The sequence below is a fragment of the Prunus persica genome, chromosome G6 (genome assembly GCF_000346465.2).
Source record: "Prunus persica cultivar Lovell chromosome G6, Prunus_persica_NCBIv2, whole genome shotgun sequence".
In the NCBI taxonomy this organism is placed as follows: domain Eukaryota; kingdom Viridiplantae; phylum Streptophyta; class Magnoliopsida; order Rosales; family Rosaceae; genus Prunus; species Prunus persica.
The window spans coordinates 26,417,588-26,552,924 of record NC_034014.1 but is presented as its reverse complement, the minus strand read 5'-3'; the positions used below and the strand labels follow the sequence as shown (position 1 = coordinate 26,552,924).

The 135,337-nt window shown below is 37.9% G+C and overlaps 23 protein-coding genes, 1 non-coding gene and 1 pseudogene across 40 annotated transcripts in view; 18 read left to right on the top strand and 7 right to left on the bottom strand.

Annotated features, from left to right (window-relative positions):
* On the top strand, window positions 7,003–8,705 carry LOC18772569 (annotated as a pseudogene).
* Window positions 11,518–13,182, bottom strand: LOC18773360 (short-chain dehydrogenase reductase 2a). The gene is made up of 2 exons (XM_007205549.2): window positions 12,693–13,182; window positions 11,518–12,492 (listed from the first exon to the last, which is right to left on the bottom strand). The coding sequence occupies exons 1-2, from the start codon at window positions 12,779–12,781 to the stop codon at window positions 11,658–11,660; spliced, it is 924 nt and encodes a 307-aa protein (XP_007205611.1). The 5' UTR covers window positions 12,782–13,182; the 3' UTR covers window positions 11,518–11,657.
* Window positions 18,018–26,108, top strand: LOC18773969 (protein SCAR2). 3 transcript variants are annotated; one of them, XM_020565517.1, is made up of 10 exons: window positions 18,018–18,857; window positions 19,494–19,657; window positions 19,856–19,979; window positions 20,086–20,212; window positions 20,819–20,880; window positions 20,994–22,807; window positions 22,952–25,053; window positions 25,135–25,221; window positions 25,338–25,457; window positions 25,540–26,108. In XM_020565517.1, the coding sequence occupies exons 1-10, from the start codon at window positions 18,703–18,705 to the stop codon at window positions 25,588–25,590; spliced, it is 4,806 nt and encodes a 1,601-aa protein (XP_020421106.1). In that variant the 5' UTR covers window positions 18,018–18,702; the 3' UTR covers window positions 25,591–26,108. The 3 variants fall into 3 exon arrangements, with proteins under 3 accessions (XP_020421106.1, XP_020421104.1, XP_020421105.1); XM_020565516.1 differs by having other exon boundaries at window positions 18,019–18,857; window positions 20,994–22,492; window positions 22,580–25,053; XM_020565515.1 differs by having other exon boundaries at window positions 20,994–25,053.
* On the top strand, window positions 26,457–29,271 carry LOC18774397 (putative pentatricopeptide repeat-containing protein At3g08820). Its single transcript, XM_007206993.2, has one exon. It carries the CDS (start codon window positions 26,542–26,544, stop codon window positions 28,606–28,608), a length of 2,067 nt encoding a protein of 688 aa, XP_007207055.2. The 5' UTR covers window positions 26,457–26,541; the 3' UTR covers window positions 28,609–29,271.
* Window positions 29,133–31,913, top strand: LOC18774276. Its single transcript, XM_007207446.2, has 5 exons — window positions 29,133–29,277; window positions 29,375–29,698; window positions 30,114–30,183; window positions 30,273–30,364; window positions 31,605–31,913. The coding sequence occupies exons 2-4, from the start codon at window positions 29,510–29,512 to the stop codon at window positions 30,320–30,322; spliced, it is 309 nt and encodes a 102-aa protein (XP_007207508.1). The 5' UTR covers window positions 29,133–29,277; window positions 29,375–29,509; the 3' UTR covers window positions 30,323–30,364; window positions 31,605–31,913.
* On the top strand, window positions 33,604–37,350 carry LOC18771971 (solute carrier family 40 member 2). The gene is made up of 8 exons (XM_007207317.2): window positions 33,604–33,918; window positions 34,498–34,648; window positions 34,749–34,945; window positions 35,127–35,618; window positions 35,720–35,891; window positions 36,026–36,163; window positions 36,289–36,399; window positions 36,882–37,350. Exons 1-8 carry the CDS (start codon window positions 33,785–33,787, stop codon window positions 37,026–37,028), a joined length of 1,542 nt encoding a protein of 513 aa, XP_007207379.1. The 5' UTR covers window positions 33,604–33,784; the 3' UTR covers window positions 37,029–37,350.
* On the top strand, window positions 41,226–45,108 carry LOC18772028 (F-box/LRR-repeat protein 3). The gene is made up of 8 exons (XM_007204908.2): window positions 41,226–42,104; window positions 42,447–42,572; window positions 42,912–43,019; window positions 43,108–43,501; window positions 43,588–43,717; window positions 44,066–44,360; window positions 44,454–44,705; window positions 44,808–45,108. Exons 1-8 carry the CDS (start codon window positions 41,442–41,444, stop codon window positions 44,865–44,867), a joined length of 2,028 nt encoding a protein of 675 aa, XP_007204970.1. The 5' UTR covers window positions 41,226–41,441; the 3' UTR covers window positions 44,868–45,108.
* Window positions 45,267–45,338, bottom strand: TRNAQ-UUG. Its single transcript has one exon. It is a non-coding gene; the product is annotated as a tRNA-Gln (tRNA).
* Window positions 47,013–49,024, top strand: LOC18772845 (probable WRKY transcription factor 33). The gene is made up of 5 exons (XM_007204965.2): window positions 47,013–47,285; window positions 47,380–47,571; window positions 47,676–48,301; window positions 48,397–48,561; window positions 48,673–49,024. Exons 1-5 carry the CDS (start codon window positions 47,013–47,015, stop codon window positions 49,022–49,024), a joined length of 1,608 nt encoding a protein of 535 aa, XP_007205027.1.
* LOC18774595 (CASP-like protein 4B1) lies at window positions 49,885–51,283 on the bottom strand. The gene is made up of 3 exons (XM_007205842.2): window positions 50,839–51,283; window positions 50,617–50,752; window positions 49,885–50,350 (listed from the first exon to the last, which is right to left on the bottom strand). The coding sequence occupies exons 1-3, from the start codon at window positions 51,141–51,143 to the stop codon at window positions 50,159–50,161; spliced, it is 633 nt and encodes a 210-aa protein (XP_007205904.1). The 5' UTR covers window positions 51,144–51,283; the 3' UTR covers window positions 49,885–50,158.
* LOC18775328 (CASP-like protein 4B1) lies at window positions 52,361–53,227 on the bottom strand. Its single transcript, XM_007207644.2, has 3 exons — window positions 52,905–53,227; window positions 52,676–52,811; window positions 52,361–52,552 (listed from the first exon to the last, which is right to left on the bottom strand). The coding sequence occupies exons 1-3, from the start codon at window positions 53,225–53,227 to the stop codon at window positions 52,361–52,363; spliced, it is 651 nt and encodes a 216-aa protein (XP_007207706.2).
* On the top strand, window positions 57,829–60,030 carry LOC18773408. The gene has a single exon (XM_007208388.2). The coding sequence runs from the start codon at window positions 58,245–58,247 to the stop codon at window positions 59,805–59,807; it is 1,563 nt and encodes a 520-aa protein (XP_007208450.1). The 5' UTR covers window positions 57,829–58,244; the 3' UTR covers window positions 59,808–60,030.
* On the top strand, window positions 61,635–64,341 carry LOC18775380 (probable protein phosphatase 2C 65). Its single transcript, XM_007206431.2, has 5 exons — window positions 61,635–62,161; window positions 62,557–62,901; window positions 63,013–63,133; window positions 63,228–63,451; window positions 63,664–64,341. The coding sequence occupies exons 1-5, from the start codon at window positions 61,934–61,936 to the stop codon at window positions 64,123–64,125; spliced, it is 1,380 nt and encodes a 459-aa protein (XP_007206493.1). The 5' UTR covers window positions 61,635–61,933; the 3' UTR covers window positions 64,126–64,341.
* Window positions 64,627–65,863, top strand: LOC18774861 (putative F-box protein At4g22660). The gene is made up of 2 exons (XM_020565889.1): window positions 64,627–64,677; window positions 64,730–65,863. The coding sequence occupies exons 1-2, from the start codon at window positions 64,627–64,629 to the stop codon at window positions 65,861–65,863; spliced, it is 1,185 nt and encodes a 394-aa protein (XP_020421478.1).
* On the top strand, window positions 70,157–72,904 carry LOC18772262 (probable F-box protein At1g44080). Its single transcript, XM_007207910.2, has 2 exons — window positions 70,157–72,165; window positions 72,427–72,904. The coding sequence occupies exon 1, from the start codon at window positions 70,243–70,245 to the stop codon at window positions 71,413–71,415; it is 1,173 nt and encodes a 390-aa protein (XP_007207972.1). The 5' UTR covers window positions 70,157–70,242; the 3' UTR covers window positions 71,416–72,165; window positions 72,427–72,904.
* Window positions 76,345–78,775, bottom strand: LOC18772817 (patellin-6). The gene is made up of 4 exons (XM_007205206.2): window positions 77,751–78,775; window positions 77,455–77,579; window positions 76,981–77,122; window positions 76,345–76,869 (listed from the first exon to the last, which is right to left on the bottom strand). Exons 1-4 carry the CDS (start codon window positions 78,456–78,458, stop codon window positions 76,609–76,611), a joined length of 1,236 nt encoding a protein of 411 aa, XP_007205268.1. The 5' UTR covers window positions 78,459–78,775; the 3' UTR covers window positions 76,345–76,608.
* LOC18773530 (influenza virus NS1A-binding protein homolog) lies at window positions 86,569–96,829 on the top strand. Of its 8 annotated transcripts, none has more exons than XM_020565936.1 (12): window positions 90,717–90,845; window positions 91,904–91,979; window positions 92,264–92,429; window positions 92,802–92,983; window positions 93,107–93,775; window positions 93,874–93,951; window positions 94,899–95,274; window positions 95,355–95,554; window positions 95,688–95,764; window positions 96,012–96,113; window positions 96,269–96,455; window positions 96,544–96,829. In XM_020565936.1, exons 3-12 carry the CDS (start codon window positions 92,267–92,269, stop codon window positions 96,637–96,639), a joined length of 2,130 nt encoding a protein of 709 aa, XP_020421525.1. In that variant the 5' UTR covers window positions 90,717–90,845; window positions 91,904–91,979; window positions 92,264–92,266; the 3' UTR covers window positions 96,640–96,829. The 8 variants fall into 8 exon arrangements, with proteins under 8 accessions (XP_020421531.1, XP_020421528.1, XP_020421525.1 ...); XM_020565941.1 differs by having other exon boundaries at window positions 92,231–92,429; window positions 94,905–95,274; XM_020565935.1 differs by having other exon boundaries at window positions 92,231–92,429.
* LOC18774392 (protein SIEL) lies at window positions 97,068–102,170 on the bottom strand. The gene is made up of 8 exons (XM_007206553.2): window positions 101,260–102,170; window positions 101,088–101,165; window positions 100,457–100,690; window positions 100,186–100,377; window positions 99,881–100,021; window positions 99,568–99,657; window positions 98,563–99,098; window positions 97,068–98,104 (listed from the first exon to the last, which is right to left on the bottom strand). Exons 1-8 carry the CDS (start codon window positions 101,935–101,937, stop codon window positions 97,177–97,179), a joined length of 2,877 nt encoding a protein of 958 aa, XP_007206615.1. The 5' UTR covers window positions 101,938–102,170; the 3' UTR covers window positions 97,068–97,176.
* On the top strand, window positions 105,107–107,344 carry LOC18774386 (macrophage migration inhibitory factor homolog). Its single transcript, XM_007207441.2, has 2 exons — window positions 105,107–105,421; window positions 106,913–107,344. Exons 1-2 carry the CDS (start codon window positions 105,311–105,313, stop codon window positions 107,138–107,140), a joined length of 339 nt encoding a protein of 112 aa, XP_007207503.1. The 5' UTR covers window positions 105,107–105,310; the 3' UTR covers window positions 107,141–107,344.
* On the top strand, window positions 108,648–110,512 carry LOC18772795 (macrophage migration inhibitory factor homolog). 2 transcript variants are annotated; one of them, XM_007207435.2, is made up of 3 exons: window positions 108,648–108,937; window positions 109,671–109,871; window positions 110,155–110,512. In XM_007207435.2, the coding sequence occupies exons 1-3, from the start codon at window positions 108,827–108,829 to the stop codon at window positions 110,188–110,190; spliced, it is 348 nt and encodes a 115-aa protein (XP_007207497.1). In that variant the 5' UTR covers window positions 108,648–108,826; the 3' UTR covers window positions 110,191–110,512. The 2 variants fall into 2 exon arrangements, with proteins under 2 accessions (XP_007207497.1, XP_020421523.1); XM_020565934.1 differs by lacking the exon at window positions 110,155–110,512 and adding an exon at window positions 109,961–110,014.
* LOC18773147 (PRA1 family protein B1) lies at window positions 111,037–112,414 on the top strand. The gene has a single exon (XM_020565933.1). The coding sequence runs from the start codon at window positions 111,349–111,351 to the stop codon at window positions 112,018–112,020; it is 672 nt and encodes a 223-aa protein (XP_020421522.1). The 5' UTR covers window positions 111,037–111,348; the 3' UTR covers window positions 112,021–112,414.
* On the top strand, window positions 113,977–117,352 carry LOC18772668 (probably inactive leucine-rich repeat receptor-like protein kinase IMK2). Of its 3 annotated transcripts, none has more exons than XM_020566043.1 (3): window positions 113,977–115,374; window positions 115,519–116,406; window positions 116,505–117,352. In XM_020566043.1, exons 1-3 carry the CDS (start codon window positions 114,375–114,377, stop codon window positions 117,128–117,130), a joined length of 2,514 nt encoding a protein of 837 aa, XP_020421632.1. In that variant the 5' UTR covers window positions 113,977–114,374; the 3' UTR covers window positions 117,131–117,352. The 3 variants fall into 3 exon arrangements, with proteins under 3 accessions (XP_020421632.1, XP_020421631.1, XP_007206231.2); XM_020566042.1 differs by having other exon boundaries at window positions 113,977–115,495; window positions 115,640–116,406; XM_007206169.2 differs by having other exon boundaries at window positions 113,978–116,406.
* On the top strand, window positions 117,353–120,178 carry LOC18775468. Of its 5 annotated transcripts, none has more exons than XM_020566046.1 (3): window positions 117,353–118,597; window positions 118,820–118,917; window positions 119,893–120,178. In XM_020566046.1, exons 1-2 carry the CDS (start codon window positions 117,704–117,706, stop codon window positions 118,874–118,876), a joined length of 951 nt encoding a protein of 316 aa, XP_020421635.1. In that variant the 5' UTR covers window positions 117,353–117,703; the 3' UTR covers window positions 118,877–118,917; window positions 119,893–120,178. The 5 variants fall into 5 exon arrangements, with proteins under 5 accessions (XP_020421635.1, XP_020421633.1, XP_020421634.1 ...); XM_020566044.1 differs by having other exon boundaries at window positions 119,772–120,178; XM_020566045.1 differs by lacking the exon at window positions 119,893–120,178 and adding an exon at window positions 119,369–119,620.
* LOC18773985 lies at window positions 126,840–129,298 on the top strand. The gene is made up of 2 exons (XM_007208529.2): window positions 126,840–127,136; window positions 127,434–129,298. The coding sequence occupies exons 1-2, from the start codon at window positions 127,114–127,116 to the stop codon at window positions 128,962–128,964; spliced, it is 1,554 nt and encodes a 517-aa protein (XP_007208591.2). The 5' UTR covers window positions 126,840–127,113; the 3' UTR covers window positions 128,965–129,298.
* Window positions 131,394–135,337, bottom strand: part of LOC18772199 (protein DETOXIFICATION 44, chloroplastic) — a 4,246-nt gene continuing 302 nt past the window's right edge. The window contains exons 1-13 of the mRNA XM_007207009.2: window positions 134,783–135,337; window positions 134,541–134,665; window positions 134,277–134,438; window positions 134,032–134,174; window positions 133,589–133,724; window positions 133,382–133,478; window positions 133,163–133,263; window positions 132,913–133,076; window positions 132,743–132,814; window positions 132,493–132,609; window positions 132,326–132,421; window positions 132,123–132,244; window positions 131,394–131,943 (exon numbers count right to left, since the gene is read on the bottom strand). The exon at window positions 134,783–135,337 is cut by the window's right edge and continues 302 nt beyond it. Coding sequence (XP_007207071.2) covers window positions 131,883–131,943; window positions 132,123–132,244; window positions 132,326–132,421; window positions 132,493–132,609; window positions 132,743–132,814; window positions 132,913–133,076; window positions 133,163–133,263; window positions 133,382–133,478; window positions 133,589–133,724; window positions 134,032–134,174; window positions 134,277–134,438; window positions 134,541–134,665; window positions 134,783–135,144 — 1,758 coding nt within the window. The 5' untranslated portion in view covers window positions 135,145–135,337 and the 3' untranslated portion in view covers window positions 131,394–131,882. The remainder of the gene's footprint in view (window positions 131,944–132,122; window positions 132,245–132,325; window positions 132,422–132,492; window positions 132,610–132,742; window positions 132,815–132,912; window positions 133,077–133,162; window positions 133,264–133,381; window positions 133,479–133,588; window positions 133,725–134,031; window positions 134,175–134,276; window positions 134,439–134,540; window positions 134,666–134,782) is intronic.

Sequence of the window (135,337 nt, the reverse complement as noted above, 5' to 3'; positions counted from 1 at the left end):
CCCAGCAGCGTTTTTAAGAATATACTTCTCTGGTGAGCACACGGGGTTAGGCTAATTGGCTAATACAATGTGCTGGTCCCCTTACACTTAAGTTTATGTCCGCTTCTCTACAATTTAGACTATAATTTGTATTTTAAAAAACGAATATACTACTCTAGTGATAGATTCCTTTCATGCCATGGAAGATCCAATGGTCAGGATTTGCTCCAACCACTTAGATGTATTTACTGTTTAATACGACTACATGAAGTATTCTTCTTTCGGCTCATAAATAATTAATGTATCAACAGGAAAAGCATGCAGTTTAGTCAGATTAGATATTTGAATAGATGTATTAAATAATCATAAAGCTCTAATAAAAGCTTTCCTGGGGACAAACGACAGGGGCTATTGGAGGTATAGAAATGCCGATGAACACTAAAACCTACTATGGCTTGAATCTAAAAGTTGGGTTATGTCACTTTACTTGTGCATCATCCTAGAACAATTTTATTTTTATTTTCTTGGTATATTTGTGCTAAAATTGACCCCTTTGACTCTCATATCTGGATTCTTTTGAATTTGTCATACTCAACCGACTTAATTAATCCAACACCTTCCAAAAACTTGGAAAATCATGAAACATGAACAAAATGATTTCATAGTGAAAGCTAGGATTTGTATTTGATTGTTCGAGATAAACTCAAACTAATCTGACATGTTTATTTTGAGTCATATTCCATATATCTTATGAACTATTAAACTTGGTATTAGGATGCTCTTATTTCTAAACTAAATATATTATTCACAAAATAAAAACAATATGGTATATAATTCTTCACAAAATATGACTTGAATTTTCATAACATAATGAAATTCTCACCCTAACTAGCATATTTTAAAAGCAAAGAAAAATATAGTGGGGAAAAAAGAACATAAGGATTGAGATTTTCCCAAAAACCCGCATAAGAAGTTGTTGATTAATGTTTGTATGCATGGGATATACTGTTCACAATTCGACATGTGTAGTGATGATAGTATAATATATATATCTATGGGTGGACTGTGGATCTGTGGCGCCATATTTTAACACAAGTTTTGATATAATTTTTGAGCCATTAGATTACTCCATTTTTAATGGTTGAGATTAAATTTGACATGACAAATAATTTTAATATTTTAAATAAACAATTATTAATTTTATTTTCTCTCTCGTAAAAATAAAATAAAATAATTTTCTCTTTCCTCCCTTTTTTCTTGAAAACATAATCTCTTTTTTTGGTAGTATCTGTTTTTTACTTGGTATATACCTCTCTCTCTCTTACCTAGGATCAGGAAAAAAAAAAACCTCCATTCTCTCTCTCTCTCTCTCTCTCTCTCTCTCTCTCTCTCTAGTAACTGCAGACCAACAATATGAATTCTCTACTCCATTTTTATTCCCAGGGAAGAGAGAGAGAGGGAAAAAAAGATAGGAGTTTTTTTTTCAGTCCTAGGGAAGAGAGAGTGAGGTATATACCAAGTAAAAAGGATAATACCAAGAAAAGATATTACATTTTCAAGAAAAAAAGGAGGAGAGAGAAATTTATTTATTTTTATTTTTATAAGAGAGAAAATAAAATTAATTATTGTTTATTTAAAATATTAAAACTATTTGTCATGTCAGATTTAATCTAAACCATTAAAAGTAGAGTAATCTAATGACCTAAAAATTGTGTCAAAAATATGATGCTACGGATCCGCCCTCCTATAGGGACGTTATGTATTTTCTATTACCCCTTTATATTTTTCTTTTTTTTTATAATAACGTGTAAACGTTGACATAAGAGAATAGCTATGTGTATATATAATATAATATATAATATAACATATTTATTATCTACAATTGTCTCCTTTTTCCTTTCTTTATAGATTAAAATGAAGGTAGCCAAAAACAGCTCCATGACACATCAATAGTACTGAACATCCCCCTGAAAAAGAAGTCATCGAAGATTGCATGTAGCTGATTTAAAAAATTCATCCCTTGCAATTTGCCTTAGTTGTCTTGAAAAAGAATCATTTGTTGTCTTTTCACGAGAAACAAAACAAAACAGTGCCTACGCATAATACTATAATAGAAAGAAAAGATGGAGGGAGACTTCTGTAATTTAGAAAGTTAAAATGGTAAACTAGTTGACGGTGGCGGCTCAGGAGATGCCAGGCTGTCTGAGTCCGTCCGACCGCTTTGACTCCATAGTGTCGTCGTTTTTTAAGGAAACTATTAACCGGTGAAGGTAGAAACGCCGTCATTTTCAGCGTGAATGTGTCATTGAAATTCCCCAAATACCCTTTTCTGTCTTAATTTTCTTGGCTGGACCCCCAACCTTTCAATAATGGAGTTGTGTGTTTTCTTTTTCTTCCATGCACAGTTCCACTCTCCACCCACCTACTCTATGCTGGCAAATATTGCATGATCTTATTTATGCAATTTGGTAATTAATTTGTGTTCAACAACAAAATTGAGGTCAACTTGGTGAATTAGGAGGAGTCATGTTATTTTTCACTTTTCCAAAAATATATGAAACATTAACACATTTTTCCATTCTATTTACTTTTTTTTTTAAATATATACAAACGATATTAGAGAAAAGGGATTCGAATACAGGACTTCGAGTGCAAGGCTTAACCACTTGAGCTACAAGTGAAGCCAACCGACATAAATTTTGCAGCTAGCTAGCACAACCCTTGAATTAAATCCTGTGAATTTTATAGCCCCATATCCGATAGGGGAGCCCTCTGTTTCTTCATTTTTAGATAAAACCTAACCCTAACTTGTAAGAAAAACAAAAAACAAAAATGTGACAATGATATTGAGTGGCCAAACATTTATGAAGACCAGTTGGATCCAATCCAGAACCCCTCGTGCACAAGAGGATAGAGATTCTTGTAATTTAATCCGAGTGAAGCCCACATAACCAGAATGATTGAATGTACAATGAACTGAGAAACTCATATGGATAGGAACTATACTGAACCAACCACGCATACGCATTATTGTTTTTTTCATTAATGTCTTCGATCCACCACTTCTAATTTTCTAGATTCTAGGATCTTTCTGTCTGACTGATCATAGAATGTTTGGAAAAGTCGCTTAAATGGATTTGCATTGATTGTTTTTTATCGTTTTTTTGCATCCGCAATATAATCCACAAGAACTTCTCATCCACGAAATCCATGTAATCTGATCTTCTTGACAGCTAGGAGGAGGTCCATTTTTGAAGCTTAATCAAGCTTATTCCTTGCTAATTAAGCTTAATTACATCCGCATTCCAATCTGGGAGACTTAATTAGGCTACAAAAGTTGGGCGTCTTTGGATCAAATAATTAGGCTGAAAAACTAATTATCTTAAAAGTGGACATGGAACAGAAGTTTACGGTACCTAAAATGTGTATCAAGATGCTTAACTTAACTGAAATGTGGTTTTAGGCTTTTGTGTTTGTCGAATGATTAATGTGTCATTATGGTTTTTGATGGGTTTAAGTGTGTTGTCTCAATCATTAATCCACATTAAGGTTAATGTCTTGTTGACTGTTATTATATTCTCTTCCACATGAATGAAAATTTGTACTATTTCTGTGTGTGGTAGAGTTTTAGCAATCATAGATGGGCCAACTAGGTTGCTAAAACTGTGTGGTGCATGTTATTTAGACTTGGCTCTTCAGAATTTTGTTATTAGGATGTGATCCTGGTATGTGGTACCCCAACAATCAACATTGAGATGAGGTACTTTCGAGACAATTAAAAGAGGATTGATTGATTGATTGGGATCCAATGTGAGTTAGAATTCTTCTAGCTTCAATCGCGCTCAAGCACGTATGAGTGAAATCTGATGGTTGATACATTGTGAATTCTATGTAAATTATAAGTTAATAAACATCAAAATGCGTTTGAGTTAATGTCAATTGCTCACACACATAAGTGAAATCTAACCGTTGATGCATTGTGAACTACATGTGTATCAACTGGTTAGGAATTAACTACATGCGTGAACCAGAGCGAGGTTTAGTAGCAAGTGAGATGGCAAGAGAGTGATCATAGAGTGTGTTAGGCGACGAGTGACAATCCAATGTAGTTGCCAAGTCACATAGTCACACAGAGGCTGTTGGCCATTCTCATTCAGGTTCGATTGGTGAATGGTCAAATAGGTCGCATGCATTGTCACCTTCACTAGTAGACCCTTATGCAGATGGCAATGGCATTCACGTTTAATTTTGCCTTACAATTTTTTAGCTGCTTGTTTGGTTGGCAATGACAAGTTGACAGCTACATGCATATTATGGCCCCCTTACATTAGATTGGATGTTAGAAATCTCTCTGTAATCTGTTTTTGATTTGCTTTCATAATTTATATGTCTTTTTTTTTTTTCTTTTTTTTGTTTCTTTGTTCATTCTATTGTGAAATCAGGGCTTGAGCCTTGAGGCCCAGTAGAGATGAAAAATCCAAACCCACTAACATATATAAATGTGGCCTAACTTGTGTCACCAAACAAAAATATGACCTAACTTGTAGCACGAGCTTTCTTTCTAAGAGGTTTTTTGGCTAAACAGAGCAGACAATGAATGCCTTTCTTCCACGCCAAGCTTAGACTAAATTGAAACAAAGGCCCACAGCCCAGCTTTCAGTCTCTGATGCCTTCCCAAAAATGGCAATAAAACCAGTAACTCTTTTCACTGTTTCCAAGCTCCACTTTGAATGCATTGCAGGACTACCATTAATTGATTCGACCCTTTGAACCGGTCAATGAGCTTTTTTCAACCACTGCTATTAAGATATAAGACCAAGCCACTCCTTCAAGTTGAGAGATGGATTGGATTTTACCCTACTTCAGGAAAAGTTTCCACACTGGATTCACTGTGTTAGCCAAATCTCACATCCAAAAGATACAGAATTTGATTTACCACTCAGCTGTTAGAATTTTCAGAGTTCAATCAGCTCAAACTAAACCAAATTCAACTGAATTTTCCCGTCATTCAACAAACTGACAGTAATTTTTTTTTTTTTTTAAGGATAGCTTAATCCATCAGTTTTTATCCTATTACAATGAAGGTAATCACAATAATAATGATCATATTTATGAAGTTAATTACTTGGTGTTTCTAACTAAACCAATTTATATGAGTTTTATCAGTGTTTTTTTAATATTGGATGGTCAGACAGAATTGTACTTGATACACAACACTTAACATAAATTAGTGCACTAAAAGGAAACAAATACAACATCATCCTCATCATCTAATCTAAGCAGAATATGAAACAGATAGTTGAGGATGAAATACTAGATGTTAAGCTGTATATCTATATCCAAATTCCCAAGCTTAGGGAATTTCAATCTCACCCTCATCTTCTGTAGTTGGTAGCATCAACCATTCATCTGGGGAAGGGCTCTGATCATTTGCATCAACCAAAGATGGCTCTTGATCAAGTGCTGTACAACTGTTCTGGTTCTGACCAAACAACCAATTAGAACTTCCCAGTGATAAAGGGTACTTCGATTTTTCAGCATTGTTACTATCCAAGGTATTTAGAAAAGATAACCACCAAGAATAGGAAGAGGCTTGGTTCTCTCCCCACTCAAATTCTAAGGCTTCCATGGTTGCTGCTGCTGTAGATGGTGCATCAGCCAAAACTGAAGGTGCAGTTGTAGACCAAACAGGTCCAGGCAGAGGCATGGACTCCACCAATGAATTAAATTGTGAACCAACAACAACATGGGATGAAGATGCCGATGATGATGAAGATGAAGATGAAGATGATGATGATGATGATGATGATGATGCTCTATGGAGTTGCAAGGCTTGAAAAATCTGCCTCCTAATTTCACCAGCATTAATGTCACAAAGCTGGGAAGCCCTTCTGCTTGCCCTTCTTCTCACTGGCTTGGCTGGAGAATTGGATTTCTCTGATGCAGAGCTCATGTTGGTTTTCAACTGAGATGAAATTCAAGCAGGCTTTTCTGTGAATTGAATTTCATATACGGGGAGATAAAGAAGTGAATTGAAGTATAGGGTAGGGGTTGAACTTGAAAGAGTTTGATAAGAGTTGAATTAATTGGAAGGCCAGAGAGGAATAAGTGGCGGAGTTAAGTGAAAAGAAAAGATGGGTCAGAAGTCACTCAGAAGCAATGACATGTATGCTGACACGTAATGGATGCAATGGGACACATCAAATTTAAAGGTTGGAAGCCTTGGAAGTCACTGTCTCTCAGTCACTCTGTCTGCAAAAGTCTACCTCCTCTTCCCCTCTTTCGTACTTTCCTGCTAACATCTTTAAGGCCTTGGATTTTCCTCTAGGCAAAACACTGTTCCCTTTTGCTAAATTGCAATATTTTCCGTAGAATCATACCACAGTAGATGTTTTGACCCAAAAAAATTTGCACAGTGGATGTGTATGTTTGTATGTGGCTCTGAAACTTGTGAGGTTGGGAGGAGAAGCAACAAACCGAACTCCATTTCAAAGTTTTGCATTATTGTTCATATCTGGTTCGATTCCAAAGTGGAAGCAAGCACAGTCCAACTAAATTCTTCCGACTACCTTGAACAGTTGCCATCATGCATGGTCCAAAATGGGTTCACATTTGTCCCTCGCTAACTCGCACAACACGACTAAAAATTATTGATGTATGTTGAATCTCACAATGCCTTATTGCCTGATGATTATCAACTATTAATATATATGAATTTTAAAATGCCTCATTGATAATTATCAATTGTTGATAGATATAAATTTCACCATTTCTCCTGATTATTAACATGTTTACCTTATCTATTTGTCATTTGAGAAGCAAGGGTTTGATGATTTCTCCCATCATCAATAGCCTGTCAATAGACATGGACAAATTCAGCCCAATATACGCCCCCATCCTTGGTGGATTTATGTACTGAGCTAGTTGAGTCCTCGCTAACTATACATTACATTGATCTAAGTTGGACTGAATTGTCCATATGCTGCAGCAGCCCCTTTAAACCTTGGCTTGGCAGTCCACCCTATTGGGCTTGAAGCTGCCTCTCTCAATCCTAGATCAAATTTCTGTCCAGTCCACGTCATCTCCGGAAAGTCCTCCATAATTTCAGACCCAAACGCATATCTACTTTTGTTTGTCTTGTCAAATAATTGTAATTTTTATACCCCACACTGCCTGCCACTATCAACGTCTTTTTGTGAAAAAGGGCACCGTGTGATGTGACCCTCATCAAACCCAAAGAAAGAAAGAAAAAGAAGAAACAGAAAAAGAGAAGATGGCGGAGAAGGTGATTGTTGTGAGCATAAGGGAGTCCGCGGTGGTCAGGCCAGCTGAGGAGTCGACGACCCCTCAGGGGTCGCTGTGGTTCTCCAACTCGGATCTAGCATTCAATAACTATCACGCGTCCGCTGTTTACTTTTACAGACCAAGTGCAAGTAGTGACCTCAACTTCTTTAACTCGGGACTTCTCAATCAGGCGCTCAGCAAAGCCCTCGTGCCCTTCAACCACCACAACGGCCGGTCGCTTCAAGCTCAACCACCACAACGGCCGTCTGGAGATTGATTGCAATTCACAAGGGGTGCTCTTTGCTGTGGAGGAGAGCAACTGTGCCTTGGATGATTTTGGCGATTTTGCGCCCACTTCCGATTTTCGTACCCTCATCCCCGCCGTTGATTACTCCGGTGGGATATCCTCATATCCCATATTGGTGTTACAGTTATAGGTGACGCACTTTCAATGTGGTGGAGTGTGACTTGGTGTTGGCATGGACCACCGTATGGCAGATGGAGTTTCCAATATGCAATTTGTAAATGCATGGTGATCATCTCACAAATATTACTCAACCCTTCATGGACAGGACGTTACTTCGTGCCCGAAACCCACCTCAGCCTACATTCCCCCGCATTGAATATCAACCTTCTCCCCAAATGAAATTACCTTGTCATCATCTGAAAAACATAAATACTATTGCGTCCATTTTTAGATTTACGCGAGAGCAGCTCAACATTTTGAAAGCCAAGTCTAAGGAAAATGGCGGGAGCAACGTCATGATAATACGAAGTATAGCTCATTTGAGATGTTGGCAGGTCATATCTGGAGATGTGCTTGCAAGGCACGTAAACTTGCGGATGATCAAGACACCAAAGTACTCATTCCCATTAATGGACGGTCCAAATTGCAACTCCCACTCCCACCTGGTTTCTTTGGCAATGTCGCTTTCAGAGCCGCACCAATTGCTGCAGCGGGGGATCTCGTATCGAAACCATTGTGGTATGCTGCAAGCTGTGTTCTCAATGCTTTGGCGTAGATTGACGATGATTATCTCAAATCAGCCCTTGACTATCTTGAGCTTCATCGTCCTTGTGCTTCCCCACTTGTTATGGGGCCTCTTTCAATTAGGTGCCCCAATCTCCGGATAAACAGTTGGATTAGGCTACCGATTTATGATGCTGATTTTGGATGTGGTCGACCCATTTTCATGGGGCCTGCTGCATTATTTGACGGGATGTGTTTGTTCTTACCAATTGCAAGTAATGATGGGAATTTATCTTTCATGATTTCTCTGCCATCTGAGCACATGAAATCATTTTCCAACTTCTTGTATGACAATCAGGGGCACAATTTTAAGATTGCCCCCCAAATTATAACCTTGTTTTATTATATGATGTTATTTATTTATTTGGCTTAATTGTAGTAATAGTTCTTGAATTATATTCCAAGTTACAATTCCGTCCTTGAACTCCAATAATAGTTGTTGTAGTCCTCAAATTAGTTTCCCGTCCTTTCTCAGTCACTCACTCTGTCTGCAAAAGTCTACCCCCTCTCCATAGAATCATAGACTTGTGAAGTTGTGAGGTTGGGAGGATAAGCATAACCGAACCCCCATTTTCAAAATTTTGCATTATTGTTCATATTTGGTCCAATTCCAAAGTGGATGCACAGTTCAACCAAATTCTTCCAACTACCTTGTACAGTTGCCTTCATGCACGGTCCAAAATGAGTTCACATTTGTCCCACACTAACCCGCACGATACCGATATTAAACGTTGATTTATTTGAATGTGTCATACATCAATGATTTATGTAAATTTTATTGATTCATGTGAATTTTTTATTACTTCATCAAGAAACAACGAATCTCATCTACGGACATATAAGAGCCAAAACTGTTAATGGCTTTCTACCTAATGTAAATATTTGGTCAATTATTAATACATATAAATCTCACAATACTTCGTCGGTCGGATGATGAAAACCGTCTCTTAAATATAACTGTGTTTACCTCATCTATTTGTCATTTGAGAAGCAATTGTTTGATTATTTCTCGCATCATCAATAGTCTGTCAATCGACATGGAGAAGGCAGATTTTGTTAGCTGAGAATTTGAAACGTGCCCCAAATTCAGCTCAATAGTATGTATGTACTGAGCTAGTTGCTATACATTGAGCTAAGTTTGAGTTGACTTTTGCATCAACTAGCTCATAAATAAATCATCCATCACATTTCTTCAAGCTCTTCATTTTTTGTGGTGTAAATTTGTGTCCTTCAAGCAAAAGCAGCCCATTTCTGTCCAGTCCACGGCCTCTCCGGCTGTCCTCCATAATTTCATGCCCAAAGCAGATCTCCTGTTGTAAATTGTAATTACAGTTTTTGTCTTTCTGGTCAAATAATAATATTTTTGTTGAAATTTCAGTATTATTTTATTTTGGAAATAATGTTTTTTCTGACAAATATTCTCATGTCAATTTATATCAAATTGGAACACTGGATTAAATTAGAGAACAAATATATATATATATATATATATATATTTGCTGGATAAGGATTAGGAGACTATACATTTAAACAAAAGACCTCTGCCAATGGTCGGTTCAATATTTGTACTATTTTAGCATAGTTTATGTAGATCATATATGTACATTATATATTGGTGACATGCCACTCCAAAACGCTAGGGGCAATGCATCAGTCTCCCCCCTACCTTTGTACATAATTAATTAAGATGACTAAAAACTTATAATTATAATTAATTTAACACAAGTTGTGGGTTAAACTTTTACAATGGATAGGCACTCAGCCTATTTAGTGGTTGCATCTCATTACCTATCATTTTTTTTTTTTTGGGTTGAGAGAAAAAATAAAGAAACAAGTGGGAGGCCAGTGGGTTTAATTTAGTCCTAGATAGTTGAACAAAGGAAGAAAGAAGACAGAAATTTACAACTCATTATGTGGTAATGTTTGAACATTGACAGCTTCCAAAATCTTATTTTTCTGATCAAATGTTGATTTCCAAGGTTTGATTGAGCTGTTCAGAATCACCTTTCGGGAATTTATTATTTCTCTATAGCTCTGAAAGGAAGCTAGTTTTGAGAGAGAGAGAGAGAGAGGCAGTGTTTCTTTCTGAAATGGGTATATGTGCAGATGCTGAGTATGCTAGTATGCTCCTTTATATAGCATGCACGTGGATTCCGTGGAGTATCAAACCCTATAGTGGGAATGGGAATCCGGCAAGGAATTCCAATTATCCTTCAATTAATACTTCTAATTATTCTCATTACGAGTAATTGTTTCGATAAATAAGTTAAGTTAATTGGTTAATACATTGTGTTTGGCTCTTTCAAGTACAAAATTTTCTTCATATAAATTGGATTAGAATAATTAGAATATCGTTTTGTATAAGTGAAAAAATTGTTTCTATTTTTTGGATCGAACTCAAAGTCATTTATTTTCATCAATCGTTTACTTCTAATTATTCCCGAACAAAGTAACTCGTCGTTGTCGGCAGAGAGAGAAGAAATAGCAACATTAGGGTCAGAGTTTTCTTAAACAAACATTTGATATCGAACTTTGGGCTAAAGCATATATAGAGGCTACAGATTTCATGTACTGAGTCAAACTTTCCTGCCTGTCTTTTTTCTCCTACTTGCTCTGTCAGAATCAATGACCTTGATTTTTAATTTGCGTGGGGTTAGTTTCATTGGGTCAAATGTGCAGCATTTAGATGTCAAAACCATGACCAAACATCTTTTGATATGCCAATGTGCATCTTCCCCTTTAGGCTCTAACCCATATTCTTCTTCATATTCAAATCCTAAAAAGTAATGCTAGTGGATGGCTAGTGCTTACTGCAATATGCGAACCCTATTCCATTAGCGGACTTGTAGAGTTAATGATGCTTAATTGTTTTAATATAGTTAGAGAGTTTTGTTTGGAGAATTGGTGATTCACAAAATTTGTTATGCTAGACTTTTTTATTTCACTGTAATGAAACAAAGATAAGCTATTCACAGTGTACTCTATATTTATATTTTCGTTGTATTTAGGTGTTTTAAAATAAAATTTATATCAATAAACAATTATCAGTTATGTACACACATGTAAATAGTTAAATTTCACATTCATTCTCACTGGGAAAAAAAAAAAAAGTTGAAAAATGCACTACAGTGTTGAAGAAAGAAAGGGTTCTAATTTGTAAAACTATATATCTCTACTAACTAATAGATACCTACAGACTCATTTACTTGACACCGGAAGAATAATTTACACTTGAAAATTCGGATTAATATTGAATTGATAAACGAAACCTATTACAAACCCAAACACAAATGGCAAACCTTTTGGTGATCTATGCATGTACAAAATACCAACACCATGGAATGGGAAAAGAAGAAAAAAAACCCTACAAGCCAACACAATTTCTTGAGGTGGTAATTCCACCGTCCACAACAAGGTTATGGCCACTAACATACTTGGATTCATCACTAGCAAGATAAAGAGCAGCCTCAGCTATGTCTTTAGCCCTTAGGGTTTGCCCTTTCAAATTGGCAAGCCCCCTCACAAAGTCCTCCATTTTCTCTACTTCTTGCTCACAAGGCATCCCCAAATCCATGCATTCTTCTTCTTCCTCATCATCACCGCTCGTCCTCCAAGCGTTCACAAGCATTGACGTGGCAACCCCAAATGGAGAAATGCAATTTACCCTAATCCCATACCGGCCCAATTCACAGGCTGCGTTCTTTGTGAGCCCAACAATGGCATGCTTTGAGGCTGTGTAGGCATGCGGCCCAAGCCCACCTGCCACCCCAGCTACACTTGATGTTGAAATTATGCACCCTCCATTTCCTCTAGGCACCATCACTCTTGCAGCATGCTTCATCCCCAATGCTGCTCCTCTCACATTCACCCGCATCACCTGGTCGAATTCGTCGGTGTCAAAATCCATGATGCTCTTGTGTTTCGACTGGTTTCCGAGGATCCCGGCATTGTTGAACATAATGTCGAGCTGCCCGTAACGGGAAATTGTTGATTCAACTAAGTTCTCAATGTCTTCTTCCAAGCTAACATCACAATGAACAAAGGTGACTGAAGGGCTCAAGGAATTGGCTAGGGTTAGGCCAACTGCGTCCTCCACGTCGGCAATGATTACTTTGGCACCATGCCTTGCAAAAAGCCTCACTGTTGCTTCTCCAATGCCTCTAGCACCGCCTGTCACTATAGCAACTTTTCCATCCAACCTGAAAAAAAAAATTCATCAAACAGTTTAGTTGGTTTTCTGGTGTGAGTCTTGTAATGTATTTGAACAATGGGTATAATGAATTTTTGCATTTTGGCACTGTTCTCATGCAAACTATGAGATTTTAAAAGGTTCCACATTTATGCATTTTGGGTAATATTTTATTTATATTGAGAAAAATTGAGTTAAAGGAGAAAGTACCTTTTAGGAGGAGGAGCAGTAGTATTGTTGTCCCTTCCCAACCCATGAATTCCATGGAGGGCTTTTTCAGGCATAACTTGGGCAGGCATATGATTAGTTGGTAGCTAGCTCTAAAGTCTACCTAAACAAAATGGAGAAGAGAGAGAGAGAGAGAGAGAGAGAGAGAGAGAGAGACTTTAGAGAGAGAGAGAGAGAGAGAGAGAGAGAGAGAGAGAGAGACTTAAGGATGGATGTTGAATGAAGAAGGAAAGGGTTTTATAGACAAGTAGAAGTAGAGACATACACATGCATGCGGTGAGTGGGTTCCAAGAGAGGGCTGTTTGTCTTATTGCAAGGTAAGTTCCATAGAAATAGATGTCCCTCATCTTTTGTACCTCCTCCTTGGCCTTGCCTTCAATTTGGAATTTAAGAATGGCAACAGATCTGTATAAATTAAAGAAAACATTAATATTTAAAAACTTACAGCTAGTCTAGCTAACTAAGTCGCCAATTATATAATAAGACCTCCCTAGATGATGGAGAAGAAGACATTGTATATTCATCAAATAACCTTTTATATCATTTGTAACACATAGGCGCTGTAAAGATAAAAAAATTCACAAACGTCGTATCTACCATACGGGATGTGAGACACTCCAAATTTTGAATAGTACTATTATTCCACAAACAACGACATCCTTTCTTAAAAGGCATGTATATGAAAGGAAAGTGCATAGTTTTACCACCCTTTCTGCGTGCATTTGTCAACTGATTTTGAAATATTAGGTGAATCTACACAACTGGTCAAAAATGTCACAGCTAATAGTACCCATTAGGTGAATGTGCCCCTATCTGCTCCTTTTCATTGTATAAAGTTAGTCAAACAGTCCATCATCCTTGGTACACATGCAGCGTATTCAATCTTCAAAATTCTGGTATCTTTGATTGCGACTAAAATTCAACCAAAGAAAGATTGTGATTAAAACATGAACTTACAGTCTTAATTTCAATTTTTGATGTGAAAAACTTATAGCTTAAATTGCTATGAGCATTTAACATATGCTCGAGATTCTGTGTTAGAATCCCTTGCTCTAATATTATTTGTGTTATAAAAAAAAACACAATTTTGGATTGAAGCAACAATTTGACTTACGAAAGAACCAAAAATAAGAAATAAAATGCTGGTTAAGTTGAACCAGTTGGCAGATGATACCAAGCTTTCACATGGTCCCAGGTCCGAAGTAATGGGTGGGGACCTGCGGGGCTCTCTGTGCTGGCCTGTGATTAATTACTAGCTAAGATTGATTATGTGCATACCAAATGGAGATTAAAGATAATAAACAAAACCTAAACGCAGAACACAAACTGCACAAGATCTCATGATTTAAGCAGCAAAGATTTTGATTCTAGCAAAGCCAATCAAGTTTTTTTGACATGAAAAGGAAATAAATTAAATTAAAGGGTCGAAGATTACGTGATTTAAGTAATAAGATTTAGATTTGATCGTTCTATTTTCTGGACCTCGGTCTTCTTTTTGAGCAGCTACAGACTGTATGTGTTCTTGGAGTTTTAACTTTTAGCCTTTAAAATATTTAAAATATGATAAATACATAAGCCACTCAGATAATTCTTCACGTCAAGCTTTTGCTTCAATTAGAAAAATGGGGTTTTAATAAAACACCCCATAATACTTTAATGATTTTGGCGTACCTACTTTGACTGGTTTTTCACACAGAATTTGGAAGTGGTGGTCACGATGAAGAGAGAAGAGGCCTCAAGTTTATGACCAAAGACTGCAGCTTTCTTCAAGGTAGTAGTAGGATATTAGGATGATTAGATTTATGATAATATTCTATATACATGACTTCTTTTCGATTTCGTACTTCTCCTTTCAAGTAAAATAAATATGTCATGATCGTACACTGTTTTTGTATACAAGAGTGTTTTCGTGTCCAATTGCAAGTCTGACTCACAACTTCTATGGTAGCTAGTAGCCAGACCATCACACCATATGGGGAGGCATAAGATATTTTGATCAATTCAAGACGATCTCAACCGAGAAAAAAAAAGTCAGAAAATTTTGGGGTTGGTAGGTACATACATTGATATTAGGAATTAATACTATATTATATAATCTCCGTTTTACATACAACATTAAAAAAAAATTGTTTGTGGCACTGGCAGGGGTTGAAGATTTGGCTTCTTAATCTCAGGAGCTGTGTTTTGCAGCCAAATCAAGAGATTAAACAAACCCTATTTGAAATACCTGATTATTTATTCCTAATTACGATTATGTTGAGGGTCTATGGAAACTTTTGTAGCCAATAAATAGAGCAAGATAAGATGCCATGGCCCTATGGCCATTGTCTTTGTTATAAATAGTCTCTCTTATTTGCAGTTGCTTTTGGACCGCCATTAACTGTTGTCTAAATGCTATTTCTTTTTGTCAACTAATGTTATTATATTTGGTCCGTCAAAATTAATGCAACAAATCTTCAAGTGACTTTGCATTGTATACATAATTAGTGGGTGCTTGAAGCTACACTTTATGAGTAGTTGCTCCTAATAATGGTGATATGCTTGTGTATGGAAATGGACCACCATTAGCGATTTGTATATGTTCCCATAAACCAAAAGTAAAAGAGAGGAAGGGATCATTGACTCCATTTGGACATTATGTTACTTTTTTTGTAAAGAAAATACGATATTATTTTGAATTATTAACGTGCCATAAAACAAAGATTCACAGAATTATTTTGTTGGTTTACTTTGGGGTTTCTACATGATGATTTGTATGTGAGAATAATGTTCTTTAAATATGTCAATACAATTTCTTCACACACACCAAAGGAAAAGAAGAAAAAAAAAAAAAAAGGCAAATCCAAATGCATCACAGGATCTGTTTTTGTCTCGGTTATGGGGTGTTGGAGATTTTAGGCCCAAATTAGGGTAATTGGGCTGAAGAAGAGTTTGGGTCAAAACTCCTTGAGTTTGAAGGGCCAATGCAAATTTTGAATAGACAAAAAAACAAATTAGCCTTTTTATCCAACAACCATGGATTATGAGATTTGAATTCACGAATTTCTATAAAATAATTTAAGATTGAGTGCCACTTTACCAATTGATCATTGGCAAATCAAAAAAGTTGAAAAATGAAACATGTTATTTTCTGAGTACAAGATTGGGTGCCACTTAACAAATCGTTGGTTGGCAAATCAAAATAGTTCAAAACGAAACTTGTTATTTTATTTTCCCAAATATGAGCGAGAAGAATCATGTGCTAGCTATTTGTCCCATAATGAAATATAGTTGAGGTAACAAATAAGCTAAGGCCATGGACCATGGTGGGTCGGCCTTTTAAAGGCACGTATGGTGGGTCAAGAACAGCAACCACTAGTCTAATGTTAGCTAGTATACTATTGTGAGAAAATGGTGGGATATCAGTGCATAAAAGCATAGTTGCAGCATTAAGAAACAAGTTGCCCATACAGTTGTTGGAGTCTTAGAGATGTTCTTGTTGGGAAATGTATATTTTTATATATAAAGCGTATCATATGCATCCCACTAATGAATCAAAACTTTTAAGCAAAGGTTGCATGATTGTAGTTACTCGCCTACCATATGGTTATGCAATACTTAACTCCATTACATTCATAATTTTGACAATGAAATATAAAACCTGGGAAATTGATCTTGATATGCCACGGGTGTGGACCCCAATTCTTTCAATGTTATTTTATTATTTTGGTATCTTGACACGTTGCAAACGTCACATGTGTGTAATGCTCGCTCAATCATCAACGGCTCGTATTGGTTCTGGAGTAGTAGTTTTATAGCAAAGGAGAGGTGAATGAGAAAGGCCCAAGAAGAGGGCCAAAAGGGAGAAACAGAACCTTAGAAAACAAAAGCTAACAACTACTGGTACACACCCCATGGAAAATGTTAAAAGGCTTTACCAGAAAGCAAAGACACCTTGAAAACGAGACCCCTTTTACTTTTATAATTTTTATTCCGGTAAAACAACTTCCACAACACCACCAACTTTAACCTTCTCTATCTGTCTCTTTGAAATCAGGAAAAGGCTCAATTTCAAAAGACCGGAAGAATCTGTACAAGATAAAAAGACTCAACGAAGCTTCCACATAAAAAGGAAGCAGGGAAAAAAAAGAAAAAACGGTAATCAGGTGCATCCAAAAGTACAGGAAACCTAAGTCACATCAAAATAGTCATTGGATGACAATCGAACAAAAGTTCTGGTTCCTTTGATTCCCTTGTGGCTGTGGGCCTTGGGATATGACACTCCAAGTCTTGCCTTTCATGGGCCCCCCCTTGGCTGCTTGCATTTGGTTGGAGGTGCTGCTGCTTGATACAATCGAATCCAGAGTTACTCCATGGAATCATCAAGGGAGGGAGGAGAGGGGGACAGACAACTGAGGTTACCTAAAACCTAAATTTGTCTTTATTTTCTCTATTTTTTCATTTCTTAATATTAACTTTTTTGGTTTTTTTTCTTCTACGTTTTTTCTTTTTCTATGAAACCATGAACTGTAGTCTGTAACAAGCAATATAAAAGAAAATTTGAAACATATACTTGACTTCTGGTATTTAATAACCTCACAATTTCGTGAAGGTAAATACTCAATACTTTCAATAGCATCATGGTAGTGTGTGTGTGAGAAATTTCAATTCTCGATAATTTATACTATCGCTTAAAATTATACCATAGCTCACCATAAAATATAAAAAAAACGCCATAGCTCCTCTTGGACCCTAATGTGATAAGAACTTAAGCTCATTATTCTTAATCAAGCAGTTAAGATCTTCAAATGATCACAATTTTTATTTTTCCTTTCTATTTTTCAATTTTTGTTTCGCAATTGTATCACTTTTTTCTTATGAACATGGGAGACTTGTTTGGCAAGCACTACTCAGCGGTAAGTCTGAATGATCTACCAGCAAAAGAAATAAAAAAGCATACTGATTTGGGGGGAAAAAGCATAATGATTAAGACAAGACTGTGATGTATTTTATTACTCAATGTTGCCAACAAAGAAATTAAAATTGTGTATTTTAAAATATAAACCTGATTGCTCCAGCCCTTTTTGTAGAAAAAATCATGTACAAAGAAAATTAAGTTAAAAATAGAGAGTTGCCTCTCTTGGTGTCATCATTCATTAGGGTGTAATCTCATGAATGGTTTGAATTTGCACAATCACTATCATTTTGTCTTAAAAGTTTAGAGCTGAATTTGATTCTCAAGGATTTTAATTTCTTCTATTTAGGGCTACAAATCTCTCGCAATTTCTTCTTTTTATTTTATTAGTGTGCAAAATGTTCATGGCAAGTTCGAATAATAAAAGTGTTTAAAACTACTATAATTTACGAAGTAATAGATTCAAACATGATTGCAAGAAGGTGAACACAGTCAAGATCAACTTACCTATAATTTTATTTTTGATAAAAAAAATTGTGCAAGGGTTCATAGTTATTCAAATTCAGTATAAAAAGTTGAACAGCCTAATTACCCCCAAAAAAAGAAAAAAAGAAAAAAAGAAAATAGCAGCGTAATTTCCAAGCCAATTGTTTCATCATTAGCTGGCTCTCTATACAAACTTTGGATAGGGAGCACTAACATGCTGTGGTCTGAAAGGCAGGCGATTCCAACCTGAACAAACAAAGATATTGTATTACAGCATAAATAGCATGATTCAATACAACGAGCGCATTATAAGCGGCAAGATGCGCGCGCCGAGCAACTCAACTCACTGACTCGCACCGTTGCTTTCATTCCAAAATTCTTAGTTAAAAATATAATTAATTCCTTCTCTCTCCCTCTCTGTCTCTCTCTCTCTCTCTGTCTCACTCCCTTCACGTCTTTCTGACCACCGCATGTTCATTCATTTACTCACTCTCTCTCTTCCGCTCTCTGCCTTCTGGAAATGTGAAATCGAAGAGCAGAGGCCAGAGCGATACATAATTATAGCATACGGTTTTTGAGAGGTTAGGGTTTCTCGGAGGCGAGAAGTGAAGAATGCCGTTGACGAGGTACCAGATAAGGAACGAGTACGGCTTGGCCGATCCGGAACTCTACGGAGCAGCCGATAGAGATGATCCAGAGGCTCTCTTGGAAGGCGTGGCCATGGCTGGCCTCGTCGGCGTTCTGCGCCAGCTCGGCGACCTTGCTGAGTGAGCCTCTTTTTTCTTTTTACTGTTTTTGTGTGGTTTTTGATTTGAATTGTGTTGAAAATCGTGGCTGGAACCAGAATGCTGAACCTTTAGGGTTCGATTTTTGGACTTTTGGAGTTGATGATTGGATAGAATCACGAACTTTATACCGAATTTTTGGTGCAGATTTAGACTGTATTACTTGATTGACCGCGAGTTTAATTTATTTACTTCATTGTGTTGCTGTTTAGGCTCGAGTGCCGAATTATGCTTACTGTCTGGGTTTAAATATGTAGTTCTTGGAGATTACCATTGGATTAGGCTGATTGAAGTGCACTAATTGGGAGTATTTGAGGAATTTTGAGTCTGCTATGTGTTATGAATTTTGGCTATAAGATCATATTAAACTCAAATGTTTTCGAATTGGGATTTAATTTGGCCACTGCAAATCAGGACATGTATAAACAAGTAATTCTCTGTTCAGGAAATCATGTTTACAGCCTTTTCGCCTGATATGTAATTTTGCTCTTTTTTTTTTTTTTTTTCAGATGAATTATATCCCTATATTGTATAATTGAAATTTTATTGTGGAGTTTTAAATAGTTTAATTAGTAGGTTATTGACAAAAAAAGTTTAATTGGTTATTTTTGCTTATAGGTTTGCTGCTGAAATATTTCATGACTTGCATGAAGAAGTAATGGCAACTGCAACAAGAGGCCACGGTCTCGTGGTTCGTGTCCAACAGCTTGAAGCAGACTTTCCTTCAATCGAGAAGGCATTTCTATCTCAAACTAATCATTCATCATTCTTTTCCAATTCAGGTTTGAGTACTTGTTATGCACCTTCATAACAGTTAGATGACAATTGATTGGATCTTTCTGTCATAGTTATTTGTAGCATGATTCATGTGAGTGCTACAAAATTATGATGCATTGATAGCAGACGTTTTTCTTTTGGTCATAATTGATACTTGACATTTAATTACAGTGTAGTTATGTGAGTGCATAATTCTGTTGCAGGGGTTGACTGGCATCCTAATCTGCGTTCTGAACAGAATATGATCACCCGTGGAGACTTACCTCGCTTTGTAATGGATACTTATGAAGAATGCCGTGGTCCTCCTCGGTTATTCCTTTTGGACAAGTATGATTAACTAATTTGTGCTTACTTATGCTACTTTGACCTAAACACTAAAGGGAATTGATTTTGGAAACTTGAGAAATGAATGGTATCTCTCTGATCCTAACAGGTTCGATGTTGCTGGGGATGGGGCGTGTTTAAAGAGATACACTGATCCGTCATTCTTTAAAGTGGAACCAGCATCCTCAATAGCGACAGTAGAGATGCAGAGAGAAAAGAAAATCCGTAAAGTGAAGGTATTGCAATGGAATGTTCATTGCCTTATAAACAACTTATACTTTGTGGCCATGGTTAGAATTATACATATTCATGCTCATTAAAATCTCTGTCTTTAGGACCAGCCACACATACCTTTTTGTTGAAAGATGCAGCCATATAGCTGCATCCCTCAGTTATTTACTATTTTATAAAATTACTTAAAGGTATAATATAAATCTTGAAAAAAAAATAAAAAAAATACCACATGTGACTGCTCCCATGAGAGGCTCGCTGCAACCCATGGGCAGCGACCATGATCGTTGTGCATGGTCTTGTGTTGCCTAGTTCTTTATGACGATCTTACTTAAACATATGCCACCTGATCTCTTTGAGATCAAAATTATAAACCTGCGCCTTGAGTTCTATCATATGCTACTCCTTTGACTGGAAGTATGTACTAGGCATATCCTAATCTTGATTTGGAGGGTATGCCTGCATGCATATCTGTGTGGAACCCATGGAATTTTACTTTTTTGGACTTCAAGATTTGCAAACTAGGTTCTCCTTTTGCTGTTGGAAAGTCACTTATGTACTATAAAACTTAAGCCATTATAATATTTATATTGTTCTTTTATGTGTCGCAGAAGAAAGGATCACGCTGGAGGAATGGAGAAACCCCAGAAGCTGCACTGACATCACATGCCAAGTGAGAACTATTTTTTGATATTACTGCATTATCATCATTCAAGTTATTGTTAAATCTGCCTGTTTAAAGGATAGATGGTTGAGTGGTGACTCTTTACTTTTCAAATAATACAGATTGCATGAGTTGTTCCTGGAGGAGCGTATTGAGAATGGTCACAGTGACCCTGCACGTCTTGTGAAATTGAAGAAAAGACATTTGAATGGATCTGCAGTTGACTCAAAAACTGGGAAAAGTTACATGGAGAAATTTCTGGAGACTCCTTCACCAGAGCGTAAACTTGTTTGTGAAACTTCTGTTACTCCACCACTCTTGAGATTGACCTCAGATAATACTGGTGAGCCAGAGCTTAGAATACTTGACATCAGTATTGTGAGTCCTGCAGCAATGTCCCCAGAAACCAAAAGCACTAGCTCTTCACCTAACTCCCAAGAAGCTATATTAGAACTATCTGTGGATGGCTTTAATGGGGAGGCTTATGATGAAGAAGTTGCAAAGGGGTCTGAACCAAACTCTGATGTTGAGACTAATAAAAGTTATTCCAACCTACAGAAGGTGGCAGTTGATAAGCGATTAGCAGGTGATGGAGAACACAAAACTGGAGGTAGCGTAGAGGGGTCCACCCCCTCCAGTTCTGATGATATGACCAGTGAGGTAGACAATTACATGGATGCTCTTGCTACAATGGATTCAGAAATGGAAACTGACAATGAGTATAAACCTAAGAACAATGTGCGGTTCCTGAATGTTGAAAAATATGGGACAGACTCTGATGCAAATGAGGAGGAACATCTGGATCTTCCAACTCGGTTTCCGGATTCTCAGTCGATTGGGAATTCCTCTGCATCAGATGACGGGAAGAATTCGTTCGAAAAAGATAGAGCCAGTATTTCACACTCTGATACTTTAAGCAATTTGGTTCAGAGTACACCATCAGAGTGTAATGGAGCAGCTAAAGAATTCCCTTCTACTGAAACTTGTGGAGCTGATAATTTTGAGATGTCATCCGACCAAAACTCTGAAATTGCAGAGTCTTTAGAAGCCACATTGAAGGAGCATGTGGTGTCTCAAAATGCATGCATTAAGGAAGAAGTACTTCCTGATAGTGGAGATACATCTTGCAGTGCATTTGTTAGGGAAACAAGTCCTACACTACAACATTCAGACCCTGGGGCAAACTCACAAGTGGTATCATTGGCGGGACTTGTGTTAGATGAAACACCCTCTGATGAAATTAACGTTGGTTATAAATCATTAGACATCAATGAAAATGGGACACATCTGGATGATTCTCTGGCTGTTGTCCCTAACGATTCCTCCCAGAATAAGGATGAATTCACAAATACTTCTTCAAGCCATCCTGTTGATGAATCAGATGATGAAGATTTAGGTGTCAGTTCTGATGCTTTGCTGCATTTGTCAGATGTTGAAGAGCTTTCTTCTGAAGATCAAATTGGAAATAATGCTGTGAATGAAATGTCTCAGACCCAGTGTGCTAATGAAGATTCTATAGAAAGCTTCGCCAGAAGAAAGAGTGATTCACCATTTTTAAGTATTTCACCCACAGAAGAGCAGGTCTCTTCCTCAGCACTGCCAGAAGTACAAACACCTTCAGGTAATATGGTACGGCCTTATTATAGAGATATTATAAATCCTGATAACATGGCTTCCAAACTTGATGATCCTGTCACACCAACTGCAGTCAATTCTGAAGTTATACCATTTGTTGTGGATGCTGCATGGAGCACAGAAGAGTTATGTCCTGTAGTAGATGCTCCACAAACACATGGCCTACTGGAGCAGCAGGATGCTCCACAGACACATGGCATAATAGAGCAGCAGGATGCCCAGCAGACACATGTCCTAATAGAGCAGCAGGATGCCCCGCAGACACATGTCCTAATAGAGCAGCAGGATGCCCCGCAGACACATGTCCTAATAGAGCAGCAGGATGCTCCACAGACACATGGTCTAATAGAGCAGCAGGATGCCCAGCAGACACATGTCCTAATAGAGCAGCAGGATGCCCCGCAGACACATGTCCTAATAGAGCAGCAGGATGCCCCGCAGACACATGGCCTATTAGAGCAGCAAATCTCTGATTTAAGTGAGGATGTTCCCCAACTTGAATCCATCTCAGCAGAAGCGGTTGCTCCACATTATAAGCAGAAAATCGATGTCGAAGAGACATCTAGGACCATGGATGGTGAGGAGTTACGGTTAGTCACCAGTGGTGCTGATGTGGAGGGTGGCGATACAGTTTCTGTGGAACTGCCATCTAACTGTCTCACTTATCCAGGCCATGAGGATCATGCAAAGTCAGATGATGTGGTACCTGAAACACTTCATGTAGAAACTGTGGCTGTGCCCTATACTGCTGTTGCCCAACCTGATGATCATGTCAATGATGTTAGTCATTCGTCTCCAAATGCAATTTCTTCTCCACCAAGGAATTTTATAAATTTGCATGAATCTCTTCCTGGATTTGGGGATTCCCAAGAGAAAGAATCGGAATTGGATGAGGTAGTTTTTCCAGAATTTGTCACATACTCAGAAGTGCAAAAGGAAGCAAGTAAAAAAGAAGTTGTTTCTCTGGATTCAGAATCAAACTCAAGCAAATCAGTTGCTTATGACCTTTCCAGTTCTACCAATGGTGGTCATCTGGATGAACTGACTGAGAACAGTTTGGCTGTCTGTGATGTCACCGCAGAATCAAACCCAAGCAAATCAACTACTTATGACCATTCCAGTTCAAAAATATCTGATAATGGTCATAATTTTTCCCCCGATCAACAGTCTGAAAACAGTTTAGCTGTCCATGATGTGACCACAGCCTCAACATCTTTAGAAATGAGCCATCCAGAGTCCGAATCACAATCTCTGGATCAGAGTGACAAGGAAGATGTTGTATCTTCACCCACGTGCCACCTCCCAGAGCCTGAAACTAGTTCAGAAAAATCATTGGAGTTGCAAGCTAATCAAGTTGATATGGAATATTTGCCAAGAGATGGAGCAGATCGGCCAGAAGCTGCCTTAGAGCAGTCGCTGGTGTTCCAATCTGATCAACTTGATGTGGAATGTTTGCAAGAAGATCGAGCAAGTACTAACTCATCAAGTCTTCAATCTGCACAGATAGGGGCTCCAAATCACATGGATGAGGAAAGATCCAAAGAGTTACCATCGACAGAAAACGTCAATCAGGACATAGGCTTGGATGCTTCCTCAGAATCTTGTCCTCGAGACCTCCCAAGTCAACCTTTAACATCAGTGGTCTTACCAGAATCAGCAGGTCAGGAAGTTGATGTCACAAAGCAAATAATGGAACCATTAGAATCTACCCTTCCTAGGTTAGTCCCTGAAGCAACTGCGGTCAATCTGGAGGACATGCCACCATTGCCACCTCTACCACCTATGCAATGGAGGATAGGAAAGCAACATCCCTCCCTACCCTCATTCCTGCCAATACAGCCATCAGAAGCTGATGAGAAAGCTCAATTTGATATACCAGCACCACAGAGGGAGGTGCTGCAGCCTCAGAACCCATTTTTGCCTCTCACATATGTGGAAGACGGGAAGTCCCAACATGTTTCTGAACCTTTGATGGGCAATGTGGTGCACCCTGCCCCGTATTCATTGCATTTACCAGCCATAGTTAATGATGCTAATTATCAATACAGTTTCCCTGATTTAGGGGGAGCGCAATTCCCAAACCCATTTTTATCATCGTCAGAGATATCTGATGACAGGTCTGGACATAATCACTTTGCTTTAGAAGGAGAAAAAGTTCAGTCTAGTACAAATCCATTCATGGTACCGCATACTGAATGTACAACTTTTAGACATGAGCCTGAATCTTCTGATGGAGCAATTATCCTACCTCTGCAGCAGTTAACACTGGAAACAGATTTAGAGTCTAAGGTACTTGAACATTCATTGAAAAATTCAGAATGGGAACACGGAAAACCCCCTCCCACATCTGTGACAGCACCAACAATGGTAGATGAGCAGCCTCAGCATAGTTTGACAACATCAGAGGGAGAAACGACATGGTCTCCAAATAATTCTGCTGCAATGTCAGACTATGAAGTTGGAAGGTCCAATGGAATTCCAGTTAGCAAGCTCCCTCGTCCAAGAAATCCCCTGATTGATGCTGTTACTGCTCATGGCCAAAGCAAGGTAAATGATTATCATTTTATGGTGTCTATCTTTCAGAATATGCTCTACAACATACCTTTGTAACATGTTGACATTTTGCAGCTGAGAAAGGTAACTGAACGAATTCGGCCTCAGGTTGAACCTAAGGTAGATGAAAGAGATTCATTGTTGCAACAGATAAGAACTAAGGTTAGAGCTGCCAATTTTTGTTGTATTTTTTGCTTTTGCATCACCCACCATTTCTTGGTCTGGGTTCCATCTATTTTCAAGTAGGAAATTATTGAGTGAATATTTTCTTGCCTTAGTCCTTCAACTTGAAGCCTGCATCTGTGACAAGACAAACAGTGACAAGACCCAGCATTCAGGGTCCGACAACCAACTTGAGGGTTGCTGCCATCTTAGAGAAAGCAAATGCGATTCGCCAGGTCTCTATCTATTTATCTCTCTCTCTCTCTCAATATTTCCTTGTCAGTTAATAAATTTAATACCATGAGAATTTCGTTACAGGCATTGACAGGAAGCGATGAAGATGATGAGGATAGTTGGAGTGATTCTTAAAGGGAATTATTCTACTATAGCTCTTCACCAGCGCCGTTAATGGCTTTGAGTGGTGGTGGATGCTCCTTACAGAAATCTGGAATTTTCTGTAGTTTGGTGTATTCTCCTCTTTACTCAAGATTCATGTGTATTATACGACCCCCTTTCTCTCTCTCTCCTCCCCTCCTCCGCCCCCCAAATGAAAATCTATTTGTTGAAACGTCGCTCAGCTCTATTGACGGAAATCTAGTGTGAGGCAAATGCTTTATACAAGAATGACAGCTGCGGCGCAGCGTGCAAGCGCAGTTCCAATCTACTTCCGCGTATAATCATTTTTAAGATATTGGCAGGTGTAAATTGTTGGAGTGATATAAATGTAGTATGTAGTGAAATTTTGTAATCCTGTATGTAATGGTTCTTACAATGCATATATATGTATCCATATACTCCATTTTCTGGCTCATATTTCAGTGGCCATTGTTTTTCTGTTCATATGGTTTTGTCGGCGTGCGGAACTTCTTAAAGAGAACAAATATTTAGATTTAGTGTTTTTAATTCTTCCATGGCCTCTCGTTTTACCTATTCTTTCAAATGTTCGTCTGCAACTTAAAATCCAGAAGAAATATAGCAAGAAAGAAATTTTAGATTGATGCTACTGTCACCTTAATTTTTTACCCCTCGATTTTCCCAATAAGAAAAACACAATTTATTTAAGTCACTCATCAATTAAAAGAAATACTCATAACCTAGTATTTCCTAAAAAATTCTCCCTCGTTAAAAAGTACATGTTAATTAAAATTTTTAATTATTTTTAAAGTAATTTTAAACTACTTTTAGATTTGTAATATAATAATAAGATATTAAAAGTGGTGGGAAAATAAGAGCATATATAACACGGCCGCCATAACATAACAGCAAGACGACCGTAGAGTCGTTGCTCTCCAAACTTTGCTCCACAGTTGAAACCTGGTTATGACAGTCTTGCCCAACAGAGCCTCCCCTGTACTTTCCAAAGCTTTGGAGACCAAGCAATGCCTTCTTCAAGGTTTCAACTCCTTCAAGCACCTCAAGCATGCCCACGCTCGGCTTCTCCGCCTTGGCCTAGACCAAGACAACTATCTTCTCAACATGGTCTTGCGCTCCGGCTTCGATTTTGGGCACGCCAGCTACTCTCGCCTCGTCTTCGACCAAACTACGCAACCCAATATATTTCTTTGGAATACCATGATTCGTGGCCTGGTTTCCGACGATTGCTTCGACGATGCTATCGAATTCTTTATTTCTATGCGAACAGAGGGGATCTTGCCCAATAGCTTCACCTTCCCTTTTGTTTTGAAAGCTTGTGCTAGGCGTTCGGATTTTCCATTGGGTTTGAACATTCATACCCTTGTGGTGAAAACGGGGTTCAATTTTGATGTTTATGTTAAAACTAGTTTGCTGTGCTTGTATGCTAAGTGCGGCTATTTGGAACATGCCCATAAGGTTTTCGATGATATTCCCGACAAGAATGTGGTTTCTTGGACTGCCATCATTTGTGGGTACATTGGAGCTGGTCAATATAGAGAAGCTATTGATACGTTTCGCAGGTTGCTGGAGATGGGTTTGAGGCCTGATAGTTTTAGCCTTGTTCGGGTTTTATCTGCGTGCGGCAAGTTAGGGGATTTAAGCAGTGGGGAGTGGATAGATAGATACATAACTGAGATTGGCATGGGAAAGAATGTGTTTGTGGCCACCTCCTTAGTTGATTTGTATGCCAAGTGTGGACAGATGGAAAAGGCGCGGGGTATCTTCGATGGAATGCTTGAGAAGGATATAGTATCTTGGAGTAGTATGATTCAGGGATATGCATCAAATGGACTTCCAAAAGAAGCCATAGACCTCTTCTTTCAAATGCAGAAGGAAAATTTGAAACCTGATTGTTATGCCATGGTTGGGGTGCTTTCTGCTTGTGCAAGATTAGGAGCCCTGGAACTAGGGGAGTGGGCTGGCAGTTTGATGGATAAACATGAATTTTTTGTGAACCCTGTTCTTGGTACAGCTCTGATTGACATGTATGCCAAATGTGGGTGCATGATTCAAGCTTGGGAAGTCTTTAAAGGGATGAAAAAAAGAGACCATGTGGTTTGGAATGCTGCAATGTCTGGCCTTGCCATGAATGGACATGTCAAAACTGTGTTTGGACTCTTCGGACAAGTTGAGAAAAATGGAATTCGACCTGATGGGAACACATTCATGGGGTTGCTTTGTGGGTGTTCTCATGCTGGTCTCGTTGACGAGGGTCGTAGGTATTTCAATAACATGACTAGTGTCTTTTCTTTGGCTCATACAATTGAGCATTATGGATGCATGGTGGATCTTCTTAGTCGTGCTGGCTTGTTGGATGAAGCTTATAACCTAATCAAAACTATGCCGATGAAGGCTAATTCAGTCGTTTGGGGAGCGTTGTTGGGTGGATGCAGGCTACATCGGCAAACCCAATTGGCTGAACTCGTACTGAAACAACTCATTGAGCTAGAACCATGGAACTCAGCACACTATGTTCTCCTGTCAAATATTTACTCTGCAAGCCATAAATGGGATGAGGCAGCAGACACTAGGTCAAGAATGAATGAGCAAGGGATGAAGAAAATCCCCGGTTGTAGTTGGATCGAAGTAAATGGGGTTGTTCAAGAATTCCTTGTCGGAGACAAGTCCCATGCATTGTCAGAGAAGATATACGCAAAGCTCGACGAGTTGGCTAAGGAATTGAAAGCAGCAGGTTATGTTCCAACCACAGACTTTGTGTTGTTTGACATAGAAGAGGAGGAGAAGGAGCACTTCCTTGGTTGTCACAGTGAGAAGCTGGCCATTGCATTTGGTCTCATAAGCACTGCTCCTAAAGATACAATTCGAGTTGTGAAGAACCTTCGTGTATGCGGTGATTGCCATGAGGCCATCAAGCTCATCTCAAAGATTACAGAGAGACAGATCATTATCCGGGATAACAACCGATTTCATTGTTTCATTGATGGTTCTTGTTCATGTAAAGATTATTGGTGAAGTTTGATTAAAAAACCCAATTTTGATACCAGCCCCTTGGTGCCAATAATCTCGAAGATGATTAACATGTTTACTTGTATGCTTAACCAGTGTGAAGTGCCGTCCTAATTTAACCCGCGTCTGCTATTAATCAGAGGTTAAATCAAACTCAAAATCCGATATTTGGGTTGCTAATGAGAAAACTAAACTACAGAAAGACTAAACATTCAATGTCGTAGCTCATCACACACGTCATGGAAGTTGACAGCTGAGGGCCCACACATGACAATGGAAACGCTGCTATTAGCACAGCGTTTTCTTATGAGTGAGTGATGAATGATGGTGATAAGATCAAAAATCAAATAGCGCCAGAACCACCACATCTATATAATAAAGACATCACCCAAGGGGAAAGTCTTTGAAAACAAAACAAAGACCACTCCAAGTCAGCCAGAAACGACGTCGGTCTACTAAGACAAGGCAACGATATAATCGGATGTCATTTTCTCTCTCCTCTTCGGGATTAACACACACGCTCGCGCAGTCACGAATGGTTGTGTCTTCTGAAAGCTGCGTTGCAATTTCCGCTCCACTTTCTTAAAACAGTTTTTCTCAGTAACCAAACAGAGATAACATGCCATACAGATAATATTCAGTATTCACTGTATCAAAAAAAAAAAAAAATTTAAGGTAAGCAAATTCAAAAACCCAAAAGCCCTAAACTTTTCCAATATTTGTTAGTTACAACTTACAAGTTTTCTTTGTTTGCAATTTTTATATCGGAAAGTCGCTTCCCTCGACGGCCAGCCTGTACCAAGTCGCCAAAACGACGTCGCAGAGTCTCATAACTCCAAAGCATACGAGGTCCGCATCGCCGAACCCAGAAATAGGCCAAAAGTCGAAGCGGCCGCGGTTGAAGGAGATGGAGACTGAGAGCAGCTCAAAGAAGGAGACCAACCACCGTCTGCCGCTATCGGAGGTCGTATCGGATTGCATAAAGCGGTGGTTCAAAGACACGCTTAAAGAGGCCAAAGCCGGCGATATTAACATGCAGGTCTTGGTGGGTCAGATGTATTACAACGGTTATGGAGTTCCCAGAGATGCCCATATGGTATGCTTTATTGGGTTTGTTTTAATTTCTCGGCTTTTGTTGGTTTCTCAGTGGGGTTTGGGGTTTAGGCTTAAAGTTATGAGCTTTTAGTTTTCTGATCTTGCTTTCATGCTCTTATCCTAATCAGATTAGACAGAGTTGTAAGCGTTTTGTTTTGATCTTGTTATGCTAAAGTTGCAAGCTTGTGTTTGGTATCACCTTGACCATATAGTTTTTGTTGGCCAAGTAAGCACCAAAGGCATTACAAATTGGAGTTTGAATGTTTAGAATATGGATTACAAAAAGTATATGGTTGTATTACAAACGTTTAGAATATTGATTGCAAATTGGACTTGTCTCCCATAATTAAAGCTTTAGTTGTGATTGAATTGTGATTTGTACTTCTACAAATAATTTTTGGTCTTTGTGAATGCAGGGAAGAATATGGATTACAAGAGCGTCAAGGACGCGATCTTCAGTTTGGAAAGTCAGTGATAAGCAGCCAGGTTGACTTCTCTCTTTGCATTTAACATTGTCTCAATCATCATTTTCATTATTGAATGTGCCTCTGTTTGGTCTTCTGCACCTGTGGCAGGTTATAATGCAAGTGATTCAGATTCAGATGAATTGAAGGGTGATTCTTAGCTGGACCATGTCCGCCTTCATGTCCAATTAAAGTTTGAGCTGGTATATTCTTGGCCTTCTTATACTTGTTTTGCTGGCAAGTTAAATAATATACCATCCAGAAAGAACTAACAATGAGTACGTGATCCAGCATGTCAAAAATTTCAAAATTTTTATAAATCCTATGAACTCTGAAGATGCTGGATTTGTTTCCTTTAACTGGGTCTGCACTTTATATGCTTTCTTTGCCTTCGTTTGTTTGGAAAACTCCATTTTATGAGTGTGTGTATAATTGATCTTACTTGATAGTTAGTATTTTAATTTTGATCGACACACCATATTTTATTCATTGTTGTTTTTCTGCATTATTACTGTTGATACATACATAATATTGTTTGTTATCCCTAGATTTTCAAGCATAGAATTTGCCTCTTCTTTCTCGAGTCTTTTGGGAGTGGAAATAATAAACATATATGATAGAGGGGGAGGGAAAGGGGGAGGATTGATGTCTGCTGTTTTATTGGACGTAGCTTTGTTTTTCCTTCCTCCATACTTCCCTCCCCTTCTAGCCATCAAGAGGAGGGAGAATCACGTATTTCCTTCCCTTTATCCTTCATGATTTACCCTTGACTTCCTTCTACTTCTCCATCTTCCGGAATTTCTCATCAACCACTCAGAGGAGTGCCAGATGACATAATATGAGTGATGAAATAGCAGTGCCCTTTCAAAATCCCTTATTGTCGACTTAATATTGATAATGAGTTTTTGTTGTCTAGGCTTTTCATTTATTTGCCTCTGGTAAAAATTGTTCGATTTGATCTGTTCAAATTGAATTCTGAAGAAGAGAGAAGTTCAAACTATGTAGTAAGAATGAACTTTCAAGCTCTGTATGCTGGTGTGTGTGTGTGTGTGTGTGTGTGTGTTAGCTGTCCCACAGAAGATTTGCAATAATCTTTGGTTCAGCTTGTTTACTGATAGATAGTTTAGCATCATGTTTGTATCTGCATAGAAAACTTGAAATGGATTCAGCACTGTCAATCTTCTTCCCCCCTCCACTTATGGCTGTTCATTGATAATCCTCATGAGACTGGGTACATGAAACCGCATAGGAACCATTCCTATGGTGCGTGTGCTGGGCCGCCAATGAGTGGCAAGAAAAGCCTAGAATGATAAATGAATTTCATTTCAACTCAAGACATAACTGTAATGCTTTGCCAAATAATGGATGGCAAGAAGTAATGCTCTCTTTTTTCAACTTAGCTTATTCAGATAAATTGATCTAATGTAGTGCTTCTCGTGGCAGGATGTGCTTGGAAACGTGCCCGACCTCAGTCATTGATGTGCCTTTATCAAGCCTTTATACTTTCTTCCGTTTCCTTGTCGTCTTTTTCTTTTTGGACCTATCAATGTACCTAAACCTTTATTTTCATGGTAAAACAAGTATTTGTTAATTGCACTTTCATCTCCCAAAGTTCCTTCGAGTTATTGTGAAGAATTGCCACCACATACTTACATTAAGGGTTTGTTTGGTGCGTCGGACTGTACTGATTAATTTATGTCGGATAATATTAATCTGTTTTGGAGAGGACTGTTTATCTATAAAATTATAAGACGTTAGGTGCTATTTTGGATAAATAGTCTGACTATGTTATATTGTGTTTGGTGCTCCGTCAAATTATTTTTTTATATAATTCTTTGGCAAGATTCATATGATGTTTTTTTTTTCTTAGGATTATAAGTTACATAGTATATAAGCACACCTTTATTGATAGGAAAAAAAAAATCACATCTTGATATAAAAAAACTTATTTTCTTTATATAAATATATATAAATATTTAAAAATATATATATATATATATATAGTTTTTTCAATACATGAAAAATTGAAGGATCGATGTGATGGTTATTGCATTTGGACTGAAAAAAAGTTCACTTTATTGTTTGAGAACCCAACACCCCAAGTCGAACCTGGATGAATTAATATCCTTTAGTGAGTTTGCTACAGCGGATTCTATTTAGTGTAGGAAAAACATCTATATATTTTAGTGCACCTGATCTGTAAGTGGGGATATGGTCTTACCTAAAGGCCATATATAAGACCTTCGTTATAGAATTCTGGCTCTCGTCATGGTACCATTTGATAAACAAATATTGAGCATGCTACTTATTGCCAAAATAAAATATGGGAGTTGTTGTGGTTGTCAAGCATGACACAGCTAAGTAACAGGAAGATGTGTTTATTTATTCATTGTAAAGCACCTTGTGACTCTAATTACTCACAAAATTACAAAAGTATTAGGTAAACGCCTTTGAAAAGTCTATATTTATGGTTTAGCATCCAATACACTTCAATAACTGCTGAGTTAATATAAACATTTTTTTTAATATTAATTATGAACTTTGTCCATTTGTATTGGCATCTTTGACTTCTTAAGCTACTTGGATAAACATTGCAAAGCATATACTGACGATTCTTTTAGTCGTTTTCGATACTTCCGGAGAAGGTCATGTGTATTGTTGGGTGCATTTACTAAACACATGAATATAGTACCCAATTTCAGTGCCAAAACCTCGCGAAGAAAATAAACATTACTTAAGAGCCAAGGCATCGGCATGATGTAAATACAATTTTATTAAGACATAGGTCTCACGAAGATCTGACTTTTCGTGTAATGTTTGTTTAAGGTGGAGCCAAAAACCAACTCGGACTCTCTTTTGTTTGTTTCCCATCTGGATGTACATGTAGACACGCATTTGACGGTTTCGAATTCTCTTAATTGCGCTTAACTTGTCTAATCAATCATATAATCAATGTTTACCGGTGCAATTTATGGTCGACATTGTTCAATTTTGGGTTTCCATTTTCCACCATGATAGAGAAGTTGAAATTTTACGCAATATTACACATTTTGTGACAAATGAATACGTTATTTTTCAAATAACGATACGATTGTTGTAATGCGAACTTTGCCACGTGGTCTACAATTACCATCCTTCTACTAATTGGATTTTTTAATTGGTGGAAAAGTGGGGAAAAAAAAGGTAGGTAGCGTCACGTGGCATAATATCAGGTTTAGATAGGGCTTCTGAGCCGCACTGGATAGACACCCAATTTTATATTCCTTCTGAACAGATCAAAACCAACTGGAGATTTACAGCGAAGTGACTAATTAGTATCTTTGTTGTATCAGTAACTAGAGTCCTTTAGTTTTGCACCACGTAACAACAAATATTCACACTGTTTTGTATATATGCACGTTTGGTATTTGATTTTTTCTAGATGCTGATCCAATTACTACATCATCATCATCATAATTATCTCAAATTTTGAGAGCAATTATGGTATGATGTGATGGCATCATAATGCATGATGCATCACCATCACCTGTGAAATCGTCTTCATTTCTGGACCACCATAAAAACTGAAATCAGAGTTCTGCCATTGTTGTTCAAACAAGCTACAATAAGGGTGAGAAGCTGAAATGAAGCAGGAACTGAGAGAGCCCCTTCAAGCCCAAGTGCAAGAAGAGCCTTATAATTCTCAATATGATCCTCTTCCTTCTCATCTTATCAGATATTTATACGTAGGACACTTTTTGGCCAGATGGGGTACCAGGTTCACTGCTTTTCTCATCTCTCACTACTTACTTTAGTGGTTTATTAGTGCTGTTTAAGGTTTTTCCCCAACTAGAATTTGGGCTGTCTTCATTGTGTCAGAGGATGTGTACATATACATTGAAATTAATATTTTTTTTCTTCATACTTTGCTGCTGAAAGTTGTTTCAAACTTAAGCAACTACTAGGAAAATCAGTAAATTAAATTACAGAAACCAAGTTGAAGATTTTGAACATGCTAATTAGTGCTATCACAAGAAATGTTTTCAAGGAAGAAATAAGCAAATTAAATTACAGAAACAAAGTCAAATTATCACATTCTTCTTCTTATATTTCTACATTGTAGGCAGAAATTGTGCTCATGGGAGTAACAAGTTCCCTATAGATCAACCTATCATCTGTTTAAGACACTTATAATTTGACTTCTATTTGTGATTGTGCCTCCTCCATGTGACATTTAATTTGATTACTCTAATTGTTATGATCAATTTCGCCTGTAACTTTGTACAAGGAAGACAAGAAAAAGGCTCCTTGTTTTGTTTTGAGTATTAATTTCCATTGAATTTTCCCTGTTTTGCAGAATGTGGGAATTCTCTGTTGGTCTTTACATGATAAGCATTTGGCCAGATTCTCTACTCTTTGCTGCTATCTATGGTGCAGTGGAATCAGCCTCTACCGCGCTTTTCGGACCCTTAATTGGACACTGGGTGGATAGATTTCCATATGTAAAGGTAGACTAACTTATGAAACTTACAAGAAAAGAGAGACACAGATAGATAAGAATTGTAAAATTATGTTACATGATCTTACAACTCTATATAACATGCACAGGTTCTCTGGCTTTGGTTGGTAACACAGAACCTCTCTTTTATGATTGCTGGAGGCACCGTAATGGCGTTGCTAGTCTACTCAGATTTGAAGCTCACAAGTTTTAATGCATTCGTCTTGCTTGTAATATTAACCAACATCTCAGGAGCTGTTGGAGTTCTTTCCACTCTTGCTGGCACCATCTTAGTCGAAAGAGACTGGTAAATAGATGTCTAATTACTCACAGACTTTCATTACAATGAAATAACATATGATCCTTTAAAAAAGCACTTCTTTTTTTTTTTTTTCTGTGAAAGCTAATTTTTGATCCACACTTACCACCCTTCTCCAATTTATATTTTTCTGCTTTCAATGTATATGTTTCAACTGCTCTTTCTGCAGGGTGGTGGTGATATCAGAATGCCATTCTGATCCAGAAGTACTACTGACCAAGATGAATTCAGTCCTTAGGCGTATTGACCTCTTCTGCAAGCTATGTGCTCCTGTGCTAACTGGCTTCATTATCAGCTTTGTATCACTAAAGGCTTCTGCTTTAACTTTAGCCCTCTGGAACACCATATCTATTTGGCTGGAATATTGGCTCTTCATCTCTGTATATAATGGGATTCCGGCTTTAGGCGAAAGCAGCCAAAGGAAGATATCAAGACCTTCAAGGACTGATGTGGAAGAGAGCACATCTACCTCTGATCAGGAAAGAATTAGTTTGCTTTCTCATGATGAAAATGATTCACAACCGGCTGAAGAAAGCTGGATAAAGAGAATAACAGAAGCGGTCTCAAGGATCCCTTATGTTGGAGCATGGAAAGTGTATTTGCAGCAAGATGTTGTACTCCCTGGAGTAGCTCTGGCTTTACTATTTTTCACTGTCCTCAGGTCACAACCTAACTTCTTCTTTTTTTCTTTTTCTTTTTCTGTTCTTGTGACTTTGGCTTTATAATCTAGCTGTTCTTACCCAATTAATCTATTATTTTCAGCTTTGGAACATTGATGACAGCTACCCTAGAATGGCAAGGCACACCTGCATATGCTATCGGGATAGCTCGTGGAATAAGTGCTGCAATTGGAATTGCTGCTACAATTGTTTATCCTGTCTTGCAATCTCATATTTTAACACTCAGAACCGGGCTCTGGTCTATCTGGTCTCAGGTAAAAAAACTTCAGCATATACATTAGAACATCAAATTCTTTTTCAAGTGACATTTTTCAAATGCCAATCCCTTTTCATGGGAACTTTGGACCCTCACATTAGTTTCTGGTGTTTATGTGGTTTGAATATGCAGTGGACCTTCCTCCTCCTATGTGTTGCTTCAATTTGGGTCCATAATAGCCTTTTATCAGCATATTTGCTGATGGCAGGAGTGGCTACCTCTCGGCTTGGATTGTGGATGTTTGATTTAGCAGTAATCCAACAAATGCAGGTAAGCAGAACAAGATATCTTGTTATAAATCTTCTTTTGGGATTTCTTTGATTTGTGATGAATGTATTTTCAGCATTTGTTTGATGTCTTACAAAATATATGTAACATATCTTCATTTTGAACAGGACCAAGTACCTGAATTCGATCGTTGTATAGTGGGAGGTGTTCAAAACTCCCTTCAGTCTGGCATGGATTTGATGGGTTATGTCATGGGAATAATTATATCTAATCCACAGGTAATTTATATACAATTTATCACTTCCTATAATTTAGTGGAGAAAAACTAGTTTGTCACGGGTTCATGTAATTTCCGTTCTCTCTTGTCATGTGTCAGTCACATGAATAAAAAGATGCGATACATGAATCCATTTCGTGTAAGTTTTTGTCACGTGAATACAATTTTTGACAATTTCTTCTAATTTGAACTGGTTCCATTTTTGTTTTGTACCTAAAGACCAAAATAGTCCTGTTCATGTGTTTGTCAGTGTCCCCATGTTCGAGTTCAACCTTATAAATCCATAGGTTGAAAATCCAAGATTCCTTAATATTTGACAAGTCTCTGCACATTCTCAATATCTAAAGCATGGGCCTCTAAGAATTGGACATGCACTAGATCATCCCCATCATCATGAGCATCATATATGCATGTGACATTTCTCAGTTACAGAATCTTCAGGTTCAAAATTATATTAAGTTATTAACCCATGTTGTTGTTTAGGATTTTTGGAAGTTGAATTTGCTGTCGTTTGCTGCGGTAACATTGGCTGCACTACTCTATACCCTGCACCTTTACCGCATACGAAAACACCTCCTCCATTTTGAGAAATTACCTCCGTGGCTTAAATGCTTTACAACATCTTCATAATCGCATTGTTGGGCCTTGCCACCGTGTTCCATATGTATTTTTGATATATTTTTATAGGCATGTATATGTACTGGGTTTTTTTTTTCTCCTCCAAAAAGGTGTGACATTACCAAAATGTCATTGGCAATATTTAAATTACGGACCTTGTAAATTATTTTAGCATTGTATTATCTTTATAGCGTGTACTTAGCTTAGTCATACTCTCTTAGTGAGTGATTCAATTTACTTTGTGATTGTATTCAGGTCGCGAATCTTTTAAGATTTGCTTTTGTTCTTGATTGATACGTTTGAATTGTGAATTAATTATTCTGGTTATTAATTATACACATCTTATTATATTTTTTTTTAATAAAATATCTTTCTCAACCAAAAAGAAAAAATTCAAGAGTAGTGATTTATGGACAAGGTAAATGGTAAAATGACCTTTTGTTATACACGTTATGCTTTTGAAAAAGGATATTTTGGATAGTCAAATTCATTCTCACTTGTGTTGAAGTTCATGTGGAAGTATAGCAACTCCACGTTTGAGTTTGACACCAAAAACCCTCAACTTGAAGGTCATATCGTTGGGCCAGTGACCTATTACTTATATGTGGCTGCTACAAATAGCCCCGAAAGTCCGTTTCCCTTTTGGTCATCTAGTAGATGGTTTTGTCAAATTTTAAGAATCCAGCCAATTTGTCCGTACAGTGACTTTTTCTCAAGGAAGAAATTTCTCAAGACTTGAAGAGAGAGAGAGAGAGAGGGTAGGTTTGTTTTGTTTTGTTTTGTTTTGGGCAACAAGATAACACGGAATTAATGCAAGTTGTTCAACCAAAGTTTAAAATTTAAAAAAAAACAGAATCATTAAAATGATGACAAATGATGATGTGGTAATTCTCTGCTGATGGAGTTAAAAGAGGGTTTGTTGCCGTACTATATCTAGAAACTTCATCTGCAAAGCAGTAAAACCCAATTCAATCTGAGGATTCGAAAGCAGACTTTTACGAAAGTCCATGCTTTAGCTTTTTACTTTCTTTAAAAATAAAAATAAAAAATAAAAAATTATCAAAGTGTCGACCAAGTTCTAGAATCTAGATGAAATTATAAAAAATTATCTGTAATCTGCATCATTTACGGAACATAAGGAAAAGTTTAACTAATTCGAAATGAAATTGTGCAATGAATTGACTGTGAAAATGACTGCCAAGACAATTCAATCACGTGGCGGCCTATGACATTGCGTACAAGTTCTCACCAACTCTTGCTCATGTACTTGGCCACCCTTGTACAATTATTCGTATCTATCTGTATAGCTGGCCAAAAAAGTACTGGAAGGTACTGTGACAAATCTTAGCCAAAAGTTTTCTCATAATGTAAGATAAAAGATAGATCGATCAATACAATAATGCATCAACGATTCACAATTAATCAAATATTTGTGTCACGATTGATACTAATTCGTGAAACATTTAATTATGAGGAGATTTTAGCTCCACCTCTATGTTGGTGTGCGTGGGTATATTGCAACATGGATTGTGACTTTTGAGTCTCTCTCTGGCTCCAATCACTCCATCACAGCAGGTAAAGAGGTGGAGGGAGAAGGTACCTAGCTGCCGTACTAGGATTTTTATTTTATTTTATATTTTCAAAAGGTTAAAGATTATAGAAAGTGGGTTTGGTTGCATGAGAAAATATTGTAGTTGGGGAAGTGGTGACTTGGTCATATTGATATGGTGCAAAAATGACTAATCAAATCTGCGGAAGCTTGGACTTTGCGCATATATATTATACGTGTTCAATGTTACAAAAAAGAAAGGGACCTTTGAACATTTCACCACCAAAATTATTCTTAAAATATATCATAAAAAGTATAATTAGCAGAGTCTAAATTAATTTAAACTCAAATCATTCAGCACAGCATGTTTAATTCACAAGTTGAGCTTTATTTGTGTCTGGTAAGAAAGAGACGCTTACCTAAATGACAACTCGATTGCAATGCATAAACATAAAAATAAATATTATTATGGTTCTAATGGGGAGGTGATTAAAAATTATTATAAAATATTGTCAACCAGCATTCGTCACTGACGACAATCATTTCATGTACGAACATTGTACAATTTCAAATTCTACAATCATTCCATTTGAATTCGTCCAAGTACATTTTCATTTATGTATTAGGCCCTCCCTCCCTCCATCTTTTTAACCCTTTTATTTATTTATTAGATTATTTTTGGTATATTTACTCTCAAATGGGTTCTTTTTATCTACATATTAATCATAAAACTTCTTAATCATTCTTCAATTTTCTCTAAATCTTCTATGTTAGGTTATGATATTTGCACTAAAAACTCCTAGTAATTAGTATCATATTAACTTATTAAACGGTTAGCGCTTGAGCGTTTCTATTCGAATTATGTTTTAAAATTTTATGAAGGGTCCCTTCTAATGTGAAATCATAGTTTCGTCACTATATTAACTAGTATCCACCATTGGCCGGGTAGATACTCTAATCACTCAATGCTTTTAAAGCTCATCCAACGGTTGATATTGTCTACGTACCTAGCACATAGGTTGTACGCAAGAAAATCGGAACATTTTAGTGCCTTTAAAAAAATTCATTTTCACATAAAATCTAAAGGCAAGAATAATAAAAATGAATTGATGTAATTATTTATGCTTTTGGCCAGCTCAACCAACACATGGGTAGGTTCAGTAGAATCATCCCGCAATAAGATTTTTTCTGAAGCACACAATATTCTATATCATTTCTTTATTCATAAATTCTTCTTCTCTAGTTATTGCCTTTATTTGTTAGGTCTTCTCAAAATACTTTCCTCAGATCATATCATAGTTTTGTGCAAAAGATAATATCAGAAGAAAAAAAAAATTATTCTGATATTATCTTGTTCAACATGTGAAGTGCAGATGAGCCGCAAATCATTTGCAAATCCAGGATGAGAGCACTAGCTCAATGGCATGACTGTAATATCGAAAAAACAGTAGGGACATTTTGGGAACACAAATAGCCCACATAGCCCTGCATGAGTCACAACCTCCCTGAGACCAATATCTGGAAAAGTAAAGAAAAGAAAAAATATTTATTTTGTTTTTGAAAATTGACTTGATTGGTTTCGTAGCTTTTTAAAATTTTCTCTCTCCAACCGTTCTTATCTGAGTAAGGCTTGTACTACGTAAATGAGTCTATATAAGTACGGCAATATCTACTCGAATATCTTATTTCCATTTGCGTATTTTTTTATTATTATATATTTTTCTATTTTATTTTATTTATTTTGTCAGGTTGTTCGTACTGTCTGCACTTGAATCTGTCCTTCCTCACATAGGTCCTCCACCAAATAAGCTGCTTTGAGAGATAAGAAAACGACTTTTTAATACCTAAACTACCCCCGCCTCCCTTCCCTAATCACCGCCCGTCCTTCACTGTCCTTCAACCGTACGGAGTCTCCTTTGACATCCTAAATGACCAAACTACCCCTTGTTTTCCATATTACCAAATTTCACCACTTTCTCTTGTTTTTTCATCTAATTATTTTGGCTTGGGTGTATTACAATCAAATATTTAAGGAGAAAGTCACAAGCGCCAATCACCATTTGGTGAAATCTTCACTTTTTTTTTTCTTTTGTTGAAAAGTTGTTAGTTTAAATCTTATGGAAGAAAAAGTCATAAAAATTGAAGCACTTAACTAGAATGCTCGTTCAGTTACAATTTTAATAATATATTATTTATACTCTCATTCACAATAAGAATATAAAACTTCGTGTTTTCAAATCTCAAACCTTATTTTCAAACACTTTAGTGTTTTTTTTTTGTACGAGCTCGTACTGAACAAGAATACAATTCATCATTAATTCATATCCTATAATATAAGGATCTAAATAAGAATTCGTGTTGTAGAAAGATCTCATTATAAAACACTAAGTCATTACAATTCTAGGCAAAATATATGAACACAAATTCTCTAATCTATTCCATTCTTGAGCCCCTCATTGTAGAACTATCATCCTCCCTACAACTTCTATACCAAAAAAAAAAGAAGTCTATTTCATTGGATTTTATCTTGTTATTTGGGTCATCTTGTAAATACTATATGTTGACCCAAAAAAAATTATACTATAGCCAATTGGGGATGAAGGGTAAAATAGTCCTTTCAAACGAAACAAACAAGAATATAAAGAGCTATTATGAACGAGAGCACAGGGCCATTAGAGTCATTCAGTTCTTCTTCATCTTCACTCCCCCTCCTGAGCTACCCAACTTACCCAAACAGAAAACCAGATTTTCTGCCAACGGTTACTTCAAAGCCTCAAAAAACCATTATTTCTCCATCTTCACCTATAAAAAAATCCAACCTCTTCAACTCTCATTTTCTCATCCAAATCCCAAAAATTTCAGACACCTCCAAAACCATGAAGAGGCAAAGAACCATTGTAACATTCAACAGCAACATGAACAACAACAATCATCTGTTCCATTTTCTCTCAGAGGAAATCATATTCATAATCCTAGACTTTCTTAACCAAAATCCAATTGACAAAAAGGCTTTCTCTTTAGCCTGCAAGTCCTTCTACGCCATAGAAGCCAAGCACCGCAAGAAGCTCAAGCCTTTATGCTCAGAGCACATCCCAAAAGTCCTTAACCGATACCCACATGTCTCCCACATCGATCTCACGCTCTGCCCTCGAATCACAGACACTTCTCTCACCACCATCTCAAATGCGTGCATGTCTAGCCTCCGGTCAATCGATCTTTCAGGGTCCAATTGCTTTTCAGGAGCTGGGTTGCTGAGTTTGGCCGTGAATTGCAAGAATCTGGTGGAGATCGACTTGTCAAACGCCACTGAGCTCAGAGACTCTGCGGTTGCGGCTTTGGCTGAAGCAAAGAACTTGGAGAAGCTTTGGTTGGGGAGATGTAAGCAGATCACAGATATGGGTGTTGGGTGTATAGCAGTTGGGTGTAGGAAGCTGAGATTGATTAGCTTGAAATGGTGTCCTGGTGTTGGTGACTTGGGGGTGGGATTGCTTGCTGTCAAGTGTAAAGATATTCGAAGTTTGGATCTCTCTTACTTGCCGGTAAGTGCTTTGATTTAATTCATGTTTTTAGTGTTAGCTTTATACCCTGAAAGGTAAATTCTTGTTTTCATTGATTTAATTCGTGTTTATACTGATCTAGTTCGTGTTTTTGTTGTTAATTTTATACCCTGAATGGTAATTGTTGTTTTTGTTCGATTTAATCTTGTTTTGCTTTGAAAAGCACTCTGCTTTTGTGTTATGTTATTCCAAAGACTGGATCTTTGTCTTGGTCAACTTTAATTTTCTTTTCCAATCTTCAATTCTCATTGTGTGTCAAGATGATCGGTAGGTATGCTTTGATCTTGAGTGGCTTCATAATGATTTGTTTTTCTTGATTTGCAGATCACAGACAAATGCTTACCATCGATCTTCAAGTTACAATATCTTGAAGATTTGGTTCTAGAAGGATGCTTTGGTATCGATGATGACAGCCTTTCAGGCCTCAAACATGGGTGCAAGTCGCTTAAGGTAGTTATTCTTAGCTGGTTCGGTTTCAGAGGCCCCTGTTGTTGTCTCTGGCATCTTGTATTAATAACATAACATTTGTATAATTATATTGTGGTTGTCATATGTGATACTAAAAAGTTAAAACCTTCGACTTTTAATATCTCTTCTATGATTACACGAAATGATTTGGTTTGGACAAAATTAATTTGATGCTAGTTGGTATAGACAATTTTAGCCCCAAGGCTGAAAAAAAAGAAAGGACCAACAGCCTTTAGATTTTGTACTTCTTGCTTGTTACTTGTCAGAGTGCATTTCTGCTTCTACAAATTTTGACATCTGCACTTGTTTTACTTTTGACAGAAACTTGACATATCAAGTTGTCAGAACATTACTCACGTTGGGTTGTCCTCTCTAACTGGCGGCAGCGGCGGATTTCTAGAGCAAATCATATTGTCACATGGCTCTCCTGTAAGTCCTGACTTTCTTAGTGTTTTTGTAATAGTTATATTGTAATTTCTTAGCTCACAATTTGCACTGTGGTGGCACTGGTGGTCAGGTGACTCTTGCTCTTGCCGATAGTTTGAAAAAGCTTCCAATGTTGCAGTCAATCAAGTTAGATGATTGCCCGGTTACCTATGCTGGACTAAAAGCCATCGGAAACTGGTGTGCATCGTTAAGGGAGCTGAGCTTAAGTAAATGTGCAGAGGTGACTAATGAGAGTCTCTCCTCCCTTCTGACAAAACACAAGGATCTGCGGAAGCTGGACATCACATGTTGCCGAAAGATAACTTATGCTTCTATTGACCACATTACAAATTCATGCACCGCACTCACTTCTCTTAGGATGGAGTCATGTACCCTGGTTCCTAGAGAAGCATTTGTCCTCATTGGACAGAGATGCCAATTTCTTGAGGAGATTGACATAACAGATAACGAAGTTGATGATGAAGGTTTTTACCTTACTTAACCTTAGTGTAATTCTTTAAGCACTACTGTAATTTCCATACTTATGTAGTTATGTTCCTTCTATTTGCAGGTCTGAAGTCCATCTGTAGATGTTCTAATCTCTCCAGCTTAAAATTAGGAATTTGCCTGAACATTACTGATGAGGGAGTTGCAAACATTGGAATGCGCTGCTCAAAGCTTGTAGAGCTCGATCTATACAGGTTTGTAATTCATGATTTCTGAATGTTTATGATGCAAGGTAACACGTAGGTCAAGCAAGAGCAACAATAGATATACAATCTGCTAGAGAAAATGCCGAGTGCTTAATCAAGGTCTTCTTGATTCTAAAGCATGCTAAAACACAGAAAATAGAATGGAACTCTCTCTTTCAATATTATTATCTAAAAAGGCTGTGTCTTCAAAAGCCTACATAAATCATGTATATAGGAAACAAATCCCATCTTGTCTACAACCTCTTTTAGGTGTTTGCCCAAATACGTGTTTGTGTAAAAAAATATTCAGAGACTGATACAAGAAGGAACTAATCTGAATGCGGTTGTTTTGTTCAGGTGCACAGGAATTTCAGATTCAGGCATTTCAGCTGTTGCAAATGGTTGCCCTGGACTCGAGATGATTAATATAGCCTACTGTAAAGACATTACTGATAGTTCATTAATCTCATTGTCAAAATGCTCAAGCTTGAACACCTTTGAAAGTCGAGGATGTCCTCTTATCACATCTTTGGGTCTAGCAGCAATTGCTGTGGGATGCAAGCAGCTGGCCAAGCTAGACATAAAAAAGTGTTCCAGCATTGATGATGCCGGGATGATTCCGCTTGCTCACTTTTCTCAGAACCTTAGACAGGTAGTCTTTCTCATTTCTTGCTTTTTCTGGAGCCAAACAGTTCACCGGAGAACGACAGTTTCATTTGACCAGTCCGTTCATACTTTCTTGCAGATTAATTTGTCATATAGCTCTGTTACAGATGTGGGGCTGTTATCCTTAGCCAGTATCAGTTGCCTACAGAGCTTAACCATCTTACACTTGAAAGGCTTGAGCCCTAGTGGGCTGGCAGCTGCTTTATTAGCCTGCAGGGGGCTAACAAAGGTAAAGCTCCAGGCAACCTTCAAGACGCTGCTACCGCAAGCTCTTTTTGAACATTTAGAAGCACGTGGTTGCGTGTTTCAGTGGAGAGACAAGTTCTTCCGAGTAAGCTTTTAATTTCGAGCTTAATGTAAACATTAAAATTGACAATGGTTGCTTGTTAGTATACTTGATTATCATACTGACTTCAGTTTGTATGATTGACAGGCTGAACTCGACCCTCAGTGTTGGAAAATACAGTTGCAAGATATCATGCAATTGCGATGAGAGTCAATCACCAATGAGTTTTTCCCACAGTCCTTCAGGTTGAGATGCTCAGGCTTTTTAAAGCTCCACATTGTGAAGAAGGCCAAGTTCTTGGCATGAGGATGTATAGTGTTTTTTTCTTCTCTCTTCAAACTTTGAGAAACAGGGGATTTGTTTAACATATATTTGGACAATATATTTGGACAACATTTCTTACGTATATAATTTCTCGAATGAAAAAGGAAGGGTGGGTTTTATTTACGAGAAGTCCAAAATCTTCTGAGTCCCATTAAAATGAAGCCGTTCTGGTCAATATGTTTGGCACAATTCTACATCTCCGTTAATCGTACGAACCATTTTACTGTCCAAAGCAAAAACAAAACAGAACGGCAGTCGAAAGCAAAAAAACAAAACAATAAAAGGTCCTGCCGGGAGTCGAACCCAGGTCGCTGGATTCAAAGTCCAGAGTGCTAACCACTACACTACAGAACCTTTTTGTTTGAAATGCTCCAATTAATGATATTTCTGTACGGAACTAAGTTACTTTTCAAATTTTTTTTTAATTTTTTATATATTTAAAAATTCAGTATTCCATATTTCTCTTTTCTCTTGGCGTGGATTGCTTAAATTGAAAAACTACAACCATTAAGTTTAAAAAATAGAAGAAGATGAATAGTGACTTCATATATGCTGGAGACCCTCTAAATTGTGGTATGCTTCGACAATTAGGGTATTTATACCTTTTATACTGTGGATTATTGTGTGTTGATTGATAAACTCGATTTTTTAAACCTGTAGAGTCAGTTATCATCCTAAATTTTCTATTTTTGCATAATTTTGTAGCCTTTTTTTTTTTTGGGGGTATAGATTTGTCTATTATGATATACTAGTCTCTCCGCACGCGTTTTTGGGCATGCGAGAGGATTTTTTTATAAAAAAATTAAAATTTATTTTAGAATTAAAAAAATAATGTGCTGCTATTTCCACTCACCTGTCCTATTTCCCCACCTATCTTATCTTCACACCCACCATGAAAATTTGAAAAATCACAATCCTATCTTTGCCCCCACCATTATTCCTAAAATACCCTTCCATTCACTTAACACTTTTAACCCTAACTTAACACTATTGATTGAGTCCAAAAAAAAAAAATTTTTTAAAAAGAAAAAAAGAAAAGGTTTTCAACAGCCACCCACCGCACACTCCATCAAACCTTAACAAGAACCACCCATACCTTTCACCTCGGGCCAAGCCTCCCCTCCTCCGTCCTCCTCCTTATGTCTCTTTCACCATTATTTCAGTTGCATTTTCTGGTATTTTGAATGTTTTACCATTCTCTATCTTTCGCTTTATATATATAGATTAATTGCTTAACCCAATTATTAGTATTACAATCCATTCATCATCATTTTTGTATATATAATATTATATGTTTTGATCAGAAGAACCCATAATTCAATAACTTAGGAGGGTTTTGTCCAGATTCAAATCCATTATATTCTCCCTTATATCAAGCAAGAACCAAAATCTAATTTGGTGACATCTCATTGTCAATTACCAAAGAAAATTGAAAAAAAATAATAAAATAACCAACAAAGACAATGTAAAATCTCTATGTTGGCATATGTGGAAGCATGGGAATGGAATGGGCTTTTATTAGCACATGACATTTTTGTAGCTATAATTCATAAATAAATAAATAAAATAAAATAAAGTTGTCTCAAATTCATTTGAAGTTTCAAACGTTGCAAGCAGGAAATCATAATGTGCAAATAATTACAATGCTTCAAATTTCTGATGAAAAAAATAAAAAACAGAAATACTATTTAATGTATCAATTATCACATTAACAAAGATCCCAGCTGCCTCTTCCAACTACAGAGCTTCTGCATAATGAGCCGCCACTTACGTGCGCACAGGGTAGTCAAAGTCAAACCCACAAGCTTTGACTAGAAAAAAAAATTTCTTTTTCCACGGTCAAACATCTTTTTAGCTTCTTAGAAAGAGCGTAGAGACCCTCACAACACACCAAAGCCCTCGTCTTCTGTCTGCTTTCTCCTCATCGCCGTGCCTCTCTCTCTTACATTTGTCTCTGTCATTCAACACTTTAAATTGTTCTATAAATTATTCTACCTTCATCTTCTCATTTTCCTCAATTCAAAAGCCATGACTTCCTCTTTCACTCACCTCCTCACAAGTAACATGAACAACATGGACAGCAATATTGACCAGGAAAGAACTAATTGGGGACTTTCAGACTATTCTTCAGGCAGTTTAATGGACAGAAACGGCAATGAAATCCCAAACTTCAAGTCACTTCAGCCCCCTTCTCTGCCTATGTCTCCTCCCCCTGTTTCCCCTTCTTCGTACTTGGCTTCCACACCAGCTTTTAGCCCAACTGATTTTTTCAGCTCACCCATGTTCCTATCTTCCTCTAATGTAAGTTATAAACTTATTATGTTGTTGGGTTCTTTCGTTCTTTCGTTTATGTTTACTGATGGGTTTTTTGTGTTGTGTTATGTTTGTTCTTCAGACTCTTCAATCTCCAACAAGTGGAGCTTTCTCTAGTCAAATCTTTGACTGGATGAGTAATTCTAAAGAAACCCAGCAAGGAATGGAGAGGGAACAGAAAATGTTCTCTGATTTCTCTTTCCAACCAGAAACAAGGCCTGCTGCAACATCATCCTCAACCTTTAACATTCAAGCTTCTTCAAACATGGCTTCAGTAAATTAATTATCTTCATTCTGTTATCTTTACAAGTTAGTTGTGCAGTTGGAAGCCTTATTTTTTGTAATTGTTCTGAGACTTAATCATTCTTATGTGAACAGGAAGAATCGTTGAAAACAGGACAGAAACCATGGGATTTCAACAGAATCTCAAGGCAAGCTGATTCTTTAACAGAGAAGACAGGAGTTAAGTCTGAATTTGAGCCACTGCAGAGCATCTTCCCCGAGATTGGCACAAACCAAACAAATATGCAGAGCAATGGACCTAGTGGGGCTCCTAAGCCTGATACAATACATTGCACTCAATCGTCTCAATTTGTCAGAGAGCAAAAATCAGATGATGGGTTCAATTGGAGGAAATATGGACAGAAACAAGTGAAGGGCAGTGAAAATCCGCGGAGTTATTACAAGTGCACGTATCCGAATTGCTCAACAAAGAAAAAGGTTGAGAGATCATTGGATGGACATATCACTCAAATTGTATACAAGGGAAGTCACAACCATCCCAAGCCTCAGTCTACAAGAAGATCAACCTCTCAGTCAATTCAGGGTTCTTCATATGGCATTTCTGATCAATCTGTGCCAACAATATCCAATCCGAAAATCGAATCTGTCACGATGCAGGAGGACTCTTCAGCCTCAATTGGAGAGGATGAGTTTGAACAAAACTCACCAATAAGTAATTCAGGAGGAGCTGAAGATGAAAATGAGCCTGAGGCCAAAAGATGGTAAGTGCATAGACTTGTTATTTCGATTGTGAAATTGTGTATATGTTATAGCCAAAACTGCAGATGATTAAATGTACTTTTTTCATATTTTGCAGGAAGGGAGAAAATGCAAACGATCAGCCCTTTTCGGCTCCTGGGAGTAGAATTGTAAAAGAGCCAAGAATTGTAGTGCAGACAACAAGTGAAATAGATATTCTGGATGATGGGTATAGATGGAGGAAATATGGACAGAAAGTAGTGAAGGGAAATCCAAATCCAAGGTAACCATCCTATAAATTTGTTTAGCTTTCTTGTGTTTTTGAGTTTAATTACTAGCAAACACCTTTTGAACTTTTCTGATTAACCTAATCAAATTTTTTTCCAATCTGTAGGAGCTACTACAAATGCACATCCGTAGGTTGTCCGGTGAGGAAACATGTGGAGCGAGCTTCACATGATACAAGGGCTGTGATCACCACATATGAAGGGAAACACAACCATGATGTTCCTGCAGCGCGCGGCAGCGGCAGTTATAGCAATGCAAATAGACCTGCTTCTGATAATGGCAGCAACAACAACAGCAATGTGTCCATGGCTGTGAGGCCCTTAGCCTTGCCTAATCATTCGAACTTGAGCTACCTCAACTCTCTTCAGAATACAAGGCAGCCAACAACAGAAAGGCAATCACCCTATACCCTCAAAATGTTACAGAGTGAAGGAAGTTATGGATTTCCAGAGTTCTAAAAGCGAACGTGCAAATCAGAATCAAATGTTACACTTTATGTTTAGGGGTCAAACCAAGACGACAAGATTTAATTAGACTTTAGTTTTTTTTTTAATGTATAGTTCCTGAGGAAGTAGTTCTCTAAAGGTTAATTATGTAAAGACTGGCATGTGTTGCATTTGTTTATTTGTTTGAGGATAAGGCCTCATTCTTTTTGTTCCATGTCATAATTTTTCTAGGAAGAACAGAAAATAACAGGTTGAATAAAGGGTTGCTTGAATTTGGAAGAAGTGATTTTTTTCTGCTAAGCTAATAGGCTTCCCCTCCTTCCCGTTGGCTTTTCCATGGCACAGCAGGTGATTAACACTTGAGATTGCTCAAGTATGTAATTCCAACTTTCTACTTTTCCCAAATGGCTTTTCCAGAGCACTTAACATAACGAAGAAACAAAAATAAAGCCTTGCAATGTTTGGAAAAGTTTCTGACTCTTCCAATTTTTTTAAACACATGGAGACAACCCAAATCTTTCAACCTCACTCTGAACTGTAGAGTGACTTGGCCAACTTTAGCTTTCTATGCCAAACACTTCATCATCATTTCTATGTTGTTAACTTTGAAAAAAGAAACTCTCTGTTTGTTCAACATAATTAAAAACATCAGATATATCCTAACCATGTTTAATCAAATTTCTTAATAGATTGAAAAACCAGATTCATTGTATTTGACCTTATTTCTTTAGTTGATCAGTTTTCCAATTGGAAGAAGTCTAAAGTTCGAACCCTCATCCCCGATTTATCCCCCAAAAAAACAAAAAACTGTCAAATAAAACAGCTCACAACAGCAAAAAGTCTTTTGATAATAAAAAGAGAAAGGCACAATCTCTTTCTAAAACTTTCTAATTGGAGAGAAGCAAAGTATCTATTCATGTGTAAAACAAGATACATCTCATTGTCTCATGCACAATAGCCTAATACCTTCCTTCAAAACCAAATCAAGAATTACATATGGGGCTGTCTACATACACACCTAATTACAGTAAATTTCTGCAGCTAGCTGGTGCTGGTAAATGAAACTATATCACACACAAAAATAAATAAATAAATGAAAACAAAATCCTGCAACATGGAAGAATTATTGCCCTTAATATCAATCTATCAGATGTAAGACTGAGATGACAGTTTGTAACCGGAAATGAGAGCCGATAAGGCAAGAGTAACGAAAGCGAGGAAGGCCATGCTAATGGCGGATGCTGAAGAGTCTGTAAATATGTTGTCTTGCGATTCTCTCATTCTGTTTGTCAACGGAATTGCCGACGAAGCTGATGATATCAATAGATATGCCATAATCTGCAGCAAGCAAGCAAGCAAATCAACCCACAATTCAAAGTTTGGCCTTTTTGCTTAGCTGGCACTCATATAAGGCCCTTTTACCAATTTCGTCGTCCAAAGCTTCTATACTACAAGAAGCTTCTTTTATTTATTTATTGCTATAATTGGAAATTTACGCGTATTCATCAGAAAATTCTAATTTCCCAAATAAGTTGATATTCTAATTACATTTTACCAGGAAAAAGAAAAAGATCAAAAATTTAAAACATAATTAATTAATTTACCTGATCGCCGATGAAGTCGGCTAAGGCTGACGTCCGGCGCTGAAACAATTCTCTGCCGGTGGAGAGCTGGTGGACATGTCGCGCTGCTTGCACGCCGGTGTACAGCGTCGACAGAATCGCTATTGCCAGGACATACCTACAAATATAGATATAAAATATTAATTCCGATTGCACACAATTCAAATAAACACCAAATTATGAAATGAATTGAGGAATTATTACCTGTATTCTTCATAATTATCGAAGTCTTTCCAATCGCCGTGCTTGTTGCTGGCCATGATGATGAAGGCCAGCAGAGAGAAGACCAGCGACAGTCCCCTCAGAGCCAGAGAGCCTCTTCTCACCAAGTCCTCTCTCTTCCATCGCCGCAGGATCCCCGCCACTCCGAACCCCGTGCCCGTAGTCTGAGCATGGCCCGGAGTCTGGTTCTCCACATCAGCAGCCGGTGGAGCCGTCGGCACCACTGGCGGTGGCGGGGATCCTGCGTGCTCTGGATGTTTGGGCGACGTGCCGTTTTGACCTGTCATGATCGTTTTTTCTTGTGTTCTGCTAGGAATGAATTGGATTTGGAATTTGGAAGAAGGGAAGGTTTTTGAATTGAGTTTGGAGGAGGTTTGGGAGGACAAAGACAGGGTTGGGGAAATGGGAGCGAAATCAAAGTGACAAGTCAGCGTTTGGTTTTGTTGGCAGTTTGGCGTGCCGTGTGGGTTTCGCTGCGCGCGCTCACGCCCGAGTGAACCATTGGCCGCGTGAGTGATTGGAGCACATTGTAATTGGGTTCCAACGTGGCAAACAATGATTCGTTGAGTCGTATTTAAGGGATTGTGGGGTGTTTTGCATAGGATCCGATAATTTATTGGTGCACTGTTGGGCGATTGTAACTGACTAACTAACTTCCTGACAGGTTGGCATTTGACTGGAGCTGCAAGCCAATGATTGTAGATGATTCCACTGATCACAAATGTTTATGACACAGTCCGTCCACTCATCATTGAGAGGAGTCATGTGGAATTTGCTAGTCTTTTGTGGATTTCCGAACCGCGATTGTTAACGTGTGCACTAAAGACTTATAGCCGCTTATGTGTTTTGTGAATGACTATAAATAGCATGTATATAGGTTTATGTTCTAAAATTTGAAATGTTGCCATTAACATTTGGGACTCAATGAATTTGCTTGCTGTAATAATTTGATATTAGAGATGACTCATTTTTATTGGAATCTCAATCATTCACTATAGACGAGGATTTCTCTAAGCATTCATGATTTAATGGTTAAAATGCCTAACTCGTAACTGCAAAATTCATAGGTCCAATCATTATACTAGCTAGATTCATGTTATTAGAATCATTCAATTAAAAGTCTATTGAAATTGAAATTGGCCTTTTTAATCAAGAGAATATGTTAATTCATGCCAAATGAACATGCTTGCACATTCTAATTACAATGCGACATCTAACTGCAAAAATCAATAGAAACAATATTTTTCTTCTTTCTTTTTATTTTTATTTTTTGGTTGGATAGCCATTGTTTTATTAATGGTGGTCTACCTTGCAAAATATATAGTATGGGGGAAGTACAGCGTGGCACCACCAAACACATTGGTTCCAAGCTCCAGCCACCCAAGGAAAACAAAAAAATAAAGGCAGGTTGACATGTTGTTTGTGAGTAAATGGTGTCATCATATGATTCTTGTGTCAATGTGGCATGAGGCCCTTAAAAACAAATGTAGCCATTTTCAATCTATCAGATGTAGGATTGAGATGACAATTTGTAACCGGAAATAAGAGCCGATAAGGCAAGAGCAACGAAAGCTAGGAAGGCCATGCTAATGGCGGCTGCTGAAGAGTCTGTAAATAAGTCGATTTGTATCTCTCTCTCTCTGTTTGTAATCGGCATTGCCGACGAGGACGACGATAACAACAGATATGCCATAATCTGCAGCAAGCAAAGCAACTCACAAAGAAATCAAAAGTTTGGCCTTTTTGCATAATTGCAACTTAGAGATACATTTTACGTACCAAGAATAAGAAAAAGGACAAAAACTTAAACTAAATTAACCTGATCGCCGATAAAGGCAACCCAGGCCGATGTCTGGCGCTGAAACACTTCTCTGCCGGTGAAGAGTTGGTGGACTTGTCGCGCTGCTTGCACGCCGCTGTACAGCATCGACAGAATAGCTATTGCCAACACATAGCTACAAATATATATATATAAATAATATTTAATTCCAAATTCCAATTGTGTACCAAAATTCAAATAAAGACCAAAATTATGAATTAATTTGTACCTGTATTCTTCATATTGATTGAAGTCTTCCGAATAGCCTAAGTCTTCCAAATAGCCTTGCTTGTTGCAGACCATGATGATGAAGGCCAGAAAAGAGAAGACCGTAGACAGTCCCCACAAAGCCAGAGAGCCTCTTCTCAACGAGTCCTCTTTCTTCCATCGCTGCAGGATCCCCGGCACTCCGAATCCCGTGCCCGTAGTCTGGTTCTCCACGTCAGCAGACGGTGGAGACGGTGCAGCCGGTGGAGCAGTCTGCACCATTGGCGGCGGCGGGGATCCTGCGTGCTCCGGTCGTTTGGGCGACGTGTCGTTTTGACCTGTCATGATCGTTGTGGTGTGTAATAAGGCGGGAGATTCGACCACAAGACCACGTGTTTCTTTTGGAATTCTCTGTAGGCTAGGCTTTCGAATTAAAGTGACAAGTCAGCGTTTGGTATTGTGAGTCGTATTTATGGGACAGTGTGGGCTGTTTTGCATGAGATCGGATAGTTCGTTGGTGCACGGCGGGGCCATTGTAACTAACTAACTGACTTCCTGCCAGGTTGGCATTAAACTGGAGCTGCAGCAGGCCAATGATTGTCGATGATTCCACTGATCACAAATGTGTAGGAAACTCCGTCTCCTCATCGGTGAGAGTGAGAGGCTAGAGCCGCTTGTGGATGTACGAAGCCCAATTGCTAGTATGTATACTGAGGACTTATAGCCGTTTATGTGCTTTGTGAACGACTATTGCTAGCCTGTATACAGTTACAGTAATATAGGGTCATGAGTTATTGAAATCTTTGTGATACCCATTTACTGTACAGTTCCCCTCCCCTTCCTACCTATTGGCAAAAAGAAATCAGATTTGTTTGTGGGATTTATTTGCTATTAGAGATTACTCATTTTTATTGGGAATCTCAATTATTCATTATTTACAAAGATTTCTCTAAGTATTCATGATTCAATGGTTAAAATGCCTAATTTATAATTGAGAAATATATAGGTTCAATTCATACTCGATTCACGTTATTGGAATTCTTCAATTATGTATGTCGAAATTGGCCTTTTCTATCAAGATAATATGTTCATTCATGCATAATGAATTCGCTTGCACATTCTAACTAAAATGCGACATCCAAACTACAAATTCTGCTTCCATCGAAAGGCCTATTGAAATGAAACATTATTTTTCTTCTCTGTTTCTGTTTTTCTTTTTTTCTTTTTTTCTTTTTGGGGGTTTTTGGATAGCCATTATTTTTATTTATGCTCGTCTACACCTTGCAATAGATATAGTATAGGGGAAGTACATCCAGGAACACCAAACCCATTGGTAAGCGCATGATGTGTTGACATATTCAGCTCCTCCAAGCTCCACCCACCCAAAGGAAAGGGCAGAAAATAAAGGCAGTTTGTGAGTAAATTGTGTCGTATGATATCTGTTCTTGTATCAATCTGGCCTGAGGCCCATAAAAACAATGTAGCCATTTTCTTGTTGTTGAATGCTGAGTATGCCAAGCCCAATTGTGTTGTCCGCTAAGACTCATGGGTTGAGCTACCCAGTTCATAAAATAATGGGCCAGGGCCCACGTAGGTCATTAAGGTCACATCAAACCAAGATTAGTTAGTAATAATGGCTGTGTGCCCCATTAAGCAAAAATTCCTTTCTCATATAAAGTGGCTTGCATGTTCTCAAAAGAGTGGATTGCATTTGGTATGCTGTCTGTCAAGGGGGTGGCTCCTCATAAATAAACCTGGCCCTTGGGTTGTGGCGTTTTTCACAGGTGTTATGCATAATTCATGAACAACTCATAATTATTCATACAGTATGTAAATTACTAAATTCAGTACGATTTAGTTTCTAATACACATCGGACATTATTTATCAGTTGAAAATGAAAGGCCCAGGCCGACCATCCAGACACCAACTCATTTGTAGTCAGACATCTCATCCACACCCTAAAGGGATGAAGATGAAAGGGAACCAATTGCTTATTCGTAGCTGTACTAGTTTCTAGCTTAAGGTGAGTCTGGATAACAAGGGCATCAATCACCACTCATGTGTGTGACCCGATTTCATCCATCAGGCCCTTTTTCTTCGGTAAACTTAGATGCTTTGATTGTTAATTCTCGTTTTTTGTTGTTGTTGTCAAAGTTAAAAGTGAGGGGGGAAACTTACATACACAGATACCATGGGATTTGAACCCATGACTACCTACTCAGAAGCACACCAAAAACTTAAGTAAGTCCAATTAACACCCGATTTGTGTTCGTTAATTCTTGTTTTAACTCTCTTGATTTGGATTGATCATTGAAAAGGGTTTGGAGAACATTGTAGGGGTCTAGGAGTGGAAGCTCAAGCTGCTGTGGCTCGTTGCTACAACTACCAAGTTTAACGGTATTGTATCACGAGGCAGCTCCATGCAAAACAACAAACCGAGTAGATTTCACACAATACATATACAAACGAAAACTGATATTCGATGCCAAAGTGTGATGTTGACTTCGTTCTTGTTGAAACACGATTCTGAAAATGTTCACATGGGCTCCATCTTGATCACATCAATTCCTCCACCAAGTATTGAATTGGAGGACAAAAAAATGAACTGGATTGAATGGACGCTAACTGTGGAAACAGTAATTATCAGATATAGTTGTGCAAACCAAAGATCATAAAGGCCGTGGTTTATGTGTGATAAATTTTCACTATATTATACTTCCACACAATAAGAATGTCAAAGTGGTGGCATTCTAAACTACTCGAGTATTAGCACGTGAAAAAGTTAAAATACATGACGATGTATGATTGTCTTAAGATACTTTTACAGTGACATTCTCGAGATAGGTAAGTTTCTCTACTCAAGACTTGAAACATTATATTCTTTGTTTAATTATGAATAGAATCACCTCAATGAAAAGAAAAGAAAGGGACATAGAATGATGTTGTGGCCTAGCTACCTAATAGGATGATAGATGCCTTTCTCCTTGCAATATATATGAACCCTATCCAAAACTAGAAAGACATATATACCTTCTTCTCCAAGCAATATGGAGAAGAAGGTAATTCTAGAACTACTTGTATAAAAAACAACTCACACGTATTGTCCAATGATAAAAGAAAAAGCTCCAAAGTACTTAAACATGCTAATTATTTACAATAATTAGTTGGAAAAAGGCGTTTAATTGATGATGTTGATGATAACGATGTAAATTTACTAGGATGCGCTCACATACATATGGCAACTTGATACGGAAGGGAGTGTCATGTCAGGAGGAGCTAAAGCACGGAGTCAATAAGGGCGTTGAATCCGGCGTCGTTTACAACTGCACTTATATATCCCGGGACATGTGGACCTCCTCGATCTTTGTTCTTTTGGCTCTTTCATTCTTGCATTGTCTCACAGCCATTCCTACGACACTGAGCTTGCATCTTCTACTCTCAACTACGCCACCATAAACGGTGCCGTAGGAATGCTCCGGTCACCCATGTCTCACGCTAATACATCAACACCATGCCAACTCGCATCCTTAAATAAAAACTGAAATTAAAAAAGAAATTCCAGAATGATAATTGGCTGTATCAAATTGTCAACCCAACCGACACGTGTCGTGTACCTACTTTACAAACGGTTGTGGACCCAAAGAGGCAAACAAAGCCGGAAGAATGGTCCAAATCGCATAATAGGTAGGGCCTGTGGGCCTTAAAACAACAAAAGGCTAAAACCTAGAATAAAGCACAACGGCTACTGCGGCGTTCGGTGCGCCCACTGACGCATATGGTTACCCGTGGGTAGCGCCCCCCAACGCAAGAAGAGTGTTGCGGGCGATGAGGTGACCGGCTGATCCGGTGAACTACATACACCAACCTCCTTTCTTCATTTATTCATAAATTGCTTTGCTTTGCCAATCAGCTTCCCAGAATTTGACTTGTGTTTGTTTAACTGTTTTGGAGTAATACTAATCTTCTTGGAGATGGATAAGGCTCAAATTGTTATTCTTGCCTGCCACCCACCTTGGAATCTTTTTGGGAAAAATCCTTTATTTGATCTTCTTCTTCTTATTATGCCTGCAGCAACTTTGTTGGTTGCATTGCATTGCAGTCATAAGATTCTTAACATTATTACTTGTTATGGGAGTAATCATGGATTAATATATAATTAGGTCGTTTAATAAGAATCCATTTATTGTCATCACATGCAGCATGGCCCCCAATTTCGCATCTGGCAGTAGTACTTGGTCATTAGATGACTTTGATTAATCCCCCTTCTTAGCTTAGCGTTGATTGTTGGAGATTAATTTTAGAATTCGGGAATCGTTATTAACATTTTAAAATAGTCAATATATATTTTTACATGAAATATAAATGATAGATTACATTATAAACTACAAAGAGTGCATAATATCTTTTTTGACATCTAAAATTAATGCATTACTTTATAATCAAACAACTTGCATATAACGGGTTGTGTGCACATTTCTCTCTATTCATTTTCACGTGATTTATTATGTGATAAAATCATAGAGAGAGAGCGCGTAGTTAAATTGCAAAATATGCCAAATAAACAAAATGTTACAATAACGCAAAATTATAACTAAAATACAAAAAGAGGTTCCAACTAAATTAAATTTTATTCTCCAATAACGGAAACAGGAGACTCAGCCAGGTCAATAGGTTTTAAAACTCAATCCGGACTCCTTTTTTCCCTTGGCAGGTTACGGCTACAGCCAATCAGGCCCCACACGTAACCATCTAATATGGCAAGTTGTAATGGCAATCTCGAAATTGTCCCATAATCCAAGGGCAAAATCACCAAATCATGACCCATTAAGAAGCTTCGAGCGAATATAGGCCTTCCACGCAGCTTCTTCCCACGCGTGCGACACCGGCTCTTCCCGGTCTCCTAAACGTGTGAGAGCGACCGCGTCATTCTCTAACCCACGCACCGTTTTATCCCTCTACATCTTCTCTATTAACGGTCTAACGCAGTCTTTTCAGTTTTCGCAGTTTCAGGGGGCCAAAACCTCTCTGTCATGGCTTCGAACAGCTCTCCGTTCCCAAACAGAAATAAAATATCTTTCTGCTAACAAAAAACCAACCATGGCTTCTCCCTTTGACCATCCTCCTTCCCGGCACCACAGTTTTAAGATCTGCAACTCTCTTTTAAAAGCACCTGCCTTGATCGGAGCCAACCACACCTCCGCTCGATTCTGCTCTCGCTAAACCAAACACTAAACCCTTCTTCCTCTTCCAATACGATTATCCAATTTTCAGAAATTCAATTCATTCTTTGATTGATTGTGAGAAAACCCCAGAATTCTCTGTTCTTTTTGTTTCTGTGAAAAAGGTGTATATTTGACAGAGATGGAGCCAACCGCAGGCAAGCCAGGCCTTCTGAAGAACGTTCTGGTACGCTGCTTCTTATTTGGCGTTTTGATCGTACTGTGCCGTTTTGCCTACGTCGTCACCGTCACCGGCGAGTCGTGCAAGCTCGGCAACTTCTGCTTCTTGTCTCTGCCTGAAAATCTCAACTTCGTTATTGCGAGAACCGGCGGTCCGGCCATAGCCGCAAAAAATGGTGCCGTACCTTCGACTTCGGCGGGGTCTTCGCTACCGGATCTCTACACCAGCAAGGACTGGATTAAGGCCGTCCATTTTTACTCCTCCGTCTTCCAAGATCTCATGGCGCAAGGCTTCCTCTCCCGGAAGGCCAAGTCTCTGTGCATAGAGACCCCGACCGGGCATGACGTGTACGCTCTGAGAGAGTCCGGCGTCAAGGGCGCCGTCGGTATTTTCAAGAAAGCCTCGAGGCCTCTGGTAATTCCAGGCGACCCGCACCGTTTACCGTTCGGTGACAATAGTTTTGATTTCGTTTTCTCGGGCGGAGGCAGACTCGATAAGTCGCCAAAGCCGTCGGATTTCGCCGCCGAGATCGTACGGACGCTGAAGCCCGAAGGGATTGCGGTGGTCCACATCGGCGCGAAAGACACCTACAGCTTCCATTCGTTTATTGATTTGTTCAATTGCTGCAAGCTCGTGACTTCGCGCGACGTCGAGGGTTTCGATGATTCCATGCCCAAAATTCGCGAGATGGTGTTGAAGAAGGAGTGTGGTGATGGTGAGATTGAGCTTCTGAGCAATACTAGGGTTGAGAACGGTGGTGGCAATTTGGGTAATAAGTGTTCGGTTCCTGGGCATAAGCTAGAGTTGGTCAGGAAAGCCGAGCCTTTGATTGAAACAGAGCCGTTGAAGCCATGGATTACTTTGAAGAAGAATATACAGAATGCCAAGTACCTTCCAGCAATGGCGGATATAAGCTTTAAGAAGCGGTATGCTTATGTGGATGTTGGAGCTAGAGGCTATGGCTCCAGCATTGGCAGCTGGTTCAAGAAGCAATACCCAAAACAGAACAAGACTTTCGAAGTTTTTGCCATTGAGGCCGATAAAACTTTTCATGAGCAGTACAAGATGAAGAAGAGGGTTACTTTGTTGCCTTATGCAGCTTGGGTGAGGAACGAAACACTGTCGTTTGAGATTAACGGTGACCCGGGCGAGAAGGTGAAGGAGAAAGGCAGAGGTATGGGGAGAATTCAGCCGGCGAAGTCGGCTGATGGCGGGTTTAATGGGGAGGTGGATCAAATTCAGGGGTTTGATTTCGCAAATTGGTTGAAGAACACCTTTTCGGAGAAGGATTTCGTGGTGATGAAGATGGATGTGGAAGGGACCGAATTCGATTTGATCCCGAGGCTGTTTGAGACAGGAGCCATTTGTTTGATTGATGAGATTTTTCTGGAGTGCCATTACAATAGGTGGCAGAGGTGTTGCCCTGGTGAGAGGAGCTCAAAGTATGAGAAAACTTATGGTCAATGCTTGGACCTCTTCACTTCACTGAGGCAAAGTGGAGTTCTTGTTCACCAATGGTGGTGACATTTACAGGTTTCTTTGGTTATAGTCCAGACATGTTTTCCTTTTTTAAGTTTTGTAATTTTGTTTCACAAAGAAAAACTTTAGATTCCCAGAAATTTGTTTGTTGTAAGAATTGCAGCTGAAAAATGAAAATTTCATTTACTTCATATCATATAGAAAAGCTCTGTTTCTTCCATTGGATTTATCTTCTATTTGGTTACATGAATATGGGCACATTTGATTGGTTTTAGATTGTTTCTGTTTTAGACAATCTGCTTCTTCTGATTTTAAGGAAAGATTCATAAGATCGATTGAGCAGTTGAAGGCCCAAAAATGGTAGGACAGCTGTGATCATGCCTCACTTGTTTTTGTTGGTAAATTCCACCAAACTTTCTAAATTCGTTTCAGATGCTTTAAATTTTTTTAGCACCATTAAGCAGCTAATTAGTAAATAATATTGCTCGTTAAGTTTCAAAGTATTTGGAAACACAATCAATCATTGCAATGGGATCTTGATAGATAATTAAGAGAATAATCTACGGAGCCTGTAGGGAAGACTATGTTTGCGGCTCAAACAGGGAAAGCTTATTTCACTCAATCATTGGGTCACCGACTTTGAGCCTCATAATTTTGGTTGAATGCCATTGCCGGCAATTTGTTCTTGACATGGCTCTGCACATGGGTTCAGCATTTAGCACATGTTTTGTTCCTCATCACCGTCAGCCCAAATTCTGCATCGTTGTCACCTTACATTTCCATCACCAATATATCAAAGCAATCCTTAACAATCAATTTCATCCAACACTTGAGCAGTGAAAAAAACATGAAGATTTTTTAAAATTAAAAAGCCATAGGTCTAAGCATACGTGAATTAGGCTAGTTAATAAGAATAGTGAGTCCGCCCTCTTGTACTCTAGTTCAAGCCCTCCTCCTCGGAATCAAACATGACATCTCATCCATTTCAGCCCAAAACAAGTTTCTTGGGCTTGTGTAACTTGTTTATAACCAAACAACTATAATTGGTCTTATCATAATCTTCTTTTTCACCGTAATAAACCATCGACCTCTCTTGTGTTTTTTAGATTTAAAAATATATATTTGACAATGGATATATCTAGAAACTAAGAGTCGTACAGATTAGAAGAAAGGTTTTGTTTTAGTTTCTAGTGTTTGTAATTTTTGATATGTGTATATAAGTTGTTAGTTGTATAGGAAATGTGTTTGAATAGGATGGTTGTAAGTGAAAGTCAAACTACCATTATTTTTGGTTTCGAACCATCTAATTGACTAAATCAATAAACCATCTAGTTTACTTAACCCGTTATCAGAAAGAAGACTTTCTAGTTTACCGCCAAAAGAAAACGGATTAGGTTTTGATTAGTTGAACAGAAACAGTGGTCTTCCAAAAACTGGTTAGGGGTATGTATATAGTTTCATCTAATGGCTTAAAAATAAGGTAACTAAATTCCTAATCAAAATAATAACTGATAAAGAAGATACATGAAACAATACGAAATCTCGCAGCATATATAATTTAGTGTGAATGCCACTATTTTAGTGAGAAAGATATCACATTGGGATTTACATGAAACACGTGACGATTTCGTGTTGGTTAACCAACTACGATATAGGGAAGATTATATTGCTAATTATAGTTTCTGTACTTTGATTAATTTAGACATTAATAGGGAGATGCAAATTTAGCATTTCTATCCGCCGAGCAAGAACGAGGATATTCTTGTCATTATCGTTTTAACAATTGTTGTCAGCGGAAAAATAGCTATTTGAGTTGAATATGGATTGAGATTAGCACGTCGAAAATTCAGAGAACAGCCCACAATTTGCAAAACAAGGAGGAAGGAGCCGGCGACTTTTTTCCTTGTTTAATTTTGATTGCATAATTGCATGCTGTTGATGCTCAACCAAAAGATTCATGCATGATTGAGTCATTTCCATAATTGCATGCACATGCCAATAAACACCATCCGACCATCGCCTTTCAATTATCTTTCTCTTCTTGCCTCTTCACCCATTTCTGCCATTTGGGTAGTGGTTGGTTTTTGTTGGGTCTTTTAAAGTTTTTTTCTTTTTTTCTTTTCTTCTTTGGAGAATTATCATTTGTGAGAGGTTGGCTTGTACAGAGAGACATGGGAGCTTGTTGTTCCAAGGAAGCGTTGTATGGAGGAGGGTACATAGAGGATGATCGTACGAACAATCGGCATTTTAACGAATCTGAGGGTAATGATGAGGAGGACAATGTAAGGCACGGGGACGACGGGGCCCGCATACGGTTGCAAGGGTGTTCTAGGTTCACATCAATGTACACCCAGCAAGGAAGAAAAGGGATCAATCAAGATGCCATGACAATTTGGGAGGTATGATTATTCAACACAACATGTCTTTCCCTGAAAAGCTCATCTGTGTTCGTTTTTTCATCTTTGATAAATAATTCTTGCATTTTTCTTTTTCTTTTTTCCTTTAAGCTTTCGTTTCATTGTCACTGTGGTTTGCTTTTTGTTGGGTTTTTCTCAGTTTTGGTGATTGACATCTGCTCTGTTTCCTAATCTCATGCCTTCAAATCTTATTGGTACCCTGTCTTCTGCAAAATTTGTTCTTCAACATTTCCTAGTTTGTTAATTGCTTCATGTAATTTCAATAATGATATGTCCTTCAGCCTATAGAATCCTCTTTTTCCCCTATGCCATTATTTTCTTTTGTTTATGAAAGCAATGTGCATTTAAACGAAGTTTTTATCTCGTCAATCCTTTAGGACTTTACTGAGAAAGGCATGTACTTCTGTGGTGTGTTTGATGGTCATGGCCCTGAAGGTCACAAAGTTGCAAGATGTGTACGTGACAATTTGCCCTCGAAGCTCTCCCAAGTGATCAAAATTTACCGACTTAACACCGGAATATTCAGTGACATTGATGTTGGAAGTGAGCTCTATGAAAATGTTGGTCACAGACACAAGAAGAAAGCCAGTCTGGATATGCCCCTTTCTTCATGGGAAGCCAGTTATGTTAAATCATTCAAGGAAATGGACGAAGAACTTAGCCTCGATAACACCATCGATAGCTTCTGCAGTGGATCAACAGCTGTAACTGTAGTTAAGCAGGTATTGTATATATTGGTTTGCACTTAAATTTGGATTAAAAAGCAAATGATTGGTTCAAAGCGCAACTGAAAAGGTTCATCTTTTTTAATTTATATGGGGTTTCATTTTCAGGGTGATCACTTGGTAATTGCCAACTTGGGGGATTCTCGTGCCGTTCTTGGCACTAGATCAGGAGAGAAAAACCAGATATGTTCTGTCCAACTCACAGTTGACTTGAAACCGGATACTCCAGGTTAGTTTAGTACTTGTGCTCTTAAGATTTTACTTGAAGCATGATGATCAAAGTTGTATTGATCTTCTTATTTTTCCCTACTGGTATGACTCAGGTGAAGCTGAGAGAATAAAGAATTGCAAAGGCAGAATTTTATCAGTGGACGAAGAACCAGAAGTGTATAGATTATGGATGCCCGATGAAGATTGCCCTGGTCTAGCAATGTCAAGGGCTTTTGGAGATTTCTGTGTCAAAGATTGTGGCCTAATCTCAATCCCTGAAGTTTTCTATAGAAGGATCTCAAGCAGTGATGAATTTGTGGTCTTGGCAACTGATGGGGTAGGAAAACAACACATTTTTTGTTTACTAATATTTGAATTGCTAAACAGGCCTCTACTTGATGGTTAAAAAAGCATACCCAATTGTGAAATGAGTGCAGATAAATGGTTGTGAAACCTGAAAATCCTTGAACTAAGCCTGAAGTTTCCTAGCTCTAAATCGTATTCATCACATCATTTGATAAACAAATTTGGTGACCGTGCTTTGTGCAGGTGTGGGATGCATTGACAAACACTGATGTGGTAAAGATAGTTGCTTCAGCAAAGAGGCGATCCATTGCAGCCGAATTGGTGGTTAAGCGTGCTGTTAGAGCATGGAAAAGAAAGTTCCCAGAATCGAAAATCGACGACTGCGCAGTCATATGCTTGTACCTGAAAGACCAACCATCATTAACACAAACCGCATCTAACTTGAGCCGTGGAGGCAAACCAAATGATACAGAGCTTTCATTGTCTTACTATAGCACAAGATCCAACATTGTAAGTGATGTGGGATGCCCTGCATCTGAGATCAGTAGCAAGATCACAGAAGACTCAAAGGAAGAGTGGAATGCGCTTGATGGAGTTGAAAGAGTAAATACCATGTTGAAGCTTCCTCGGTTTTCTAATGGTTTGAATCGGCGGAAATCACAAAAGGATGATGAAGATGGTGAAAATCAGGAATTAGTTCAATGATGAGGTCTTAAACAGAATGATTCGCAAATCTCTAATCTGGGTTAGAGATTATCAAGCTTCTTGTGACAACCAACAATTTTAAACCCAGTTCAGAACAACGGATATTTCATCAAACATGTCTCAATAGATGCAGATCAGCTTCCTGCCAAATATGAAAGATAAAAGTGCAACCATAAATTCTGCCTTTAGAATTGTTTAGGGGAAAAAGATGTAAATATTTTGTTTTACTAAATTAATAATATATATTTGACTATATTTATATATAAAAAGAAATCCCAATCCTACAGGGAAAACCAAGACTCTTTCCTTTCCTGGACAAGTTAGTAATTGATGGCTGAAATAAGTTTCGTAATTCAACCTGGATTGCTGCATTGCCTATAAATGGAGTTGAGAGCAGACTGCCTCTTTCTTTACTTTTCTTTTCCTTGTACAAAACAGAGCAACCCTCCTTTCCTTCCTTCCCTTCCTTCCTTCCCACGCCATCTAACTAACACTGCCACAATGGTCACCAAAAGGAGAAGAACAGCATCATCATCTAACGCTGCCACAATGGTCACCAAAAAGACAAGAACAACATTATCACCAAATTTGGTCTGAGCTCCAGACTAAACTGTTAAACCTGATCATGAAAAATATTTCTATCACCGACTTGCTTCAGTTCAAAGCAGTTTGTTCCTCCTGGAACCACGCCATGGAATCCTACTTTTTGGGTTCTGCTTCGGGGCCCCAAACACCATGGCTCATGCTCCTTTCTATCCAACAAAACAGGACTCATAACTACAACGACACCACTCGCTGCTTTTATAGTTTCCAAGAGAAAAAACTTTACACCATCGAGGGTGCGTTTCAAGACTTTGACAATGCTTGGTGTGTGGGTTCATCACACGGCTGGCTGGTGATTTTGGACAAAAGAGCAAACCCGCATCTCTTGAATCCAATTTCTGGACGCAGAATTCAACTCCCGCTGTTTTGGCCTGTTGATCGCTCAATTGACGAAAACCTGCGCAAGACTTATATTGCCACGGCCATCCTTTCCTCTGCCCCCTCTGGCAACTACAACAATTTTGTTGTAGCGATCATCTACGGCAGGCTTCTAGACCTACCAGCACCATTGGAACTTGCATTCTGTAAGTACGGGGGGACATGGACTAGCTTGGAGGGCAAGCATAGAGCATATAGTGATATTATATTCCACAATAACCAGCTAATTGCATTTGCTGAACATGGCTCGGTTGAAGTTTGGGACTTCAAGAACACCTCTTTTCCCATCAGAACCATCAATCTCCGTCGACCTTCCTTAGGTTCTTTGCAAGACCGCTCGAATATTTTGAAGTTTCGCAGCTGGGAATTTTCTACTCGGACTTATTTGGTGGAGTCATTGGGTGATATTTTGTTCGTGGGGCGAGTCAAAGGGAACTTTCTTGATCGTCAAGGCAGAGATGTTGATCCGTTGAGCCCGGGTGATGAGGATTGTTTTCCGTACAGAACAATGCAGTTTTATATCTTTAAGTTGAATTTGAGTGCCAAAAAGTGGGAGAAAGTGGAATGTTTGCCTGATCGGGCATTGTTTTTGGGTGGAAACCAGTCGATATCATTATCCACCATTGATTTCCCAGAGTTTGAAGCAAACTCAATCTACTTCACAGATGACAAGTGGGATGAGATCAGTTTTAAGTTCCACGGTTTTGCTAATGATTATGGTGGCCATGACAATGGAATTTACAGCATTAAGTTGTGAAGCCGTTTGATCAATTTGGTAAGTGGAGAATCGACCCACCACCCTTTTGGATTGTTCCTAATCCATGGTGACAGGGTCAAAAGAGGTATATGTTCTTATACCGTGTTTTCCTTGTACAAGATTAGTTGGAACACTTCGTGGTTGGATATTTGTATTAATTTTGTTCCCTCTAATTTCTAAAGGTGAAACTCTTCGTTGTTTTGTGCACAGGTCTTCTTTTGTTTAATTTGCTTGTTTTATGATACAATCTTTCAGTCCTGATCTCTTGGACGATATTTCTTTTCTAGCAAGTGGAGATTACTTAAAGTAATGAATATATAGTGGTTGAATGACTGCAAAAAGAATGAGAACATAATTAGTAAATTTACATATGATACATGTACATATGTATTTTTCATAAATACTTCTATTTCTCGTGTACATTTCAAAGGCATGGTAAAATACCAATTTTTATTATAAAAAACTAGCCTCTCTGCACGCGCTTCTGCGCATGCGAGAGGTTTTTTTTTAAATAAATTTAAATTTATTTTAGAATTAAAAAAGATAATAGATATTTGTGTTCCATAAAAATAGGATCCATTATCTGAATTTTCTTTTAATTTTAATTTTTTTAATACGAAAAATTATGAATTTACCATATTATCCTCATTTAATTAATAATTTCAATTCTTAATGTTTGCATTAACCAATGGCATTTTCTGGTATTTTAAATGTTTCACCATTCTTTGCCTTTTGCTTTATATATATAGATTAAACGTACAATACATGTATTGTACATAATATATCTATATTTTCATGTTTAATACATGTATTTTTAACAAATTTTCAATAATACATGAAAAATTAATGTATTATAGATATATGTTAACACATAGTATTGAATAAAAAGGATATACACTACAAAGTTTAAATAAATAATATTAAAATATCATATAATGATCGAATTTTTCAACTTTTTTATATTTTTTTTTACCAACATACATATGTATTTCATTCGTATTTTTATGGCATGTAATCGTTAACCATATTTAGTCACAGGGACGTTATGTACCTTTCCTATTTACCTTTCTCAATTTGCATTTCTCTATTGACACGTGGACTTCACTTGCACAATACATGTCAACAGAAGAATGGGAGTGGCAAATTGAAGAATGTTGTAAAAGAAAACTAGTGAAAAATGATATTCACTTCCATATTCGAACTTAAAGGGAAACGCATTTAGTTAAGTAAATAGCATCTTTACTGTGTGTGTGAATAAGGAAATGTAGATAGCATTCCTCCTCATTTAGTTAAGTAAGGAATCCCAATCCTAAAGGGAAACGCAGGATCTCCGCCTCTCTATACACAGACAAAGCTGTGAGAGTAGGGCAACAGTAACTGACATTAACTCGATGGCTCAAACCAGTCCAAACAGAAAAGTTCACGACTGGTCGAGTCTTCATCAAGATATTGTCGACTCGATCGCCAAACGAATGGTCTCTCAGGCGGATTTGATTGCTTTTGCCGCAGTTTGTAAAGCATGGAGATCAGCTGCCATCAAAGTATACTTTACCAGCTGATCAACACTGAAATCTCCAGTGCTGATGATCCAAGCCAAGAACAAGGAGAAGGGCACTCTCATAGTTTGATAGGCTGGAATTTGTGGAGTTAGCAGAGGGAGGAATTGTCATAGTTTTCGTTGGTGTGGTGAGGTAAACATGTCATTTGGGAGAGAGCGAGCGAAGAGAGAAGAGAATAAGGCGGGAGAGGGAAAGAGACTTCGGCGTATAATATTTAAAACGTATAGCCGCGCGGCAATACGGAAAAAAAAAAAAAAAGGTATAGCCAAGAATAGTATAGCCGTTCGGCTAGACTGTTAAAAAAAATAGTATCGCCGCTCGGCTATACGTTTTAAATATATTCAAATATTTAAATATTATAGCCGCTCGGCTATACTTGAAAAAATGGTTTTTAAATATATTCGAATATTTAAATATTATAGCCGCGCGGCTATACCGTTTATTTTATTTTTATAACAGGTTTTATGCCTATCTAGAAACAAGCATATACCAATCTAAAATCTTCAAATAGTCAGAATCCTTTGTTTCTTCCTTTAGAGAATTTCCTCTCTTTCTTGCTCTGAATGTAACAAGGTGACCCAGCTTGGATTGGATGTTCTGTCGTTTTAGTTTCCGATTCTTATTAGCTCAGCCTCTTCAATCCCCAAGTGTGATCTCTCTGAAGCCTAATATGTTACCACCTCCAGGATCCAGGTTTTCAACCGCTGTATCAAGGAAGAGTTGCAAGGGAAAACTAGGGTGCTGGAATCAGCTACATTTTCTTCCTCAAGTGGATCAAATTATTCTAGTCTGTGATGGTACGATTAAAGAGGTCGGAACCTTTAAGGAGCTGTCTAAAAGCAGTAAGCTGTTCCAGAAATTAATGGAAAATGCAGGGACAATGGAAGAACATGTAGAAGGAAAAGAAGATGGCAAAAATTAATGATTACCATGAAGGCTCAACAACTGCTTCCAATGGAGTGTTGAATGACTTGCCAAAAGCACCTCAAAGAGTTATAAACCTGGATTCTACACTCTTGTATATGGGATTCTGTCATTTTGCCAGGTGTGTCAAGAGTTGCCACATAATTCTCCATTTCCAACTTGTTCTTGATTTTGAAGATATTTATCCACATTTCCTGATTTCTGAGATTTCAAGTTGGTATTCGTAATCTGATTTAAGCAATTGAACGAAGCTACTTTGTGAAGCATTGTGTTTCAGCATGAGAGTTTGTAATTGTCTTGTTATGGCATGCAGTCAATGCAACGAGGTGACCCAGCTTGGATTGGTTGCATATACGCCTTGTCAATTTTCACTGGTGTGGTATGAATTCTGTCGTGTTTTCTCAAGTAACATGATTTGATTGCCGTCCCTGCATATGTTAAACATAATTACATCAAATATGTTTCTATGTGCATTATGAAAAGCTCAGCTAGCTATAGAAGTTGCCCCAGGAGCTTCCTGTGACGGGTTTAAATGAAATTTATGGAAAATGGAGCTGATAACTTAAATGTGCAAAAATATTGCAAGGACAGATTGTGAATTGTATTGACAGTTTATTCATCGTTGTCCAGTCACTTGGTGCTCTCTGAAAGCTCAGTATTTCCAGAATGTTATGCGGGTCTGTTTTAGAAATGCTCAGTATCTCTAATTCTTTGAAATGCTCTACTTTAAGTCATTTGATTCAATTATAATTTATAACTAATATGCTCTTTCTCATGATTTAGCAAATATGTCAAACAACTTCACGCACTATTGTCAGCTCCTTTCCGGATCACTGTAGCCATGGTTCTTCTTTACCCGCAGTTAGGTGTTGCATCACTTATTTGATAAATGATGCTAATTCTCATGATCCCCATACAGGTCAGCACTTGGTTCTTTCTCTACTTGTAGATTTCCACTTTTCTTTGAAGGTTAAGCTTAGGCTATCATGTTCTTACAGAACAGAAAAACCGTTAACATTTCCTGCTTTCATGCATTTGTATTTATTTCCATCTTAATCTTCTTTTCTTGGTCGAAATTGTCATAGATATCTTTAATCTGGATTTGTGGATCCAGTCTTCAGAACTCAGAAAAGCTTAACAATCTGGGTAGTTCAGCTGCTAGAATGCTTTCTTGGCGGCACCGGAGAAGGGAAGACGTCGCTTGTATCAGCCATGCTTGGAGAGCTGCCTCCCAGAGAGCATATTCTGGTGTTGTAATCAGGGGAACTGTTGTTCATGTTCCCCAAGTTTCATGGATTTTCAATGCTACTGTGAGTCGCAGCATCTCTTCTTTGAATGCCTACAATGTTCAATCTTGGCTTTCTTCTAGGTACGCAAAAATGTTTTATTTGGATCTAGATTCGAGCCTGCAAGATATTGGAAGGCTATTGATTTAACTGAGTTGCAGCATGATCTATACATACTTCCAGTAAGTGAATTTATGAAGTTTTAGCTTTGAATTTGGTGATCATTACACTCTAAAGATTTCCAATATTTAAACAGTATAGCCGAACGGCTATATTATTTAAATAGTATATCCGCCCGGCTATACTTAATAGTATAGCCAACGGTTATACTTTTTTAAAAAATAGTATAGCCGAGCGGCTATAATCTTAGGATATGCTTTTAAAAATGGTATAGCCGCGCGGCTGTACTATTGTTAAAAAATATTACAGCCGAATAGTATAGCCGCGCGGCTATACTATTTTTTTCGCCGACTTTAAAGAAAATGTAGATAGCATTCCTCCTCATTTAGTTAAGTAAGGAATCCAATCCTAAAGGGAAACGCAGAATCTCCGCCTCTCTATACACAGACAAAGCTGTTAGAGTAGGGCAACAGTAACTGACATTAACTCGATGGCTCAAACCAATCCAAGCAGAAAAGTTCACGACTGGTCGAGTCTTCATCAAGATATTGTCGACTCGATCGCCAAACGAATAGTCTCTCGGGCAGATTTGATTGCTTTTGCCGCAGTTTGTAAAGCATGGAGATCAGCCGCCATCAAAGAATACTTTACCAGCCGATCAACACTGAAATCTCCAGTGCTGATGATCCAAGCCAAGAACAAGGAGAAGGGCACTCTCACCCCTGAATTCTACAACAGCTCAAAGAGTACATGGTCAAAGGGTACGTTTCACAAACTTGGTCTGCTAGCACCCAAGAAAACAAAGCAGTCTTTTTATTCTTCTCTAGGCTGGCTGGTGGCTGTGTCTGAGGATTTGAAGGTTGATCTGCTGCACCCTTTAAGCCATGCCCAGATTGAACTTCCAGATATTAACAAAGTCAGAAACCATCACCAGCAACAGAGCTTTTCTGGCGTGCCGTACGAGTTCATAGCTAGTAAGTTTGTCTTGTCATCAAGCCCTTCTTGGACGTGTGGTTATATAGTGACTGTTATTTATAGGATTTTGGGAGGCTGGGGATTTTGGAGACCAGGAGAAGATGAATGGACCAGTGTGGGAAGGAATATAATGGATCTTGCTTATTATAAAGGGCAGTTTTATGCTGTGGACTTTGATGGGAATATAATGGTTTGTGAGATTGCAGAGCCTGAGCAACCAAAAATGAGGATTGTTGTTCCGAAAGTGCCAATGGAACCCATGTGTGCTTCTGTTGATCAAAGCCTTTATCTGGTGGAATCACAGGGGGCCTTGTTGGTGGTTCTGCGTCTTAGGCAATGGTTCAGTTCGACAACTGAGTTTAGGGTTTTCAGTGTGCCATTGGAGGGTTGTGGCAAGTGCTGGTGCCATTGGTCGGATTTGCAGGTAAAGAACTTGGGTGACAGTACCCTATTTCTGGGACGCCATAATTCTTCATTCTCTATCGAATGCAAGAATAACAAGAACTTTGTATGTTTGGGGAATAGCATTTGCTTCACGGTTGATTTTTGTGAGTGTCTTGCACTTACCAATGGAGATATGGACGCCAGTTATTTTGTTTTCAATATGACAGACGGGAAACTCAAGCCTTGCTTGGGCAAACGCCTCAATTTAAGAGCGCCATATTTATGGATTCAAGCACCATTTTAAAGCCTTAGGTGATTGTTGTATTTTAAAATCTCATCTTTGGATAATCAAGCCATGTTGGGTAAAATTGGTTGGAGATTACATGCTGAAGATGAGGGTTTGTGGGCTAAATTTTTTGAGGATAAGTATCTGAAAGGCTGCTCTACTTTGGATAATTCTCTGGAGGTTAGGAAGGATTGTTCTGCCACTTAGAAGGGAATTTTACATGGCTCTAAGCGTCTTTTGCAGGGGATGACTTGGAGAATTGGTATGGGGGATAAGGTGAAGTTTTGGACTGATAAATGGTTGTCTGATGTGCCTTTGATACATTATGAGGGGGTGGGGGAGTTGTTGGACCTTGATGGTCCTGTGTCAAGTTTCTTTAAGCAGGGATGGTGGGATATTAAGAAGCTGAGAGCTACTGTGCCTGAAGAGGTGGTGCAAAAAGTTATTAGTTTCTCTTCTGGGTTTAATAGTAATTTGGAGGATTCCCAGATTTGGAAGCCTAATGCCAATGGGATTTTTACCATAAAATCTGCTTATCAATTGCTTTTTGGAGATTCTTCTTGGACTGATGCTTTTTGGAAGGCTTTGTGGCAGTTGAAACTTCCCCCCAAGTTGTAAGTTTTTACCTGGCTTGCGTACCAGGATAAAATTATTTCTAATGATCAGAGAGTTCGGAGGCATTTATCTATGGATTCTTCTTGTTCTTTAAATGATTGGCCTTCTGAAGCTGCTGTCCTTATTCTCAGAGATTGTAGTAAAGCCAAAGAGGTTTGGAGCTATTTTTTGCATCACAGTCAACACACTCATTTCTTCTCTGCTGATTTTTAGCATTGTCTTAAGAATGATATATTCTCCAAGGCTCGTTGGTCTGGGAGCATATCTTGGAGTTCTGTACTGTGTTTATTTGTTGGTATTTGTGGAAATGGAGAAACCAATTTATTTTAATGCTGAGGAGGTTGTTCCTTCTAATCCTAGGCAGATTATTCTCTCTGCTGTTTCTGAGTGGAGCAAGGCTTCTTGTGGTTGTAGGGCAGTTGGGAGAAAGTGCAATCTCTTTTGGCTTGGGATTTTCCTGGGACTGCAGTGGCCAACATAATTTGGATGGGTCACATAAAGCGGCTTTTGGGAATATTGGTGCTGGAGGCGTTCTTCGTAATAGCAATAGGGAATGGCTTGGGGGATTTGCTGTGAATCTGGGGAAGGGTCAAACATCTCCTTGCTGGTCTGCTGTGTAACTGCTGTGATTTTCTTAGGCAGTTTGACACTTACAAGATTCACCATATTTTCAGAGAGAAGAATTGCCTTGCTGACTGCCTAGCAAACTGGAGTTTCAATCTGGATTTAGGTATTTGTTTCTTTGACACTGCTCCTGTTTGGGCTACTGAAGCCTTGGTTGATGATTTGTTAGGCGTTTCTCATGCTCGTTTGATTGGTATTGTAAGAGTGTAGCTGTTTTGGGGTCTCCCCCCTATTTCATTTATAAAAAAAATCTCATCTTTGGATCAAATTATTTCATGTTGCCTATTTCTTGAGTAGTGGAGTTTAAGGTAATCAATATTTGGTTGAACATTTTGTCTGAAAGGATGAGAATCTGCTTCCTTTTGTTAGTAAAAAAACAGAACACCCTCCTCCGTCCTTTCAAAACAAGTGACAGAAAAATCAAAAACAGATTTTGACCATTAATAATCAATCCCCTTCAAGTTCCAAGTCCCAGACATACATAATGCGGCAGTCACTATACTATTATTCAAAAGGCTCTCTGTTCTTCCATCACCAAATCACCATCAATATATAATCTTCAGCAGACAAACAGTATTTGAGATGGAATAAAACCAAGGTCAATAGATATGCATTTCCTCTATATTAAGCAATAATATATATCATACTACCACCATTTTTATATATTGCAGTACTAAAACAAGTTCACAATCACTGATTAAATAAACCCCTCAAAAAGAACACAGCAAGCAAAATGCAAAAAGGAGAACCTTACAAGTTCAGCTAATTAATCCCCTTTCATGGTCGAAGTTAGCTTAGCTTAGATACAATCATGGGTAACAAATTGAAGAATAAAAAAATAAAGCTTGAAGTGGACGTAAATACCCAAGTGAGCAATTTGGAGCTGGAATTGGTGGAGTTGGCAAAGGGAGGAATTGTCGTAATTGTCGTTGGTGTGGTGAGGTGAACATGTCGTTGGGGAGAGAGCGAAGAGAGAAGGGAATGAGGCGGAAGAGGGTAAGTGACTTAGGACTATAATATTTAAAACGTATAGCCGTGCGGCTATACTATTTAAATATTTAAATTTAAATATTTAAATAGTATAGCCGCGCGGCTATACTAAAAAAGGGGACAAAAATAGTATAGCAGCTCGGCTATACCTTTTATTTTATTTTTATGATAGGTTTTATGCCTAACTAGAAACAAGCATATAACAGTCTAAAATCTTGAAATAGTCAGAATCCTTTGTTTCTTCCTCTAGAGAATTTCCTCTCTTTCTTGCTCTGAATGCAACAGGGTGACCCAGCTTGGATTGGATGTTCTATCGTTTTAGTTTCCGATTCTTATTAGCTCGGCCTCTTCAATCCCCAAGTGTGATCTCTCTGAAGCCTAATATGTTACCACCTCTAGGATCCAGGTTTTCAACCGCTGTATCAAGAAAGAGTTGCAAGGGAAAACTAGGGTGCTGGTCACAAATCAGCTACATTTTCTTCCTCAAGTGGATCAAGTTATTCTAGTCTATGCTGGTACGATTAAACAGGTGGGAACCTTTAAGGAGCTGTCTAAAAGCAGTAAGCTGTTCCAGAAACTAATGGAAAATGCAGGGACAATGGAAGAACTTGTAGAAGGAAAAGAAGATAGCAAAAATGAATGATTACCATGAAAGCTCAACAACTGCTTCCAATGGGGTGTTGAATGACTTGCCAAAAGCACCTCAAAGAGTTATAAACCTGGATTCTACATTCTTGTATATGGGATTCTGTCATTTGGCCAGGTGTATCAATTGTTGCCACATAATTCTCCATTTCCAACTTGTTCTTGATTTTGAAGATATTTATCCACATTTCCTGATTTCTGAGATTTCAAGTTGGTATTCGTAATCTGATTTAAGCAATTGAATGAAGCTACTTTGTGAAGCATTGTGTTTCAGCATGAGAGTTTGTAATTGTCTTGTTATGGCATGCAGTCAATGCAACGAGGTGACCCAGCTTGGATTGGTTGCATATACGCCTTGTCAATTTTCACTGGTGTGGTATGAATTCTGTCATGTGTTTTCTCAAGTAACATGATTTGATTGCCGTCCCTGCATATGTTAAACATAATTACATCAAATATGTTTCTATGTGCATTATGAAAATCTCAGCTTGCTATAGAAGTTGCCCCAGGAGCTTCCTGTGACTGGTTAATTTATGGAAAATGGAGCTGATAACTTAAATGTGCAAAAATATTGCAAGGACAGATTGTGAATTATATTGACAAGTTTATTCAGCCATGCTTGGAGAGCTGCCTCCCAGAGCAGATTCTGGTGTTGTAATCAAGGGGACTGTTGCTCAAGTTCCCCAAGTTTCATGGATTTTCAATGCTACTGTGAGTAGCAGCATCTCTTCTTTGAATGCCTGCAATGTTCAATCTTCGCTTTCTAGCCGATTCAAAGCCATCTTCTACCCCTATGTGCACTTTCTGAGATTTCAAAGTTGAAAGTTCTCTTCTAGTTACGCGAAAATGTTTTGTTTGGATCTAAATTCGAGCCTGCAAGATATTGGAAGGCTATTGATTTAACTGAGTTACAGCATGATCTATACGTACTTCCAGTAAGTGAATTTATGAACTTTTAGCTTTGAAATTGGTGATCATTTCACAGACTGTAGATTTCCAGATATATAGTATAGCCGAGCGGCTATACCATTTCTTCTTCTTTTTTAGAATTTTTTTTCTTGACTTTGAGAGAGAGAGAGAGAGAGAGAGAGAGAGAGAGAGAGAGAGAGAGAGCTAATTAAGTAAGGAATCCTCTCCAATCGTACAGGTAATCGCAGAATGTCCGCCTCTGTGTACACAGAAATAAACATAGCTGTTAGGGTAGGGCAACAGTAAGTAACTGATATTAACTCGATGGGTCAAACCAGCCCAAACAGAAAAGTTCATGACTGGTCGGGTCTTCATCAAGATATTGTCGACTCGATCGCCCAATGAATAGTGTCTCCGGCGGGTTTGATTGCTTTTGCCGCAGTTTGTAAAGCATGGAGATCAGCAGCCATCAAACCATACTTTACCAGCCGATCAAGACTGAAATCTCCATTGCTTATGATCGAAGATTTGCTTCGCGGTTGATTTTTGTGAGTGTCTTGCACTTGCCAGAGGAAACATGGACGCCAGTTCTTTTAATTATAATATGGAAGACGGGAAAATCATGTCCTGCTGGGGTAAACGCCTCAATGTAAGCGCCATATTTATGGATTCAAGCCCCAAGCTTTTAGATCCATGTATAGGAATAGGATGATGCCTCAAAATTATTTCAAGTTGCATATTTTTTTTAGTAGTGGACTTTAACTAAGGTAATAAATATTTGGTTGAACATTTTGTCTACAAAAATTACAACTTTTCTGCTAACCTTTGTATGTATGTATGTTGTCACAAATGTCATAGCGTTATTGGTTGGTATAACCGTTGCAACTAAGTTTTTCTCCTATGCGTGGGATTTTTTCTACAACCCCTGGGCCCAGATTGTGGTGATCATTATATTTCAAACCCCACTTCTGCTTCCTTTTGTTAGTGAAAAACAGAACACCCACCATCCTTGTCAAACCAGTGACAGAAAAATCAAAAACAGATTGTGACCAGTAATAACCAAAATCCCTTTCAAGCTCCAAGCCCCAGACATAAACATATTGCTGCAGTCACTATCATTCAAAAAGCTCTCTCTTCTTCCATCACCAAATCACCATCAAGATCTAATCTCAAGTAGACGAGCAGTATTTGAGATGGTATGACACCAAGGTTCAATAGATATGTTTTTTCCTCTATATTAAGCAATAATATATATCATACTACCACCATTTTTATACATTGCAGTACTAATACTTCTTAGCAGACTAAAAAAAAAGGTTCACAACCATTGATTAAATAAACCCCTCAAAAAGAACAAAGCAAGCAAAATGCGAAAAGGAGAACCTTACAAGTTTAGCTAATCAAATCCCCTTCATAGTCGAAGTTAGCTTAGATAGAGGCCGATTTGCGGACAATGTAACGATAGGCAGCTACCTTTCTCCTGCGGGAGGCGCTGTTGTCAACCGAGAAAACCATCTTGCCTGCTTCACGAGGAGTAAAGGAGTTGTGGATTGCTTCTTCAGAGGGCATCACCTTTCTTGGCTTGTCCACTTGGATTATGTAGCTGCCTTCTGCATTGGGCACAAACTCTGCACTGTACTCCAAGTCCCACCCTCCAACTACTATATCCCATGTTATTGTAGCATCAGCCTGATCAAAATTCCAACAAGAACGAGAGAAATTAACCACCACTAAACTCTTTTAGATCACTAATTAAAGAAATTAACATTAAGACATAATAACTCTGGACGGTTAATGAACCTCAATCCCCTCGATCTGTATGTTCACTTTCTCTCCTCCTTTGACAGTGAACTCGGAAGCTGGTTTTGGGGGACCATTTTGCAGATCACTGAGACGACTCAGGCCACCATACTGAACTGGAACGTCCTCAGGCCTTATAAACCTGTTTCAGAATGACAACATACCAATTTCGAGTAAGTGTCCAGCAATCAACTTAAAATAGCAAGGTGACATAGCAACAGGGGTTTTACAGAGTACAGAAGAGAAGGAACTGGTTGAGTATTCAAGAAATGAACAAAAACACAAAAACATAAAATAATGGAAAAACAGTGAAGGAATCAAAAGGCAGCAGGGAAACTATAAACCCAAATAAAGAATCAGCAGAGAGTGGGGACCAAAAACCCAATTAAAGAATCTCAATAAGAACATCAGTTTTCACAAAAATCATATAAGAACAAAACAGAGTGAAACAATGTTTGATGGTAGGGAACTCACTTGTATAGTGTTTCTGCAACATTTCCTTCCTTAGATATCACAAACTTGCTCTTAGTTCGTTGGGTCAGAAACGGACTGAATAGAGAATACAACGCGCTGAAGTACCACGGCACATTGATGAAAATCTGAAAACAACCCCAAATTAAAAACCATATCAGAATTACCTCAAAAAATACATCCTACCCACAAATCAATCATTTTGTTCATAAAAAACCCTACTAGAGAATCAACTCAAAAATACAGTCCACTAATTCAAATTCAAAACCCACAAGAAATCAATTGAAAATTTTAGGTACCTTGCGAGCAACCATTTCAGGGTAGTTGTCTTGAAACAGAGAGAGGATCTGGTTAGAGGCAACCCTGAGCTCTCTTTTGGGCATGTCTTTGAGATCAGTGACTTGGATGATGGAGTTAATCCCACCAGGCTTAAAATGCAAGGCGTTGATGCCCCTCTCAAGAACCTGAACTCTCCACCTCAGAAACTTCTTTAGCTTCTCGTCATCCCCAAAAATTCTCTCGTACATATCTCTGTCCTTGAAAACTCCATAGGCGTTGTAGCAAACAGGGTGGCCCTGTTTGTCAAAGCCGTGCATATAAGCCACAACTCCTTCAAGCTCCTTGAACCCCAGGTCCTCCTCAACGACGCCGTCTGCTCCAAACTCTTTTCTCCAAGCCAGGCACTTGAGCAGCATGGCGAAAGCGTCAGGGACCCTGAAGTCTCTGGCTCTGAGAAACTTCAATAGAATCACATCGGCCTTTTCGTCGTTGCCCAACAGGGGAACCCCCCACATGGACCCGTCGGAGGCTTCAGAGCCCATGAGCTTGTCCTTGAGCTCTTGAAGCGCTTTCTTCTCTGAGGATTTTAGCTGTGAGACGAAGTACGTGTCCTCTTTGAAAGATGGGGTGCGGAGAGTGGTGGCTTCCATGAAAGTGGTGACGAAGCTTTTCTTGTTGGGTTTTGGTGAGGCTTCTGGGTGGGTTTGGAGAGGGGTTTTCTGGTCCATTTTTGGGGTTTTTGAGCGAGACCCAGATGGAATCTGTGTGAGAAAATGCAGGTTGCTTGGTTAATTTGAGAGTCTGGGTTGTGTAGATATGTATAGTGAGAAGGTTTGGGGTTTTGGGTTTGGTGGGGGTCAGAGGAAGGTCTGGTTTCGATTCTGAAAGCTCAGATACTGGGAGTATGATTGCAGTGAACGAGGGAAAGAGACAAACAAACAAACAAAAGAGAGGTTGAAAAAGACGCAGAGTGAAAAGAGAGAGAGAGAGCCGCGGTTTTAGTTTTGAACTTTCAAAAGCGGCTTCTCAAGAACAGGAAAAGAGGAAGGTCTACTTGTAATAAAAATGTGGCAAAATTTGAATGGAGAGCATGAGGAACACGCACCCTTTAAGCGCGGGGGTTAAGTTTTCGAGGGAACCTAGCCGAGCCAAGCCCAGCCGAGCGGTGGGGTGGAGTGCAGAGAAGGTGATAATAATTGAGGATTTGAGGGGGTGGGGATGAACAGTAGGCACGGGATTGTTTGCGTAGGGAAGTGGGGCCCAGTGGGGGCAGTGGGCCTGTTTTCTAAGCTCCTCTTTTTCTTTTTTAGTTTTCTCGGTCTCTTCTTGTGGGCCCAATCTCCTTCCCACGCCTCAAAGCTGCAAAGCACTTGTTTGGTCCTTTGATCTTGTACGACCCATTCTTCTTCTTTTTTTATAATTCATGCTTATCAAATTTATCTCATTTTAAAAATAATTAAATGCAGTATTCAGACAATCTGTTTATTAAATTATTTACTTTTTAGAGAATGGTACGTCATAAATTATTCAATAATACATGAATCAGAATGTTTATAATAAATAAATATTAGCAAAAACACGTGACAACCCATAAAATATAATTCGATCTTATAATTAATTAATTAATTTTAGAGACGTCCTTTACTTTATTTTTCTATTAACGATAATTGTTCGAGGAGACGTACGTAAATACGGTACCTTGATTATTTTTCTTGATTAATAAATTTGTAATCCACCGAAGGGCTGCAGCATAATGGAAAGGTAATTATTAGTTATGTGTGTTAGAAATGCACATGAGTGCGTCGTCGTTGCAGTCAACTTTGTCATCTTTACTAAAAGCTAATCAATTACATTAATCTTATGGTTAGCGCTTCAATATCTCAAAGTTATCAAGAAAAAAGAAATAAAAAATTCCAAAATTACTCAAAGCTGTAAATATGATTTTCCACTAAATTTCCCTTTCCTGTGAAATTTGAATAATGCTGCAAAATTTTGAGCCAAAGTTTTTGTTGGTAGCCTTTTACAACAAGTTTGCATGAAAATGTGAAAGCATGGAGTGGATAGGGAAAGACCTTTCGGCCCCACTTTTAAAGAAACCCGGAATATTTGCATCGATTTTTGAAAAAAAAAAAAAAAAAAAAAAAAGGGGGGGGGGACTTGAAAATTGAAGCCAAATTTAATTAATTAATCATTTAGGGAAAAGGAGGTTAATGAGAATATTTGGGGATCTTAATGAAAATTACCCATTATTATTAGGCATGGTTTTCTGTCAATGAAACCGTAGGACCCATTTTCATCATTTTATCCACCAAAGCAGCCTAATTGACAAATTTTACACCCAAATTCAAATGTGGATCATATTGTAATAGTAATATGTTTTTACAAAAATACCATGATTCATGAACTCGTACAAAAGCACCAAATGGAACGCGTACGTGCTTTTCAAAAAAACCCAAATCAAGCAATTGTTGTAAAAATAAAAAATAAAAAAATTTGTCAAACGATAGAAATATGATTGATAAAAGTAGAAATACTCGATTACAATAGTCACAAAGATAAATAATCACTTGAACTCATATTTAGACCCAAACAAAGGCAAACAATTGTTGTATTTAAAGTACATGGTTAAGATTTAGCAAAGAAAAATAGTAACAAATTTTGCCTTCATGGAAAAAGTAGAGGAAGTTAAAAGATGAGTGTTAGAATCACTTAGTGACGATAAAAGGAAGAACAACATTTTGGATAAACTATATTCTAAAGTTAGTTCACATTACGTTATTGTGAAAATTCGGGAAAGTTAAATGTTTAATTCAAAAAAGAAAAAAATATCAAAGTAATTCTTTCTTTTTACTTTTCCGGAGCTGAACAAAATCACTTTTGACCTGTGCGCCATCCCACTTGATTAACAAAACCCTTTAATCATCGCTCCCCAAAAAGATATGAATCGTCCTAATTATACTCAATTACCATCTTAATTATGCCTCCAAACATCTCAAATTAAAAGAAAATTTTTAAAAATAAAGAGATATTTAGTTATGTTCTCATTCTTAGCATTAATAATATAAATAAATCATACACTATTTAATTTCTAAAAAAAAAAAAACTCAAAAAAATGATAGCTGACTCTATTGAATTTAATTTTGATTATTAAATTACTTTGATGGTTTTGAGGTTGAATTTGTTTTAATAAATTAATGGCAGTTTTGTAATTTAAAAGAAGTTAAAAGCATTTTTGTTATGTTGTAAATGAGTTTTAGGTGTGTTTCTTAGGGGTTTTTATTTTATAATTTAGACTTCTATATTGGGTATAATAGTAAATTTCTCAAAAACAAATGTGTTCAGAATATAAAATAAGTTGGTGTTTTCTGTAAATTCACATATTATTTCAGTCAGTACAAATTTTTTATTTAGGTCACATCTCACATGCACACCAATAATAACGAAAACTAGTGTGAGAAATGTGCACTAGAAGTTCAAATGTGCTTTTAAGCCAAAACAAAAACCCTGCCACACCTGGAAAGAACATCGCCTTAATCAGAGGAAATTAAGCCACAGCTCTATCCAACCAAAGATTCTTCCAAAGATATGATCATTTTTCTCACTTTGGCTCCCAAGTCAAGTCACCAAGACAGCCAAACATATTTTTATAAGGGCTACAGCTCATGCAGGTTCAGAGAGTGAGCAGACACAGCAGCACAGACAAACAAAAAGAAGAAACAAAAGCCATTAAAGTAAAGCTTTGAATAAGTGGACACATTTTTTACCATCTTCTTCATTTTGTCAGTTCCTCATGTTTCAGTATGAAAGCACACTACCTCCCAAGAAAAAAAAATAATTCAGAATTCAGATTGTGCAGATGAGGTTTTGGGTTAAATGCATCCTCTAAACTTGGCTTTACTTGATTAAATGCAAACATAAAGTTTTACTTCTGAAACTCAATATAAAGTTGAATTGAAACCCAACTGATTTTTTATGTAGGCAGAAGCAGTACTGGACTTGCGGTCTTTGTAGTGACCTATTAGAGAAAAACTTGTATATCACGGGAATATCATTGTTTTGCTGTTTCTAATCATGTGTCCGGTCATGCGTAATAAGAATTTCACATAACAAAGCGTGATGGAATGTAAATAGTAAAATAATGTTATCGCTGTAAATCGTTCTCCACCATTTATTGAACTCTGAGTTAGATATGAAAATAGTAGGGTTTTGCAGAGCTGAAGGGAACCGCAAACCAAGGAGCTTTCTTTGTGGTGAAATATTGTATGGGAACTGTCTTTTACACCAATTGGGGGCATGCCTGATTTGCTATGGATAAAAGTAGATTAATGATAGGAGGGGAGGTACCACTCTTGTTGCACAAATTTATTGCTCTCTTTAAGAAATGGCACCAATGATTTTGAGAAAATTATTTTCCATTTCTAAGGTTTTAATAAATAACTTTTGCTAAAGTAAATTGTCCACACATGTACAAACAACAACAGACAACCTTGTGACCCTAGCATTCAGTAATCTTGATGAACTCATAAGTTGTATGTTTTGAGTTATGCTTGCCAATGTAATAGCTTTGTTTTTGTTTTTGAGATGTCCTTTTTCTTTTTCTTTTTTAGTAAACAGTACCAATAATAAAGTTGAAATAAATGAGAGTATGGGTTGGTCAAGGCCTTGGGAGACAGAATTTCAGACTCTTTCGTACAAAATGTTGAATTAGGAGAGTTCTTGACCTGTTTGCGTGTGAAAACATTGCAGAAAAAATGGTCGATTTGTTTTGGTAAGACCTCGCAGCCAAATGGGCAAAGCAGAGAAGTCTGAAGCCTAGTTGTTTGTATTTACACACTGATAATTATCTTACAAATAACTCAATAATATCAAAGGAGTCTAGTCTAATGAAAAAGTGTTTTAATTGACAAATCGATAGTCTTATGTTTGAAAAAGTCTTTTTAACAGTATTCAAAAAAAGAATCTAATAGCATGATGAGTGTATAGTCTATATGGGCTCGTTTGTTACACAGAACTATTTTGGCATGGACTATGCTTAGGAACATTCTTGGCTTTGTCTAAGTTGGATAATACTTATCATGTGTTTAGTGTATGCTTGGACTAGGACTATTTTTTTTTTTTTTTTTTCATATATATATGTATGTATTATAATATAATATATCAGTCCCGATTTCTTGGACCACAGGAGTCCAAAAGATTGTGGTCACCCACCGTTGGATATTAATCTAATGGTTGAAAAAAGTTTTTTAAAATGAGTGCAAGAGTGAGTGAACCGTTGAATTTACATTCAACGGTGAGTGACCACAAATTTCTTGGACCCCTGTAGTTCAAGAGATCATGACTGTATAATATATATATAGGTATATTATAATAATAATACTCAATCTTGAAATCGTTTTAAAATTTTTTTTTAAACCATTGGATTAATATCCAACGGTAGGTGACTACAATCTCTTGGACTCCTGTGGTCCAAGAGATCAGGACTGATATATTATAATAGATAATATATATGAGCAATAATAATAATAATAATATACATGTATATATGTGTATTATTATATATATACATATATAATGTATATGTATATATACATGTGTATATGTATATTATAATACATACATGGGTATAATGTATATACACATATATGTATATATACGTGTATATATATGTATTATAATATATAATATAATATATATTACATATATACATGTATGTTATTATTATAATATTAATATGTATATGTGTATATGGATATATTATAATAATAATATACGTGTATATATATACATTATAGTATATGTGCATGTAATAATAATAATAATAGTAATATATGTTATTAGTATTACAATATAATATATATATATATTATATATTGGTGAACACAAGACTAGTTAATTCTTTCTTTTTATATGGATTTAGTAGTCTCCTCGTAAGAATGTATTTTTGGTGAGTCCGGTATTAACAATCCCATCTAAAACTAAAATTAAATGAAACAAACATATTATTCAAATCAGACCAAGCCAAATCTGTATACTCACCGACTCTAAATGTTTTGCAAGGCTACAAAGTGGGTTGGCTATATGGTAGATTACTCTGCTTGGTAAATTAAAATGAAACAAGGGATGTGCCTAATTTCTGTAAGCAAGCCACTGACTGATTGATTGATTGATAGATGGAAGGACTGATCGAAATTGAAGTAACCCTGCCACTCTCTTACTAACTTACCCTCACATGACCATTGGAAACATAGGATTGACTGGACTCTTCAGCCCAATTATGCAAGTACATGAATTGATAAAAATATTCCTTTGGGTTTTTTTGTCCATTTCTCCTCTTTGATTATGTTTACATGCATAACCAAAAGCTCAGCCATCAACACCAAGAAACCAAAACCAAAAAGGAAAATGATGATAAAAAGAGCAAAGAAAGAAGGTGAAAATGAAAAAAACTTACAAGAAAGAAACACATCGATGACACACATCTTGGAGTTTGTGGGCTGGCCAGAGGGCCACGAATGGGCTTTATCCAACCCATTGGCCCTCACTTCATGCCACTGTTTATTAGACGCTTCCCTTTGCTTTGGCTTTTAGGCTCTTAACGCCCCATGAAATTTCTTGAGGAGGAATTCAGCTATTGGGCTGTATGGCTATAGCCCATGCCCTTTTTCTATTTGTCAATACCCATGTAGTCTCTCTCTCTAGCCAATGCTTTTCTTTTTTTCAATACCCGTGTTCTCTTCTCTCTCTCTCTCTCTCTCTCTCTCTCTCTCTCTTCTTTTCCTCCTTTCTCTCTTCTTATTCGTATTTCTGTTTTTTTTCCCGCCTTTCTTTTGTTTTTTTCCCCTTCGTTTCTCCAATTTTTATGGTTTGGATCTACTATAAATCGAGCCTTCTTCCACTGTTTCTTCTTCTTATTTCTTTTTTTTTCTTATTCATTTCTCTTTTCCCTCTCACATGTGTTGTAAATTCCGACTTGGTGCGATATGGCCCTTACTGCTGAAATTTTCTGCCTATGTAAGGTAAATTGAGCCCATGAAGTTTTGAAATTCTGGATTCGTCCTTTACAACTTTAAATTTTTTATTTTTTAATTATAATTTTTAAAAAGAACAATATGAGATGAGAGAGTAAGAGTAATTGCCACGGCTGTTGACACCTGCCAATGAAAGCAGCAGAGACCCGTGACATAGCCTTCCTCCACCACCTTCGCCGATGATGGTCATGCTCTTCCACTCTCCTATTCCCTCTATTTTATTTTTCCTTCTCTCTTTCTCTTCCCAACTCTCACTTTACCTTTGGATGGAAATCAGGCTAAGAAAGAAAGCATACATTAGACATTGGCAACTAAATTTGCAATTCCAAATATGTAATCTAAAAGAAGCCAAATCCTTTTGTTGGTTGAATTTAACAACAATGGTTGGAGAGTATATTACATCACTCAATATATATATATATTTCCATTAATGTACATACTTCTCATGCTTCAAGTTACATAAAATTTGAATTTGGGTACTTTAAAGCCATATGGTCTTTAATTTAATTTAAGCCAAGTGCCAACTCAAAACTTCATCCCACGTTTCATGTTCCTTTCATGTTTTCACAAAATTTTTATGCTCCCCATCCTAATATTTTAGCCTTGTTGTGGTTCAGTTATCGCAACTTTTCAAGAAAATTGTGAATCGACCGATATATTGCGGTATGGTAAAAAGAAGAACCATGAACCGACCAACATATTGAGTTATACCGCAATTGTCGGTATAGGGAACAACATAACTTTGCATAACTTTCTATCAACAAAAAAAAGAGTCTGCTCATGCTTTAAATTATTGTTGAAATAAGCAGAACTTTCTATCATCATCAATGATTTTTTAACTCATATACGGAGAGAATGAACTTTATTATTAAAAATAAACCAATACAATCTACAATCCTGCTAATGCATAATTAATCAACTAAATAGTTGATTGCAAGCCAGAGATTATCTCAGCTAACCCACTAATAACAACCTAACAAAATTACCAACACAACCGATGAGTTTGCAATACTAATTAAAACCGAGGTTCCTACTAGATAAAAGTTTAATTATTCACTAATTACGTTATATTAATTCACTAAATATTCAAATTATATTTCTTCACAGCCGAGATTTAAAAAAAATAAACAACAGAGGGAACTTCAAAGAGATTTGCAGTGAACACATTTCATTAGTAATGCATTCAATCAAAGCCTAGGTGAGTCCCACAGAGAGGAAGAAGATGAGAGAGAAGGGTAGAATAAAAAGAAAAAGAAGAAGAAAAGAAGAAGAGAGAATAGAGAAAGATTCATCTAAATGATGAAGTCCTAGCCTTTGTAAGTTAATATAAAATATTTATAAGTATTTATTTTAATAATTAATTATATTATATTGCGATTTGTGGTATACCACATTATTTGAATATACAGAACCGCATATTACAGTTGGTTCTATAAATCGCATATTATGATCAATTTTCGTGATAACTCAATTTAAATGCTTTAAAACCTCAATCGCTATTTTCGATCTAAAATGTCAGCCCTACTATCACATGTTCCTAGACCATTCCTCATTTTAAAGCAGAATAATGTTAGAGAGATTATCTTTTTCTTCTTTTTTTTTCATTACATAATAAATCAACCAAAAACTGCTGTTGTTTCTTTTCAATCCAAAACACAAACAAACAAAAACTGTCCTCTTTTAATAATTGACACATATTCCATTTTCTGTACAACTGCTGCTAACATACACAATTTGTGAAAATTTCCATAATTGGAAGAAGAAAAAGCATCGACGACTAACGTGCGCTGGGGTGTGTAGTATAGTTGGCTCATTTAGTGTGTTCTTTATGAAGTATGGTAATATTAAGCAGAAACTAATCCCATTTCGCGCTCTCTCCTTCCTTTTTCCGGCAAAGCCTCTTCATTTCTCTTAAACCATTGTCAGAGTACGGTACGCTCTCTCGCTCTCTCTCTCTCTCTATGAGATTATTTTATCTTGGTTCATGTTCTACATGGAAATAGATACAGACTCTAATGGCTATCTGAATCATATGGTTCCATCAAGATAATGAGCTTGGCGTTTGCTAGTTAGTTGCAGAGTTTCAGGAATTCTTAGGGTTCTAAGAAAGACTCTGTTTTGGTGAGGTTGGTTTGGTCAAGAAAGAAGTTTTTGGTTATTTTCATATGGTTTGATCAAGATGACGAGCTTGGATTTTGTTAGTCAGGTGCAGAGTGTCATGGATCTAGTGCAAGAAACTGTTTTGATGAGCTTGGTTTAGTCAAGGTTGAATCTGTTTGGGTATTTAGATAAGAAAAAAGTGGTTTGTGCATATCTTTCGTTTTCTTTGTCATATACCCGAGTTTTCTAAACTGGCGTTTTTATTTGTTTCTGGTTCTGAAAGTGCGGATGCTTGTAGCTTTTTCACAGAAATATGATGAATTGGGTTTTTCTTCTTCTTCTTCTTCTTCTTCTTCTCTACAAGCCTGTTTGTAATTCTTTATTTATTTGCTTGATTCAGGTTTGTGATATATTTTCATCGTGTTTGTATCTGAAAATGGGGGCCGGAAGGAAAACAGAGACCTTTACTGCACCGCCTAATCAAGGCCTAGCAACCTACACTACATCCATGAGAAATTTGATCAAGAAACACCTTGGTGGAGTCATATTTGGTTGCAAGGACATCACAATCGATGAATGTCTATCTAAACAACTCTTTGGTCAGTGTTCTGAACTTTTTTGCACGTTTTGGTATTGAACTTCATGTCATGTGCACCAATTTGTTCTTATCTATGTTGTTCCCAGTGCATTGCCATCTTCACCTTAAATTCCCTTTTAATGAGCCCCAAAGTATTGTAGCCTGATTTATCGAATACACAAAACTTTCTGCAAATAATGAACTTTTTTGTCTGTTGATTTTGTGCACTACTACTGCTCATTTCATGTTATAGTTTTAGTTTTGGGGCCACGAACTCATGAGATGAATTCAATTTCTTTCAGGCTTACCAGCTGCACACTTTCTATATGTACAGAACATTTCTCCGGGCTTGCCACTTTTTCTCTTCAATTACACTGATAGGAAACTTCACGGAATCTATGAGGCTGCTGGCTATGGGCAAATGAATATCAATCCCTGTGGATGGACCACTGATGGTTCAAATACTACGCCATTTCCTGCACAGGTATTAAATAAAATTTTCTTCAAAATTGGTATAATTGTCCTGATTCAAAATTTTCTTCAAAACAGGTTCTTAGTTAAGAAAAGGATTTTATACTGATATATTATGTTTCTACATTAAGGTTAAGTTCCATGCTCGGCTGCACTGCCGGCCACTGCCTGAAAGTCAGTTTAGAGGGATAATTGCCGACAACTACTACAATGAGTTTCATTTCTGGTTTGAGCTTGATCACGCTCAAACAAGGAAGCTCACATCTAAGTTAGCATCTGGAGCAGTTGCTCCAAGTACTCCTGCAGTACAGATATATAAGGGAGCATCTGTAGCAGTTTCTCCAAGTCCTTCTGTACCTCAGAAATCTCAGTTAGCATCTGTAGAAGTTGCGCCAAGGACTTCTGCACCTCAGATATCTAAGTTAGCATCTGTAGGAGTTGCTCCAAGGACTTCTGAACCACAGAAAACACTGAATTGGAGAAGTTGTTTTGTGGCTCTTCCCTCGCATGACACAATAGAGGAACCTGAGTGGCTTGAAAAACTTACATCAGAGGCTGAGGATTTGAGTAATTCATGTCAAAATTTGGATGTCCCAATTGCGTTTGGAAGATACGATCCATTCAAACCCCAATTAGATGTGAAGGATGCTGAACAAGTGGGGCAGGAACGTGTATACAAAAAACTGAAGGATTTAGCGATCCATGATAATCTTAACAATGAATGTCAAGACATGTCTTTGTCAGGAGATGTTGAAGATAGTGTTGCAGGAAGTTCTCACTCCTCGTTTGATCAAAGAAGCAGAGAGAGTCTTTGCTCCTTGTCTGCACAGAAGAGTGGAGAGATCCCCCTATCCTTGTTTGAGCATCAGGCACTCATAGCTAAGGTACATGATGATTTAGTAGTTTCATGAAATATAAGTTCTAATGCTAGGTATCCCTGTTTGTTTTCTTTTTAACAACCACAATTATGTATTATATTATTCGTATCAGTTGATTGAAGAGGTGGGAGAGCTAAAGGCTTTTAAGACGGAACAATCTCAGAAGATTAGCTGTTTGGAGTACAAGCTGGTAGTTAATACAATGCTAAACATTGCTCTCTGTTTCCTTACTTTATGTATTGGCACTGAATTGGTCCAAGTCATTTTGATTCAAACATGAAGAAATGAAGCCTTTTTCTCATCATTGATCTTACTTCTTGTTTCTTCTTACTTTGGCATTTCAGGAGCAGGCAGAGACTGAAATTCAACGCTTGAAAGTTTGGTTTGAAGATTGAATCTGAGTTAGTGCACTACTTGTGAGCATTAAGTTGTATGCTTTGAGATATGCTTGTGGATACATAGTATACCACTGTAAAGTTTCATTCTCTCTTGGGCTGTATGAGTTAATTAGTAGCAATGATAGAGTTGACATTATATGCTGTATGAGTTAGTCAAGGATGAAATGTGCTTTGCTCTGGGGCCTTTGGTAGACATGGCAGGCCACTTACAATTAGAATTCTTATTAACCCATTAATACTATGAGCTTTTGCTTGTCTACAAGTGCCTAAGCTTTGATTAACGTTTTTTTCTTTTGGTCGAAAAAGCTTTGATTAACTTGATCAACAAGTTAATCGACTTGTTATCGTGGGTATTAGGTTGTAAATGACACCATTGCAACTACAAGTTCTCACAATAATGCCATAACAAGTTTCAACATATATGAAGGATTAAGGAATCATCCTTTTCTTTTTCCTGTTGATAAGAATCAAGAATGCATGGGGCAAAAGAACCGGGGCTTTATTTTGCTACTTGGAATAAAACCTCTGGTATTTGGACCAAATCACGTTCTTCAGTATTTGGGCCTCGCTTCATGCAAAGTCTCCATTTGCATTTGTCTTTTTGGTCAAATATGTGCTTTTTCTTTTTTTGCTTTTCCTCCTGAGGAGGTTTTGCTGAAATAAATAATAAATTCAAGAAGTTGCCATAGTGCACCATCACTTTTACCTCTTGGTTGGAAATCAGGCTAAAAATCAAAACATGATTGGGCAAAGTGGCACTGCAATTTGAAACATGTAGTCTAAATGAAGCCAATTCCTTGTTTTGATTGAACTGATACCTTAAAGCCACAGGGACTACAATTTAATCTAGAGCTATATAAGCTAATGCCAGCTCAGAACTTCCTCTCACCAATCCTTTTCTTTTCCTGTTTGTCGACAATTATTTGATGCTCACAACATCATACTATTTTGGCCTACATCGATCACATGGGACACTCATATGTTCCAAGATCATTCCCCATTTGACAAAAAGGAATAATGCTAGAGATAATTTTTTTTAATGACATTGCTTTGCTTTTTATTATTATTTTAATAAAAGTGATATTAGAGGAGATTTAGACACAAGACTTCGAGTGCATGAATATTTACTTTTAATCATTTAAACTACAAGTCCCTTTGCAATTAACCACTTTAGCTATATGCCTTTTAAAAATAAAAATAAAAATAAAAATACAATAGTCTAAACTATAAGAAGAAGGAAGTTTCTCAAACACACTCAACGAGTTCGAATTTGAGAGCAGTGACTAGCAAATCAAAACTCTTTTTCACTAAGTTAGACCCGTTCGCCATATTGCTTTGTTAAGTGGTAAGTTAACATACACAATTTGCAAATTTAAAAACTTTGCATTAGTAGGAATTCTCTTCCAAGTGTTGGTTTTCAAGTCTGAATCTCCCACCTCGTTTGATTAAAAAAGTTAAAACATTGTGAATTCACAAATTTGCTATAAAAAGCATTGAACACTAAAGTGCGCCGGGGGTGTAGTTAGTGGGCTCAGTTACTGTTTGCGTTTTTACAACACAAGCTCAAGCTCGTTCTATTTCGCGCTCTCGCATTACTTTTCTCGGCAAAAAGCTTGTTGATCTTCCATAAACGCTCGTCACAGTCACAGTACGGTACGGCACGGTACGCTCTCTCTCATTTATTTCTCTCTTGGTTCGCATTCTACATAGAAAGTGATACATTTTAATGTACTGGGTATCTGAATCATATGGTCTGATCAAAATGACCAGCTTCGCTCTCGTTAGCTAGTTGCAGAGTTCCATGGATGCTTAGGGTTCTTGGTCTAAGAAACTGTTTTGATGACCTTGGCTTGATAAAGCTAAAAACTTTTTGGTGATTTCGATAGATTAAAGTGGTTTGTGCATATCTTTCGTTTTTTCTTTCATGAATAACTCGAGTTTTCAATTTCAAATGGCGTTTTTAATTGTATATTGGTTCTGAAACTGGGGATGCTTATTTCTTTTAGCTGTTTTGTATTTACTGTGTTCGCTCATGGCACAGAAATAGGATCATTGGGTTTTGGCTGCAATCCTGAACATAATTATGACTTGGCTTTGTTGCTTGATTCCATGGGTTTTATGCATTGCTTTAAATTTCCTTTTCATTTGTATAACTAAAATACTAATATGCAATCGAACAAAAAGTAAATACCTTTAGCATAGTAGACAATAGTTGGACTTGGTGATAGTACTTAAACCCAATGTAAGCATCATTTTTGCAATATTACTGAGTGCAATTTATATATGAAATTTACTTATAAAGGGTATATCCAAGCACAAATTAATTATTGCATGACATACCGTACTTGCACACCATGTGTTCAAAAGCATGTTCTTCATACTACGAATTTAAACTCAGCTCCTCTAGAGCCTTACATTAACCGGTTTCTGAACTAGATGAGAGACTGCACTTTTTTATTTTTTCTTTATGCTCTCAATTTTCCAATGATTTATTCTTGTTTTGTGAGCCTTCCGTTACATATTGTTTCATTCATATTGATCATCTTATTCTTTTTAAAGAAACAAAATGATGAGATTGACTGATTTCTTCTTGTTACCCGTTCAAGTGCTTTCAGCATTGGCTTGTCATAAAAGGAAAGGAATCTGAATAATGAATTGTATTTCAGATTTTGTTCACTATGCCTTTATGCTTATAACATTTTAGTATATAAATTTTTTCAGAGGAAAAATACAAAAAGAGGAGTAAGAACTAGTACTCGGGATAAGATTCCACATAGGCCTTCTATCTCCACGCGGCGTAAGTCTGTCAGCCTTTCAACAAAACAGTTAAAACAAACCAGCAAGAAATGCAGAGTGATTGTTCTATTATGTAGTCGTTTCATAACTTTACTCATTTGAAAATTTTCGCTGATTTCCGATGCATTTGATGGTCCTTTTGGGCTGATTAATATTCCCCTCCTCCCATTCCTGTTTCATTCATTTGGTGGTAACCTGTATTGGATCACATATGTCTCTGTCTATAGCACATGACCTTTATTTATTTTTCAGGTTCATGATATAATTTCCTCCTCTTTGTATCAGAAAATGGGGGCTGGAAGGAAAACACAGACCTTTACTACACCTCATCCTCAAGACCTGGTACCCTACGGTGCAAACATGAGAAATTTGAGGAAGAATCACCTTGGTGGAGTCATATTTGGTTGCAACAAACTCACAATGGAAGAATGTCTTTTGAAACAACTCTTTGGTCAGTGTCCTGAACTTTACTGCATGTTTTGTTCCTAATTTTTGCATCTCCCATTTTCAATTTTTAAATTGGTTATTGTATTGTTTTTAACATTTAAACCAGTGGTGTAGTGATATTTGGTATTGAACTTCATCTGCACCGATTTTTCTTCTTTCTGTAGCAAGTGCATTGCCATCTTCACCGTTTTTTGGCCTGCTGCCTCCACCTTAGAGTCCCCTTGTTAATGAGCCCCAAAATATTATAGCTAGCTTTATTCTGTACACAAAACCTTCTTCAAATAATGGACAATTTGGTTGTTACTTCTGTGCACTACTACTGCTCATGTCTTGTTTTAGTTTTCTTTTTCATTCCATGAATTCTATATTCTTTCAGGCTTACCAGCTGCACACTTTCTCCATGTAAAGAATATTTCTCCTGGCTTGCCCCTTTTCCTCTTCAACTATAGTGATAGGAAACTTCATGGAATCTATGAGGCTGCTAGCCACGGCCAAATGAACATTAACCCATATGGATGGACCACTGATGGTTCAGAGAAAACGCAATTTCCTGCTCAGGTATTTAAATAAAAGTTTCTCATAATTGATCTAATTGTGCCGAGTTATAATTTCATCTTAGGAAAAACAAGGTCTTGGTCAAGGAGATGCTTTATACTGATATATTCTGTTTTCTACATTAAGGTTCAAATCCGAGTCCGGCTGCAGTGTCAACCCCTGCTTGAAAGTCAGTTTAAACCGATAATTGTTGACAACTACTACAATCAACATCATTTCTGGTTTGAGCTTGACCACGCTCAAACAAGTAAGCTGGTATCACTGTTAGCATCTGTGGTGGTTACTCCAAGTACTTTGGTACGACAGAATACATTGAAGTGGAGAAAAAATCTTCAAGCTCTTCCCTCAGATGACAGAATAGAAGAATCTGAAGGGCTTGAACCACTGACTTCAGAGGCCAAGCATGTGAATCATTCAAGTTCGAATTGGGATGCCACAGTCTTTTTTGGAAGCAACAACTCATTCAAACACCAAAAAGATGTGAAAGAGGCTGAACAAGTGGAGCAAGAACTTATATACATGAAACTGAAAGAGTTAGCACTTAAAAGTAATCTTAAGAATGAAGGTCAAGACCTGTCTTTATCAGGAAATGTTGAAGATCGCGCTGTCTCGAATGAATTGACCTTGGAGGACACTGACAATCCAAGGGAGCAATTGGGTTTTGAGGAGAAGAGGGGAGAAAGTCCTCCCTCCTTGTCTGAACAGAAGAGCGGAGAGAGTCCTTGCTCCTTGTCTGTGCAGAAGAGTGGAGAAAGTCCTCAATCCTTTTCTGACAATTGGGCAATCATAGCTAAGGTAAATGATCATCTTAGTAGTCCACAAACAATCTTAGCTAATGTTAGGTATCCCTGCTAGTTTTCATTCTATTTACAACCACTCTCTTAAATATTCAGTTGGTTCAAGAGGTGGAGGAGCTAAAGGCTTTTAAGGCAGAACAATCTATGAAGATTGGTTATTTGGAGCATAAGTTGGTACGTAATACAATACTCTGTTTGTTAAACATTGCCATATTTCTGTTTCTTTACCTTATTTTTTCTGCTGAGCCATCTGAGAAGCCTTTAATAGCATGCATTAAGGATGCATTTTCTCATCATTGGTACTGAATTGTTCCAAGGATTTTGATTAACACATGAAGCAAGAAAACCTTTTTTTCTTCGGACTTTTTTCTTGAATTGATCACAGACAAAGCTTCAGATCCAATTTATGTTATTATTTCTGTCTATTGTTTCCATTTGTTATGAACCTTTTATTATATTGAAAATCTAAATAACAATTCAATAAAACCTAATGATGAAGACTGCATATAATATTATAGGCTCTTTGTTTGTCCTTTTTAGTTTCTTCCTCAATCTACGAGGTTGTCGGATAAGAATGCTAGGTCCAGACTCGATGACTGTGGTGTTTGAATGACATAGGCTTTGTTTAACTTTTGTTTGCAGAAGCATACTCTTGTGAGGAGTTGGGGCTTTTAAGCATCTCTGTTTTGTTTTCGTCAAGTTGTTGAAAGTTTGGTAGAGAACCGTGCAGTTATGTTTTTAACAATTTCATCTTTCTGTGAGTTAGGGCTTTCTTGTTCTATTGGCCTTTTAGCCAATTATATTAACTTAAGTCGGGAATAAAAGAAAAGATAGATTAATCTGGTCTAGGGAAGGTTTTCGTTGGACATCAAAGTCATAGTATGAAACTGTTAAGTTATGATGATTAAAAGCAACATATGGTACTTGTTTTATTCTTGCTGTTGGCCAAAAAGGGCAAGAGCGGTCTTGTAGAAAAACTTATGATATTAATTTCTTTAGACTTTAAAACTTGCTCCGTGCCCTTATGAAACCATGAACTGTATAATTAGTGGTGCATAATCAACTTAATTGATTCTTATTCCTTATTTCTTCTTACTTTGGAATATATACTGACATTTTAGGAGCAGGCAGCAATGGAAATTAAGCACTTAAAAGTTTGTTTAAAGTTGGAATCTGAGCCTACACCTTCCATGTTGGAATCTGAGCCTACACCTTCCATGTTGGAATCTGAGCCTACACCTTCCATGGTACATATTGACGAGAAAGTTGCTGAATCATGTGATCTGCTGCCTCCTGATCCTAACGAGTCAATGTATCTAGTTGGAGGATATGATGGCGACTCATGGTTATTGGCATTGGATGCTTATTATCCTTATCAGGATATGATAAAATCTCTGAGACCAATGACCTCTGTTCGTTCATATGCCTCTGTTGCACAATTGAATGGTGATCTTTACGTAATTGGTGGTGGCAATAGTCATCTGTGGTACGATACAGGTATTAGCTCTTAGTCAATTTGAAATTTCTTTCTTTCTGGGATTAATACCTCCTGACATTTTGTTGGTCATTCTCTGAAGTTGAGTCATACTGCCCTGCTACTGACGAGTGGAAGTTGGGCCCTTCCTTGAGAGAGAAAAAAGGAAGCTTAGCTGCAGCTACTACACATAACAAGATTTTTGCCATGGGTGGTGGGAATGGAGTTGATTGCTTTTCAGATGTTGAGATGCTTGATTTAGATGTTGGACGATGGATTCGTACACAGTCAATGTTACAAAAGGTTAAATATTAGGACAATGAAGTCCTTCCTAACTGCACATATTTCTTGTCCTTGAGGCAAAATATGATATGTGTTTTCCTTGGCAGAAAATTTACCTCATTGTTCTTGATTTGTGCTGCTTTTATTTTTCCAGCGGTTCGCTCTTGCTGCAGTGGAACTCAATGGTGTGCTTTATGCGACTGGTGGATATGATGGGCATAGTTATTTGAAGTAAGATATTAAATCTCTTTTCCATTGTTTAGTTTTTCTGTGGGTAGATATTGACATCTATATACTCCATGAACTGCATATATGTATTGTCGCTCAATCTAAGGATAAGATACAACTTAAAAGAAGCAAATTATATCTATAACAGCATTAAGGGCAGTAGAAGAATAGAATACCTGCATCTTAAATCCATTATTTTATACTGAAACTTTGTTATATCCGTGGCTGACTTGAAATGTTCATATCTCAGGTCTGTTGATAGATTTGACCCCAGAGAACACAGTTGGACAAAAATTGCATCTATGGATTCGAATAGGGGTTGCCATTCACTGGTTGTTTTGAATGGAAAAATGTAAGTACATTTCTTTAATTTTAAAAGAACTACCGAGTATCAATGCATTTAAGAGTGACATACTTGTCATCAGGCTTCAAACCCAAGTTTCACTTTTCTTTTGTCGAAATTTGGTGTTTAACCTCTCACCTTCAAATGGACGTTTACTTTTGCAGATATGCTCTAGGTGGCTTTGATGGAAGTGCAATGGTCCCAAGTGTGGAAATTTACGACCCACGGCTTGGGTCATGGATGCCAGGGGAACCGATGAATCACTGTAGGGGATATTCGGCGGCTGCCGTCGTCAAGGACGCCATATATGTAATTGGAGGGGTGAAAGATGGCGACAGCATAGCAGAAACAGTAAGTTTACATGTTGCCCATGCTTTCCAATTTCCATCTTATGGACAGGACTTTTTTGGGTAATTTAGCAGTTTGTATGTAATGACAGGTTGAATGCTACAAGGAGGGGCAAGGTTGGCGGGAGATGACCACGAGGGCTATTAGCCAAAGGTGCTTCATGTCTGCCATTGCTTTTTCGATCTGAGCTGATCATGCAATGTTGCATGCTGTTAAGACCATTTCATTTCATAGCGAAGAGTCTTTTGGTTAATCGAACCCGTTATAAAAAAGAGCATGTACATACTGTTGATATTTAATGCATAGAGGAAGGGCTTCTGTTATCAAACGTGGATACTTTATATTGGATGAAATTCTAACTCATCGGAATTTTAAAACTTTTAAAGTCGATTTGTTTGGTGAAAAGAAAAGTTATCACGAAAAAAATTAACACAAACAATTTAATACATGAAAATTTGTATTTAAGTTTCTTTTATTTGAACAAGAATTACATGTAGATTTCGCGGACATGCAATTGAATGTAATTTGTAAATGTAATTTTTACATCTCAAATTGGCATCTTACCATTGGAGATGCTCTAAGAATTACCTCCAGAAAGAGAAACGAGGAGATTTCAAGAAACCACTTTAAGGGATTCAGCGATTAATTTCACCTATTTAGTGCAGTTTTCTGATTAGATAAATACATTCTTATTCTAATCACAGTAAAACAAACCACTCAATCTTTACTTAACCATAGAAAGATAAACATCCTTTTCTCGGCAAAGATATGTAAGCTCATGTCTTGGACCCCAACGTTTGACAGAAGAAACATCCTCAACCTCAGACAAACATTCCATACAAATACAGACCCTAATCGTAAAAGAAAATGCTTTTGGGGTTTTGTAAAAGGGTGCGGTAAACATAAATACTCTGACATCATCACAGCCTCCAAAATGGTTTAAATCCAAGAAGACGAACTGAGTTGATTCGTTGTCTTTATTTACAGTCATTTTCAGCCACAACCTACTTTCAGCTGAAATGTTATGAAGAGTGATATGGCATGGTATACCAACCGGCAGTCCCGCAACAAACCGAAGAGGATTTTCGTACTCATTGTCAGGTATATCCAGCTCTGCCTTCATGTGCTTGAGTCTACCACACAACACAAGTTGCTTGAGGGAGAAGCTTTCAAGTACCCTTCTAATGAGAAGGGGGTTAAAGGAAGCTTCATTGAGAGAAGAAGAACCAAATTCGGATGATAATTTTCCGACTCCAATTATAAACCTGGATGGTTCAACAGATCCATCTCTAAGGAGATATTCCACCCGTGACATCATACTAGAGAGCTTTCTCAAGGTTCCAAGATGACAGCAAATTTCCACTTCAGACAATCTGAGCATACAAGTCACAAGTATCAGCTCCAAGATATGTAACTCCTCCTCTTCAGACAATCTTATAAACGCACTCTTCAGATCTCTAAGCCTCCTGTCCAGCTTTCCCAATACTAAGTCCAATTCTCCCATTCCACAAGGAAAATGTGTTGAAGACAGGAAGTTCACCCATGCCTTTGTAAGCAGTTTCACTATCTGGATATATTGCTTCGTAAAGGAAAATACACCAGCAGATGCATGCGAGTCAGAAGTAAATGTTGCCAACTCCTCCCTGCAACTTCTGCATGAAGCCATTTTACAAAACAAATAAGCAAATAGGAAAAAATAAAATAAAAGAACAGGTTACATTGAGTAGTTCTTAACAAATATGGCATTCAACTAAAGCACATGAAAGAGTGTATAGGAAATAAGCATATCAAATACGTCTAAGATTTATGGCTGTTTATAAGGATAAATATATAGTAGACATTCCTTTGGCCATGTAGGTCTAAGGAAGTTCCCATTAGGCAACTCAGTCTGCCACTAGATGCATGATCCCAAAGCATGTGTATCTTTCTGGTGTATGTAAGGTTAAATTAAAAGATCTTTGTGAGTAACGTACTCCATAACATAGGCTTTCCCCCATTCAAAAGGAGGCCTGAAGGGGAAATTTTTGTTTCGCTTCGCTTTTTCTTTACTGATTTAGGGAAATACAGATCATGTCAATGCAATGGATAATGCAGAAAATAATGGTACTACCTCAAAGTCCTCAGTACTTCATTCGTAAATCCTGACAGTACAAGTGGCCAGATATCCTTCACCTTTGCAAGAATAACATTCATTGACTTGGTAACTTCATCATGCACGTCTAGCTGGTATTCTACAAGTGAAGTTCCTGCTTCCCTTGGCTTCTTTATTGTTGGAGACAAAATTTCAGAGGTTCCACCTGTCTTTTGGGGCAATGGCATTGCAATGGAACCAATTATCTCATTACTCGTATAGGTTGGAACATTAGCATTAGGCAAGCAAGGCTCCCCCACTTTGAAGTTGAACTCTATGGCATATGGTCCTGAGGATCTACTGCACTGAGACAAGTAATCCAAAAGGCTATTTTGATTCATAAGGTCACTCAAAGCCTGAGAAATCCTTCCCAGGTATGTAACTGCATAAGAAAATATTGTAGGTGGAATATTGCAATCACGTTCATGTGAAAGTGGAGCTGATATGGCCAGAACTAGCAAGGCGGCCACTCTCACACTATCAAAGCCCAACTTGCCATTAGACATTGGCTCCATCTGATAGAAAAGGAACAATAATTATCAACTTCTTCCAATAGAAATTACAGTCGCAAACAGCACAAAAGGTAACTAAGAAAATAATATAAACAAATTGAGAGTTCCAAGCCATTCCTAGATATAGAAAAGTTCCAAAACCTGTAACACAACCTAAGCAAGAAAAAGTAACTCTGTATTATCCTTGGGGCTGTTCTATGTCATGCTCTCAAATATTTTTTATCCATCATTCTGACCATATACCACAATAAAAGCTGTATTCAAAAGAGATTTATTTTGAATTCAGCTCACAAACTATCACATGATGTCTTGAATCATTAGATTTGAATCAAACCTGTCAATAACACTTTTTTGTGTCACTAAGCAGGATTGAATTTCATTTGTAGCAGCCACCCAGGCTCACCAGGAAGTTGGGTGGTGGTATTTATCTATCTTAATGATCACATGACAGCATATATTGAGGCCTGCTAACCTGTGGAAAAACCTCCTCAATTATGCGGACCACAAACTTTCCATGATTTCGTCCAATATGAAACAAAACAGATAGTACATCTGCTTCATCCTGGAAAAAAGCAATTTTAATTAGTAGAAGTAAGAATTGGCACACAAAAAAAAGGTTGAAGTAAGAAAAAGAAAGACAGAACAAGTTATGAAATCACAAGTACATAGCCCAACAAAGCTATTCCTAGAAATTGCATGATTAAAATGACCAAACTCACACCATCATACTAGCTCCAAAAGAGAAAATCTGTAACTTTGATCAAGGGAAAAAATGGAAAGCTGACCTGTGGATGTCTTTCCAAATTTTCTAAAAGGGCATCAATAGTTAATCTAAACAACTTCAACTTTTGCAGCTTTGCCAATTTAAGTATTTTCCTTGCTGAAGATCTTATGAGGGTATCATTGTCAACCAGGGTGCCAAGAAACTGCAAAATCAAGTAACAAAACCATATTAAGCAATATGTACTTAGGCGGTTTCACAGATGTACCTGGTGCATAGAATTTCTAATGTACTTTTACTGATTTTTAATGTACTCATTCCGTATAATTAGTTGATTAACAATGAACTTACAAAATTTCAGAACATTACCATATGCATGTGTGTTTCTTGCACTGTCAGACAGTCAAAGGATGCCATTCGATGCATAGTTTCAAAAGCTTGTAGCCGGACAAGAATTGAGTCATCATTCAGTACATCCATCAGTAAGTTTAAGGCTTCTCCAGCAAACTTGGCAGAGAGTATGGTCAGTGTACGCAGAGAATGACATGCAGCTTTTCGCACCTTCAGATTCACAAATAATTCTTAATTAGAAAGCATGCATATAGTAAAGTCCCTTTCACAAAGAGTAGATATATGTTACCTCATGGAATTCATCCTCAAGCCCATGCATGAAAGCTCCAGCAACACTTGACCCTGATGTTTCTAGTTGTTCATCAGAGCACTGAGCAAGAGATTTCTTTCCCTTCATGGTCACTAGAACTTTCTTTGACAGGGTTTGCAAAAGAATTTCCTCAGATACCATTTCTATCTTCCCAAGGGCACAAAAAGCTTCAACTCTAACCTCCATGCTCATGTCTCTCACTGTTGAACAAAGCTACAAATATACGCAATCCATGAGACATCAGGATAGGAACTCTACATGATGCTTTATACAAAAAATTTCCGACTCTCACTGAGACAGAATGATAGGAAGAGAATGTCCTACCATTCAACAATGCAGGGTTAAGGGTTGCGATTTCCTTAATGATCTCCTAGACAAAATTTGACCGGAACAAGTTAGCAAGACTCTTTGGACAAATATGTATAAGCATGAATGGTGAGTATGAGTTCAAGTCAGCATGAGCATTAGCAACTAAAGCGAGGAAGTTTATAACTTGATGACTGTTGAGACCAAAGCTCAATTTCATAGAGCAATGCCAAGATTGAAGTAGAATAAATTAAATAGGTCAATTATTATAAGACAGATAATATAATCAATAATAAGCTATTACTTTGACAAATACTTCATCAGACCAATATGCCTTCGTCTCCGACTTGCACGCCACCAGCATTAGACCCCAAGCACACACCTGTGCGTTCGTTCATGATGTGCAATACATAAAGCAAGTTAGCACACAAAAAGAGAAAAACAGAGAGAAATCAATTTTATTAAGAAAAGCTCACCGTGCGAACTGCAGCCGATCTAACGCAATCTTCCATGTCGTTTAGAAGCTCAACTGCACGGAAGTAGCACCCTTCGATCATGTCAGGGTCCTCAATAACACCGTTCTTGCTCAAGTCAACAAGTCCGTCCAAAGCAACTTTCCTCACGTACGGATATGGATCTTTCGTAAACCCTAGAAACAGAGTGAATAACAAATGAGGCTGTACACCAAACCTGTCGGCGTTTCTGAGAAGCCATGGCCGTACGGAAAGAGATGGACTGAAACAGAGCGAGGCGAATAAACGGTCGTCCAATTCTTCAATGCCGGGAGCTAGGACTCGGTTGCCCTCCGCGATAGAAGCGAGTGCGTCGAGAGATTCGGCGGCGACGCGGGTCGAATCGGTGGAAAGGAGCGAGTGGGAACAGACCGAGTCGAAGACGACGCCTGAGAGGTGGGGGAGTCGCAAGGCCATGTCAGTGAGGAGCTTGAGAGTGTGGTGAATGGCGAGCGGGTCGCGACTGAGTTGGAGCGAGCGAGTTAGGGTTTCGATGACGGAAGAGATTGTGGGCGCGGTAGTTGAGGGGTTGATGATCAGAGACCTCAGGGAAGCTAGGGCTGAGAGAGAGAGAGGTTCGTTGGTTGAAAGTGTTGGAAGGTTGAGAGGGTGGTCGCACGTGAGGAACACGTGGTCCTCCATTGCAGAGGTGAAGCTTGGTTCTGCTAGTAGAGTCTACACTCCAGTGTTTCAAAGAAAAAACCACGGGAGCGGGAGACTGAAACGCATCGTTTCATGACAGACCAATCATGGATTAACTTGGGCCGGTTCATGGGTCATGTCTTTTGTGTGCTGTCCATTATCAAACTCAGTTGGTCCATTACCCATCTAATTTATTGATTTTTTTTCTTTATTATTTTGCAGTAACCCCTCCACCTTTCAAGTGATTATAAAATACTACGGTAGTACATCTACGTGATCTATCTTGTACACATATCATAAACTCCCTATAATATAAATGGATATTTATTGATACTATTCCCTAAAAGGGAGAAAAATAAACAATATCATACACCCATATTATAATACAAATACAATAGGCTAGAAATCAATTTTGGTCTCTGTAGTTTAGCACTTTAACCACTTTTGATCATATAGTTTCAATTCCGACAATTTTGACCCTGTAGTTTGGTATTTGTAGCAAGTCAAGGACAATTTAGTATTCCTATCAATTTCTTTGACGATGCAAGGGGCAATCTCGTCAATCCAAAATTCTTAAGCATAAAAACTCATTTGAAACTCTCCTAGGGCTCGAAATTGGTCATTTGGGTTTAGGGTTCTTCAAAAATTGAGATTAGTAGTAAAATTTGCCCTAATATGAAATGGGTAGAATTTCAAACAAGCTTTTACGCTCAAGGGTTTTGGATTGACGAAATTGCCCTTTGCATCGTTAAAGAATTTGATAAGAATACTAATATGTCATTGAATTGCTACAAACACAAAATTACAATGGCAAAATTGACGAAATTGAAACTATAGGATCAAAAGTGGTTGAAATGCCAAACTACATGAACCAAAAGTAGCTTTTAGCTTATACAATATGTACCATGTAACCATACTATCATAATATTCTATAATTTCTCCTAATTTTCAAAGGATGATTGATATATATTAATTTCAATCAATCATGGTTAACAATATATATTATTACACATTTAAAATTTTCAGAAAGTAATGATGTAAATATATACATTTTAAGTTAAAAATATGTGTTTAAAAAATTAATTAATTTGCACGTGAGAATATTTTGGCTTTCGTAAAAATTAAAAAGACAATGCCCAAACAGAGAAGCCTCCATATATTTTAACTTCTTCTCGATTTTTCAATTTTTCTTGTTCCTGCTTTTCATATACTTCTTGTTTTCTTCACATCAACAGCACTTGCGGTCGTGGAAAATAAAATTATCTACCCTCTTTATAATGAAAGGTTGCGCAGCTGTAAGTTTTTCTAAGTGGGAAAGAATAGCTTGACTTTAGAACACATGTTTTGCATCCATAAATCAAATCAAACTACATATATCTCATGGCGTTAAACCTAATATAATCATCAATGTCTAATATAATAATATTTAGAAGCAATAGCCATTCCCAAAGAGGTAGGCCGATCTTCCTCCATTTCCACCCTTTAATTAGAAAGGTTTAACTAGTCCACCAAAATAACAAATTTAAAAAATTTATTCATAGCGTCGGACGTGATTTGACTTCGGTCAATTATTTAGGATAGTGAGTCTCGTGTTACATCTATGTTTAAATTTAAGTTAATTTAGACTATCACCTTTATAAAGTTGCTAAACGAACCTTATGATCTAAGTACACCCTATTATTTAAATCAAAATGTAAAATTATCTAAATACACCCTATTTAACTATCAAAATATCCCGAGAACACACTAATACCAATCCTAAACCTAATTTCTTTTTTTTTATATGAATTCGTGCCCTCTTTTCAAATTTTGAGTTTGCATCAAAATCTTTAATTCCATAAGCTACTGTGGAAATATTGCCAGAGACATTGAGTGATTTATCGAACTTGCAAACCTTGTTGATCTCGCATGCAAATTAGAAAACTAGTGAATTAGTAATTCGATATATTCTTTTTTGTCATTTTATATTAGGGTAAATTAGTAATTCAACAAATAATTTGATAGTATTGTGTACTCAGTTAATTTTAGAGTTCGTTTAGCAGCACTCTAAATATATAAATCTTTCTAAAAGCGTATGATAATGAAAAGAAAATAACGTTCATACAATAATATAACCAATCAATTACCCATATGGAAAACATGAAACGAACAAGAAGATGGATTGAGCACCATTTGGGTTGAATTTAATTCATTAAATCTTAACGACGTGCATTTGTGGACGTTGTTCATATTTGTGTCTTGAACAGAATTTAGAAACCTCTAAATCATTCAATCTTCAATCTTCAATGCATGAATTTGTCGGGTCATTTCCGTTACTAATTCGTGCTTAAAGACCACGTACCCTAAAACAAAGATAGAAATTTGGATTAAAATTCTCCTAATCATGCTCCTTAATCAATCCAATTGCACCAGTCAACGTCTGCTGTCAAATCCATCTCTGGTTTAATGGAGACTTAAAGGGTTTTTTAAGGGAGAAAATTAAAATTCTTTAACGATAAAATGGGCAGAACTACTATAAAACTGATTAAAGAAGAAGAAGAAGAAGAAGATTGCATCATGTGAATGGCAGAGACCATCAAATCCGGCCACTATTCAATCCACACTAAATATTAAAAAATGACTAAGCAAATTGAGGTAAAATATCAAGTCTACGAGTCACGAGAGTGAGTGGCATTGGGAATATGAGTTACAACTTACAATTAACTTCTTTCACTGTAATAAAAACCAATGAGTCTCTCTCTTGGTTGCATATTCGCTTTCAGATTGTACATTGTATGTTATTCTTTTATTCGCTTTTGCTTTGTTGTTGGGTTAAGTTGGTTGAGTTTTATTTTTTGGTGTATTTTTATGTCCTTTTGTGAGTTTTTAATGAAATTCACTTTCGACCCCAAAAAAAAATAATTTCTTTTTATTTAAAAATCACTTTTTTTCCTCAAAATTTATAAAGCAATTTCACTAGTTGACAAAAAATGTGTACTCCCTTTCCTTCCCTCTAAACTTTTGTTCATAAAAGAAAAGTGTAATTAATTAGCACTAAATACGATTAAGAAGATATTACTTTGATTCCTCAGTTCTTATAAGTGTAATATACATCTCATCCATTTATTATCAGTCTAATCATATATATTGGCAAGAAGGAAAAGTATCTAATTTGAGGGCAAAACATTTAAAACGTTTAATTCGGTATACTTGGTATTTGTTTGAAGTTTCCAAGTTTGCAAGTGTGTCTATATATTAGAGGAAGATTGAGGAGGGAGAGAAGGTGTTTGGTCTCTCTGTCTCTCTCTCACATATTTCCTTCCACCCACAACACGGCTCTTTGTCCAAGTTCAAACTCAAAATCTCAAAAACTCAAAAGAAGGAAGATCAGAAGATGCCTTGCCTTTACATCTCCACCAACGTGAACCTAGATGGATTTGACACTGATTCCATCTTTTCTGAAGCCACCAAAGCGATCTCTTCCATCACTGGAAAGCCTGAAGACGTAAGTTTCTTTCTCTTCCTCATTCATGTCAATCACTCAGAAACACACACACACACACACACACACACAAAGTTGAGTTTCTTAATTCAATTTCATGCATGGTACTTGGTATTTTGTAATCCGTTAATCATGATTAATGCTATATTCTTATCTCCCAAATGAGGTAATGTCAACTGGCCAAAACCAATATTTTACAAGTAAATTATAGAGTCTAGAGACTCTAGACCCACTAGCTAACTTTTAGTTGATCCGAGTAAAGATTAGAGGCTGTTCTTCTGTAGCAATTAGATACTGGGAAATCACTTGTTCTGCTTTTTTTTTTTGTAATTCACAAGGGAGATTTGATTTTGGGTTCCCTTTTTCTCTTTCTAGTACCTAAAATCATATCAATTGCTTTTAGCTAGTGTCTGCCCAGATTCTGTATGAATAGAGTAGCAGATTGAAAAGAATTGGCTTCTGTAAATCAATGAGCATCAAGGTCTCTCAACCTTGTAAGATTGGAATTTCTTGGGACTCCCCCCCAAAACAAAAAGCCCTCATGTTACAAAGTCAGCGCAGATGGGGGCAATCTGTGCAAACCTCAAGGAGGAGCAAGGGGAGTTGGTCTGGTAGTCAAACTACAACAGGGCTGCATATTGTAGTTTGTTTATGCTGGGTTTTGTCGAGGGCTAGTGCCTAATGGGGTTTTACTGATATGATACGTGATGTGTTGTTTTGATATACATTGACTCATTCTCTACTAATTTGTTGAAATTATACTAGTCTTTAGTTCGTAGGAGATTTTGAGTTCACACCTCTAATCCCATTACATCTACAATTCTTTGGTTTTTGGCGTTTCGCAACGACTTAAAGTTTTGGAGAAGAAAAATGCTTGGCAAGCTGTGACATTAGCCCAGTTTAACCTAACATGCACTGAGCTGAGACTAGTCCCATTTGGCTGGGGAGGGCAGCCCCAGAGTGGCTTTTCTCCAATCCTCGAAAAGCCATGACCATTGTATATAATTTTGTCTTGAGTTTAAAAATCAAAAGTCAGCTGCTGAGCTCTTCTTAGGATAAACAAGATATATGGGAACCACTTGATGATATTTAAGTATTGGAGTAGCTGTCTGTCCTCTGGTTGGAGCCCCACCACTTTGTTTCCGGCTTTTGAGAATTTTCCCACTCAATAATATGAGTGCCTTCTGGTTGGTTGGTGTCTGCATCAACCCATTTCAGCATAATTCGACCCTTGACACACTAAGGTTTTATTTGGAAATAATTTTGTAAGAAGCACTTTTGTTTATAAAATATTTGTATAGAAGCAATTCCCTTAGAAGAATGTCAAAAAATTGGAAGTGTGATTTCAGAAGAACATATAAATTTTTTTGCCGAACATTATTTATCAGAAAGCGCGTTTTACCCTTTCAGAATTACTTCCAATCAAAATTTTCTTTAATTATCCCATTTAATTGTATGTTTAATCCTTGAACACACACTTTGCTTTGGGTGCAGTATGTGATGGTGTTGCTTAAGGGATCGGTGCCCATATCATTTGGCAGGAGCACCAGTGAGCCAGCAGCATATGGTGAGCTAGTAGCAATGGGTGGAATTAACAAACCAGTGAAGAGGCAGCTGATTGCCACCCTTGGCACAATCATGGAGGCCAAGCTTTCAATCCCAAAGACCAGATTTTTTCTTAAAGTTGTTGATATAAGTACTGCAACAGGGTCTAAGCTCTGATATGGAATTCAAAAAAGATAAAAGAAAGGTTGAGGTTTTTTTTTTCTTTCGGTCTGAAAGAAAGGTTGAGGTTTAGGTTCATTGTCTTCCGCATTTGTTGGCCAAAGAAATAAAGGAGGCTAAAGTTGCATTGTTTTGTGCAGTGTTTCTAATTGTAGCAGGACAAAACCCACCAAATGAAAGTGACCAATGGTTTTTCTCTGATATGATTTGTAGAATTTGGTACCATGTCTTTGTTTTTTGTTCTAATCTATCAATATCATTGTGGGAAAATTGACCGACTCAAATTGATCTTCAACAGAACATGTCACTCAGGTCAGGCCAATAAAAAGCATACACGATGCCACACCATTGTCGCTAGTATTATTGTTGTTGTATTGTCCTTTTGGTAGAGAAAATATCAGCCCCAACAGAAAAAGTGGTTTCTTTTCTGCCCTTTTTGATTAAGAAAACTTAATCAGTCAAGGAAATCCAGCCACTTTGTCTCTCTCTCTCTCTCTCTCTCTATCACATCCCGGGATCGGCTCTCCGTTGATTGATGTGGGATCTTACAATCCACCCCCCTTAAGAGCCCGACGTCTTCGTCGGCACACTCACACCACACGGCAGAGTGGCTCTGATACCAAATTGTCACACCCCAGGATCGGCTCCGCCATAGCACGATATTATCCACTTTGGGCCCCCCTCTCTGCCCTCACGGTTTTGTTTCTGGGAGCTCACGAGCAACTTCCCAGTGGGTCACCCATCCTGGGATTGCTCTAGCCCCCAACTCGCTTAACTTCGGAGTTCCTACGACTCCGAAGCCAGTGAGCTCCCAAAAGGCCTCGTACTAGATGGATGCGGGTGTACACATATAAGGCACATCACCCCCTCTCCGTTGGTTGATGTGGGATCTTACACTCTCTGTTCCAAGTTCTTTTTCTATATTTTGCATTCATAAGGGATATAGGCGACCATTCTTTTGGTTGTAGCAGCAGCATTTATAGAGCTATGTTGTCACACGGTTTGAAACCTTATGTTAAAAGATTGTCAATCAAAAACATTACGTTAGATATAGAAGTGGTGTGACTTTTAGTAAGAAGTATATTTTTTATATGGGAGAGATTGTTCACCTATTATTATATATACAGTTCTTTAACATTATGTGCCGATTAATAAAATAACATGTCAAATTGTATATGATATGGCTATTGTAAAAAGATAAATTGTACTCGAGGAACGTATGACACTATGAACAATAAAATCTATATTGTTTCGTGTGTCATTTTTTCATTTCATCGAATTAGGCCTTTCAACCTGATTGGAGGTTGAATTCTCTTTATTTTATGGGAGAGTATATAAATTGTCAAAATTGACCTCGGCCCAAAATTAGGCCCAAGTTCAAACAGGAAGTTTTCTGAAACAAAATATTAGTTGGTCCATAGAGGTAGAACGGATCCGAATCACTTATTCTGATCGAATCAAATACGGGCTCAAAGAATGAGAGCAACGGGCCAAACCCATCTTTCAAGTGTGCTGATGGCGAAAGGGGCATTTTGGGAAGTTAAAATGTGTGTATGATACTGAGATTATCTCTCTCCCATAAAATAGAAGGGGACAAGACGAAAGCGAGGGTGAGGGTTTTTATATATTGCCAGAGCATTTGCAGAAGCAGTCGAGTGTGAGAGAGTTTCAGAGACGAAAACGATGCCGTGCCTTAACATCTCAGCTAACGTCAGCCTGGAAGGAGTAGACACCTCCTCTATCCTCTCCGAAGCCACCTCCACCGTCGCCAAGATCATCAGCAAGCCCGAGGCCGTACGGTTCTCTCTCTCTCTCTCGCGCGCGCGCGCATTATTTACCCAGATTTTAGAATTTTTGTGTTGAACTCTAAATTTTAGGTAGATGCATGTTCCTTTTCGAATTTTGTTATGTTTATTTTTGCTTGATGATCAATATTTGGTATTTTAGCTTAAACAAAAGTAGGTTTATAAGTCTTGCTAATTTTGACTTTCGGTTTAGTAATTTTGATTAGGTTGACTTTTCAGTAATTTTTTTTTGATTCTACGATGCATAACTTGAACACCAAACAAATGAGAAATATTAGTGAGCGGTAGATGTTAGAGATTGAGGTTTGCTTTAGTTAATATTTTAGGGAAAGCAATGCAATGTACCTCCTCTGTAGCTCGCTTTGCTTGCCATAGAAAAAGGGTTCTCTAACCAAACTGGTGGGCTTGGGGTTCTTGAGTATTCGTGGAAGAGGGCAATCATAGAGTTATATGCTTGTCTTTTAACGATAGCATCCGAGTTTCCAACAACTCACCCGATGTGTTCTAAGTTCTGTTTCGGAATTGGTTGAGAAGATGTTTTGGTTTTCCACTGATATTGGATGGGAATTTTACTTTTTAGGTTTATAGTGATGTTTCGACGCTTTTGTATGTGATGTATTGCTCCATTACTTGTTTGCTTAGTTCCCTTTTTAACTATTTTCCTCTTTTGTTTTGGTCGTGTTTGAGATCTTCTTATGTATATTGTGATTGTCGATATGCAGTATGTGATGATTGTGCTGAAGGGATCAGTACCCATAGCTTTTGGTGGGACTGAGCAGCCAGCTGCCTATGGTGAGTTGGTCTCCATTGGTGGCCTTAACCCTGATGTGAACAAGAAGTTGAGTGCTGCAATTGCCGCAATTCTTGAGACTAAGTTGTCTGTGCCCAAGTCACGATTTTTCCTCAAGTTCTATGACACCAAGGCAAGCCATCTCACCTTTTCAAGTTTTCCATAGAAAAGTGTCATGTCGTGCACTCGTTTCTTCTCATTGCATTCTTCCTGTTTGTTTAGGCCCATCAAAGTCAAGAATATGCACAGTGTTTGCATGCTTTACACCAGAACTAGATCATGTAAATAAGTCTTTACTGTCTAAAGCCTTAAGCATAGCTCCTGTCAGTCTTTCTCAAGAATCAAATTCATGTTGATTTGCAATTTATTCTACTACTTGCCACTTTAGATGATTCTGGTGTTTTGTTATTCTGCAGGGTTCCAACTTTGGATGGAACGGGTCTACCTTCTAAAGTGCGTGTTACCATCGGAGCAGTATCTTAAATTTCTCCCCAACTTTATGCTCTCTATTCAGAGACAGCTTTATATCTAGTGATGATTTGGTACCACAGTACTTTGATAATTCTGGAAAGGATATTGGCATTTTCTGTATGTGTGCTTTTGTTTAGTAGAACCTAATGGAACTTTTTAAGGCTTTGTATGCGTACATTTGCATCGGGAATTGTGTTCCCTGGGTAATGATCAATGATGTTATGGTACCCATGGTTGGCAATCCCGGTTTAAGGTTCATTTCTTCGGTGTATGCATCTGTTCGGGTCTGTTGTCTATCTTAAATTTGGCTTGCCTTCCTAACTGGATATTTGAAAGTGCACTCTTTCAGTGCAGAGTAGCCATAGTTTCTTGCCCCCATAATGATTGCAATCCATGAGAGCCCCGTTATCACCAATCACTTCTTGATCTAGTCCGTATTCTTTTAGACTTTCTGAAACTCTCTCCATTGATCTCTGCCTTAGGGCTGTGTTCTTTCCTTAGCTTTACTCAGTGCATGTGCTGTTTTATTGGACTTTCTCCAAACTGGAGAGCTCTTCCGACTAGATTTTCGGTAAATCTAATGGTGTAAGACAAAATTTCTACGTGATGCACTTTATTGAAAGAAAAAGATTTTTTTAAAAAAGAAGTTGAAATTTGGGTTGAACCCATTTTAGGCAAATTAAAACTAAACATAAATTGATAATTTAAACAGAAGTCATAACATTAAGGCAAAATAAGTAGTATGAAGGGGATCCACTAAGTTTTGCTTGTTTTATTTTAGGCCGTCCATGTAGACTGGAGATGATTTTATGCGGTGGATTTGAGACTTTGTGACGATATAATACAAATACAAAATCCTCCGGGAAAGAGAGAGTGGAAATTGAAAATTTCCGGGTGATATAATTTCACCCGGCTTTTGACGGCGAACGCGTAAAGACGAAGCAAGAAGAACCGTAAAACTTCCCTCCCCTAATTTACTTCCCCTCCTATTTCCATCGACTTTCCTTTTCTTAGCCCACACCCCCTTCCCTCCTTCCCTTATAACCAAAAAACACCCCCCAAAATCCCTCAAAACTAAAATTCACAACATCAGATCCGAGATCCAAAATCCGAGATCAGATCAGCTCCACCGATCCGCAATGTCGAACCCAACCCCACCTCCGATCCTTCCGGTCTCAACCACGTCCACAACCACCGCCGGCTCCGTCCAATCCCAGGCCCCGATCGCCACCCCAGCCTTCCGCGCCTTCATCACCCACATCTCGGAAAATCTCCGCAACGGCCTCTCCCAGCGCCGCCCCTGGACCGAGCTCTTCGACCGCTCCGCCTTCGCCAAGCCCGAGTCGCTCTCCGAAGCCACCGGTCGCGTCCGCAAGAACTACTCCTACTTCCGCGTCAACTACCTCGCCACCATCGCTCTCATCGTCGCCGTCTCCCTCTTCACCCACCCATTCTCTCTCCTCGTCCTCCTCGGTCTCCTCGCCGGCTGGCTCTTCCTCTACCTCTTCCGGCCCTCCGATCAGCCCCTCGTCATCTTCGGCCGCACCTTCTCCGACACCCAGACCCTCTGGGGCCTCATCGCCTTCTCCATCTTCGTCGTCTTCCTCACCTCCGTCGGATCCCTACTCATCTCGGCTCTACTCGTCGGCGCTGCCGTCGTCTTCGCTCACGGCGCCTTTAGGGTTCCCGAGGACCTCTTCTTGGACGAGCAAGAGCCTACAGCCTCCACTGGCTTCCTCTCCTTCCTCAACGGCGCTGCCTCTAATGTCGCTGCCGCCACAGCCCCGGCCGTTATCGCCGCTCGCGGTTGATCTTATCTATCTCCTCCCCATTGTCGTTGGATCGGGCTCAAGATGATGATGGTATAAGTAGTTAAATTCATATTATAGTTTGTTGTCAGACAACAAAAAAGAAAAAAGTGATAATAAAGTTGACGTTTTTGTCCTACAAACATATTTAGGGTGGGTTTTGTTGTGCGCAATTTGTATGGATCTGTGTATCTTCGTTCTAATTTAGATAGAAAATTCATGTTTTTTCATGGTTCTTTGGTGGATCTATCAATCGAACTTATGTCCCTCTATTTCTTGATTTGATTTTGTCGAGTACAAATTGTAACTACCACAGATCATTGATATAAATGATTCTTTTTGTTCTACTCTCTGCAAATCTGCATTATATAATTTATCTCTATGAATATGAGTTTCAGATCTGTATGCCTCTTAGTTCATTTGGATGAATGCATGTATTCTAGTTTCTTCTACAATGTCTTTTGTTCAAATCAAAATACTTGAAGAAATGTTGACAATTTTCTGTAATCTATATATTTCTGATTCTTTAACAGCAGCTACATTGTTAGCAATTCAGATGTGCTTTGGTTAGGATTTAGATTGCCAATAGATCTATGTACTTGATATGTCACTTGAAATCTAGCACTGGAATGTGGGATAGTCTAACATGCCTGATTCAAGGTTTCACTTCGTTTTACAAGCTGGGATCATGACATTATTGATATGTGATGCCATTGCTGATACCTGGTCTTGATGATGTTTAAGATTTAGTTATCATGGGGGCATCCACCCTGTGGTGAATTCTTGTCTCGGTTGCTTCACCAATTTCTTTGCATCTATCGAGTTCATGACAAGTGAAAATTTTAGACAACAAGAACATTTTGGTCTAACTTTTACATGCTTTAAAGAATCTGGTTAGATAAATGAGTGACATAGAATGTGAAATTCAATGGATCACGCCGAGCTTAAAGGTTCGGGATAGTTCTAGTACGGTGCCATTCATGTTAGCCATATAGTAGATGTTGAATAATCCCCATATTCAAGAGTGCTTATGAGACCTGCAGATTTCCCGTGATTGCTCTGTACTTTGTTAGTCGCAGTATTTATTTTGATAAAAGTGATGTATTACCATTGGCATAGCGTAAAAGTTTTAGATCAGTTCACACATCAGGGCCCTGATGAAGGAGGCTGATGAACTGTTTAAGTTGTCTGTTTGTGCAAATATTAAATCTGGGTTGTCATCCTCTTCCCTTGTGCCCTCCTTGTTCTTAAAAGAGGGAGAAAAGTGCCTTTGTCATCGTGATGGAACTAGCCTTGTTTTTCTCTTTGGTCAGTTTATATACTTTCAACCTGCCAATGCTCTTTTGCATTGGTTTTGATGATTAGCACTCGATGATTAGCATGTATATCGATCGTGCCAACTGATCACAGTGATCGTATATCAGGTTAAAGAACAATGTTTGAAAAAAATTACAAATGTGATTACTAGATAAATCTTGCACGTTTTGCACGAAATCTGAATCCCTGTTGTTTAATTTGCTTAAGGCAGAACAAAACAAAGGTCTGTTATAACGATGATTATGTCGATTTGTGTACGATGATTACCAGAAGTCTGAAGTTAATCATTACGAAGTCCTATCATGTCAATTACTGTAATTTTTAAAGCCTCCCAGAAAGCGAAAATACGATGCTGTTAAAATGCATATGCCATCCAAAAGGGAAAATTCGTAGTTGAAACAAATGATTGCCAGACAAACTTTAATGGACATCATTGAGCATGAATCGGTCTAGGACGTCTGCAAAAGGAGTTTCTCAACATCCAGATCCACTGAGGTCATTACAGTCATTTTGGCTGTACCCCTGGTATGGTACCAAGTTGATAATTCACTGGATGCCAAAATTGCCGGGTATGTGGCCTATGAAATATAGCCGTTGGAGAATCTGAAGAGAACCCGGTTTTTCAACCCAGCCGTTATATGGTGGAAATGCACGAGAGAGAAAAAAACTAGCCGTTACAGATAAACAACGATGACGAAGTAGTCTTCAACTCAGGACATTGACCCCATCCCACCCTGACTGTCTCCGACCTCGTCTCTTTTCCAATACAATATTTTCTCCCGTCTCAACCCACTCAGATTCTCACATGCACAAACCGCCTCAATTATTTCTCCCCTCTTATTTAGCTTTCATTTCGTTGTTCATCACCTCTAAAGATACTCTCTCTCTCTCTCTCTCTCTCTCTCTCTCTCTCTCTCTCTCTCTCTCTCTCTTTACTACAACTGTAAAGACCTTGAGCTGAACTAGAAAAGCTTTCAGTTCCTTCATCATTTGCATTCACTTCTTTTCTTGAACATCTTCTTCAACATCGCATTTCTTTGATGTTCATGGAAAATAAGTTCTGTCCATTTCAGATTATGCATGGCTTTAATAATTTGTTTATGTTCATGTATGCCTTGCTCTTTGTTCAGCTTCTGGCTCTGACATACCAACCTGTTTTGGGTCAGCAAGGAGATGGTGTGGTTGTCACCAAATCCGATTACCAAGCGCTTCGAGCATTTAAGCGTGAACTCATTGATTTCAATGGCGTTTTGCGCAGCTGGAATGACAGCGGCTATGGAGCCTGCTCAGGTGGGTGGGCAGGAATCAAGTGCGTCAAGGGACAGGTCATTGCAATCCAGCTTCCATGGAAGAGACTCGGGGGCAGAATCTCTGAGAAGATTGGGCAGCTGCAAGCACTTCGAAAGCTCAGCCTCCACGACAACGTTTTGGCTGGCCCTGTCCCTTGGTCTCTTGGCTTCCTTCGCAATCTCAGAGGGGTTTACCTCTTCCATAACCGGCTTTCGGGTTCCATACCTCCTTCAATTGGTAACTGCCCTCTTCTTCAAACTCTTGATTTAAGCAACAATTCACTTACTGGTACAATTCCTTCTAGTCTTGCAAACTCTACCAAGTTGTTCAGGCTCAATTTGAGCTTCAATTCACTTTCTGGTACTATCCCACCTAGTCTCACCAAGTCACCTTCTCTCACCATCCTTGCTCTCCAACACAACAACCTCTCTGGTTCTGTTCCAAGTACTTGGGGTACTGGAGCAGGAAATAGAAGCTACCTACTTGCGATCCTGACCCTTGATCATAATCTGATCTCTGGAACTATTCCAAGTTCTCTGAGCAAGTTGGGTTTTCTTGAAGAGATTTCTGTAAACAATAACCAGATTACTGGGACCATTCCCAATGAACTAGGGGGGCTCACTAGGCTCCAAAAGCTAGACTTATCCAACAATGCTATCAATGGAAGCTTTCCTTCTAGCTTTTCCAACCTCTCCTCCCTTGTTTCATTGAATCTAGAGGGCAATCGCCTCGATAACCACATCCCAGAAGGCCTTGACAGATTGCAGAACCTCTCAGTACTCAACCTGAGGAAGAATAATTTCAGTGGCCATATTCCAGCATCTATTGGGAATATTTCTGGAATTTACCAAGTTGATTTATCTGAAAATAAATTCAGTGGAGAAATTCCAGAAGGCCTTGACAGATTGCAGAACCTCTCAGTACTCAACCTGAGGAAGAATAATTTCAGTGGCCATATTCCAGCATCTATTGGGAATATTTCTGGAATTTACCAAGTTGATTTATCTGAAAATAAATTCAGTGGAGAAATTCCTGCTTCACTTGGCAGCCTAGCCAATCTCACTTCCTTCAATGTTTCTCACAACAATCTCTCTGGCCCAGTCCCATCCCTCCTCTCCAAAAAGTTCAATTCCAGCTCTTTTGTGGGGAATCTTCAGCTATGTGGCTATAGCACTTCAACTCCTTGCTCTTCTCCCCCACCTCAGATTCTTCCATCTCCACCAACACGGCCTTTGAAGAAAAAGCATCACCACAAACTAAGTACGAAAGATATAATTCTCATAGCAGCAGGTGCCCTCCTAGCCGTTCTGCTTCTACTCTGCTGCATTTTGCTTGTTTGCTTGGTCAGGAAAAGGTCTGCTTCAAAGGGAAAGAATGATAAAACTGTCAAGCAGGCTGCTGCTGGGAGCACTGACAAGGCGGCTCCTGCTACCACCGGAGTGGAATATGGCGGTGAAGCTGGTGGAAAGCTTGTTCACTTTGATGGGCCATTTGTTTTTACAGCTGATGACCTATTGTGTGCCACTGCTGAGATAATGGGAAAGAGTACATATGGGACTGCATATAAGGCAACATTAGAGGAAGGTAATCAAGTTGCAGTGAAGAGGTTGAGGGAAAAGACTACAAAGGGTCAAAAGGAGTTTGAAACTGAAGCTGCGGCACTTGGGAAGATCCGGCACCCAAATCTCCTAGCTCTGAGGGCCTATTACTTGGGACCTAAGGGAGAGAAGCTTCTGGTCTTTGATTACATGCCTAATGGCAGTCTTGCATCCTTCCTTCATGGTAAGTTGATTCAACTATAGCTCATGGTTTTCCTGATTGTTTGATACAACTATATACTGTAAATGTTGGCCAACATGCTAATGTAGCATCTTATGCAGCTCGAGGGCCCGAAACCATCATTGATTGGCCAACAAGGATGAACATAGCGATCGGTGTGACGCGTGGACTCTGCCACCTGCACAACCAGGAGAACATCATACATGGGAATCTCACATCCAGCAACATACTGCTAGATGAGCAGACCAACGGTCACATTGCAGACTTCGGCCTTTCCCGGCTCATGACGGCGGCTGCAAACACCAATGTGATTGCCACTGCAGGAACCCTTGGCTACAATGCACCAGAGCTCTCAAAGGCCAAGAAGAGCACAACAAAGACTGATGTGTACAGCCTTGGGGTGATCATATTGGAGCTCCTGACAGGGAAGTCTCCCGGGGAACCAATGAACGGCATGGATTTGCCCCAGTGGGTGGCATCCATTGTGAAAGAGGAGTGGACAAACGAAGTTTTCGATTTGGAGCTCATGAGGGATGTGCCAACCATAGGTGATGTGCTGCTTAACACATTGAAACTGTCTCTGCACTGCGTGGATCCATCGCCAGCGGCGCGACCAGAAGCTCAGCAAGTTCTGCATCAGCTAGAGGAGATTCAGCAGCCTGAGGCAAATGTTGGCTCTGCTGAAGAAGGCACAGAAGAAGTACCACCACCATCAACAACTGACTAAAAAGGGTTTGTTTCCATCATCAACAGCAACAACAAATGAGAGTCAGGGTTTTATTATTTATTATTATAAAGGAGGGTTTTGTTATAAAATTACTTTGTTCACAGGTTTAGGAAGAGGTAGGCATTGAAAATTCTTTATAAATTAGTATATGTAAATATAGGTTATTGTTTGATTCTTTTGGTCGAGGATGATAATAAATTATAATGTATTCTTTTTATCCAAGTTGTGTTTCTGTTAAACGTTAAACAAACAGAAGTCAATAAAGTTATGAAATTGCAGCACTTAAAAGTGTTGACAACCAAATTAGTGTCACTTACTTTCCCATCACTCTCTTCTAATCAAATACTTTCATGTTATTCCTAAAATAAAATGCCATTTAAAAAATAAGTAAATAAATACAAATTTAATATTGCCTATATTTTTCGCGCAATATGGTAAAATTACATTCCAACCCAACTGCCATTTAATTCACTTCTGCTTGTTCGCGCAATCTGGTGACTAGCCTGAGACTCTCTGTAAGAGCTCAATCTCTCTCTCTCGCTCTCTCTCCTCAGAGCTCAAATTTCTAATGCAATGGAAGACCCTTCCATCGACAAAGTAGCAATATCAGGGCCAGCCCTAGCCTCCATGATCCAACGCTTCTCAACCTCCCAAGGCTCCGTCGACGGTCTGATCTTCGGCCACGTCAGCCACATCGCCCCCACCCTCACCGACGACTCTCCCAATTCCACCTCCTCCGCCACTCTCATCGCCACCATTACCGGCTTCTTCTGCTCCGGCTCCACCCACTCCTTTTACAACTCCTCCGGCCGGGTCGACCCGGTCCTCCTCCGCCGCCTGGTCCTGGCCCAGGCCCAATCCCCCTCCGCCCACCTCCTCGGCTGGTTCTCCGGCCGCCGCAAAACCCACCTCCGTCCCTCTCTCAGAGAATTCTCAGTCTCCAACGCTCTCTCCTCCAACCCCAATCTCACGTTCCCAATCCAAAACCCTCCAGAAGGCCCCTCCAGCCCTAATCTCGTTCCTTCCCTCTTTCTCCTATTCGCTTCTCCGATCACCGATCAGACCATCCACACCCACGAGTACCGGGCCTACCACTTCCGTGCATCCAAACACTCCTTCGAGCCCAAATCAATTCAAATCGTCAACATTGGGCCGGCGTTTCGAGCCCAGTACGAGAACTTCAGTCCCAACTCGCCTTTTCCCAATTTGCCATTCGAGCTGAGGGTTTCGCCGATGATTGTGGACAGAGGAGAGGAGAATTTGGATCAGTTGAGGCAAGTTAACAAGGACCAGAGCGAGTTGGATATGTGCACTCAGGGGTTGGAGGTTGGGAGCCTCAGTAGGCTAATGGGTTCGGAGGCTGCGAATTACACGACTGGCGTGGAGGATTTGTATGAGAAAATGCTTGTGAAGATTGAAAGCTTGACCACGCTCGTTGAGAAGAGCTCCGCTAACGTTCTTGAGCAGGTGAGCCTTTACTGAATTTAGTAAATTTTCGGGAAATTGTATGTAAATTTGGATGGGATTTTGTCAAAGCAGTCAAATTGTCATGAATTTATCAATTGCAATATTGAACTTGTATGCCATTATTTTTTATTTTTTATTTTTTATTCATTTTCAATGCTAAGTGTGTGCTCTGCATACCATATTTGGAAGTTGTGAATTCATTCTTTTGGCAAATTTTGGCAGGAAAATCTCAATAGGAAGTTAAGGTACAAAGCTGCAAGGTCTGCTGCGTTGGAGTAATTGCTTGATTATTGCCGATGGTGTTTTGTGGTGATGTCAGGGTAATTTTCCTTTTCCTTCGTGTTTAGTTTATTTCATGTATTGAGTGAAGCAATGAACCTATATTAGTGAATTATCTGACATTAATAATGTTGTGTAAAGTCTTAGTACAAAGCTCAACATTGCCCTCATGTTTTGCATTGTCTCTTTAAATTGTTTGATCGTTGTTTCTTCCACATAATGTTGTGTTCCTTTTTTTACATATTGAATCTTGCAGTATTTCCATTTACAAATTTAGCATTTCCGTACTTTCAACATGTCTCTTCTTACTCCAGTCCAGATTCTAGTTCCTTTTAGGTTTCTTTTCTGAAGGCTTTCTCTGGTAGCTGAGCTTGTCCACTTCCATTATCACCAACACATATCAACCGCCTGAGACGGCCCTGTCTAGATTTCTGTCGAGTCTACCTTGTATGTTGTCTACTGTAGTTAACAAATCTTTTTTTAATTTTTTAGGTGAGACATGCATTACCGTTACAGTAGATTGTTGTTCTCAGCCCTCTGCACCCTCTATACAAAAATTGGGCACCTCATTGTTAATAATTGTCTTGTAATGGTTGTATTTCAAATGTTTGATTCCCCTTATCTGCGGACCTTCAATTTCTGTTCTACGATGATAACTAATAATTACTCTTATGTGGAATCACATTGTTTTGTAAGTGAATAAAACGATGAACGGAAGGTCTCTCTAGCACCAATTTTCATGTATTTGGAGTTGTCGTAGGTTGACTACCGTTAAAAATCAGTCCACAAATTTCATGACTACCAATTTTCATGTATTTGAAGAGATTTTAAGTCAGCCCACAAATTCAGCTTTATGTGCCTCACTTTTGTCTTCTTTATCTTGTTCTGGAATCAGTGAATCCTTCATGGTGGGAAGCTATATTCTCACTTGCAAAAACGACGAGTAATTAAGTCGGTGAATCCTTGTGTAGTGTTCTGCGCCTCACGTTTGTTGTGGTTTTCTGTTGGAATCACAGCATACAGGAAAGTTTCCTGCTTGATGATGTGGTAGCTCATGTATATGTAAGATTTAGTTGACATTCGATGCATCATGCAGTTGGTGACTTTTGAGATGAAGATCTGTTGGAACCATGGAAGTGTTTTCTTGTACTAATTACGGTGTGGCATGTTTTCGTGGTCTTGAAGATGGGGATGATTTGATACCCTGCGTCCTTTCAGTTATATGTGCACTTGCTGTATCTTGTCCATTTATAAGGGGGAAGAAGAAGAAAGCAAATGATTGTGCAATATTTTCATCTTTCACCTGCCTATGTTTGTTTCTCCTTTCATTGATTCAAGCATACGCAACACGACAACCTAACAACAAATTCAAGAGGCCGACGATAAGCAGCACAATTGCCATCTCAGAAAATTAGGAAAGGACCCTCCTTGCCCACCAGTTCAAGGCCATGATTATTAGCTTGTAAGATTTGTTCAGTTCCCATATTACCAGCAAAACCACCAACCAAAGGGAGCTCCCATCACAAGAAAACGTCGTTGTGTCAAAAATGAGAGGCGTAAAATTTTAAGTAATGGTCAGAGAGCAGTAAAATGACCATGTTTGGGCCTTCGTTCCGCCATGAATACCCAGAAAACTGTTTGTTTGGGTTGCTCAAGGCCCATATAGATTCCATGTTTGGGCCTTGTGCCTACCAGAAAACTGAACAAAGAAGATTTCCAAAATTTGTCCTTTTTTTCTTCTTCTTTTTCGGGGATCACATGCGTCTGATTTGTTGGTACTTTTGTGATTGGAAAGCAATTCATTGTGTTGTGATTTGTCAACAGTATGACTGTGTGACAATGGTTGATGGGATTTTATATATATATATATATATATATATATATATTATATAGGGAGGCTTGTTCACGTTCACGATGGTCAAGCTTTCCAATCCAAGTCCCATCTCTTAAAAACGGGCAAACCCTATCCCCACTTTTTTGTGTCTAAACTCATAGATATAAGAGAAGTTAAATGAATTGATTCGAAGAATTTTCCAAGAAACAACCTCCTACTTTCTATTCAATTTCCCCTCACTATTGGTTATCTATATTAAAATATTTTTTATTATTTAAAAGCTATTGTTACAAGCTATGAAACCTCCTACTTCTATTATTTATTATTATTATATTTTTTTATAGCAAAAAACTAAGCATAAACATCATGAATTTTGGATAAAATAGGACCAAAACATTTTCAATGCACTATTTTAGTATAATAAAGTATATTTATGGGGAATTTTTTTTTAGCACAAGGGATAGTCTAAATTATATGGGAGGGGAATTTCTCACACACACAACTATGATATCGTGGGAATTCAAACCTAATACATCTAGCAGTGGCGAAGCCAGAATTTCATGTGCGTGGGAGCCTCTCACAAAATATAAACAATAAAAAATTTGAACTCACAAAACATACCAAAACATCAAAAATCATATTGTATATTCATTACAATCATCATTGTTCTTGACGAGTTTTCATATTTTGAAATCGTTGCATAACAACCTCGTCATCTATACTATTGGAAATGTCTCTCTCAATATATGCAACGAAGCAATCATTTATACATAAATTAAAAGATCAATTAAAATCAAGGGAGCTTTCATTTTAAGACACTATATAGTTTACTAATTTGGAAGATAGGAATACAATTTCACCTAATTAGCATAAGGCCAAAAACCAAAAAGTAGTATTAATTTTACAATAATGTAATTAAAAAACATCAAAATTACACAGAATGCCACTCCTTTAAAAGCAAGCACACTATGCCACATGTCCACCTCCGGCAATCTCCCTTCCGGTCAGCTACCACCGCCGCCGCCGCCGGCCAACCACCACCACCTACCGCCAGACAACCTCCTTCCGGCTAGCTGCCGCCGTCGCCGGTCAACCACTACCACCGGCCGCCGGCCAACCACCACCTCCGCCGCCGGTCAACCACCACCACCTGCCGTCAGCCAACCTCCTTCCGGCCAACCACCACTTCCGCCGCCGGTCAACCCCCTTCCGGCCTGCTGCCACCACCGCCGACGAGCCGCCGCCACCTACCGCCACCGCCCATCATTGGCCAACCACCGCCACCCATCTCCGTCCAACCGGGGACTAACTCCATTGCCCTTTATTCACCCTCAAAAAATAGAAGAATTTGTGTCATTACAGGGACTCGAACCTTGACCCTCAAATGAGGAAGCCTCACTCACAAACCACTACACCAAACTCGTTTTTGTGATATTTATTCAATTACACAATATTTATATAAACAATCATCGATTAAAAAATTAAAAAAAATAAAAAAATAATTTCAACACAGATTCATGCAAAAACTGTATAAAAAAAAGTAAAACCAAAACTACAAACAAAACCATCAAAAGGCCTCGTAGAAGAAGAATTACACAAGAAAATTGTTGTGGCAAACAAACCAAAGAAAGAAAAGACCAACACAAAACAAAAGAAGAAAACAAACAAAGGGAAAGCAAAAAAAGAAGTTGGAGAAGAAGAAGAGGAAGATGAGGTTGTTGATTACAACAATGATGTGGTCAACCTAATCTGAGAAAAAAATTTGTTATATATCTCTACTGTCATATAATATTATAACAAGATGCAACAAACGGAAATGGAACAGGAAATTTCATTGAAGTGTCTGATCAAAAACTACAACAAACGGAAACTGCAACAAACTGAAACTGCAACGCAGTTTATGGCAACATTTGCTCAAATTTGCAAAGAAACCAAAAAGCAAATCCATGATCAAAGTACTAAAACTAAGTTCAAAACACATTTAAGTCGATGAGTAGTTCTAGCATTCCCATAGACTTGGAAAAATTATTCTAAAATTGAAATATGGAACAGGAAACTGCATTGCAGTTTCTGATAAAAAAATGCAACAAACAAAAACTTCAGTGCAGTTTATGAAAAAAATATGCCCAAAAGTGAAAAGAAACCAAAAGGCAAAGCCATGATTAAAGTACTAAAACTAAGTTCAAAACACATATAAGTAGATAAGCAGTAGTAACATTCCCATAGACTTGGAAAAATTATTCTATAATCGAAATATGGAACAGGAAATAGCACTGCAGTTTCTTATCAAAAATTGCAACAAACGGAAATTGCAGTGCATTTTATGACAAATATCTGCTCATATTTGTATAGAAACCAAGAGGCAAAACCATGATTAAAGTACTAAAACTAAGTTCAAAGCACATTTAAGTCGATGAACAGTTGTAATATTCCCATAGACTTGCAAAAATTATTCTAAAATAGAAATATGGAATAGAAACTGCAACACTTATTCACACAAAAACTGCAAATAAAAACAGAAACTGCAACAAAAATACAATGTAGATATCAATTATGTTAATAAAAAAAACCTAAAACAAAAACAAAAACAATTGTAATTAAATGGAAACTGCAATGCAGTTTTCAGTTTCCAAAAGACCAATTTTGAGTTCCCTTGCTATTGGATAGTTCTACTCTTCTCTTGCCCACCCAATTCCTCATCTGGCTAGCCTCTACTCTTCAAATTGGTGAGGTTGAAGGCCGAGGAAAGAACAAAAATCAAATTGTAATTAAATAAAAACTGCAATGCAGTTTCCAGTTCCCAAAAGTCCAATTTTGAGTTCCCTTGCTCTTGGGTAGTTCTACTCTTTTCTTGCCCATCCCATTCCTCATCTGGGTAGCCTCTACTCTTCAAATTGGTGAGGTTGAAGGCCAAAGAAAGAGCAAAAATCCAATTGTAATTAAATGAAAACTGCAATGCATTTTCCAAAACTGCAATGCAGTTTCTAGGTTCCAAAAGTCTAATTTTGAGTTCCCATGCTCTTGGGTAGTTCTACTCTTCTCTTGCCCACCCAATTCCTCATATGTGTAGCCTCTACTCTTAAAATTGGTGAGGTTGAAGGCCAAGGAAAGAACAAAAATCAAATTGTAATTAAATGAAAACTGCAATGTAGTTTGTGCAAAACTACAATGCAAACCTGTACAATGTAGTTTTGCAATACCATTTCCAAATCAAAAAGTTCAAACCCATGCACCAAAAAGCTAAACCAAAAAGTTTTGCAATACCATTGACAATAGATATCAACGACTAAAATAATAAGGATGCAAGGTGGAGATTTAAACAATAGATCAAAATATTGATGTGAAGTCTGATATGAAATTAATATCACAAGAATTGAGCAACTAACAAAAAAACATTACACGAAAACTGGAAAATCGACTCCCTACAAACAGCTTCATTTCAATATTACCTATTATCTTGCAATACCATCAGACCTATTATCTTGTTGTAGTTGAACTCATTAATCCGTGATTTCTCGATGTTCTTCCACATATCGAACAACTGTTTAGAGTTCCCAGAGTAACAATTTCAATAAGAAACATAGACAACTACTTCTCATGATGCTCATTTTAGATGCTTAGGAAAATAAAAAAGAAACAACGAAAGAAAAGAACAATAAAAAAAAATAAAAAGATAAAACATATGAATACACAGTGAACTTTTTCCTAAATCCTCAGTTCTATGAAAAAAAATCAATTTAGTTGAGCTTAACTAGGCAAACATTTTCACCATTTCTAGAACACTACAGAACAGAAATCATAGCAACCATTTTTTTTCTTGCATTACTTTTCTGGCTTTCTTGGCAACCAAATATACCACAGGTTCCCAGCTTATTAAAGAAATTCACACCATATGACCAAAAATAAATTCTCTATAAAAAAAAATGATAAAAAAATAAACTAAAATTAAAAAATTCCATTGGTAACCCCTCAAAATTCAAAACCCAGAACCCAATATCCAAATTGCAAATCCTAGACTTATTGGAATTAATAAAGCAAGAAATAACGAGAGAGGGAAAAAAATAAAAAAGCACTTGAAGAATTTCATTGAACCTGAAAGTATGTTTAAGGAATCTGATGGCAGCCCAAAGTTGGTCTTTGGTCCAATCACCGTCTTCTCCAAGCAATTGTAGAGGGCAAAAGCCATTGATGAGCTTCTGAAGTAAGGCTTTGAGCCTCTGGTGCTCATGGAAGGTCTCAACAAGGAGGGTGGTGTGCTTTGTGGAACTGCTGTCTGGGGCTACATCTGGTTGTAATGGTGATGGAAGGCATTGGGCAAAGTGAAGAGAGGAAGTGAAAGGTTCGGCTTTGCAGGAGAGTTTTGTGGTTAGGGTTTTGGGAAAGAAGAAGAAGGGTACTATGATTGATGATTGATTTTTCAGCGAGAGAAGAAGAAGAGTTTTGTGCTTTGCAGCGAAAGGTTCGTCGTAGTTTAAAGAGTCATTTATTTTGGGGAGACTTTGGAAAAGCCCAAAGGAGAGAGAAATTTTTTAAAAGAAGCCAAAATAGACAAAATTGCCCTTATTTATTTTTTGATTTCCTAAGGAATCCTTTACATTTGCATGTCTTTGATTTGAAAGTTGAGAGGTTTTTCTGTCTTTTTTGAAAAAGCTTTGGCTTTTTCCAAAAGTGAAAGTTTTTTTATGGGTAAAACCTAAATTTACTTTTATTTTGTAGGTTTTAAAGACGGGCCAGGTTTTTTTAAGGAAAAGGGTAGCATTGTCTTTTAAGCTTTTAGTTTTAAGCTGACCCAATGAATTTGGGCTTCCTCTTTGGTCTAATCCAAAATAACAATTTTTTCCTAGGTATTAAAACCCAAACAAAAATACCTAATATCTCAAATACTAATTAGTAAAGTTATAGTAAATTTAGGTTTTAGTCATAAAAAAACTTTCACTTTTGGAAAAAGCCAAAGCTTTTTCAAAAAAGACAGAAAAACCTCTCGACTTTCAAATTAAAGACATGCAAATGTAAATGATTCATTAAGAAATCCAAAAATAAATAAGGACAACTTTGTCCATTTTAACTTCTTTTAAAAAATTTCTCTCTCCTTTGGGTTTTTCCAAAGTCTCCCTAAAGTTATTTATGTTTAATACCTAATTTTTCTTAAAATCAATAAAAAGAAAAAAAATCAAAATTTTATGAACTAAAAATAAATAAATACAAAAAAAAATAAATAAGAGAACTACTAAAAAAAATTTTAATTGAATAAATTAACCTAATAAAAACTTGATATTGAATAAATTAACCTAATTAAAACTTGATAGTTTAATATGGAGTTTGAGAGAAAAACCCACAGGCAGTGCATTGAGAAAGTCTGCTTTGCTGCTTGTGTATCTCCAAGAAAGGAGAAAAATGGTTAGGATTTTATCAATTTTTGTAAAAGGGTAAATATATAATAATAAGAGCCATAAACCTTTGGAAAAAAGAAAGAAAAGTGGAGCTTGGTGGAAAGGGAAACAGGATTTGGCTGCTGGCCTACGTGATAAAATAAACATATTAATTCAATATAGCAATACATATTACATTTTTTAAAAAAGAAAAAAAGTTGAGTGAAGACCAGTAACTGCACTGGTCCTTACTTACCTTCGCCCTTATCTCTAGTCTGCAAATTAAATTCCTTTTTCATTAAGTTAGAGGTCTTATGAGGAACAATTTTATTAAACAAACAAATCAACCTCTTTTTATTTCTGGGGTTTTGAAATCAGAAAAGCTGAACTCTCGACTCTTTCTTGTCTCAATAAATCACCTTTTGCTGCGTCAAGGGCACTTCATATTCAAATATTTTTGTTTGACCGAAGATTAGGACTCTTGCACTAGTTTCTTCCTAATCAAACAGAGGTGCATTAAATTCTAATTACTATTAAACCAGCTTTATATTGGAGCACCAACTGCCAATTAAACTAACATAAAAGAAATCAGCAAACTGTGAGAGATCATGGACAAATAGAAAACCCAAGTCTTCGTGGCCAAGAAAACGTGGGACAAAACAGGGTACAAAGTCTACGTGTCACAAAAGGATGCCATAAATAAGGCTGCGACGAATAGTTCATGTCATCATTTCACACATATCCTTTTCGGGAATATCTCACAGTTTGCCTTCGTCCCCAAGTCATAGTGACGACAAGCTTGCTTTATTAGCAGGAACAGGGGGCCTTGCTTTCTGGCTGGCCGAAAACAGATAAACCAAACTCTTCAAACGCCTCAAAACCTTGCTCAAGGGGCAAACGCTAAACGCGTACTTAAACCCCAGATAAACCCTTTTATCAGTTTTTACACATAACAAGAAGGAAGCCTGAGAGAAGAGTAGAATAAGCAGACCCACAAAAAGAGAAGAGGAAAGCAGACATCTTTCTGAGTTCCCATGACGTCTGAGGCTTCTGACGGGTGAGTTCTTTGAGGCATGTTTTCATTTCTTCTTTTATAATGGGTTTTCTTTCATCTTCCCCATCTGGGGTTTTGTGTTTGGTTCCTCTACTTTGTTATCTTTCTCCATTATGATTGTGTACTATGAGAAATTGAAGTTTTGGGAAATTTTGAAGTCTCTTTTTTTCTAGGGGCCTGTAAATTTTGTCCATGTTGGTTGTTTAAAAGTTACAGAGCCAACTTTGAATTTCATGAAACTTCGACCAGTCTAAAGAAAGTTCTAATTCTTTTTTCTTTTTGGTACTTGTTTTCTTTCAGGGATAAAAAATTGCCCAAGAGACGTAATGGTTGTGATTCAATTGAGGACACTCTGGCTAAATGGAAGAATTACAATGACAGATTTGATTTTGCAAAAGATGGAGTGAAAAAGAAGCGGAAGGCCCCATCTAAGGGGTCCAAAAAGGGATGTATGAAAGGGAAAGGAGGGCCTGAGAACTCAGATTGTGTTTATAGAGGTGTTAGGCAGAGGACTTGGGGCAAGTGGGTAGCTGAAATTCGAGAACCAAATAATTTTAGTGGTGTGTCAAAGAAGAACAGTCGTCTTTGGCTTGGTACTTTCCCTACAGCCTATGATGCTGCTTTTGCTTATGATGAAGCTGCAAGGGCCATGTATGGTGGTTTGGCCAGGCTCAACTTTCCACAAAACACTATGAAATTGAAGGAGTATTCTAATTCTGTGTATTCTGGAACAACTAAAACAACAACATCATCATCATATGAGTCTTCAACAACATATAATAATGGGGATGAGGCAGAGGGATTGGACATGAGCAGCAAGTGTGCTATGGAAAGCTCTCGATTTGTGGTAGGCAAATCAAAGGAAAGTTATGACTTCTTTGAGGATTGTGTGCATAAAGAGCCGAAGCAAGAAACTGATTGTTCTGTGGGTTTTGCGTCACAGGATTTAGAGGTGTTAGATGCTACTCTAAGAGAAGCTAAAGATGTGAAATGTGAATTGGAAACTGAGTATGAGCTTGCCAGAAATGATGCTGAAGAAACTAGTGTTTTTCAAACCGGGAGTTATGAAAGCTTCAACCATAGGCCTGATTACTTGCATAATGAGCTACAGGTTGTGAATCTTGATTCAGTACCTGATGGGAAGCCTTATTATAATGATTGGGAATCTTTGGAGACTTTTTTGAGGTCCAACAACGATTACTTAAATAATGAGCTTGTAGATGCGGAATGCAATGGAAGAAATGATTGCAACCCTTCAGAGGATGTTAATGTTGAGAAACCTGTAACGAGCGAAGCCATGGAGAAAGAATTTCCCATGATTCTGGAATCCGGAAGTCACAATGGCCTAGATGATAGCTGCCACTATATGCATAATGAGCAGACAAATGTGGCCAGCAATCTGGTAACAGCCGATTTTGAGCCATCTAACGATGAAATTAAGAGATCAATGACGGATCAAGAATTGCGGGGAGGTCTTGTAGAAACTACGAACTTAAATGGCCATAATGGCTTCATAGATAGTTATGCTTGCTTAGATGACATTAGGCCTTCAAATGATATAAAAATGCAGGAGAACAGACTTGCCAACTTGCATAATTGGTCTGTAGAAGAATCATATGGCATTGATGCTCAGAACCAACAAGGGGAAAGGCTGCCTAATCTCCCTAACCAATCACAGACACAACCACAGGGTAACATACCAGGAAGGTTGGCTCATACGGAGGAAGCAAGTTTAGACATCGATTTCGATGTAGATTTGTTCAGGCAAAATTATGATTCAGGTGTATTAGAAGAGCAGGTGTTTCATGGTTCATGGTTCCCTTACTCTTAGTTGAGACTAGCTGAATTGGATGCTTGTTGATATTGTAGTTTATGTTTCTACAAAGGAGGTTTAATCAACGACATGCGTTTTGGTATTCTGTGCTGCAGTGCTTGTGATTCATGTTCGTGCAGACTTGCAGAAGGATTCTGAGATTTTCTTTGGAACAAGGATCAAACTAAGTGAATTAGCTGTATTTTGTTGCAGGGAAAAAAAAATAAGTCTCCATCTTCCATTGTGATGGAAATTGTCTTTTCATTTTAGAATCTTTGTGTCATTTTGTAAACATTTTGTAGGTGTCAACATGATTCTCTTAATAATATCATATTATGCCCTTTGGCCACCACACTTAGGTTTGGTTTTGTTTGGTTGATATTAGGGGTGTAAGTTGGATTGGAAAATCCGATTCCGACCGATTCCGGTCTGATTTTTTCCAAAAAAATTCGACTCCGATAAATCCGATATCCGAAAATGACGAAATCCGAAAATTCCAATAAATGCCGAACATTCCGAAATTCCAATCCGAAAAATTCCGAAGTTCTCCGAATCCATTCCGATCCGATTTTTTCAATTTTTTTCCGAAAAATTCCGAGTTTCTAAGTATAATTGCATTATTTTTAGTTTATAGGTCTTATATATGTTTCATTTCTTATTTGTTAAGTTTTAGTACCCACATACAAATATTTGTACATACTAAATATAGGCTTGACAAAAAAAAAAAAAAAACTAAACATAGTAGTATGTAACTTTAAGACTATATATATATTTGGCAAATATGCTTGATTTAATATAACAAAAAGGTGCATATGTGTGCTTGTTATATCCATATGTACTATGTACATATATGGTAAATGTAGGAAGTATTATACTATTTCATTTTATATTTATGTATGTATTTTTAAAATTATAAACTATCTTCAATTAAACTTTTAATTATAAAATCATTTTATACATGAAACACCACATATAATGTGCGTATATTAATTGGAGCTTTAACAATTGTAGTATTCCAATCTGAAAATTGTAGTATTACAACTGTCTAGAGCATGATTAACGTCTAACACTCTTTATACATGTTCATGACCCACTAGAATTTAAAACCAATGTGATAGTCACTCGGCTATAACTTGAGTCTTGAGCATCAATTGATGAATGTGAATCCATCTTTAGCATGGAATCAAAAAAATTTGATTCACATGAACAAAATATAAATATATAATATGTAGGATAAATTATTTTGATTAATAATCAATATACTATATAGATTGTTGTATATAAAATAATAGATTGTTATATATATATATATATATATATATATATAAGGTGAATTCAAACATGCTATAACTTTCAAAATAAGCTATGCCTTGGGCAATTATAATAGGTTCCAAGGATAATCAGAAAGAGGAGGTCCAAGGCAATTATAACTTTTAAAAAAAACCATCTGCGTTTTTTTTCCAATCCTACATTGAATTGAAGTGACGAAAAAAAGAAGGAAACATTTCTAAATTTTTAAAACTCATTCTTTGATTTTCTTTCTTTCTTAATTAAAGGTTTTCATTCCATCTCAATACCAAAAAAGTAATGAATTTGTGCAGAAACAGAAAAATAAATGATAAAGAAAAAATCTGGATGGTGTGGGGTATTGCAACAAGGGAAGAGAGCTCCAATGAGGATTCAATGGAGAACATATACATCGGATAAATGATTTAGTGCAAACCCAGAAAAATAAAAATGCAAGAGAAGAAACAGTAGAGATAAAGAATTGAAGAATGATTTCTTTTTTGGTTGGAGAAGTGTATTTGTTTTTTTCCTAACGGGATCCGTACATATTGTTCCATATCTGAAGAGTTTTAAGAAAGAAAATGAAGGTTGGCATTCATGGATTAGAAAGGAAGAAACGGAAGAGAGAGGAGAAGTGATGGATGAGTAACCAAGTAGAAATCAAGAAAAGAGTGGAGAGAGAAGTTGCACTCCCATTTCTTGTTGGAGTCCCATATCGACTGCAAGAATAAACTTTAGGTGTTTAGTCCTTTATAAATATCTTCAAACTCAGTCATTTTGTGTAGGGACATAAAAGTACAACCTATTTGGGCCTGTAAAGTTCCTGTTGGACTAGTTGTTAAACCCCTAAGCTGGGTTTTCTTGATTAAAGTTTAGTTGAGATTTTTACAAAATGCTAGTTTGGGCATTTAAATCTCTTAAATTTTTTTTGTCAGTTAAGAGCTTCGGAATCGGAATCTTCCAAAAATTTCCAAATTTTTTTGGAATCGGAATCGGAACTCTATATTGAATTCCGAAAGATATTGGATTGGAATTGGAATTGCTGTTTCCGATCCGATCCGGCCGAAAGACAGCCCTAGTTGATATTAAGGTTGCCTCCTGTACGTGTTTTAACAAACATATCCTGAGCCACGCTAATTGAAATTTTTGGAGTCTTTCAATAACAAAAAGACTATTCTTTCCTTTCCTTACAATAAAACAGTTCATAAATCATCTGATATTATTTTGTCACAAATGGTTGCCTTTTTTCCTTGAGAAAATGTATACATCTGAGACATTTTGGGGGCTACAGTTGTGAGAAACATGAACAGCATTAATTTATATACAAAATTCAAAAAGCACCTAAACTACAAGAACCTGGTTAAGTATGGAAGGGAAGAAATCTTGGTTTGGAACTCTGATCAACTTCTGCGTCCTTCGCATACTAAATCCAGTGAGTAGCCAGAAGCTCAATAAAAGCCACCTTCTTGTTGATCTGGCCGGTCTTAGTAATTGGATAGGCCCTTGACCACCAGAACAAAACCCATGTCATCACTGGAGCAGAGACAACAGGTTACTCCATCAGCATCAAACTTTGGAGCAGTTACTTGTGTTCGAAATCCCCTGATTAGTTTGTGTTCTCCTTTACTAGGAGATGAGCCTATGTCACACTAACTTTCCAGCTTCCTCTTATCCCAGACCAATTTCCATGGTCCACTCTTTGTGCCCAACCTGTAGCGGAATAATATTTATCAGGGAGAAATTAAGTTGCACATATTTGCAGCTTTTGATAGCCAGAGAAAACTATAGTGAAGTAAGATACATTAGACTCTTATGACCATTTAGCCTAGAGTAAACTAGGTGGTCCTCAACCTAATGTGTGACTTGAGTTCATAAAGGAATTTATTTACCTCCACATTCCAGCTATTACACGCAATGCCATGAAGAGGAACAACCCGGTCCAGACTCCAGCAAGGCCAAAAGCAGGAGAAGCAACAAGAATGAAGATTGAAGAAATCAGTCCTACAAGTACCTACTCATGAAAAGAAAAAGAGAGATGAGAGAACAATATATGGCATAACCGATTACCTTTCATGATAGGATCAGGGAATACCATCGAATAGGAAGCATATCCAAAATCTGAAACTCCATAGTACAGTCCGTCAAGAACAAATGCTAGAGCATTTATTGGCTGAGATCCAGCAACAAACTGAAAAACAGTGTCCACATCAGGTACATAGGTTTCCAACATGTAAACTATTCAGATATGAAGTTCCTTACCAATATACCAGACCATGCAATTGTAAGAACTTGTGGATCTGTGCTGAATAAGCTAGAAAACGGTTTAAAACTGATGAACAATATAACTGCCAAACCAGTTCCCATCACTAGGCCAAGCTGTTTGAAATTCAAAGAACGGTAAATGGAGATTCGCGTTAGCCATGGTGTCGATGCCATAAAAGAGGTGGAGGAAAAAGAGGATATCAATCAACGATGAGAATGAAACGGTTAAAAAGAGAAGAATTTCAACCTGTAGAACTCTATATATAACTCGGCGTGCTTGGTCATAATTTTGTTGGGAGTAACCACTGGCAAGAAGTGTCTGAAGAAACAACATCACAATGATAATTTTGTTCAATTCATTCTGTGTAATTTGATCACATATGTGATATGACACTTGTAAAGTCAAGAAAGTCACACCTGACCAGCAAGTGCTAAAGCGTCTGTAAGCAAAGATATTGCCAACCAAACTTGGATGCAAATCTGATGACCAGCCATAGGTATAGGGCCTTCTCTAGCTGCCACAGATGTGGCTAGTGTCGTAGTTAACACCACTGCTAAGCTTCTGCCAATAAGAAGACCCCCTGCAAAATAGAACAAACACATTTAGAAATTGAAGAAAACATCTCTATAGTCTCCATTTTATAAGCAAGTTTTAAAAAAGACCTACCAGATTGAAGGTAACCTATGATTCTTCTCCCATCAATATAAGAAGGGACAAGGAACACTTTGCTATTCAACTTCCACAGAAGAATAGCAGCGATCAAATACCTTGCAAGAAATCGACATAAAAAGTTCTGTTAGAGAGAAAATTTGACAAAATTTGACAATAGGAACATCAAGATCTAAATACACAAGTATAATTAAGTTTACCACATCATTGACGTACTCAGAAATCACCGTAGCAATAGCGGCACCGCGAATTCCAAAATCGAAAATAAATATCAATATCACATCCAATATAGCATTAAGTATGTTGCCAGCAACTGAGATTAAAAAAAAGGGAAAAAAAGAAGAAGCAGACTTGGTCATTTAATCAGCTAGAAAATACTTATAAAACATATGTCCAGGACAAGGCAACTCATAGTAAGTTTACCAACGGCATACAGAGGTGTCTTCGTGTCCTTAAATCCACGAAATGTGCCTTGTGCAGCAAGTGCAATTACAATGGGTGGAGCACCAAATGCCCTTAGGGCAAGAAATTGCTCGGCAGGTATTCGCATGGGTGAATCCTATAAGAATAGCAAACCTCAATTAAAAACTACAGAAACATCATCAGTCAGTTCCATAATGCATAAAAAAATACACATCCCACAGTTAAAAAATTTGCCAAATTACATGTGCTAATCCTTCTCTTCCATCCTTATCAGACTTTCATTTAACACAGTGATAAAGTCTATATTTTGCAGAAAATGACTAAAAATGTTTGCTGTATACTAGTAAAAATGCAACAGTAAAAACTAAACAAACAACGAAATTAAGATATGTAATAATTTAGCATTCATCACATAAGCTCATAGTTGGTTAAGTATGACATACAGCAGGTATACCCATGACATTCATCAACACACCCGACCCAAGAAAAAGTGCAACAGCTTCAGCAATGCCAATGGTGGCAGCAAGACCCAACGAAGTTGATACCGAGGGAAGGAGCTTTTTGCTTTGGCTATCACCCTGGCAATCTTTTTATATAAAATAAATAAATAAATAAACTCATTTTTTTATTAAAGCAATGAACAAAAAACAACAAATATGCAAGGCTTCCTAGAGGAATTAATAATTACCATCAGGACCAATTGAATTTGAACTATCCTCAGCCTTAATAGCCAATGCCTGCTCTTCAGCAACAAAAGATGTGGTGATGTTGAGCAATGGAACGTTAAACAATTTAGAAACTAAGTTGAATACTGAAGCAGACACCCCAACTGCTGCCAATTCAACAGACCCTACACAACACAAAAAACACACACACACAAACACAATACTATTACTATTAATTAAAAAACAAGCTCAATCCTTTATTAATTCACCAAAGAACAAAGCTTTACCCAAATGCCCAACAAAGGCTGTGTCAACCAAAGAGGTGATGGGGTCAGCAGCCAGAGCCAGAGCTGCAGGCAAAGCAATTGACAAAATGTCCACCGCAATCCCATCAAACATAAAACTTTCATCTCTGCAATTGTGTATTCAAAATTCAAAATTACAATCTTACAAAAACAAACAGAACACCAAAACTGGTCTCTCATGAATTTGCAATTGGGTACATAGCATAAGATACACTCTAATTTACCTTAAACGGCGAAGCCGAATGAAGAAGGAGTCGAAATAAGACAATTTGGAAGGTGGGTTTGGGCCGGGGCGATTGGTCTGTTTAGGAGTGACAATGGGCTTGGGTTCTTCCTGCGAGCTTTGCAGTGAAGTGTTGGAGTTTTTGGGAGACGATGACTTGAGGAGGGTCCGGAGACCAATGGAACGTTTTGGGTTTCTGATCAGTGAATGTGTTTTAGAAAATGGTGGGTTGGTTTTTGAGGAATATATACAGAGAAGGTGGTGTGAGAGACCACTCGCCATTTTCAAATTTCTTAGACAGACAAAACGAGGACTCCTTTTATGAAGAAACAGTGTGTAATGTTGAAGAAGGCCTGCAACCATATGTTTCGGTGTTGTTTTATCTTATTTACGATTTTAACGGTTAGATTTGGCTCTCATGAAAATATCTCTTGTTGGGCCTAACGGGCCTACGGCGCGGCTAAAAAGTATATGGTTGCCATGAATTGAAGCCCAATGGTTCCTGAAATTAAACAATGCTATTTTTCCTTTTTCTTTTTTGGCCTTTGTTTTGCTT

Bases quoted from the DNA above. Each gene is read 5' to 3' on its own strand.
- LOC18773408 (XM_007208388.2), top strand. From the start codon at position 58,245: ATGGAGCCAACCGCAGGCAAGCCAGGCCTTCTGAAGAACGTTCTGGTA.
- LOC18772817 (XM_007205206.2), bottom strand. From the start codon at position 78,458: ATGGACCAGAAAACCCCTCTCCAAACCCACCCAGAAGCCTCACCAAAA. The intron at 77,580-77,750 runs GTACCTAAAATT...GGTTGTTTTCAG, and splicing joins CTGAAATGGTTGCTCGCAAG to ATTTTCATCAATGTGCCGTG. The intron at 76,870-76,980 runs GTTCATTAACCG...AATTTTGATCAG, and splicing joins TACAGATCGAGGGGATTGAG to GCTGATGCTACAATAACATG.
- LOC18772845 (XM_007204965.2), top strand. From the start codon at position 47,013: ATGACTTCCTCTTTCACTCACCTCCTCACAAGTAACATGAACAACATG. The intron at 47,572-47,675 runs GTAAATTAATTA...TTATGTGAACAG, and splicing joins CTTCTTCAAACATGGCTTCA to GAAGAATCGTTGAAAACAGG. The intron at 48,302-48,396 runs GTAAGTGCATAG...CATATTTTGCAG, and splicing joins GAGCCTGAGGCCAAAAGATG to GAAGGGAGAAAATGCAAACG.
- LOC18772262 (XM_007207910.2), top strand. From the start codon at position 70,243: ATGGCTCAAACCAATCCAAGCAGAAAAGTTCACGACTGGTCGAGTCTT.
- LOC18774386 (XM_007207441.2), top strand. From the start codon at position 105,311: ATGCCTTGCCTTTACATCTCCACCAACGTGAACCTAGATGGATTTGAC. The intron at 105,422-106,912 runs GTAAGTTTCTTT...CTTTGGGTGCAG, and splicing joins TCACTGGAAAGCCTGAAGAC to TATGTGATGGTGTTGCTTAA.
- LOC18773530 (XM_020565942.1), top strand. From the start codon at position 87,295: ATGGGGGCCGGAAGGAAAACAGAGACCTTTACTGCACCGCCTAATCAA. The intron at 95,555-95,687 runs GTTAAATATTAG...TTATTTTTCCAG, and splicing joins CACAGTCAATGTTACAAAAG to CGGTTCGCTCTTGCTGCAGT. The intron at 95,765-96,011 runs GTAAGATATTAA...TTCATATCTCAG, and splicing joins GATGGGCATAGTTATTTGAA to GTCTGTTGATAGATTTGACC.
- LOC18774392 (XM_007206553.2), bottom strand. From the start codon at position 101,937: ATGGAGGACCACGTGTTCCTCACGTGCGACCACCCTCTCAACCTTCCA. The intron at 100,022-100,185 runs GTAATGTTCTGA...TTGATTTTGCAG, and splicing joins AAGAAACACACATGCATATG to TTTCTTGGCACCCTGGTTGA. The intron at 99,658-99,880 runs GTCAGCTTTCCA...GCTTTTTTCCAG, and splicing joins ATTTGGAAAGACATCCACAG to GATGAAGCAGATGTACTATC.
- LOC18773147 (XM_020565933.1), top strand. From the start codon at position 111,349: ATGTCGAACCCAACCCCACCTCCGATCCTTCCGGTCTCAACCACGTCC.
- LOC18773969 (XM_020565515.1), top strand. From the start codon at position 18,703: ATGCCGTTGACGAGGTACCAGATAAGGAACGAGTACGGCTTGGCCGAT. The intron at 19,980-20,085 runs GTATGATTAACT...TGATCCTAACAG, and splicing joins CGGTTATTCCTTTTGGACAA to GTTCGATGTTGCTGGGGATG. The intron at 20,213-20,818 runs GTATTGCAATGG...TATGTGTCGCAG, and splicing joins AGAAAATCCGTAAAGTGAAG to AAGAAAGGATCACGCTGGAG.
- LOC18774397 (XM_007206993.2), top strand. From the start codon at position 26,542: ATGACAGTCTTGCCCAACAGAGCCTCCCCTGTACTTTCCAAAGCTTTG.
- LOC18771971 (XM_007207317.2), top strand. From the start codon at position 33,785: ATGAAGCAGGAACTGAGAGAGCCCCTTCAAGCCCAAGTGCAAGAAGAG. The intron at 34,649-34,748 runs GTAGACTAACTT...TAACATGCACAG, and splicing joins ATAGATTTCCATATGTAAAG to GTTCTCTGGCTTTGGTTGGT. The intron at 34,946-35,126 runs GTAAATAGATGT...CTCTTTCTGCAG, and splicing joins ATCTTAGTCGAAAGAGACTG to GGTGGTGGTGATATCAGAAT.
- LOC18773985 (XM_007208529.2), top strand. From the start codon at position 127,114: ATGACGTCTGAGGCTTCTGACGG. The intron at 127,137-127,433 runs GTGAGTTCTTTG...GTTTTCTTTCAG, and splicing joins ACGTCTGAGGCTTCTGACGG to GGATAAAAAATTGCCCAAGA.
- LOC18774861 (XM_020565889.1), top strand. From the start codon at position 64,627: ATGGTCACCAAAAGGAGAAGAACAGCATCATCATCTAACGCTGCCACA. The intron at 64,678-64,729 runs GTCACCAAAAAG...TCTGAGCTCCAG, and splicing joins CATCTAACGCTGCCACAATG to ACTAAACTGTTAAACCTGAT.
- LOC18772028 (XM_007204908.2), top strand. From the start codon at position 41,442: ATGAAGAGGCAAAGAACCATTGTAACATTCAACAGCAACATGAACAAC. The intron at 43,020-43,107 runs GTAAGTCCTGAC...ACTGGTGGTCAG, and splicing joins TATTGTCACATGGCTCTCCT to GTGACTCTTGCTCTTGCCGA. The intron at 44,706-44,807 runs GTAAGCTTTTAA...TATGATTGACAG, and splicing joins GGAGAGACAAGTTCTTCCGA to GCTGAACTCGACCCTCAGTG.
- LOC18774595 (XM_007205842.2), bottom strand. From the start codon at position 51,143: ATGACAGGTCAAAACGGCACGTCGCCCAAACATCCAGAGCACGCAGGA. The intron at 50,753-50,838 runs GTAATAATTCCT...CTATATTTGTAG, and splicing joins GATAATTATGAAGAATACAG to GTATGTCCTGGCAATAGCGA. The intron at 50,351-50,616 runs GTAAATTAATTA...TGCTTGCTGCAG, and splicing joins CCGACTTCATCGGCGATCAG to ATTATGGCATATCTATTGAT.
- LOC18772668 (XM_007206169.2), top strand. From the start codon at position 114,375: ATGTTCATGGAAAATAAGTTCTGTCCATTTCAGATTATGCATGGCTTT. The intron at 116,407-116,504 runs GTAAGTTGATTC...CATCTTATGCAG, and splicing joins TCTTGCATCCTTCCTTCATG to CTCGAGGGCCCGAAACCATC.
- LOC18775468 (XM_020566046.1), top strand. From the start codon at position 117,704: ATGGAAGACCCTTCCATCGACAAAGTAGCAATATCAGGGCCAGCCCTA. The intron at 118,598-118,819 runs GTGAGCCTTTAC...AAATTTTGGCAG, and splicing joins CCGCTAACGTTCTTGAGCAG to GAAAATCTCAATAGGAAGTT.
- LOC18774276 (XM_007207446.2), top strand. From the start codon at position 29,510: ATGGAGACTGAGAGCAGCTCAAAGAAGGAGACCAACCACCGTCTGCCG. The intron at 29,699-30,113 runs GTATGCTTTATT...TTGTGAATGCAG, and splicing joins TTCCCAGAGATGCCCATATG to GGAAGAATATGGATTACAAG. The intron at 30,184-30,272 runs GTTGACTTCTCT...CACCTGTGGCAG, and splicing joins AGTCAGTGATAAGCAGCCAG to GTTATAATGCAAGTGATTCA.
- LOC18772795 (XM_020565934.1), top strand. From the start codon at position 108,827: ATGCCGTGCCTTAACATCTCAGCTAACGTCAGCCTGGAAGGAGTAGAC. The intron at 108,938-109,670 runs GTACGGTTCTCT...GTCGATATGCAG, and splicing joins TCATCAGCAAGCCCGAGGCC to TATGTGATGATTGTGCTGAA. The intron at 109,872-109,960 runs GCAAGCCATCTC...CTGTTTGTTTAG, and splicing joins TCAAGTTCTATGACACCAAG to GCCCATCAAAGTCAAGAATA.
- LOC18773360 (XM_007205549.2), bottom strand. From the start codon at position 12,781: ATGCCTGCCCAAGTTATGCCTGAAAAAGCCCTCCATGGAATTCATGGG. The intron at 12,493-12,692 runs GTACTTTCTCCT...TTTTTTTTTCAG, and splicing joins ACTGCTCCTCCTCCTAAAAG to GTTGGATGGAAAAGTTGCTA.
- LOC18775328 (XM_007207644.2), bottom strand. From the start codon at position 53,227: ATGACAGGTCAAAACGACACGTCGCCCAAACGACCGGAGCACGCAGGA. The intron at 52,812-52,904 runs GTACAAATTAAT...ATATATTTGTAG, and splicing joins AATCAATATGAAGAATACAG to CTATGTGTTGGCAATAGCTA. The intron at 52,553-52,675 runs GTTAATTTAGTT...TGCTTGCTGCAG, and splicing joins TTGCCTTTATCGGCGATCAG to ATTATGGCATATCTGTTGTT.
- LOC18775380 (XM_007206431.2), top strand. From the start codon at position 61,934: ATGGGAGCTTGTTGTTCCAAGGAAGCGTTGTATGGAGGAGGGTACATA. The intron at 63,134-63,227 runs GTTAGTTTAGTA...GGTATGACTCAG, and splicing joins CTTGAAACCGGATACTCCAG to GTGAAGCTGAGAGAATAAAG. The intron at 63,452-63,663 runs GTAGGAAAACAA...TGCTTTGTGCAG, and splicing joins TGGTCTTGGCAACTGATGGG to GTGTGGGATGCATTGACAAA.